Source organism: Lithobates pipiens, unplaced genomic scaffold (assembly GCF_037356315.1).
Source record: "Lithobates pipiens isolate NorthernLeopardFrog02 unplaced genomic scaffold, aLitPip1_a1.2 Scaffold_16, whole genome shotgun sequence".
In the NCBI taxonomy this organism is placed as follows: Eukaryota; Metazoa; Chordata; class Amphibia; order Anura; family Ranidae; genus Lithobates; species Lithobates pipiens.
Window position 1 is genome coordinate 373,590,997 of NW_027507748.1, and position 144,179 is coordinate 373,735,175.

Below are 144,179 nucleotides of genomic sequence, written 5' to 3' on the forward strand. Positions count from 1 at the left end.
GCAACTTTTTTATCTTGCACAGCAATTTTTCAAACGCTTTTTTTGGGGAAAAAGAAAAAACTGTTTCATGCTTTAAAAAACAAAAACAGACAAATTTTGATAATGTGAAAGATGAAGTTATGCTAGATAGATAACCAACATGTCACTTTTCAAAATTGCATACGCTTATGGAATGGCACCAAACTTCAGTACTTAAAAATCCCCATAGGCCAGTGGTCATCAACCCTGTCCTCAGGGCCCACCAAACAGGCCAGGTTTGCACGATAACTGAAATACATCACAGGTGATATCAGTTGCTTTCAGTGATTGCAGTATTCTAGTCTGCATCTCCCAAGGTAATACATAAAACCTGGCCTGTTAGTGGGCCCTGAGGATAGGGTTGACGACCACTGCCATAGGTGACGCTTTAAAAAAAAAAAAAAATAATAATAATTACTGGTTACATGTTTAGAGTTACAGAGGAGGTCTAGGGCTAGAATTATTGCTCTCGCTCTAACATTCACAGCGACACCTCACACGTGTGGTTTAAACAGTTTTCATATGTGAGTGGTACTTACATATGCGTTCACTTCTGTGTGCGAGCACATGGGGACAGGGGCACTTTAAAAAAATTGTTTAATTTCACTTTGACACAAAAAAAAAAAAAAAAAAAAAAAAATGTAAACATCCCTTGTAATAGGCATATGGCATGACAGGTCCTCTTTACAGCGAGATATGGAGTCAATAAAACCCCACATCTCACCTCTAGGCTGGGACAGCTTAAATAAAAAAAAAAAAACCCACAATCAACCACACCGATTCCCAGCCGAGGTGGCGCCATTTGTTTGAATGCAAAGGCCAGGCGTGATGTCACAACATTGCGCCCAGCCTCCGAACGATCATAGAGACTCCGGCGACCATCTGGTCTGCCGGAAATCTCTATGGTAAACATCCAGGGCCAGTGGATCCATACTCAGACTCACTGATGCAGCGCAGAGTCGGTAGAAGCACCAGGCGGCAGTGGGAGGGGGCATCCCCTTTCGCTGCCCATAAGAACGATTAAGCGGCTGATCAGCCGCTATGATCATTCTTATGGTGTAGGGACTCGCTGGCCGAAAAAGACACTATCTGAATGCTGCCTGTAGCTGCAGGCATCAGATATAGCCACACAAAGTCAAGGACGTCATATGACGGCCGGGAAGTGGTTAAAAGGTGAAAAAAAGAAAATAAAAAATAGTTCTCAAGCTGCCCCCCACCCCCGTTAGCTCAATCCTCTGTTAATGCACCTCAGCCCTACTAGTGTAGAGCGACCTTTATTTCTGGTCGCATTCTCCTCTCTCTATGCCATTACCATAGTACTGAATGCATGTGTAGTCCAAGTAGATGCATAGTCCATTGTGGGGTCCAGCAGGAAAGGGTTGCATGAAAAATGAATATAGCCACCCTAGAACAGGAAGTCTAAGGCTAGCAGAAAAAGAGCTTGCATGTGAGAGCGGAAACAAAGCGAGAGAGAAAAAAGTACATTCTACGTAAATGTAAACATATTGCATTTATATAGCAAGTGTGTTTATTTGTACCAAAAAAGTGTTTAGTGTAACTAAGGTAAAGCCGGGGTTCAATTTTAGAAGGGAGAAAAAAAAAAAAAGACAAAAAAAATAAATATATAAACACATCGTGCTTTCATTTATTTTATTTAAGTGAACAAAACAGTACAAATTAATGGCAACTTCCCCAAATCAGTAACAGAATAACTTAAATGCAGTTTTGGAAAATTCTTAAAATGTGTAAAATAAATCAGCAATATGTAAAAGCAAAAAAAACAAAAAAAAAAACCATGATTACATATTAAATAAGGTTTTATTTTCTTAAAAACACAAGAATAAATTCATAAAAGCTTACCAACCTCTAAGTACCAGCCAGTGGTAATACATAGTTGGCTCAGAGAAATAGATGACAGAATTATGCTAAATATGACATTTTATAACTTCACAAACTCAGCCTTTAAACTGACTTTGTGATGGAAATCATTTCAGTTGGGCTCTTCAAAAGTGGTATTTTTTATGGAACTAGAGCATTTATCCAGTGTAAAAAATGCTCTGGACACAAAATATAACCCAGAAATATACCTCTTCCTTACACTGGTTGATTTTAATAAAAGTTGTCTGCAAGCGTTTTCAGTCATATCTTTATATAAAAAAGTTTTTTTTTTTTTTTTTGCTGTACTCCCGTAAAGCTTGCCAAAACTAAAAACGAATGAGGTAACAGCCCCAGATACAAATATATTTGAGAGACTTTTCAAATTTAATTTATTTGGTCCATCCTTTTATTTATGGACAAGGATAAGCTGGCTGCTATTTTTAGAAATGTACTATTATGATAATTTTAAAACAAATTAAAAATATGAAAGTATGGCAGACTTAAGTTATTCTGATGCTTCAGCCATTTAAAGACTTAAATAAGAGACTTCACATTTCTTAGCATTAGTTATTAAACAGTCCATTTTTGTTTTTCAAAACGATGTCAAATCTGCATCAAGCAGGGATTTCTGAAATTGCCAAGAGAAAAAACAAAAAAACAAAACTTGGAACTAATGCAGCCTTCCAAAATTTGTAGACATTGTCTAAGAGTCGCTTCTATTCCCATATACATACATATAAATTCAGATCAAAATTACAGGCATCACCATATTTGTAGTTTAAGTTCTAGGTAAGATTGCATTTAAAAAACAAGGTGTGCATTGCGTATTACAATAAATTCAACTATTGTAGAAGTTCCAACTCCGCTGGAAAAATTTCAGCAAAAGTACTAACAGTATCTATTGAATAAATTTAAGCTTTTAATTAAATTCTGTCCCCAAACTATTCTGTAAATCATTAAAAAGGAAACGTCTGGCTCCTCACATCAGTGCATAAGAATTCATTTATAACTTCTGATGTCTTAAGAGTTGCTTGCTCTGGGTCAGTGGGGTAGATTTACTAGAGGAAACTAGCACGGTAACTTGCCGAGTGATTGAGATGAAACTGATCAAATCATGTGAGCAAAAATCCTGTTTTTGTTCTTACTCATGCAAGTGACTGGACATAAATAAAAAACAAAAAAAAAAAACAAAAAACAAACACACAACTTCATTTTATTCACCAAGTAAGCAGACTACTCCCTACAGTGACACCTAGCTTTTCAGGGAGGTTAGCAATAAGTCTACATGTTTGCGTTTAGCTTTCTTTATATTATTCACTCATATTTCCATGTACTTTGTCATGTTCATTCTTTCAAAAACTGGTCATAATGTAATAGATATAGTTTCACTTAAATATAATAATGTACAAACTTTAAACCCAAAAAATGCAATAGCATTTTTGTTTTACATCTGTTCTAGGAAGAGCAAAAGGTTATTTAAAAAAAAAAAAAAAAAAACACCCCCCACACAACACTTAATACATCTTGTTTTTTCACCTTAATGCATCCTACTGTATGCACTACAGTGAAAAAAAAAAAAAAACTGGCAGTCACTGGACCCCCAGCCCAACCCCGACTTACTTACCTGAGCCACGCCAGAGACACGCTGTCCCTCTCTGCAGGGGGGTACCTGCTCTTGATTGGATAGATTGATAGCAGCGCAGGCATTGGCTCCCGCTGCCGTCAATCAAATCCAATGACATGGAGGCCGAGTCCGGCATTTGTGTCTATGGACGCAAGGTAACCCCCCAGGACAGCGCTTCTCCTAGAGGGTTATCTGAAGTGAGTAGGGCCGCCAAGGGACCCCAGGAGTCGAGGATCTGGGCCACTCTATGCAAAAACAAGCTGCACAGTGGAGGCAAGTATGACAATTACACGGTCATGCAAAGTTGTACCCCTTTTTTCCCCACAAATTGAGCTTTGTTTGGTGGCATTTGATCACCTCTGCAGTTTTTAAGCTATAAACATATATATATATATATATATATATATATAAAATTATCAGTTTAGGCCAATATGTAGTTTACATATTTTTGGGATAAAAATTTTTATTTTATAAATCGCAATAAGTGTATATTGTTCGGTTTGCGCAGAAGTTTTAGCGTCTACAAAATAGGGGATAGATTTATGACACTTATGATTTTTTTTTTTTTTTAACTAGTAATGGCGGTGATCTGCGATTTTTAGCGGGATTGCGGCAGACAAATCGGACACTTTTTTGGGACCATTGACATTTATACAGTGATCAGAGCTAAAAGTAGTCACCGATTACTGTATAAATGTCACCGGCAGGGAAGGAGTTAACACTAGAGGGCGATCAAGGAGTTAAATGTGTTCCCTGGTAGGTTTTTCTAATGGTGGGGCAGTATGCTGACTGGGAATAGAGAGAGATCACCGTTCTTGATCACTAGGAACAGCAGAAATATCTCTACATCCCTGTCAGAATGGGGATCTGTTTGTATACGTAAGCCGATCCCCGTTCTGGCTCTGAGGATCGATTGCGGGTCGCCGGCAGACATTGCGGCTGACCGCATCAGCTCCGGAGTTGCGCTGTGGACACATACCCCCCTATAGCCCATGCAGCTACGGTGATTCATGCAGGGGAGCCAACCTGCCGTGATATAAGGACAGCGGCTGCTCAGCTAGTAGTTAAGGAGCAGTTTTCATTTTAAAAAGGGAATCAAGCGTTTCCCAGTTAAAGTGTAAGTAAACCCCCTATCATTTTCAGCCAAGGAAGCTACCACCGTTTAATCTACAACTGCCATGATGCTGCTCATGTGATTAGTTATGACACCAGCCATTGGAAGGTTTGACAGTTTTGTTGAGAGCACAAGCAAAGGGAGTATGCCAAAAATGAAAACAGTTTAAGGCTGGGTTCACACTGCTGCGGGGGGAGATCCGGATGTGATTCGCACCGCAAATCACATCCGATCTCCGTAGCGATGCGAGTACAGCCATACAGATAGTATGGCTGAATTCGCATCGCTCCCGCAGCAAACTCGCACGGGACCCTTTTTTTGGTCCGCAACAGAATCGGATCGCATGGGGGTTCACACCATGCGATCCGATTCCTGTGCGAGTCGGCAGATCGCACTGCGATATGCGGACGGATCTGGGGGTGTCATTAACATATCATTGACACTCCCAGCCGTCCGCATAGGGCAGTGTGAACTGCCGGCGGGAGTAATGCGATGCGGGAAAACGCCGCGGATTCGCGGCGTTCCCGCATCGCAGCGGTGTGAACCCGGCCTTATGGATGGGTTTTCTTCCGTTTTAAATAGGTGGTCAATTGCACAGAATGCAAGACTGTCAATGGTCATCCCATGTAAGGGCATCTGAAGCTGGCGCTCTTTATCGTCCGAGATTTTGTGCAGCTGGCTACCCAGCAGGCACATCTAGTTCTCATGCCTGTGTAGTACTCACCCTTTGCGATGCGTAGAGTAGAGTAGAAATACCACAAAGCCACAAGCTAAAGATTCTCGTTGAAGAGTTAGTGGGACATCGTAGTAACAGATCACCTAGGCAGACAGATCCAGAAGTGGAGGCAAAGTTTTTGTTTTTGTTTTTTAAAAAGCTAGGCCTGAACATTAAGATGTGGAAGAGGGTATTTCGTTTTAGGATGTTGTGAAGTTTTTTTTCACTCAGTCGAGAACCAATATGAGATAGATAGGCCTGTTATTAGCCTAAGCATTTCACCTTTAGGAAATGTGTTTTATTTTGTGCTCATCCCAGACAATTTCCTGGAGATAAACTGCCAGTTTATGTACACGTTAAAAATCAGAGTAAATTTAAACCCACCACAATAGCTGCTGGTTAGGACCCCTTTCACACTGAGCCGTTCTGGGCGTCAGCGGTAAAGCGGCGATATTTGGCCTGAAAAGGGGGTTAAATCTGCCCCCAAAACACCACTGCAGCGCTGCCCCTTTAGGATCGGTGAGTTCACCGCTCCAAAGAAGCTGCTGGCAGGACTTTTTCCGACGCCCTGGCCAGCGCACCGCTCCAGTGTGAAAGCCCCAGTTGCTATTTTTAACGCTATAGCACCTCAATGTGAAAGGGGTCTTAAATGGACTGTAAATCTACCCTAACCAACCATACATAACAATTTCCATGTGGCAGAGAAGTGAATGCTTCATTTACAAGATATAGTTTGTCAAAATCATTCATTAGTCTCAGAATACAGAAGAGACTCCCATACTTTTCTTTTCTGCAGATCGGGTGTACTGAATTCCAGATAATTTAAATACATCAAGGTTAATGGTAATCTAGAATTCAGGGCTCTTAAGCCACTAAGGACAGCAACTAAAGTTATGCTGGAATTTTAGTGTACCAACAGGTCTACTTTAATTTAAATTCACTCACAAAACAGAATTTAAAATCTTGATCAAACACCTGTTGGTAATGTTAGGTGCAATGTAAAATGTGGAAGTAACAATCTGTAGCGGAGCTAGATGCAGCATCATGATTGTACTCCCAAAAATTGTCGTGAACTGTATATTTCAGTTGAAATATAGTTTTTCATCTCTGAAGGTGTGAATTTGCAGAAGCATAACAAATGCAGTATCCTCATCAACTTTGCTTGCAGTGATCAGTTAATTATATTGCATTCACATGATTATGTTTCCAGTATTCTATATGTACAAATCATCTCACCAAAGGCCGTAAAAAGGATTTTCACCGCTTAACATACCAGTTTTGAAGTAGCGTGTAGGGATGAGAGCAGAACATGGCGCAATTTGAAGAGAATTCCATGAGAAAAAGCCAACAATAGTTTAACAAATTCATGTAAGGGAAAAAAAAAGCCACAATTTTGATATTCAAATATGTGAACTAACCCTTTTGTAGAAATATGTATAAACACGCAACATTCACACTTGTGGTGTGTTGCCTAAAGGCAGTCTATTTAAAATGAATAGGCTGCAAACAAACCAAAGTTTTTTGGCAGTGCACTCCAACACTTATTCATCAGCAAGGTGCACTGGAGTGCCATTCAGAACAAACAGCGCTGCCTTTTGTTACCAGAATAGCGATACCTCACATGTGGTTAGAAGATTTCATATTCAGGCACGACTATCCGTTCACCTGTGTGCGAGCTCGGCGGGACGAGGCGCTTTAAAATTGTAATTTTTCCTTATTAATTTTACTTTTTTTTTTTTTTTAAATGTGGGGCCCCTTAGTCCAATTACAAGGAATATAGCCCTTGTAATAATAGGTACAGTAATTACTTCTCAGATGTAGCCAGGTCACATGATATTGGTATCACACTTGTGGGCATGTATACAGGCTGAAGTGGGAATCTCTCCCCACCTAAACTCTCAGCACTGGAGAAACTGTGCAGTTTATCATGTAACCATGGTATACAGCTCGGTCAAAAAGTCATAGTGGAAATATTTTAACGTAAAAAGAGGATTTATGAGCTGTGGACACTATTAGGGGGGGCGCAGGCAGATGAACTATTTTCATATTACTGGGATTAGTAACACTTTAAGACTACCCATCTTCCAATCAACCTCAAGTGGAGAAATTCTCTTGCAAGTTGCTCTATCACCAGCCAACCATTATGTTATCAAAAGTACAGGCACCTAGAGATGACTGAACAGTCAAACACCATGAGCGTAATTGGATGAATTCAGCTGCACCCAATTGATGGCCAAGTAACTGCTTTTTTTTATAGATCACATCCTCAACTACCATTGCTGCTGCACACCTAGTGTCAGAGAACCCCACAGGCTCTGCATACTAGGAGGAAGGCGAGGTCCTATGCTCAAACAATATGCAAAGAAAGCCTGTCACTTTGCTCCATATGGTAAAAATACAGGTTTTATTTTATCTGCACTTATGTCTTTATAAATAGGTGACCACTTAAAAGTAATTTTCCATACATTTCAGAAGATCTGAAATTTGTTATATTAAAATCTGTTCCCAATACCAATTACGCATTTGATCAGAGCAATTCTCCTTGGCATAATTCAGACATGAGCCACACTTATATCTAGGAAAACACACAATGCTTACTATTGCCCTCTACAGAGATCAGATGGAACATGATGACAGTTGACACCTTTAACTTATACATTAAAAAAAAAAATAATAATAAAGTGTATATGTCAGTCATACATATGTACAGTTTTAAAATGATAGGAATCCAACATAATGTATACACATATAAAATGTTAAAATATGTTAACCATTTAAAACCACAACCAGCTAAAATATTGGAAATCCAAAAAAAAAGCTTACATCTGGAAGGAGAGACTGTGGGGCCTGCTTAATATAAAAATGCAGTCAGGAAACATATTGAAGTAATGGAAAATAAAATCATCAATACAGGCAATGGGTTCGATGGAGTTTGCAACAGGTAAGTGCCATTTGAACATGATATGCAAGAATCATTCAACACACACATATACTTTTTCTATGCTGATGTAATAAAGGATGTCCAAGTTTCTTCTGACCTCGAAGACTGCGTCTCATTATCACCCTCTCTGTACTCCTCCTTTTCGGTGTGGTAGAGGGGCCTTCAGCCTGCACACCACTACTCCTAGTTAAGGTCCGTCTTGACTTTTTAACTGCAGGTCCACAGTTGGATTCCTCTAATGTCCGTTTCAAGGAAGATAACTTTTCTATTTCAGTTTTTGGACTATTACTGCTTGGCGTTTTAGTGCCCTTTGTACCAACAGCTGAAGAGGGGCCAGGGAAGAGATATATAGAAGGGGAGATGTTTGGAGATCCACTGGCCCACTGACTATCTTCAGGGTTTCCAGAATCCCCTAAAGGATGTGAAGGGTTTGCGAGTGCTTTAGATTTGCCTGACTCAGAGCCCCATTTGCTACAGCTATCAGAGAAGGCATTTCGGCGAATAAGGGATGGAAGAGGCTCAGATAGAGTAAGTCTCCACCATGGATCATCTTCCAGTATCTAAAATAAACAGACATTCATTAGAAGAAAAAAAAAAAAAAAAAAAAAAAAAAACCCACGCACACAATAAATACCAATACTATTAAATATCTATCACTTTAAAAGAAAAAAAAAATGCAAAAAATTGTCAGCCTGAACAGATTTTAAAAACTAGTCACCACTGGTAATGTGGTTTTGGTAAAGTAAAGCTCAGCTAAACCCAGGAAAAAAAAAAAAAAAAAAAAAAAAAAAAAAAAAAAAAACACCCAACAACAGTCATTGTGGAAGCACTTTATTTTCTCAATACTGTAATGGTTATTTTTTCTTTGCAATGTGTTGTCACAAAAAGTATCTGAAACCATGACGACATTTATTAGTGCAATAATAAATAAATAGGCAATGTAGACATGTGGCCAGTGACCAAATTATTCACAGCATATATAAAAATTGCACATGACCAGCTGTATTCCACATATTACAAAATACAAACATTTAATACATTTCCCCCCTACAAATCTAGGTATTTGAAATCGTGTCAAAAACTGTTTACTATGAATACCCCATCATTTATTATGCAATGCAAAAGCCCAAATCTGGTAATAACACACGTGTGAGCACACACGCTACTACAGAGAAATCATGTAGGGGAAAAAAAAAAAATCTCCAACTAAAAGCCCATCCACTTAAGTTCATATTGTGCACAGAAAATACACAAATCACAGTAGTCCTAACAGAATGGGAAACAATCAAAGCAGAACTAAAGTGCCTTTTTATCCAATGCAAACATTTGGAAAATTACAAATTGTACATGCATACTTGCAAATATGTAACTTATGCATTATCTAGACTTCAATTCAGCCACATGCCCTCTTGCTGTTCTTTAGCATTGTGGGCGTGAACAAGGTAGCCCTTCCATCTAAAAAGGAAGTGATGCAGTTTGCTCACAAAAAACTTTCTGCAGGTACCAATTCCATTTGTCAGGAAATCAGATATGTGATGGGGTGTTTCTTTACTCTAATCCTCAGTTTTGTTCTCTCACCAGCCACTTGTTCTTCTAAATGCTATGGTCAATCACATAAGGAGGAAAAAGTGACATGACTGGGAGCCACATTGTTTTGTGCAGGAATGATCTCTACCTCCAATAGGGGCATAATAACATACATAGAGAGAAGTATGGGAAAATATAAAGTTTTGGCTGTACAGCATGCAGAGCTTAAACAAAAAGGTCACAGAGATTTAAAGGAAATGCTGATATGCCTGCACAGCAGCTGAGTAATCTGAAAAAAAAAAAAAAAAAAAAAAAACCCCACCAGCCGCCCCCCCCCCCCCCCCCCCCCCCAACCACACACACTTCAGTTCTGCTTTGAAAAGACCATTATCAAAAATTAAATACATATCATATAAACATAATTTCATATATTATTTTTGCAAGTCTCCTCAGAATTACTTTTAAAAATCTTGCTAAAAAGGGAGGGGTAAAAGCACCTTTAAAAAAATAAAATAAAAAAATAAAACACCTATTAAATAATACTGATCGAAAATTAAAGCAGAGTTTCTCTCAAAAGTGGAAGCTTCACTTGTTTGCTTCCTCCCCCCTCCAGACCCACATTTGGCACCTTCCGGAGAACGGTACCTGTCCCCACTTGCGGAAGACCTGGCTGCGGCGAGGTCACCCAGAGGTTCAGCCCCCCTCCTTCCTCCGTCACAAGGCCAGTTGGAAAGCACGGCGCGCCTTGTGCATGCACAATAGGGAACCGGCCGTAAAGCAGACTGGGATGCCAGTTTCCCTTAACGGCGGCGGCAGCAGCAGCACCTGAGAGCCATTCAGAAAAATCGGCTGCCAACATCGTGGGATCCCTGGACAGGTAAATGTCTGAATATTATATTAAAAAAAAAAAAAAAAAAGTGTACATATATTTGCCAGCACACCATGGATAGTCACATTTTCGTCCAAAAGGTTTAATGAAGATAATCGCATGACAAAGGATAAGTGCGCTTTTCCTTTGTTTAATGCGATTCTCCTCATTAAAACTTTTGTCAATCCATGGTGTGCTGGCAAATATGTACGCTTGTTTGATGCCTCCAGGCCCCAACTGGTAATCGCTGCAGCACCCACTACTTTATAAGCCATTGATAGCAGAAACGTGTGTGATAGGAATATCGATTTGACTGAATATTAAAAAAAAGTCAGCAGCTACAGTATTTGTAGCTGCCAACCTACATTTTTGGAGGGGGAGGGCTAGGGGGGCTGGAGCTCTGCTTTAAATGCATAGAGAGCTTAAGTAGCCACCTAGACATTTTGTTTACTCCTCCAGGATCCTCAAGAAAACCCAGCTCACTAAACCTGAGTTTCACACTATTGCGATTCGAGAAGCAGCGCAAATCCAGTGCAGATTCCTGCATCGCATCTCCCTCGCAGACAGTTCACACTGCCCTCTGCAAACCACTGTGAATGTCAACACAAAAAAAGTTAACACCCACAGATGGGTTTGCAGAACGCAGTGCGAACTGTGAAATCGGACAAGAATAAGATAAAATCTAATTCTAGTGTGGGGGGGGGGGGAGGTTTCTGCACTTTTTTCCCCATGCGAATCCAATGCATGTTCAGCCATTGGACTGTATGGCTGAATTTGCATTGCACAGACATTGCATGCGGTGTGGATCACATGCAATGTCCGTGTTCGCAAGAGTGTGAACCCAGCCTCAATGAAATTGCATGGCATCAGGACCAACCCCCTGGCAACAAAGTATTTATATGATTTTATACAGAAAAAAAAAATCTAAGGATAAAAATATGAATTCATAGAAATGCAGTACTAAATTATGAGATGAATGATAAAAGTGGTATTAAACCGAAAAGCAAAACATATTGCAGTTTAATAATCCTTAGATGTGATGGCTGCATTAGTTACCTTTTCTAGGCTATTAGAATCTGCCAATTCAGACAGGAAGTTTGTTTTTCAACAGAAAAGCTCTTGCAGTTCTATGGATGAGATCATTTAACCACCACACTTCCCTGACTGACATTGTTGCTGTCCAAATCTACCCCGTGCTCCTTCATCCCAAGTGGGGCACGCTAATACAGGAGCAAATGATGGTTTCACTTAAGGCAAAAAAGCTGTTCAAACCTGCCTGGCTTTATGTGAAAAAGTAATTGCCCCCTAAGCCTAATAACTGATTGGGCAATCAAGCGTTTGCGATAACTGGCAATGAGTCTTTCACATTGCTGTGGAGCAATTTTGGTCCACTCTTTGCAGAATTGTTTTAATTCAGCCACATTGGAGGGTTTTCCAGCATGAGCATCTTGTGTAACGTCACGATACAGCATCTCAATTGGATTTAAGTCCGCGCTTTGACTAGGCCACTCCAAAGCCTAAATTTTGCTTTGTTTGAACGATTTGGAGGTGGACTTGCTGTTGTGTTTGGGATCATTGTCCTGCTGCATAACACAAGTGCACTTGAGGTCACAAACTGATGGCCTGACAAACTCCTTTAGGATTTTTCGGGTAGAGCTCAGAATTCATGGTTCCATCAATTATGGCACGTCGTTCAGGTCCTTAAGCTGCAAAGCAGCCCAAGACCATCACGCTGCCACCACCATGTCTTACTATTGGTATGATGTTCTTGTTATGAAATGATGTATTCGCTTTATGCCAGATGTAACGGGACACACACCTTCCAAAAAGGTTACATTTTTGGACTCATCAGTCCACAGAATATTTGCCTAGAAGTCTTGGGGATAAATTAAGAGGTTTTTGGTAAATGTGAGATAAGTCTTTGTGTTCTTTTTGGTCAGCAGTGGCTTTGGCCTTGGAACTCTCCCATGGATGCCATTTTTGCAGAGTCACTTACTTGTTGAATCATGAACACTGAGCTTAACTGAGGCAAGTGAGGACTGCAGTTCCTTAGATGATGTTCTGGGTTATTTTATGACCTCCTGGAAGAGTCGTAGTCATGATGCTCTTTGGAGTTACTTTTGTAGGCCGGCCACTTCTGAGAAGGTTCACCACTGTTCCAAGTTATCTCCATTTGTTGATCATAGCTTTCCCCGTGGTTCAGTGGAGTTCCAAAGCCTTAGAAACCCTTCCTAGACTGAAACATGTACATTACTTTGTTTTTAATCTATTTTTTTTTTTTTTTTTAGATTATGGCATGATGTGTGTTTTTTTGTGATCTGTTAGAATGCTTCACTTAGACAGCTTCTATTTATGTGGTTTCTCGATTTAACAGGTCTGGCAGTAATCAGGCCTGGGTGGGACCTGAAGTGAAATTTAACTCAGCTTTTCAAAGAAATTGTGGTTAATCACAGTTACTTTTTCACATAAGGCCAGACAGGTTTGAACAGCTTTTTCCCCCCCTTAATAAAATTAAAGAATACATTTAAAAATTGCATCTTGGATTTACTTGGGTTATCTTTGTGGAATTTTAAAAATTGTTTGATTACCTGAATCATTTCTGAGAAATATGCAAATATATAAAAAAAAAAAAAACAAACACACACACACACACACACACACACACACACACACACACGAAAAGGGGAAAGTACTTTTTCACACAACTATTACATTTTTGGTTTTGGGTTTAATACCGTTTTAAATAGATGATCAGGTCTCTGTAAACTAGCATTCCATGTAGCTGCACCAAGATAGATATTTAAACCACATTTCACCATACAAAAGGTAAACCAAAAAATAAAATAAAAAATAAAGTGGAAAATGTCATTACCCCTAGGGCGTACAGTATAATAGATGAATTACACTTCATCCACTAAAGTGTGTCAACATAAAATTACCACACTTCAAATTAATAGCTTTCAGGGCCAGTTCATTCCTTTGCGGTTTGCTTGAATGGGCTGAAAAACGCACTAGAACAGAGAAAAAGGTAGTACAAACACTACCTTTTCAGAACATACTGCACCAACTGCATGGTACTGCGGTACTATGCAACTTGGTGGCTGAGCATGCACTGCATTTGTGAGTTGCATTTAGGGTGCCATTAACAAATAGCACCTGCATGCAAATCATATGGGGTGCAAACTCATCTGCAGTGCAGAAAACACGCAAGGAATACACCTTTCCCGCACCACATTTTGGTGTGAACCAGCCCTAAAATACACTATTCTGTAGAGATCACTGTTCATTTAAAAACCCAGGAGGTTACAAGTACCATATTTAGAATATATTTATCAGAAGCATAAATACAGTTACTTTTCCACTGGAAAAACTAAAAGAGAAAAAGATTCTCTCTACTGTACAAAACTGTTCATAATGTGATCAAGCACATGTCCAAATAAAAAAAAAATATATAAATTTAAAAATGTAAGTCCTCCTCCCAAAGCAGCATTAAAAACAAAGTTTATATTTACCATACTTACAGTAAGGCTGTTACAAGTTTTTTCTTAATAAAATAAATATATATAAAAAATAGCTTCAAAGCCAAGTGTCCTTGAGTAAAATCATTTTACACATGTATTACCTTGACTGGAGGTGTGGAACAAGGTGATGTTGACATAAGGTACATGTCCTGGCTATTGTAGCACGGTCTCTCAGACAAATCTATTAGCAGCTCCTCATTAGAACATCTGTGTTTTTCTGAATCAGACGAGATGCAAATGACAATGGCGCTTGTGTTGTCTGCTCGCAACATGCGTTGTCGCCACTGTGTCAGTGCCCGATTTACCAGCACTTTTGCACAGGACTGTCCACATTCTCCCTAAAATTCAAATATATTCGATATTAGAGAAAACGCGTTTACCTTGCACAAATTTGTACACAGAATACTCAGCTGGACAGGTAAGCTTACTAACCACATGTAGTTGAGCGTTGCCAGGCCTCAAAGATAGTGCTGGTGCACTTTATTAAATATACTACAAGTTACTAGTAACCAGCATCAAATGGATACATTGGTTTTATAATTTTGTTGGAAATGTCAAACGCTGTTCACTGCTTTGCAACCATCTTTATTTTATCCATAGCAAAGTAATGGTCCATAGTGATTACACAACCACTCCATTAGACAGGTCATTCTACACAAAGTACTATTTGAGCAGTAATTGATCACCACTCAAAAAAAATTAAATAGTCACTAGAAATTTTACTGGTGAAAATGGACTACTAAAATTCATCTGCAGTATGCTACAAAAAAATAAAAAAAAAATAAAAAAAACACACACACACACACACACACACCACAATATACTTATTTCACCTGCATAGCATTAAAAAGAAAAAGTAGTTTTCTTTAAAAAATAAAATACATAAAAAAAAAAAAAAAAAAACACCATTTGCGTTTGTTGGCTTCCATCAGTTCTCCTGTATACATTCATGAACTAAATTTTCATTCAGCTAGTGGGATGAATGAAAAATTTAACAGTTTCAGTTGGGAGACTCTGCTGTCAGAATACAGATCAGTGCTGCAGCCATTGAGCAGCTTTTATCGGACAGGGCAGCTGCTCAGTAAATAGAGTTCTGTTCAACAGTAGTGGCCACACGGATCAAAATTCAGCAGGCCCCTACTGAACCAATCAAATTTTGATCCATGTATGGCCAGTTTAAGGGCACAAAAATATGAAGTGATACTTGGTAGTTACAGAAATATTTACTCACAGATGCGCAGGATTTCTCCAGCTCCTGACACAACGAAACTGAATCCTGTGCTGAGACCATGTTCCAAAGGCCATCACTGCCAATAATGATAAACTTGTGCTTCTGAGGATCAATTGTGTGCACACTTGTATCAGGTTCTGGAGACACTACAAACTCCCCACTGTAGAAATCATAACTCCACAAATCACCTGAAAACAATAGAACATCAATACAAATTTAAAAATTTAAGAACATGTAAATAATTGCAACTTAAACACAAGTACAGCAGCTCATTAGGGGGATCTGTATACAAGCCCAGAAACATGTCTGGGGCTTAACAAGACATCACGTGTTCCTTTAATAGCACTGGGACAGAGACTAACGAGAACAGTCAAGCCCACAATATAAAACAAAGGATACGTAAACCCAACATTTCATATTACCGATATGTGCTTGCTGTACCATGTACTTATAGGAAGAAAAAAAAAGTACTGTTCTTTGTATTGCTTCCTTTGTGTGAAATACTGTATGTTCCTGCTCGTCCAGTTGAGGAACCAAGGAAGAGGCAGGGAGTGAAACTTATAACCACTGAGGACCACCTCTGCATACACCACCTGCCGTACACAGCAACCTCTGTGTAACCCCCCCCCCCGCCCGTACACAACCAAAGTTGCTGACCCCTGCTTTAGGGACTCTGCTGAAGTACAATGGGTTATAATTTCCGATCTCTTACAGGTGACCTGCTATTGTGGAGCCAATTCAGCACCTCGTCCTATTAACCACTTGCCGACCGCCTAACGCCGATGTACGTCATCAGAATGGCACGGGCAGGCATAAGCACGTAGATGTACGTGATTTGCCTCCCGCGGGTCGGGGGCCCGATCGGGCCCCCGCCCGGTGCCTGCGGCGGTCGGTTTTCGTTCGGGAGCGATCCCGGACGAGGGGACGGCCATTCATTCATGGCCACCCCCTCGCGATCGCTCCCGACGAATGGAAATCCCCGGTGACATCACTTCCTCTCCTGTAATGTAAACACAGGAGAGGAAGTGATGTATTCTCTCCTCCGTGTCGGTATTTTTCGTTCCGACACGGAGGAGAGCGGATCAGTGAGTTGCACCAACACATCCCACACACAGTAGAACATGCCAGGCACACTCACACCCCCCCTTTACCCCCCGATCACCCCCCCAATTACCCCTGCCCCCCAGTCACAGTGACACCAATGTCATATTTTTTTTTTTTTTTTTTTTTTTTGCATTGGTGTCATTTGTGACTGTAATAACTGTTAGGGCAGTTAGGGTTAGCCCCCTTTAGTTCTAATGTACCCCCCTAACCCCCCCAATAAAGGTTTAACCCCGTGATCACCCCCCGTCGCCAGTGTCACTAAGGCTGGGTTCACATTGCAGCGGTTTATGAGAACGAATGTGATTCGCACCGCACTGCAGTGCAAATCACATCCGATCTCTGTGCGATTCGAGTTCAGCCATTCGCCGCACCCGCCGCACCCGCCACACCCGCCGCACCCGCCGCAAATTCGCACGGGACCCTTTTTTTGGCCCGCAGCAGAATCGGATCGCATGGGTGTTCACACCATGCGATCCGAGTTTGCAGATCGCACTGCGATATGCGAACTGATCTGGGGGTGTCAGTAACATTTCACTGACACTCCCAGCAGTTCGCATAGGGCAGTGTGAACTGCCGCCGGGAGGCATGCGATGCGGGAACCCGCCGCGGATTCGCGGCGTTTCCGCATCGCTCCAGTGTGAACCCAGCCTAATAAGCGATCATTTTTCTGATCGCCGTATTAGTGTCACAGGTGACGCTAGTTAGGCAGGTAGGTATTTAGGTTCGCCGCAGCTTTTTATAGCGCTAGGGACCCCCATATACTACCGCATAAAGCCCCCTGATTGCCCCCTAGTTAACCCTTTCACCAGTGATCACCATATAACTGTTACAGGTGACGCTGGTTGGTTAGTTATTTTTTTATAGTTTCAGGGCACCCGCCATTTATTACCTAATAAAGGTTTAACCCCCTGATCACCCGGCAGGTGTCATTTGTGACTAATAACTATTAGGGCAGTTAGGGTTAGCCCCCTTTAGTTCTAAGGTACCCCCCTAACCCCCCCAATAAAGGTTTAACCCCGTGATCACCCCCCGTCGCCAGTGTCACTAAGGCTGGGTTCACATTGCAGCGGTTTATGAGAACGGATGTGATTCGCACCGCACTGCAGTGCAAATCACATCCGATCTCTGTGCGATTCGAGTTCAGCTATACAGATAGTATGGCTGAATTCGTGTCGCACCCGCCGCACCCGCCGCAAACTCGCACGGGACCCTTTTTTTGGTCCGCAGCAGAATCGGATCGCATGGGTGTTCACACCATGCGATCCAAGTTTGCAGATCGCACTGCGATATGCGAACTGATCTGGGGGTGTCATTAACATTTCACTGACACTCCCAGCAGTTCGCATAGGGCAGTGTGAACTGCCGCCGGGAGGCATGCGATGCGGGAACCCGCCGCGCATTCGTGGCGTTCCCGCATCGCTCCAGTGTGAACCCAGCCTAATAAGCGATCGTTTTTCTGATCGCTGTATTAGTGTCACAGGTGACGCTAGTTAGGCAGGTAGGTATTTAGGTTCGCCGCAGCTTTTTATAGCGCCAGGGACCCCCATATACTACCGCATAAAGCCCCCTGATTGCCCCCTAGTTAACCCTTTCACCAGTGATCACCATATAACTGTTACAGGTGACGCTGGTTGGTTAGTTATTTTTTTATAGTTTCAGGGCACCCGCCATTTATTACCTAGTCTCACTAGTGTACCCCTAAATTTAGGGGTGTCTACTTTCTAAAATGGGGTCATTTGGGGGGGGGGGGGTTTGTGCCATCTTGGCATTTTATGGCCTTCAAAACTGTAACGCCCTTAGAAAGCCTGAAGGCGGTGCTTGGTTTTTGGGGCCCCGTACGCGGCTAGGCTCCCAAAAAGTCCCACATATGTGGTATCCCCGTACTCAGGAGAAGCAGCAGAATTTATTTTGGGGTGTCATTTCACATATGCCCATGGCATGCGTGAGCAATATATCATTTAGTGACAACTTTGTGAAAAAAAAAAAAAGTTTGTAATTTTCCCGCAACTTGTGGCAAAATATAAAATATTCCATGGACTCAACATGCCTCTCAGCAAATAGCTTGGGGTGTCTACTTTCTAAAATGGGGTCATTTGTGGGGGTTTTGTGCCATCTTGGCATTTTATGGCCTTCAAAACTGTAATAGGTAGTGAGAAGTGAACTCAAAAAATTACGCCCTTAGAAAGCCTGAAGGCGGTGCTTGGTTTTCGGGGCCCCGTACGCGGCTAGGCTCCCAAAAAGTCCCACATATGTGGTATCCCCGTACTCAGGAGAAGCAGCAGAATTTATTTTGGGGTGTCATTTCACATATGCCCATGGCATGCATGAGCAATATATCATTTAGTGACAACTTTGTGAAAAAAAAAAAAAAAAAAAAAAAAGTTTGTAATTTTCCCGCAACTTGTGGCAAAATATAAAATATTCCATGGACTCAACATGCCTCTCAGCAAATAGCTTGGGGTGTCTACTTTCTAAAATGGGGTCATTTGTGGGGGTTTTGTGCCATCTTGGCATTTTATGGCCTTCAAAACTGTAATAGGTAGTGAGGCGTGAAATCAAAAATTTACGCCCTTAGAAAGCCTGAAGGCGGTGCTTGGTTTTCGGGGCCCTGTACGCGGCTAGGCTCCCAAAAAGTCCCACATATGTGGTATCCCCGTACTCAGGAGAAGCAGCAGAATTTATTTTGGGGTGTCATTTCACATACGCCCATAGCATGTGTGAGCAATATATCATTTAGTGACAACTTTGTGTAAAAAAAAAAAAAAAATTTTTTTTTTGTCATTATTCAATCGCTTGAGGCAAAAAAATAAAATATTCAATGGGCTCAACATGCCTCTTATCAATTTCCTTAGGGGGTCTACTTTCCAAAATGGGGTCATTTGGGGGGGTTTTGTACTGCCCTGTCATTTTAGCACCTCAAGAAATGAGATAGGCAGTCGTAAACTAAAAGCTGCGTAAATTCCAGAAAACGTACCTTAGTTTGTAGATGTGACAACTTTTGCGCAAACCAATAAATATACAATTATTGACTTTTTTTTTACCAAAGACATGTGGCTGAATACATTTTGTCCTAAATGTATGACTAAAATTGAGTTTATTGGATTTTTCTAATAACAAAAAGTAGAAAATATCATTTTTTTTCAAAATTTGCGGTCTTTTTACGTTTATATCGCAAAAAATAAAAATCGCAGAGGCAATCAAATACCATCAAAAGAAAGCTCTATTTGTGGGAAGAAAAGGACGCAAATTTTGTTTGGGTACAACATTGCATGACCGCGCAATTACCAGTTAAAGCAGCGCAGTGCCAAAGTGTAAAAAGACCTCTGGTCATTTACCAGCAAAATGGTCCGGTCTGAAAGTGGTTAAAGATCAACTTTGTTAATACTTGCTATAAAAATGCTGCCAAAATATATATTTTTTATTACTTATTGAATTATATCACAGATGTCATCTATCCCCTTTGAAGCCCATATGTGCGACTCCCTGCAAGCTCTCTATTGGGTTGGTTCCTACTTGGAGAAGTGGGGTACGTCAATGAGGATCTTGGGACCATGTTGTATATTTTATCAACAATCTCTGGTTAACGTATCATGCTCCGAAGCCTATTTTTTTGAGCGGTAAATATAATCTAATTTATGTATAATAGATGCTAACATTTTGCTAAAGTGTCAGAATCCTAATATTTTTCTGATATATCTAGCCAGAGTAAAAATCCCCCTGAAGACCGTGATAGTTTTGGTTGAAACGCGTCAGTGTACTCACACGAAATGTCGTCAATTGTACTATTGTATTGCTGATTTTTATTATTAATATCAATGGAACATGTCTTAGACTGTAACCAGAGTTCATAATTTTAAGAAATTAATCTAGGTGTATTTTTATCCACTGTATAAATAAATGGAATTATTTAATTTTATTATTATTTCTCCATCGACTAAAACACCACGTCGCTAAAAAACCCCATGGGAGAACTTTTCCTTTTTCCATATATTCATAGGGGTGTGTGGCCCCCAGACTCCTCACATGCGTTTTTCCCCATTTTCTTTTACTTGTGATCCACTCACCTGCTACTGGGTACACACTGGCCAAGCCAAAAACGGTTGGTTCAGTAGGAACCAGACGACTTTTAGTCTGTGTATACAGTTCGTCTGACAAAATCTGATCTCAAGACAGGCTTCTGTCAAACGAGCATGCTGGTAAGCCAGCATCCGATAAGCGCTGGCAGCCATCGGTGTGTTCTGGCAGGAGGCAGTCCACTATCAGAACAGCAGCTCAGCATGGGGAGATCGCCGCACTAACATTGGATGTGTTAGTATGGTGATTTGGGGTTGTTTTTTTTTTTTTGTTTAGCCTGCTGGGTAAATTAATGCTATTAAAAAAAAAAAAAAAACAAGTTTGTGTTTTATAGAGCAGAACTGAAGAAAATATCTACATGCTATTAGAATACTAGCAAAAAATGAAGCATGCTGATAATGGGAGGGTTATCTTGGGCTGGCCTGTAGTTTTCGGAGTGCCACTAGGTTCCTGTAGGTGGTAGTATAACCCAAAAAAAGATTCCTGGTGTCTCTCAAGGGACTAAGAAAAAAAACAAACACACACAAACACACACATATAAAACTTATACTATTATATGAAGAAAAAGGAAAATTATACGTTTCCCTGGCACTTGTAACCACCAAAAATGTCTAATGTGCAGAGTCCACCATGAAGAATGAATAAGATAAAATACCCCTCAACTTCACTCAAAACACACCGACCCTTACCATCAGCGATTAGGCCATACACATTGAATTCAGAATGATGGAGATGACAATCTCTCCCACTTCAAAAAGGCAATCATAGTAATAAGAGTATCCCAAAGAAAACAAATCTTTCACATCTGAAAAGGTGGCAGGAACTGTTCCTCTCGAACCAAATATGTTCCAATAAGCATCCGGTAACACAATGTTCATGTAAATGGCAAAAGAAGAATGCTCATTGCGCAAACATCCTTATACCAAAATGTATTCAACAAAGTACAATGAACTCACATTTGATAAGTAATAGCCAATGCAGATCATACAGCGCCTCTAACCATAAAGATAGCCACCGTCTCACCGTCCGTTCATATTCCGCATCATTCATCGCTGACGAAGACACATGTTGATGACGAAACGTTGGGCGACGCCAGTGATGTGTGACAAATGACGCGGAATGCAAATGGACAGTGAGACGGCGGCCATCTTTATGGTTGGAAGCGCTGTATGATCTGCATGGGTTATTACTTATCAAATGCGAGTTCATTTTACCTTGTTGAATACATTTTGGTATAAGGATGTCTGCGCAATAAGCATTCTTTTGCCTTTTACATTTACATGAACATTGTGTTACCGGATGCTTATTGGAACATAATTAGTTCGAGAGGAACAGTTCCCATCACCTTTTCAGATGTGAAAGATTTGTTTTCTTTGGGATACGCTATTACAACTATTGCCTTTTGAAGTGGGAGAGATTGTCATCTCCATCATCCTGAATTCAATGTGTATCGCCTATACACTGATGGTAAGGGTCAGTGTGTTTGGGTGAAGGTGATGGGTATTTTATCTTATTCATTCTTTATGGTGGACTCTGCATATAAGTTTTTGGTGGTTGTCATCCTGAGTGGTTCTTTTTTCATGAACTTTATTATGAACTTCACATCTTTTATGTATTGTTAATGCGTGCTACACTACTTTAACGTCTTTTTATTGTATCCAACAATAGTGTTAGCTGCCATTAGTATTGATTTTGATATTAAGCGCAAATTCATTATCTTCCGTGGCTAACACTGGCCGCAAGGCTGACTCCACCAAGGTAAACAAGGACTGGTCAACCGCTTCAGCCCTTCTGTCGGCAGAGTCCTTGAAAGCAGGAGTCCCTTCCACCGGAATCATGGTTACCTTATTTACCCCCCCCCCCCCCCCCCCCAACAACCGGATATGTCCATTTCTTCAGGAAACTCTCCTCAAAAAAGAGGTAACGCAACGTCATGTGTTTGGGGACTGAAAAGGCCCGCTGCTGTTTTCCCTATTCCTTGTAAATAAAAATAAAAAAAAGTATCAAAATAAGTTAGGTAAGGAAAGACCTTAGGCGTGCGGGCCGGCTTGTGGGACCCAAAAGGGAACGACATCTCTATAGATGACCCCCGCCGTATCCTCCATTTTTAGGGTATCCCCACTGCTGTAATAAGTGCTCCTACAAGCGCCTTTTCCTGCACTGACTCCGAGTCATCCTCACTGTCCGAACAGTCCTGGTATGCATCCTCTGATATATCAGAACAGGGGCCGCCAGTCACAGCGGGGGCCGAGTCTGAATCAGAGCTTTCCCCAGAAGACGGTTGGGGGAAGGGGCGTTTACCCATTGTGCATGCACACCACTTCCACCCCGGCAAAAAAGGCCTCCAGGATCGCCAACAGAGCGTCCATAGGCACTGCAGGTGCAGGGGAACCAGTTGCCATCACAGGGATGTCTGGGGAAGAAGCGCTAGCATCAGATGCCATGCTAACCCACACTCGCCTGTCAACTCTTAGGGACCTAAGGCAAGTCACACAAAGGTCCACCACCCTCCTAGCTGCACAGACTGAGGGGCCCCCGCAGGACTCACCACGCTGAGCCAGGTACTGCGCTGTGCTGCTGTGGTCTGCTCTACCCTGTGCCATCTACGAGGTGTCTGTGTGGAAGCGTGCTGTTCTAAAAAGGAAACTAGCACCCAGTGTTAGAGGCAAAACAACCTAAGGCTACTAGAAAATGGCCACCGGCCGCCTCAGCAAAAAACCGCCTGAGAGCGCCAAGAAAATGGCTGAAGGCAAAAAAAACTACCTGTGGCTACTACAAAAAGGCCACGGCACCAAGCAAATGGCCACAGAGCGTGCGGCGGCCTCCCATATGGCTCACACAGCAGACACCCACCGTGGCCCAGGAAAAAAAAGGGAAGAGGATGTGCAGCCCCCTGTCAGGACCCAGAGCCCGGCCCCCCGGCCAGGTACATACACCACACCCCCATGTGCCCAGTCACATCGGCCCATAGCATAGGGAGAGAAGAAAGGCAGGGAGAGAAGAAAGGCAGGGAGAGAAGAAAGGCAGGGAGAGAAGAAAGGCAGGGAGAGAAGAAAGGCAGGGAGAGAAGAAAGGCAGGGAGAGAAGAAAGGCAGGGAGAGAAGAAAGGCAGGGAGAGAAGAAAGGCAGGGAGAGACCTCCTAGTCGACCTCCCAGGGAATGCCCAGCTGCTCCATCCTGCGGAGACAGGTGGAACCACACATAGCCCTCCTGCAGGAACTGCTGGACACATTCCACAGACAGACCCATCACCCGAGCAGTACTGGGTGGCTGCCAGCCACGGCACACAGGGATACAGACAGCAGTAGCCTGGTCATGTGTGTGCCCCGGAGCATATAGCTTACCGGCTGCCCCTGGAATAGACGGGGCCGACCCAGCGCGTAGCTAGTGCCTGCTCACGCTCGATGGCCAGACTGGGGAGACTACAATGATCTATATTATCCAGCCTGTCACCCAGCACGGCTGTTGATTGAAGATCACAGGAACCAAAAATGCAGAAAAAATAAATAAAAAATTCCCAGGACCAATGGTCCCATCGGGAGACAAGTCCTTCTCCTATACTAGGCAGAACAAAAAAAAAAAAAAAAAAAAAAAAAACTGAGCTGCTAGATGCAGTGTGAGGGGTTATAGCCAGTAGGACCGCCACCTGGGCAGTACTGTGCAAGTGTTGCTGTTTCTAACACTTTCTGCCTAGTCCTCTAAAGGGGCAATACAACCCTAAGGTCAGAAGCTGTGTCCATCAATGAACGAAAGAGAAAGAAGTTTAGCACAAACACTGCACATCACCAAAAGATAACTACATCCACAGTTAGAGCTGCACGATTAATCGTAGAATAGTTATCACGATTCTCCATCCACCACGATCGCATCTCTGGATTTGGGCGATTCTGACCCATCAAGCAATTTGTTGTAATGTGCTCACATTAAAAGCGCACCCCAAGCACCGATCGATAGTGTCCCTGGGATGCTCCCCTGTTGCGGAGGGGAAGCCACCGAAGCCAGCGTGAAAAGTCTGACATCAGCTAAGAAGAATGTGACTGGTCGATAAGTATGTCAGAGGAACAGCCGCCCCCCCTGTCCCCCCAGGTGTTGGTAGGTAGGGGACATTGCATGCTCCCGTGTGCGTCCAAGCATGTGATGTCAGTGGGAAACATGGCAGAGACCAGGAGCGTGCTGTACAGCTCCCCACGAGAGGAGGGAGAGGGGAAGAGGCGGAAGAGAGGGGGGGGGGGGGGGGGGGGGGTTTCTGTCAGCATGCTGCTAAACTCTGCTGAGCTTTCATGATATAGGGTAACTTTTCCCCTCATCTGCCAAGCAGCTGATAACCATCCAGCCTGCTAATTCCCTTAGGAAAAAAGAACCCCCTCCACTGGACTACACATCTACTGAGACAGCGCTGTTCTACGGCATTTAGGCATATGAGGGTTTTTTTTTTTTTTAAGAAAAAAAAAGGAAAAAAACGCCTAACCTTTTTCCCTTACCTTATCCACGCTGCAGGATACTGCTGAAAAAGCAGATCCAAACTTCATCCATCACGGCGGGTTGCCTTATCACACGCTCAAAGACTGGGGCTCTTTTAATAGGGGTTCCGCTCCTTTGGGCCTTGTATAGCACCCCTCAGGACAGCTTTAGGTAATGTAGCAAGACCAAAGAGAGACCTGGTTCCTAGGGTCTAACTCTCAAAGAGAAGCGTTACAGGCAAAACCTCGTTCTTGCATCGAGATCCAAGTACCATCTTATGGCCTCAGTGGCGAGGATGGATCTGGTTGTGGAGGTTCTTTAAATAAGTCATGGATCCCTCTAGGAGCTCCACAGAGCACCTTCATCATCTTCACTCATGACCAACAACTTAGACGATGGTGAAAAAACGGGAGGTACTCCTGGAAGGAGGAGGGGTTATATAGTGGAGTCAACTTCCTGTATTGGTTATACCAGTGTCAACATCTGAAGGTAGGCCCATAACCCACCAAGTAATTACTTAAGGCTCTGTGTCCTATGATGAACGATAAAGACATTTTCATGACAAGTTATTTGCATATTCAATTACACCCCAAAACACATTCAGCTACTCCTCCAGAATATTGCGATACCACATGTGGCGGGACTTTATCGCAGCCTGTGCATATAGAGAGGTCCAACACGCAGGGAGCACCATCAAGCCTTCTAGGAGCATAAATTGCACATAAAATTTCCTAACAACCCATCACACCTTTGAACCCCCTGGAGCACCAGGACAATGGAATTAACCACAAAAAAGACCCCATTTTGGAAACCATACACCCCAAAAGGTATATTCTATGAGGCATAATGAGTCTTTTGAAAGTTCTTTGCCCCACAAGTCATTGTAAAACATGGGAAAGTGGTCATTTTAAAGATATTTTTAACACACAGCGTACATAGCAAAAATTACACCGCAAAATACATTCTGCTACTCCTAAGTATGGCGATAGCACATGTGAGAATTTTATACAGCCTGGCCACAAAGAGAGGGTCCACCATCAGCCCATTAACAACTCGTTACTGCAGTTTGTTGACATTATCTGACAGGCACAGCTGGTCACATGGTAAGAAGGTGATTTTTATTTACACTGATCTGGGATGGGCTGCGTCCTGAGGGACACGCCTCACCCTCGATCGCCGCACTGCAGACCCCCGCAGGAGTAACGAGAAGCCCAGGACGTCATGATGCCCGCCTGGGACAAAGTGTTCCTGCGGATGTCATAAGACAATGATCCAGTATAGAAGTGGTTAAATACCACCAAAAGAAAGTTTGGTCTCTCAAAGAAAAAAAAGTTACATTTGGGTACAGTGTTACATGACTGAGTAATTGTCATTCAAAGCACAAACAGCACAGAAATATAAAAATAGCACAGGGAAGGAAGGTGAACTTCAGTCTGTAGATGGGCGTTTAATCACCTAAAGACCAAAAACCTTTTTCCGACACTTGCTTGCAAGTTTTTTTTTTTTTTTAGCTCCGTCAAAGATGGACTCAGGACATCCCGGATCTGGATTCCGAGGACTGGGAGGACATGTGGGACTTCCCCTTCAAAATCCTGGTCTCACTTCGAGACCGTCTCATACAATACAAAATACTACACCGGGCATATATTACCCCGTATAGATTGCATAAAATGAGAACCTCCCTGTCCTCGGAATGTTGGAGATGTACTGGGGATCCGGGTGACTTCATACACATCTTCTTGTCCTGCCCGGCAATTGAAAACTACTGGTCACAGGTTCTATCTGTAATTCAAGAAGTGGTGGGAATAGGTGTAGCCCAAACCCCGCAGATATGCCTTCTAGGCTTAGTAGAGGGGTTAGCCCCCAGGATAGCGGACAGAACTCTGATAGGACTCCTTTTTTATGCCAGAAAAATGATCACTTTATGCTGGAAAAAGCAGGCCCCGCCGTCAACTCTGTTGTGGAAAACTCATGTCAATAATGTATACCACATTATAAGAGCCGGTTCACACAGCGGGCGATGCGAGGCGACACGACTCGCCTCGCCCTCGCAAGTCGCCCCCGTTCTGTACAATGGAACCGTTCTGAGAGGAGCGACTCGAGTCGCTCCGACTCAAAAAAAAGGTTCCTGTACTACTTTTGGGCGACCTCGGGGCGACTTGCATTGACTTCTATACAGAAGTCATTTGCAAGTCGCCGCTGAGGCCGCGGCAGGTCGCGGCGAGGCAAGTCGGAGTCGCCTCGCCTGCTGTGTGAACCGGCCCTAAAGGAAACATACCATAATAGAGGATGCCCCAAAAAATATACGAGAGTGTGGGCCAGGTGGCTGGCTGAGGCCTCCACAGCGTCCACAAACTGAACATGTACATGTTGCCACTTTACGGGTGGATGGGATTTTTGTTGCAGTGGGTGCATAGTATCGATTTACTTCTTTATTTGCTTTTTATATAGTGTAGCCACTGCTATGGGTTTAGTTCATTTCTTTTATAGTCCCTTGCGGCCCGAAAAATTTGGTCCTTAGATATCTCAATTGAGTGGGAGCCAACCTAGCACTAAGTTAGTTGTTGTTTGTTCTTGTGGACGTGCTACAGCTGTAGAATTAATAATGTTGGAAGCAACTCACTGGCCCCTGCGTGGGTCTAGTCCTAATGCTGTGGCATGTTTACTGTTACTTATTGACGTCTCTTTGTCTGTCTTAAACTCAATAAAAATATTTTCAAAAAAAAAAAAAAAAAAAAATAAAAATTTTTTTTTTTGCTAGAAAATTACTTAGAACCCTCAAAAATTGTATCTATAATATATACACACCCTAGAGAATAAAATGGCCTTTGTTACAATATTTTATGTCGCACAGTATTTGTGCAGCAGTCTTTCAAATGCAATATTTTTTGTAAAAACACTTTAATGAAAAATAATACACAGTAAAGTTAGCCCAATTATTTTGTATAATGTGAAAGATGTGATGCTGCGAGAATCGTGGGAGAACGGTGATCTTTATTCTATGCAAAATTTAAAAAAAAATACAATAGTAAAGTACAGTAGAAAAAACCCATCTATGCAATATATGATTTAGAGCTGAACGCTTACCAAGGGCACGAGCCACAGCCAGGAAAGGAATCTGGTCAATTATTGTACTCCTCCTTACAGGACCGTTGTGTGTTAAACGAGGTCTTTTCCAAACCACTCTATTTACACCAGATTTATTAATAACACTATATGAAAAAAAAAAAAAAAAAAAAAAAAAATTCAGACAATTACATTCACTAAAAAATAAAGTAGAGCATTATGTACATACACACATATATACACACACGTATATATACAAAAACACACACAGATGTTCATACAGTATGATGAAGCTGTATTTCCAGATCTGTGCCTTATTTGCTCCAAAAGCGCTGCAAAGAAGCTGCTTGCATGACTTTTTTTTTTATTTATTTTTTTTTTTTTTTAACGCCCTGCCAGCGCAGCGCCTCAGTGTGAAAGCACTTGGGCTTTCACATTAGGATTGCAGTTGAGGCTTCTTTCAAGCATTTAACATGCTCTTTACATGCTCTTAAAGCGCCTGAAAAACACCCCAGTGTGAAAGGGGTCTTACACTTGATAAGTGTAAGAAGAAGCAGTCTGCACTATGACCTCTCGTTAACGGTTTTTACTATTAAAACACTTGTCTACCATCATCCTTTCTAAACAACAGCTGGCTGCAAGGAATTTTAAACATACTCCTGGCTGTTACAGCATCCAGGAGCGTGTTTTCTAGCGGAAGTGATTTGGGCAGCTAGAAAGCCATGCATTTAGCCCTTTTGCTCACAGATCTAATATAAGGCATGCTAAAAAAAAAAAAAAAAAAAAAAAAAAACTGTCTGGGAACACCAACCTGGAATTTCAAACTCAAAAGGCTAAGATTTTCTATTTTACAGAAAACAGACAGAAGTATTTTATTGTGCCCAAGCCTTACCCTGAAATATACACCTTTTACCTGGTCATGTTAAGAGGAAGAATACCGACATCTCCCAAGATGCATCTGGAAGGCAGAGCTGGCCATGCTAAAAACATACCCACCTTTCTAAAACACCCTTTTTTTTAAACTTTTGTTGTGGTACCACCCATGAACAGTGAGTGCATAGTTTACGTTTAGACCAAGTCTAAAAAAAAAATAAAAAAAATAAAAACAATACTTAGGACCGTGGTTATATGCTGCTACCTTTAGGTGATTGGACACTGGCTTTACTAAAGCTCACTTCAGCCGAGGCCATAGATCCACCCAGCAAAACTATGACAAAGTATGAATTGAAGACCAGGTGACAGCCCTGAAAACCTGTAAGACAGATACCCAAGAAACAAGCACAGATCTGATGGAGTAGGCCCTGATAGGGAAGAAGGGGCAAACACTTTCCTTGGGGACACAAGCCCTCGAATGAGCTGCCCGAGTCACAAAGACTACATTTTTCTGAAGGTGCTACAGCTAGGTAGACCCTAATTGCTCTGAACACATCAAGGCAGTGGAGTGAAATCTTGACATGCTTCTGGACATGACATAGGAAAGGGAGATGAAAGAAAGCACACCTTTGGGAAGAGTCTGGGTCTCAGGACCACCTTGTTTAGAGGAGAAGAAAAGGGCAACCAAATCAGGAACACTAAAGCCTAGTACACACAAGCCAAATGTCAGTCAGCATTGGCTGGGTGTGTACTGGAGTCGGACCGCCAGAAACAGAAGGGGCATGACTGAAAAAGGTCTGCCGACACGGCTCCCAGTCAGCCGTCTCCTTGTCAGAACACAGTACAACAGCAGGGAAGAACGCTGTACTAACGTCGGATTTTTTGCAGGGTTGAATAAAAAAAAAAAAAAAAAAAAAAAAAAAAAAAAAAAAAAAAAAAGGGGAAGAAGAAAAGAAAATTAAAAATTAAAAAACACAACACACCCACACACTACTGGTGTGTACTAGGCTTTACTGAAGGTAAAGGCCACCCAAAAAAACAAAAAAAAAAAAAAACAAAGCTTACTTTTACTTTTAACAGGATATATAGAATCAGTTCAGAGGGAGGTCTTAGGAGAGGCAATAGTACCAGACTCCAGGGAGACGGGAGGTCAAAGTTGAGGACTGAAATGAGTTACTGCTTGTTCTATGGTTTTGCCAAGTGAATGTAAAGCCAAAACGGTTCTGGAATAGAATAGATCAGGCATAAACCTGTCCCATTAGAGTACAGAGCCAGGCGCTGGCCAGGCTAGAGGAAGGCTAGGACACAAGAATAGAATATTCCGAGGGGTTGAGAAGCTGGCTCTCGCACCAAAGTAAGTCTTCCATGTGTGATTGAAGATTCAAGAGTCAGATTTTCTCACCTCAAGCAAGGAGGGGGATGACAGGATCAGAAATGCCTCTATCCTTCAGGACCTGGGTCTCAAACAGCCATGCTATTGAAGCCAGCAGCTGAAACGCAGGAAGGCCTTGCGACTTTTTCTGAGAGTCTAGGCTTTGCAAAACTCCACTTGCCCGAAAGCGATATCCTCCTATCTCCTTACATCCATTCGATAAAATTTTGTGAATGTATGTACTGAAGACCAAGTTGAGGCCTTGCAGATCTAAGCCATGGAGGCCTGGTGACACACTGCCCAAGAAGCACTAACCAACCTGGTAAAATGCACCTTAACTTGAAACGGGAATCTTACCCCTTAAATCATAAGCTTGAATCCACTTAGCAACAGTGGATTTTGACGCTGCCTGTCCTTTCTTAGGGCCCTCTGGCAGAATAAATAAGACATCAGTCTTACGAATCTGAGCAGTTGCTTTTAAAAATTGATTTTCATTGCTCTCACCACATCAAGTCAATGTAGTGACTTTTCTTCCTTGGAACATGGTTTTGGGAAAAAAAAAAAAAAAAAATATATATATATATATATATATATATATATATATATATATATATATATATATATATATATATATATATATATATATATATATATATATATATATATATATATATATATATATATATATATATATATCAGGACAATATCTTGGTTCAGGTAAAAGCCTGAAACCACTTTTGGGAAAAAGCCTGGGCGAGGGCGTAACACCACTCTGTCCTCATGAATAATCAAATATGGCTCTTTAAAAGAGAGTGCAGCAAATTGCAAAAAGCTCCTTGCTGAGGAGGATATAGAAACCAAAAATACCAGCTTCCTTCTCAGAAGATCAATAAGGTTGAGACTTAGCCCTTAAAAGTACTCAAGGCGAACGTCATCTCTATGCCTAATTGTAGAAAGGCAAGAATTCTGCCGATGAGATCTCAGAGGGTGCAAACCCTTGGATTCACACCAGGAACCAAAAGCCCTCCAGACTCTATAATATATAGTTCTGGAAGCTGGCTCCCTTGCATTAATCACAGCAGAGATAACTGACGCAGAAAGCCTGTTTCTTCAGAATGTGGGTTTCAATAGCCAGGCCGTTAAATTTAGTGCTCGTAAGGTAGGATGGAATATCAGCCCCTGTGAGAGCAGGTCTGGCCTTAGTGGAAGGGACCATGGATTCACCACTGACATCTTTACGATTTCTGAATACCATGACCTTGTGGGCCATGCTGGTGCTACCAGGATTACTGGCTCTTTCCAGCTAGATCCTGCAAAGAAGTTGAGGCAGCAACTGAATAGGAGAGAATGCAAAGATCAGTGAAAACTGATCCCACGGGGGTCGCCAATGCATCTGTTCCGCATGCGAGTGGATCCCTTGTCCTATACACAAAGTAGACTAACTTAATGCTGAATCTGGACGATAGAAGGTCTACGTCCGGAGTCACCCATCTTTGGCAAATAGCTCGAAAAATGTCAGTATGAAGAGACCTTTACCCCAGGAATAAATGCTGGCTACTTAAGTAGTCCGTCTGCCAATTCTCTACTCAGATAGGCAAGGAATATTCCTTTCTGCCCAATTTAGTATATGATTCACCTCTCTTTGCGCCGAGAGACTCTTGGTGCTGCCTTGGTGATTTATATAGGCCACAGCATTGTTGGATTGAATCCTGACAGGACAATGTCTTAACCTGGAAGTCCAGGCTTTCAGAGCCAGGCGTACTGCTCAAATTTCTAGGATGTTGATGGGCAAGGCTCTTGCGGTCTTTGACCACTGTCCCTGAACAGTCGTTTTCTCTAGTACTGCTCCCCAGCCTAAAAGGCTGGCATCCGTCGTTACTACTTTCCAGATAATTGGTCTGAAGGAGTTTCCTTTCAGCAAATTCTGGGTTAGTAACCACCAACTGAGGCTTTGGGACAGCCGCATTGACAAGTTCAAAGCTTGGATCATTTTGCTCCAGAGAGGACACTGTTTTGCAACAGTCTCCAATGGAACTGGGCATAGGGGACTACTTCGAATTTAGCCACCATCTTTCCTAACAACCTCATGCAAAGGCGAATTGAGGGATTTCTTTTCGACCTGACCATCTACACCAGCTCTCATATGGAGCTGATCTTTGCCAGAGGCAATTACACCTTCTGCTGGGCTGTGTCGATAATCAAGCCCAAATACTCCAGCTTACTTAGCGGTTTTAAAGGAAGACTTCTCTAGTTGAGAATCCAACCCAGACTTTCCAGGTAACTGGTTGTAATGCTTACACTTTGCTCCAAGCAAGCAACTGACTGGTCTATTAACAATAGATCATTGAGGTACGCCATGACTGTTATGCCCTGTGCCCTTAACCTGGCTAGAGGTGGGGCCAGTACTTTTGTGAACACCTGGGGTGCTGTAGCTAGCCCAAAGGGCAAGGCGACAAACTGAAAGTGCTGTTCCCCTTCGGGTCTCAGAAACCTTTGGTGAGCAGGAAATATAGGGACATGCAGATACGCATCCCTGATGTCAATGGACGCCAGAAGTTCTCTTCCTTGTAGGATGGAAACTACTGACCTGATCGACTCCAAGCGAAAGGAACAGATCTTCAGGAACGGATTTAGATTCTTTAGATCTAGAATGGGTCCGACATCACCATTTGGTTTTGGTACCGTAAACAGGGTTGAATAAAAAACTCCAAACCTTGCACTATGGGGATCTGTATGATCACCCCTGAGCCAATAATCGGTTTAATGCTCGAAACAGATTGCTTTTTTTCCCCCTGGATCTTTGGGAACGTTTGATCTCAGAAAACGAAACGGTGGAAACTCCTGAAATTCTAGTTGTATCTTATAGACACCGTGGAGATGTCCCATCTGTCCTGAATTTCCCTTTGTCAGACTTCTGAGTAATGCAGAAGTCTCCCCCCCCCACCTCTGGTGAGGGGGGGGGGCACCTCTTCATGATGAGCCTTTAGTATTCTGTTTTGCAGATTTACATCCCCAGGTCTTCCTTTGAGCCTGGGCCTGACCCTGAGGTTTTCCTCTAGAGTCTGATGGCGGGGGTAGTCACCACTGCCTAGGAGGCAGATGCAACTGGCGCAGGAGAAAGTCAGTTTAAATGAAAGACGTTTATATTTGCTTTTGACTGGCAAGAGTACTTTTACCACTAGAAATTGTTTGGATGTATTTATCCAAATTATCACCCAATAGTCACTCCCCATGAAAGGAGAAACTAGCCAGAAGCTTTTTGCAAGGAGCTTTGGCTGACCAATTTTTTAATCAAAGGGTCCTATGCATGTGTACTAGCACAAGGGGAAACGTCTGGGGAATAGAGTCCTTCATAGTGTCTATGGCAAAACATAATGCCTTTGGTAGTTCGGCCAACTCGCGGGCCTGTTGTACAGGGAGGTCTTTAAGAGCATCTGTGAGCTGGTCCTTTAGGTACTGGCAGATGCCCATTGCTGCAACTGCAGGCTGAGTAACGGTCCCTGCCAAGGAAAAAGGAGGATTTTAAACAGGAATTCCAACTTTTTGTCTGTTGGATCTTTAAGCATTTGTGCATTGTCTACAGGACAAGTTAAACTTTTAAACGCACTGGAAATCGCAGCATCAACTGCTGGAACCTTACACTTTTTGGTGAATGTCTCCTTCATGGGATAGAGAACTGAGAATCTCTTTGGAGGGAGAAAATGCTTATCCAGATGATACCATTCAGCATAAATAAGATTTTCTAGTAATGCATGGACCAGAAACGCATGAAAAGACTGATAAGGTTTTAAAAGGATCCAAGGAAGAAACCAGACTTCCAGCTGACACTGTTAGGGGTAGCATGAAATTGGACGAACCATTTCCGTAAGGATTTGTACCTCAGATTGCGAATCTGAATCATCAACTGTTTCCTCCACAGAGCTATAATTAGCTTGTTTTTCCCTCTCCGTCACCTGAGGGTAATACCTCATCCTGTCCACATTGTTCCCTTGGTAAAGGGTCTGAAGTGGGGGAGGGGGGGTCTAGCATGTTTTCTATCCATTTGGATAGATGATGCGATTAAAGCCGCTCATCTTCCTTCTAGGCCTTGGAGGGCAGAAGAAAAAGCATCTTCAGTCACGTACACAGAGGCTGAAGTGTGAGAAGCAGTTGCACCACCAATTGGTTCCAAAGACTGACCCTGGCTTCCCATATCTGGTATCGCCGGGGTGGAACTTGTGGTGCCTTTGTGGTAACCTTGGGAGCCATAGTGCTAAGCACAAAAGCAGAGGCACTCTAATAAAAAATGTACTATTTGCTGAGCAATAGTATAGAAAAAAACACAATAGCAGCATTAAGATTAATCTGATGCTAAACCATGTATTTTCCTGTACTGGAAGGAAATGCTTGTGTACACAGACCCGAAGGAGAGGAGGCTGCAGCCGCCATGCGGTGTTTATTCTCATTACATGAGAGAAGCTGGCTTCCTTCCATTAGAACAAAGCTAAAAAGGAAAGTGAACACAATGTTTTTATAAGAAAGCCACCCCGCACCCCTCGGGGGGGGGGAAGAGTTAGCAGTTGAGGCTCACTTACAAGTGTGAATCAGCCTTTAGTGCTGTCAAACTGAGTCATCTAACACTACTCAAACTGACTACAGATAGGATGTAATGTACCTTGCACTGTATGTATACCCCCAGCCCCTTATTCCTCCCCCCCCCCCCCAATTGAGGAAATAATGAACCCCCTCCTGCTACTGGGACACACCATGCTGTTTGAGCTGGACACAGAGCTGCTGAAAAGGGTATGTGTATACTTACTTCCTCTAGAGGAGACTTTAAGGCATTACAATGTTACATATGGAAGAAAAGGCATAGGTGGACTTTTAAGTTACTTAGCTTTTCTCACTGCAGGATACTGCTGATAACAGACAACATCCAAACTTCACAGAACACGGCGGGCAGCGTTTATAAACCTTCAAAGACTGGGCCCCTTAAAAGGGGTTCCACTCCTTTGGACTTGTATAGCACCCCTCAGGACAACTTTAGGTTATGTAGCAAGACCAAAAAGATTTCTGGTTCCTAGGGTCAGGCCCTCAAAGAAGCGTTACAGGCAAAACCTTGTTCTTCTATGCGAGGCCCGGGTACCATCCAGTGGCCTCAGTGGCGTGGATGGATCCAGTTGTGGAGGTTATTTAAATCCAGCATGGATCCCTCCTGGAGCGCCTCAGAGCACATCTTCACTCGTGACAAACACCTTAGACGCTGGCAAAAAACACTGAGGTACTCCTGGAAGGAAGAGGGGTTATACAGGGGAGTGAACTTCCTGTATTGGGTATACCAGTGTCAACACCTGAAGGTGGCCCATAACCCATTAAGTTATTACTTAGGCTCTGTGTCCCATGAAGTATGATAAAGAAACTGTAGCTGCTGACTTATTAAATTAAACACTCACCTGTCCCACAGTCCAGTGATAAGGGCGAACAAAGCCCTGCTCTGATCCCTCTCCGGCACTGGCATTGTCACTGTGGGTGCCCGGCTCTGGCTTCAGTCGGGCACGCACTGTGCATGTATGAGCCACGCTGCGCACTGTGACTGGCCAGGTAATATTCTGGAACCTGTGATATGTCCCAGATAATCGCAGAGAGGGAGGGGGGAGAAGTGAACTTCCTTCTGGCACTGAGGTGCCCTGGGAGGAAGTTGGAGCTGGATCTAGGGGCATTGCCAACAAATCTTTGGCCAGTGAAGATAGCGGCACATAACCCATTGTCCTTTATGATTAAAGTGGTTATAAAGCCTTAATGTTTTTTTATACACCTTAATGCAGTCTATGCATTAAAGTAAAAAACCTTCCTTCTGTTGCACGGGATCCCTCCACTTATACTTAACCGAGCCTGACGCAGCGCTGTGCACAAGAGCAGTGGGTCTCAGCTCACTGGGCAGATTTAATAGCAGCTGGAGCCATTGACTCCAGCTTCAGTCAATCAAATCCTAGGACAAGGAGTAGGGGTGGGACTGGTCCAAGTTATCAGTGTCTATTGACACAGACAGGGTGGCTTAGGTGCGAGCCCCTATGAGTGACCCTGTAGAAAGCAGCCATGGGAGCACTTGGTGGGAAAGGAGCCAGGATCACTGGTGGGGGACCCGAGAAGAGGAGGCTTGGGGCTGTTCTGTGCAGAACCATTGCACAGAATAGAAACGTATAAACAGGTTCATTAAAGCAGTAGTGCATGCCTGAGAATGTGAGGAGCAATGCCTCATGGGACATGTAGTCCTGGGCAGGAAGTAAGTGGTTCTAAAAGGCAGAAGTTCTGTTTATCTTACTATACTGTACTTAACGCATAGCAAAAAGTAGTGTAGAAACAGATCAAACGCAAACTGCATAGGTGTGTACTGAGCCTTATGCTGGCCACAAGGATCAATTTTCATACGAAAAAATGTTTGACATTTTTCACTTGCTTTTAACATTCTATTTTAAAATGAATAAATTCTGAACGAAAACCACATGTACCGTCTGAAAATTCCTTTGACCAAGCCGTTTTCTAGTATTTGTAAATTTTCTTGTCACTGTGGTTGAAAAACAAACGTCGATATGACCACATGAAAGATTCGATAATATATATATATTTTTTAATATTACAGTTCTGTTTGGAAATCTGCAAAAAACAGTCTAACTTTTTTTTCTCTCTTAAAAAAAAAAAAAAAAAAAAAATAGATAGATCTGGGTCTGACGTTATTTACCAGATTCAACCTCTAATAGTATATACAGTACATCTCTTCTGTGTTATTCTCAGAGTGGATTAGAGATTTTGCTCCCTAACCATATAGTTAATTATTTAGATTTAGCACGGCATATAGATACTTAAGAATATATTGCTTTTTTTTTTTAAACTTTACATATTAATTGAATTATACACACTTTTTACGGTTATTAACCAATCAAAACAATAAAATTGGCCAACCAATCTATTATGAAAATCATTGTTAGTTGCAGCCCTAGAATACATAATTCTATGCAAATGCTTAGTGGAACACGAAAGACACCAACAGGCCAGTGACTAGATATATAGGAGGAAATAAAAAAAAATACCTGCCACCAAGCCCTTCTATTCTTTCTCTTTCCTTCGGGAGCTCTGGTTTATGGTCTTGTGTCACTTCCAAGGCCTTCACAGTCTCTTTAGCGCTATTCTGAATCCCAAATACAACACCAGAATCACCAACATGTGCAACATATAGTTTATTTCCACGCACAATAACAACACTTGCTGTAGTTCCTGAAGTGCTAGGGAGTCCAGTCATTGTTTTTGGCCATTCAGCTAAAGAAAGCAAAGACACTATATTATTCATTTAGCACAGGGCCTACAGACAAAATTGCATTATCAAAATTATTTATGCATAAACACACGCAAAATCAGAGCTGGTAGCTCAGAGCAAACAGATTCTTTGTTTCAGTTTCAATGCATCCCATTTGGTACAATCAACAGATAAATAGTTAATTTTATGCAGCTTTAAACTTTAAGCCCAATTCACACTGAAATTCCTGCATTTAGCTTTTCAAAATGTCATCTAGGAAGCATAAACAACTTTTAAGATTCCCAAATAACTTTATCCTGTGTTTAGAAGTTCCTGTTTTGAAACCGGTTTAGTTAAACTGTGCTTACATGCGTTTAGGGCAGGGTTTCTCAACCAGGGTTGCTAGGGGTTACATGAGCAATGCCTCTCAGATAGGTTCCCACTGACACCAATTAACTTTTTAGCTATATGTAAGGGGGTAATTCTTGCCAATGATCACTAACCACCACACTAATGTATATACGAGTGGTAGATATACTTTTTTTTAGCAGGGGTTCCAAGAGTACCCAGTAGCACCTTCACATAACCGTGGCAGCAGTCAGTACATTTAAAGCGGTTCTTCACCCTAAAGGGGAAGTTCCGCTAATCTTATCCCTCCCCCCCTCCGGTGCCACAATCGGCACCTTTCAGGGGGGAGGGGGGTGCAGTTACCTGGATTATCCAGGTAAATGCACCCACTTCTGGCCAGACCGCCGCAGACGCTCCGCCCCCCCCCCCCCGTTGTGTTCTGGGAAACACAGTTCCCAGAGACACAGCGGGGGACCATAAGAGACGCGCAGCGCGACTCACGCATGCGCCGTAGGGAACCGGGCAGTGAAGCCGTCGTGCTTCACTTCCCGATTCCCTGACAGAGGATGGTGGCGGTGGCAGCAGCGAGACGAGCGATCGCTCGTCATCTGCCGCCAACATCGCTGGAACCTGGGACAGGTAAGTGTGATTTTATTAAAAGTCAGCAGCTGCAATATTAGTATCTGCTGGCTTTTAATATTTTTTTTTTTTTTTGGTGCAGCTACTCTTTGGCCCCTTTCACACGGGACGGATCAGTAATGATCCACCCCGTGATGATCCGCTTGGTCAGCGGGGATTGCTCCGTTATCCGCAGGCTCAGCGCGGACAACAGGGCGGTCCCTGCACACTGTGCATGGACCGTCCCGTCAGCTCTCCTCTATGGGGATCAGATGAGCACGGACTGTCTGTCCGTGTTCATCCGATCCGCTCTGCAGACCGATAGAAAAATAGGATTTTCCTCCGTCTGCAGAATCGGACAATTGAGGAGGCGGACGATATCGGGTGTCTGCGGACGTTCATCCACAGACACCCGCTATCCCACAGGAATGCATGTATGTCCGTATTTCATCTGCAAAGGGATAGATGAAATACGGACATAATGTCTGCATGTGTGAGAGGGGCCTCAATGACAAGTTGTTCTAACAGGCAACAAAAACAATCCAATAGCAAAATTTCTTCCATTTTTTTTTTTTAGGAATTAAATGAGCTTATATTTTTTTGTTATGATCCACACTCAGCAGGATGGCTGGGGGCTGCCATTCGTATGGTTTAATGTAGCAAAGACATTGGTGACATTTTCAGAAGAAAGGATGTACAGCTCTGGGCATGGCCACACAGTGAAGATAGCTGGAACAGTGACAGAGGTAAATATTAGACCAGGTATGGAGACACACCTCAAAAAAGAACTTGCACCAAAATGTACAGCCATGGCCAAAGGTCTTGAGAATGACACAAATTTTCACAAAGTCTGCTGCCCCCGTTTTTATGATGGCATTTTGCATATACTCCAGATTATGATGAAGAGTGATCAGATGGCTTGCAATTAAAAAATTGCAAAGTCCCTTTTTTACCATGAAAATTAACTTAACCCTTTAATGCCTAAATGACTTTTAGCCACATCGGGTGTTATCACTAAAAAGCCAACCACCAGCTCAAAAAAATAAATAAATAATAAAAACCACACACAGTACCGGGTTGCATCACCCCGGTATAACCCCTTCAAGCCGTGTACCTCGGCTGTTTAAAGTGGAACATCATTGTTAAAGCAGCAAATAGCTGCCAAATCCGCTTCAACAGCAGTCGAGATCATTTTTTCTTCGGGGGCGGGAGACGCCCCCCCCCCCCCCCCCCCCGCGCTCCGGTGGTCTCTGCCGCTTACCAGAGACCATTGGGTCCCCTCCCCTCACAGGCTGGATGCTGACTGAGGGAAAGTGAGGGTGAGTGTGGGAAAGATGACACCATTGGTCCTAAAAATATATATATATATATATATATATATATATATATATATATATATATATATATATATATATATATATATATATATATATATATATATAAACAAAATGAAGGTAAAATGTTAGATCTGAGTTTTTTTTGACCCCAGATCCCACATGCAAGAGGTTCTGCCATGCTTTTTTTTTCTATTACATGTCATAGGAATAAAAGTGACCCAAAAACATTTGAAAATAAATAAAAAGTGTAAAATAAATAAAAAAAAAAAAAAAAAAGTAAAGCGTCCCATCCTGCCAAGCAGAAACGAACGCATATGTTGCACCTGCATATGAAAACGGTGTTTAAACCACTGATGTGAGGCATCGCTGCCATCATTAGAGCGAGAGCAATAATTCTAGCACTAAATCTCCTCCAAATCAAAACTGGTAACCTGTAGAAATTTTTAGGACGTGGCCAATGGAGATTAAGGGTCAAAGTTTCTCCCCATTCCACGAGCGGGCGCAATTTTGAAGCACGACATGTTGAGTATCAATTTACTCTGCGGAACATTATCTTTCACAATATAAAAATTGGGCTAACTTTACTGTGATCTTATTTTTATATTCAAAAGTATATTTAAAAAACACACCACGCTTGTAAGACCGCTGCACAAATATGTTGTGACAAAGTATTGCAACAACCGCCATTAATAATTTACCATATATACTCATGTATAAGTTGACTTTTGCAGCACTTTTTTTTTATGCTGAAAAAGCCCCCCCCCTCTGCTTATACTCGAGTGAGGGTCTCCCGCTGTGCCATGCAATCTTAACTGTCCAGTGGCCGCCCACTGTAACAAAGCCCAGCCTCCTCCATGATAGATGGAACACAGATACAATGTTGGGAAACTGAATCAGTGTTCCATCTATCCCGGACGAGGAGGCGGGGCTTTGTTACAGTGGAAGGCCGCTGAACAGTTAACCACTTGCCGCCTGCTGTATAGGCAAATGACGGCTGCAAAGTGGTTTCAAATTTCTGACCAGAAGTTATAGGACGTCCTCAGGATTTTGAGCCGCTGCGCGCACCCCGGGGGTGTGCATTGCGTCGATCGTTATGGGGTGTCAGTCCGACACCCCGCAACTACGATCTCGGTAAAGAGTCTCCGGAGACTCTTTACCACGTGATCAGCCATGTCCAATCATGGCTGATCGCAGTGTAAATAGGAAGAGCCGGTGATCGGCTTTTCCTCACTCGTGTCTGTCAGACGCGAGTAGAGGAGAGCCGATCGGCTGCTCCTCTGATTGGGGGGGGGGGGGGGGGGGGGGGTCTGTGCTGCCGTGGGGGTGTCACAGCCCCCCCCACCCGAGGATGCCCACACTGGACCACCAGGGTTGCCCAGCACCAGGTATGCCACCCTAGACCACCAGGGATGCCAGTCAGTGCCCACAATGGGCATCACTGATTGGCATGCATTATAGTTTGGCACTGATTGGCATCCATCAGCACAAAACAATACAATGTCGCCCATCAGTACAGCCCCATCAGTGAAGGAGAAAACGCATTAACAAAGTTTTGTTTAGCAAAACACAAAAACCGCAGAGATGATCAAATACCACCAAAAGAAAGCTATATTTGTGGGGGGAAAAAAAAAATTAAATTTGGGTACAGTGTAGCATGACCATGCAGTTTCATGACAGCGGGAGACACCTGCGGTTTGTAATCAAAGGTACAGGTGGGCACAGTGAGGCTGCAGATGGGCTGTTTAGTGTTTACCAGTAGCTGCTGCATTTCCCATCCTACATTTTCCCAGTTTTTGGTGGTAAAATAAGGTGCCTTGGCTTATATTCGGGTTGGCTTTTACTCAAGTATATATGGTAGTTTATTCAAAATGAAATAGCTCAGTTATGTAGCATGAAGCTGTATACGCTGCAATATTTACATTTTTGGTAAACTCATTCAATGAATCTAAGCGCTACAAGCTGAGATAACATGCATTGATGCATTCACACAATTTCACAGTCACCATGAATATTCCTTTATCCCATTGTTTTTCAAATCTATGTACACTACAAACTGTATGATTGAACGGGTTCTGATAAAAACAATGCGCAAACTGTTGCCGCTATATAAATCCTGTATAATAATATCGCCGTTTTACTAACCCGACAGCTTAATATTCTATACAGGAAACCCTTTTCTTTGCAAATATTAAAGATTCTAACCACCAGCAAGATTAAGTCTTAACATTTAAAGAGCATCCACTCACTGTGCCGTCGCGTCCCTCACCTTGTTGTGTCGCTGATACATCACCAGCTGTCATATTAAAGTGAATGGGACTGTCAGCGAGTCAGAGGGGGAGCCACCGCTGGACAGAGATGACAGTTGCTCTTTAAAAATTATAGATTTAAATATAGAGTTGCTTTAATTCAAGCCCTTTAACTAGCGATTTAAAAATTTAAATTGTGATTTAAAAGAAAATCCACCCCGTTACAGAAGTCTTGAAAAAAGTGTCAATACTGCAAATACTGACTGTTTGAGACACAGCAACGACAGTGGAAAGGGGGTGTCGAACCTCAGCTCTGTGTCTGAATTGACACAGAGCTGCAGCTCTTGGCTGCCTCCAGAGCAAGCAGCTTGCTCTGGGGGCAATCGACAGGAGGGAGGGACCAGGAGCAGAGAAGGAAGATCTGGGCTTCTCTGTGAAAATCACCGCAACAAAGCAGGGAAGTATAACAGTTTTTTGTTCTATAAAAAAAAAAAAAAAAAAAAAAAAAAAAAAAAAAAAAAACCCACACAGCACAAATTACTTTATAATCACTTTAACCACTTTCAGACCGGACCATTTTGCTGGTAAATGACCAGAGGTCTTTTTACACTTTGGCACTGCGCTGCTTTAACTGGTAATTGCGCGGTCATGCAATGTTGTACCCAAACGAAATTTGCGTCCTTTTCTTCCCACAAATAGAGCTTTCTTTTAAAGGTATTTGACTGACTCTGATTTTTATTTTTTGCGATAAACGTAAAAAGACCGCAAATTTTGAAAAAAAATGATATTTTCTACTTTTTGTTATTAGAAAAATCCAATAAACTCAATTTTAGTCATACATTTAGGCCAAAATGTATTCAGCCACATGTCTTTGGTAAAAAAAAAAAAGTCAAGAACTGTATATTTATTGGTTTGCGCAAAAGTTGTCACATCTACAAACTAAGGTAGGTTTTCTGGAATTTACGCAGCTTTTAGTTTACGACTGCCTATCTCATTTCTTGAGGTGCTAAAATGGCAGGGCAGTACAAAACCCCCCAAATGACCCCATTTTGGAAAGTAGACACCCTAAGGAAATTGATAAGAGGCATGTTGAGCCCATTGAATATTTTATTTTTTTGCCTCAAGCGATTGAATAATGACACAAAGTTGTCACTAAATGATATATTGCTCACACATGCTATGGGCATATGTGAAATGACACCCCAAAATAAATTCTGCTGCTTCTCCCGAGTACGGGGATACCACATATGTGGGACTTTTTGGGAGCCTAGCCGCGTACGGGGCCCCGAAAACCAAGCACCGCCTTCAGGCTTTCTGAGGGTGTAAATTTTTGATTTCACTCCTCACTACCTATTACAGTTTTGAAGGCCATAAAATGCCAAGATGGCACAAAACCCCCACAAATGACCCCATTTTAGAAAGTAGACACCCCAAGCTATTTGCTGAGAGGCATGTTGAGTCCATGGAATATTTTATATTTTGCCACAAGTTGCGGGAAAATTACAAACTTAAATTTTTTTACATTTTTTTCACAAAGTTGTCACTAAATGATATATTGCTCATGCATGCCATGGGCATATGTGAAATGACACCCCAAAATAAATTCTGCTGCTTCTCCTGAGTACGGGGATACCACATGTGTGGGATTATTTGGGAGCCTAGCCGCGTACGGGGCCCCGAAAGCCAAGAACCGCCTTCAGGTTTTCTAAGGGCGTTACAGTTTTGAAGGCCATAAAATGCCAAGATGGCACAAACCCCCCCAAATGACCCCATTTTGGAAAGTAGACACCCCTAAATTTAGGGGGTACACTAGTGAGACTAGGTAATAAATGGCGGGTGCCCTGAAACTATAAAAAAATAACTAACCAACCAGCGTCACCTGTAACAGTTATATGGTGATCACTGGTGAAAGGGTTAACTAGGGGGCAATCAGGGGGCTTTATGCGGTAGTATATGGGGGTCCCTGGCGCTATAAAAAGCTGCGGCGAACCTAAATACCTACCTGCCTAACTAGCGTCACCTGTGACACTAATACAGCGATCAGAAAAATGATCGCTTATTAGGCTGGGTTCACACTGGAGTGATGCGGGAACGCCACGAATCCGCGGCGGGTTCCCGCATCGCATGCCTCCCGGCGGCAGTTCACACTGCCCTATGCGAACTGCTGGGAGTGTCAGTGAAATGTTAATGACACCCCCAGATCAGTTTGCATATCGCAGTGCGATCTGCAAACTCGGATCGCATGGTGTGAACACCCATGCGATCCGATTCTGCTGCGGACCAAAAAAAGGGTCCCGTGCGAATTTGCGGCGGGTGCGGCGAATGGCTGAACTCGAATCGCAGAGATTGGATGTGATTTGCACTGCAGTGCGAATCACATCCGTTCTCATAAACCGCTGCAATGTGAACCCAGCCTTAGTGACACTGGCGACGGGGGGTGATCACGGGGTTAAACCTTTATTGGGGGGGTTAGGGGGGTACATTAGAACTAAAGGGGGCTAACCCTAACTGCCCTAACAGTTATTACAGTCACAAATGACACCAATGCAAAAAAAAAAAAAAAAAAAAAATGCATTGGTGTCACTGTGACTGGGGTAATTGGGGGGGTGATCGGGGGGTAAAGGGGAGGTGTGAGTGTGCCTGGCATGTTCTACTGTGAAGTGTCGTGTTGGTGCAACTCACCGATCCTCTCTCCTCGGTGTCGGAACGAAAAATACCGACACGGAGGAGAGATTACATCACTTCCTCTCCTGTGTTTACATTACAGGAGAGGAAGTGATGTCACGAAGGATTTCCATTCGTCGGGAGCGATCGCGAGGGGGTGGCCATGAATGAATGGCCGCCCCCTCATCCCGGATCGCTCCCGAACGAATACCGATCGCCGCAGGCACCGGGGGGGGGGGGGCCCCGATCGGGCCCCCCACCCGCGGTTAGGCAGGGACGTACAGGTACACCCATATGCCTGCCCGTGCCATTCTGTCGACGTACATCGTCGTGTGGCAGTCGGCAAGTGGTTAATGTAATTATCAATAAAAGCCTTTGACACTTCTGAAATGCTTGTAATTATACTTCAGTAACATCTGACAAAAAAGAAAATCTAAAAACACTGAAGCAGCAAACTGAAAATGTATATATTTGTGCCACTCTCAAAACTTTTGGCCGTACAAAAACGGCAGTACAAATTGTCCTTTAGTCTCCCAAGAATCCAGATACAAAGAGGGCAGTCTAAAAGGCACTGGTAACCATCTGAGGAATGGGCAGAGCTAGGTTACATGGGTAGGTCTCAAAGAAAGAAATTGAGCTAAAAGTGCAGTCACATTACCGTCAAATGGGCCAGGAAAAGACCCGGATGCAATTTGGATGGTCTCAAAGGCTCAGTTCACACTGACATTAAGAGCAGGCATTTGATAGGCGTTAAAAACACCCCTCAAGCACCTATTCACAAGATATAATAGACAGCACATTGTGCAGTTCACATTAAGCGTTAGTGTGGCATTGCTTCAAAATTGAAGCCTCATGTTGAATTAGGAGGTGTTTACAGCCTTTCAACACCTTTCATTCAAGTCTATGGTAACGATCCGCGATACAGCTCTGGCAGGCGGTTTTGGTGTGGTTGCAGAGCATAAAATTTTTTTTTTTTGCCCCTTTCCATTGTGGAGCAGTTAGAACGTGCCCTAATGCTCAACCGCTATGAAGCGGTTTAGCATTAGGGCATTTAGGGAGTGTTTGTAACGCTTGTAAAATACCCTATTCTAAAGCTCATTGACACCTGTCTGACTCCCATACTAACGGCCTACAAACGCTATAGGAGCGTTTGTTGAGAGTCGGAAATTTAGTCAAGTGTGAACAAGCCCTAAGGCCCCTTTCACATTGCGGGTGTTTTTGGCTCTATTCACACTGGCTTTCACACTGGAGCGGTGCACTGGCAGGGCGTCAAAAAGAAGAAAAAAAAAGTCCTGCCAGCAGCGTTTTGCAGGCAGATTTGACCCCTTTCCGGCCGATAGCGGGGGGGGGGGGGGGGGGGGGGGGTTAAAACCACCCCGCTAGCAGCTGAATATCGGCGCTTTACCACTGACGCCCTAGGCGGTTCGGTGTGAATGGGGTCTTAAGGCTGTGAGAAACACACATGGTTTGTTGGTAAACACGTCATCAGCAATTATATGTAACAGCTACACAGGTCAGTTTTTAACCACTTGACCACTGGGCACTTAAACACCAGACCAATTTTCAGCTTTCGGTGCTCTCACATTTTGAATGACAATTACTCAGTCATGCAACACTGGACCTATATGAAATTGTTGTCCTTTTTTCACACAAATGGAGCTTTCTTTTGGTGGTATTTAATCACTGCTGGGTTTTTTATTTTTTGTGCTATAAAAGAAAAAATACAGAAAATTCTGTAAAAAAATGAATTTTTCTTCATTTCTGTTATAAAATTTAGCAGATTAGTAATTTTTTCTTCATAAATTTTGGCCAAAATTTATACTACTACATATCTTTGGTAAAAATAAGTACAAATTGGTGGATATTATTTGGTCTTTGTGAAAGTTATAGAGTCCACAAGCTATGGTGCCAATATCTGAAAATTGATCACACCTGAAGTACTGACGGCCTATTTCAATTCTTGAGACCCTAACATGCCAGAAAAGTACAAATACCCCCCAAATGACCCCTTTTTGGAAAGAAGACATTCCAAGGTATTTAGTAAGAGGCATGATGAGTTTTTTGAAGTTGTCATTTTTTCCCACAATTCTTTGCAAAATCAAGATTTTTTTACTTTTTTTTTTTTTTTTTTCACAAAATTGTCATATTATCAGGTTATTTCTCACACACAGCATATGCATACCACAAATTACACCCCAAAACACATTCTGCTATTACTCCCGTGTACGGCGATACCACATGTGTGAAACTTTTACACAGTGTGGCCACATACAGAGGCCCAACATGCAGGGAGCGCCATCAGGCCGTTCTGGAGCACCCAGGACAATTCTGACATTTCTCTCCTACATGTAAAAATCATCATTTATTTGCTAGAAAATTACATCGAATCCCAAAACATTATATATGTTTTTTTAGCAAACACCCTGGAGAATACAATGGTGGTCGTTGCAACTTTTTATCTCGCACGGTATTTGCGCAGCAATTTTTCGAATGCTTTTTTTTTGGAAAAAACTTTTTGCTTAAAAAAAAAAAAAAAAAAAAAAAAAAAAAACACAGTAAAGTTAGCCCAATTTTTGCATAATGTGAAAGATGAAGTTACACCGAGTAAATCGATACCTAACATGTCACTCTTCAAAATTGCACAGGCTCGTGGAATGGCGCCAAACGTCGCTACTTAAAAATCCCCATAGGCGACGATTAAATTTTTTTTTTACTGGTTATATGTTTTGAGTTACAGAGGAGGTTTAGGGCTAGAATTATTGCTCTGGCTCCAACGTACGCAGCGATACCTCACATGTGTGGTTTGAACACCGTTTTCATATGTGGGCGGGACTTACGTATGCGTTCGCTTCTGCATGCGAGCACATGGGGACAGGGGCGCTTTAAAAAAAAAATAAAAATTTTTATTGTTCATTTTACTTTATTTTAGTTTGACATTTTTTTCCCCAAAAATAAATTTTTTGATCACTTTTATTCCTATTACAAGGAATGTAAACATCCCTTGTAATAGGAATATGGCATGACAGGTCCTCTTTACAGTGAGATGTGGGGTCAATAAGACCCCGCATCTCACCTCTAAGCTGGGAAGCCTGAAAAAAAAAAAAAAAAAAGGATTCTGGATTTCATAGTATTGGCGAGTCGGTAGAAGCACCGGAGGGCGGCGGGAGGGGGGGGGGGGGGTGTCTATGGCTGGGTATTGCAGGGTATCACCGACTATGGCTGGGTATATCAGAGTATGGCTGGGTATCTCAGAGTATGGCGTTGCAGAGCATTGCAGGATATTGGAGGGTGTTGCAGAGCATTGCAGAGCGTTGCACGGTATTGGCGGGTGTTGCAGAGCATTGCAGAGCGTGCAGGGTATTGGCGGGTGTTGCAGAGCATTGCAGAGCATTGCAGGATATTGGAGGGTGTTGCAGAGCATTGCAGAGGGTTGCAGGGTATTGGTGGGTGTTGCAGAGCGTTGCAGAGCGTTGCAGAGTAATGGCAGGGTATTGCAGAGTAATGGCAGGGTATTGCAGAGTAATGGCAGGGTATTGCAGAGTAATGGCAGGGTATTGCAGAGTAATGGCAGGGTATTGCAGAGTAATGGCAGGGTATTGCAGAGTAATGGCAGGGTATTGCAGAGTAATGGCAGGGTATTGCAGAGTAATGGCAGGGAATTGAGGGGTTAATTTTCGGTGAGCAGCGATGTGGGCACTGCAGATGCAGCCCACATCGCTGCTAAAACCGATCTCCTCCCCCTCCGCTGTTCCGATCGGTACAGAGAGGGGGAGGAGGAACCGACGTCATAACATGACGCCGGTTTGTTTACAAGTGATCACTCCGTCATTTGACGGAGCGATCACGTGGTAAACGGCCGCGGCGAGCGGCCGTTTACCGTGATCCGTGATGCGCCGGGTCCTGTGGACCCGGCGGTCACGGATGCTCTCGAGTGCGCGCCCCAGGGGGCGCGCGAGAGCGGAATTCTGGGAGGACGTCATATGACGGCCTCCCACAGTTAAGAAACCGCCCTAAAGCCGTCATTCGGCTATAGGGCGGTTATTAAGTGGTTAAATTGGGTTTATGCCACAATAAGTTTACTGCATTGTCCATCATAGCCAGAATGTAAAGGAATCTGAAATAAATCTATTTTTATGGTTTTAAAAATGGTTCCAGCTCTATTTTTGGGCAGCGGTCCTGGTGATGGTCCGGTGGTGGTTTGCCCAGATCAGACAAAATCCTGCGGTGACGCTTGAGGCAGCCGTCCTGGGATCCTAGGCGACATTAACTAATCTACCCTATAGGAGACCCAAGGCCCACCCCGGAACGACGACTCTAAAGGGCACAACTATACAGGTGTGGCAGAGGGCGATCTACAAGTCAGACTCCGGATTGCCCCATAAGGGGGTATGGGGTGAAATGACTATGCTGTCACATATATACGGGATCCCTGATCCCCAGTTGTGGGTGGCTAGAGGGATAATCACTGTCAGGCATATATTTCGAGAATGGCTCCTTCATGCGACACTTACCCAATTCCCGGGCCCTCTGACCATTCCAGACGGATGCGGATGAAAGGCTGCTTATTGCTAAACTGATGGACAAAACCCCTGTCCTCCCTCTATTTTTACTTCTCCATTGCACATATGACGTCCCTGACAAATACTTAACAAATGGAAGGATGACACCCCTGACCTAACTGAGGAGAGCTGGGAAGATATAGTCTGATTACACCACAAAAATGATCTCAGCAAAAGATCAAATCAAGTTCCTGCATAGGCCTACTACGCTCCTGCAAGACTAGCTAGAATATACCCCAGAACGAGTGCTCTCTTGTTTCAGGTGTGGCACATCACCTGGTACGTTCTTGTGGTGTGGTCCTGCCCTGTTTTGCATCCATACTGGGAAAGTATACTAGACGTTTTGGGCACTTATGGCGACTGGTCCCTCCGTATGGACATGGCCTTGGTACTGCTTGGGAATATGAGAACATTGAAACCTCAAGGCATGAAAAACTACTTCTGTTCTATGCCCTGTATTATGCTAGAAGAGAGATTCTCCTTAAATGGAAGCAGCCCCCCCACGCAGCATATGTATTGAGCCTCCATAAATTCTGTCCTCTGTACAAGCTTACATACGAGAGTAGAAACTGCCCTAAAAAATTTGATAAGGTCTGGTTGATGCACATTGATAGAGCCTTAGAGCTCACAGGGAACCTTGAGCAAATTTGTTGTTCCTTAACCACTTAAGGACCGCCGCATGTAATTATACGTCAGCAGAATGGCATGTACGGGCACAAACACGTACCCGTACGTGCTTGCCTTCCAGCAGGTGGGGGGGGGGGGGGTCCAAACGGACCCCCTCCCCGCTGGCTGCGGCAGTCGTATCGCTTCAGGAGCGATCCGGGATGAGGGGGATGGCCATTGGTTTCTGGCCATCCACTCTCGATCGCTCCGGGCGAATGAGAAGCTTCCCCTGCCTGTGTAGTGTACATACAGGCAGGGAGGAAGTGATGTCACTCTCCTCTGGGGGCGGTCTTTTTGACCGGACTGCGAGGAGAGGACATAGTAAGTGCACCAATCACTACACTGACACGTAGGTATACATAGGCACACAAATCACCCCCCCCAGTCACAGTGTCACTGATGGCAGTGAAAAGTGTCAGGGCAGTTAGTGTTAGGTCCAGGGTAGCCCCCTACCCCCCCATAAAGGTTTAACCCTCTGATTGCCCCTAGAGTTAACCCTTTCACCAGCGATCACCGTATAAGTGTCACTGGTGATGCTGGATAGCCAGTTAGTTATTTAGGTTCCCCGTCAGGTTTTTATATAGCGTCCGGGACCCCCATATACTACCTAATAATAGTTTTAACCCCACTGGTTGCCCCCAGGTAACCCTTTCATCCCTTTTGCCAGTGTCACTAAGCGATCGTCTTTCTGATCGCTGCACTAGTGTCACTGGTGCCTCTAGGTAGTTATTTTTTAGGTTCACCGCCAGGTTTTTATAGCATTAGGTACCCCCATATACTACCTAATAAAGATTTTAACTCCCTGATTGTCCCTAGAGTTAACCCTTTCACCAGAGATCACCATATAAGTGTCACTGGTGACGCTGGTTAGCCAGTTAGTTATTTAGGTTCCCCATCAGGTTTTTATATAGCGTCAGGGACCCCCATATACTACCCAATAAAGATTTTATCCCCGATTGCCCCTAGTTAACCCTTTCACCAGTGATCACCGTATAAGTGTTACGGTGACTCTGGTTAGTTTGCTTTTTATAGCATCAGGGCACCCACGATTTATTACCCAATAAAGGTTTAACCCCCTGATCACCCGACGGGTGATATCAATTAGGTTTTAGGGTCAGGGTCTGCATCACCCCAGGCAGCGCTAGGTTAGTGCCAGTACCGCTAACACCCACGCACAAAGCATAAACCTCCCGTAGTGGTATAGTATCTGAACAGATCAATATCTGATCAGCTCTATACTAGCATCCCCAGCAGTTTAGGGTTCCAAAAAACAGCATTGTTAGCGGGATCAGCCCAAATACCTGCTAGCACCTGCGTTTTGCCCCTCCGCCCAGCCCACCCAAGTGCAGTATCGATCGATCACTGTCACTTACAAAACACTTAACACATAACTGCAGTGTTTGCAGTCAGGCCTGCTCCCTTCGATCGCTAACAGGTTTTTTTGGTAGCGTTTTATATTTAAATCCTGAAGGCAGTGCTTGGTTTTCGGGGTCCCGTACGTGGCTAGGCTCCCAAAAAGTCCCCCACATGTGGTATCCCCTGTACTCGGGAGAAGCAGCAGAATTTATTTTCGGGTGTAATTTCACTTATACCCATAGCATGTGTGAGCAATATATCATTTAGTGACAACTTTGTGCAAAAATAAATAAATAAAAAAAGTTTGTAATATTCCCGCAACTTGTGGCAAAATATAAAATATTTCATGGACTCAACATGCCACTCAGTAAATAGCTTGGGGTGCGATTCCACATACAACTATGGCATGTGTGAGCAATATATAATTTAGTGACAACTTTTTGTAAACTTTTTTTTGTGTCATTATTCAATCACTTGGGACAAAAAAATAAAAAATAAAAAAATTCCATGGGCTCAACATGCCCCTCAGCAATTTCCTCGGGGTGCCTACTTTCCAAAATGGGGTCATGGGGGGGGGGGGGGGGGGGGTTGTACTGCCCTGCCATTTTAGCACCTCAAGAAATGAGATAGGCAGTCATAAATTAAAAGTTGTGTAAATTCCAGAAAATGTACTCTAGTTTGTAGACGCTATAACTTTTGCGCAAACCAATAAATATACGCTTATTGACATTTTTTTACTAAAGACATGTGGCTGAATACATTTTGGCCTAAATGTATGACTAAAATATAGTTTATTCGATTTTTCTTATAACAAGAAAATATTTTTTTTTTTCCCCCCAACATTTTCAGTCTTTTTCCTTTTATATCTTAAAAAATAAAAATCACAGAGGAAATCAAACATCATCAAAAGAAAGCTATTTGTGGGAAGAAAAGGGCGCAAATTTCATTTGGGTACAACATTGTATGACCGCGCAATTACCAGTTAAGGCAGTGCAGAGTGAAATTGTAAAAAGACCTCTGGTCCTTAGGCTGACAATTGGTCCGGGGCTGAAGTAATCTCCTGTGCATAGATAAGAATGCAATTCTTTTATGTGCCCTGGTGGACCCCCTCCCCCCCCCATCCCTATGTTCCTCCCTTCCCTTTTTGATCCAAATATTATTAGGAATAACATTGTTGCTATATTCCATTGCCAAAGATTATCATACTCAAGGACCACCAGCTGTAGTTTTAGGCTCCATGCACACTGAAGCTCAAAAAAGCTATTTCTGGACGCCAGATTGCTGGCAGAAAACGCTGGTTGAAAAACCTGCTTTTAACAGCGTTTTATACTAGCGTTAATGAGCGTTAATGAGCGTTTTACAGCGTTAGCGTTAATGGGCGTTTTTTATAAAAATACACAGAGGACACTCCAAAAATCCCACAATGCATTGAAAAATAGAATGCCGAACACTAATGAACGAGCGTTAATGAGCGTTAGTCGTTTTTTGCCGCTGAAAAACAGCACTTTGAACGCGAATTTCTGGCGTTCAGAAAAAAGCCCATAAACTCCACTGCTCATTAAAGCTGAAAAACGTCCATGTGTGCATGGACACATAGGCTAACATAGAGTGGAGTTTATGGGCTTTTACAAAAAACGCCCAAACTCCAATAAACTGCAGTTTATCAGCTTCAGTGTGCATGGAGCCTAAATTATATCTCGGACCTTTATGTACAATTACTCTCCATGAACTGTGTCAATGTCAACTTTTATCATTTCAATAAAAAAAAAACTTTATACTGGGGGGGGGGGGGGAATGGTACCAGTTTATATTACCAAGTTATATTGGTTAAAGAAAAAAATTAAAGTTAAAAAAAAAGTCCCATGTGGCAGAAATGTATCTAGTGTCGCCGATTTGGCATTTAATACCCCCTTCTATTGGGCTAGATTTTTAGACCTTCATGCCAAATATCCAGCCATTCTGACAGATAAAGCATTGGCATGTCCTGACAATTCTGAAGCTTGCACACACTTTCTGACCTCCAGTACATTCTTATTAATCAGTGGAGCGGCCCATCATAGTAAAGAGCCAATAGATCAGCCCATGTAATTTGCTTTTCTGATTAGCTTCTTCTGTGCAGTATTGGAGTTTAGCCCCACCCCTTCATCCGACACATGCTTTCCAAAACCAGCAAGCCTGCCCATCATAGTGAGGGGGGCAAGCACCAACACTAACTGGAAGTGTTGAGCTTTGAACAGAAGTATGGGTTCACACAAAGACGAGATATATATATATATATATCTGATTTGATGCTTTATCTGTCCCCATTGGCTCTACAGCAAAAACTGATCAGAAATGGCTCAATCGCACAGTTCAGTCTTTGGTGAACACAGCAACTGTCAGTCCCTGTCTCTCTGATCTGCCCCTCCAACGCTCACTGGTGCGCCAAGGGCAAGAGCCATTGGCTCAGGCAGGGGTGTACCTAGAGCAATAGGCACCCAGGGTGGATTCTATATCTAGCACCTCCCCTCCCTAACTTTAAAAATGTAACACCCCACTGTGCCCCCTGCATACCTCTGCACTCCCCAAATTCTGTCAGCTCTAGACCCCCTGCACATTACACACAGCCCCCCCAGCTCTAGACCCCCTGCACACAGCCCCACCCCCAGCTCAGAACCCCCTGCACAATGCATATTACCTCTTCCTACCTTACTGGAGCATGCATGCAGAGCTGGAGACACAGCAGCACAGAACAGAGGGCAGGAAATACTGGAGTTCATTTTTCATATCAAGAAGCTAATGATTGGTTGCTAGGACCACCTAGCAACCAATCACCTGCAGGTTAACTGCCCATCCTCTATTGGCTGCTGTTCAGCGTCTCTCTCCCCTGGCTGTGAGCGGCACAGAGTGAACCCAGCAGCCGGCCCTGGGTGTTGGTCACCAAGGTAAGGTATGCACACGGTCACCCTTGCACGCTGTCAGGCTGACACCCCCCAATGCATGGCACAGTACCTGGGGCGGACCCCCCTCCTCCCTGCTGGTACACCACTGGGCTTGTCAGGATCCCTGCAGAGCCTGGACCAATAATGTGATGTCAGCAAACAGCAGTCATTAGCCCACTGTCAGATGAATCTGTGAGACAGGAGTGAGGAACAAGGTGTACTCCTGAGATCACCAAGAGATGTACAGCCCCCCCCCCCCCCCCCAAAAAAAAAAAAAAAAAAAACACCTTGGGTCACACTGCTCCTTTAAAATCAGATAACATGTTCTACTTTGTTTCTGTGGCCGCTTAGAAAGATATACACCCACATCTCACAAATCCATTCCCAGTAGCAAAAAGGAAATCTCCCTATTAGGGACAGACAGCAAAAAAAAATAAAAAAGGTTTTGGGTTGCACTACACTTAACTATATGGAGGAGATGACTGTCCCGTTAATGAATCAGGAAGGTGCAATGGAAACTAGAATGACACCTGTGCTATATGGATGCAAGACACACCTGACCAATAAGGGCTGAGTAAATTGTTGTGAAACTGCTCATACAGACATGTCCTGGCAAGAATCCTGTCAGCCAAGTGCTAAAGCACTGAATGATCGGAGTACAGAAAGAAGCTCCAAACACATAAAAACTAAGACAGCTGATTTCAAACTGCAAATTATTTGAGTGGCAGAGATCTTATACAAACCAATTACACACATTTTCTATAAAAAGGGAAAGGGATTTACAGGATTGCATTATGAACACTGGAAGAGGTTTTTTTTTTTTGTGCATCCATAACATTTCTACGTTTTACTTTGAATAGTCTAAAAAAAAAAAAAATTAAGTGGCAACTTTTGTGGAATATTGGTATAGACATACCTTATTTTCATACCATTTTTAACCCTTTCACTTTTTATACATTGAAATGCAACTTTTGAAACCTGGCTACTACTTGATACCCTGACATTTTCTGAAAGCATAAATAAAGCAGTCAGGAGCTTGCTCCCCAACCAAGCCTTCTTAGAGAACGGGGGCAATTGGACTATCGCGGTACAATATAAACTAGAGTCAATTCTTATGTAGGCAGATATGTAAAAAAATAAAAATAAAAGGTTAATACAAAATGAAAAACACATAACGAATAACCAGATACAGAATAAAAGTATAGTAATCCAGGTGTATCACCAAGATAATGATCAAACGGGGAAGATCATAGTGGGATAGTTGATCACGGATAACATCTCAACTAGTTTTGCGGTTTAATACCGCTTTGTCAGAAGGATATCCGTAAATTTGACTGGCAAATGATCAACAATACAATTGACCAGAATAGTAACAGCATTTGATAAAATAAATAACAACAAAATATATATATATGGGGGGGGGGGGGGGGAAACTCTGCTCTTCCCCAGAATATATCTTTTTATTTTTTATTATACAATAAAGGAAACCCTGCAAGATAAAGGCATAATGAGCTAGTATACATAGCATAGCATACTAGCTCATTATAAATTACTTACCCGAGAAGGAATCACCCACAGCCATCCTCGTCTCCCACTCAGGCCCCCGACACGTCGCCCAGGGCTTGCTTCCGGGTATCACGGCTCCGGCGCTGATATTAGCCGGAGCCATGATGACGTCACTCCCGTGCATGCACTCGGGAGCCACCGCGAATGGCACAGTACAACTGAAGCAACGGCAGGTACTGCCATTGCTTCAGTTGGCTTAAGTGCGCATGTGTCGCATAGCGTCAGCACATGCAAATACAGGGATATCTCCTAAACTGTGCAGGTTTAGGAGATATCCAGTGCAGCAACAGGCAAGCCTATAATTTGTCTTGCCTGTAGTTTAAAGTGGTTAAGGGTTTACAACCACTTTAAATGCGGTTACATTCTGGTCAATTGTATCGTTGATCATTTGCCAATCAAATTACAGATATCCTCCTGACGAAGCGGCATCCCACTGTGATCTTCCCCGTTTGGTGATCATTATCTTGGGTGATACACATGGATTGTTACCATGCTTTTAATCTGTATTTGTTATGCTTTATTCATTTTGTATTAAACATTTATATGCACACGTTTCACGTATCTGCCTACATACTTGAATTTTCTCTAGTTTATTTTTTATTGGACATTGCCCCCCGTTCTCTAAGGCGGCTTTGTTGGGGACCAAGCTCTCGACCTCTTTTCTTCCAAGTTTCTGGATTATGATACACTTTTCTACATATTCTTTATCACCAATACTGCTGTAGAGGCTACTCCTATCTTTCAATTTTCCGAACGCTGTTAATGTCACAAAAAAATAAAAAAAAAATAATTTGCTGAACAGTTTATCCACTCCATTTTTTTTTTTTTCAGTAAAATTTAGTGCGCACACAGTACCCAACTTTGTGGTAAAATATAAATGACACTGCATCAAGTAAAACGATACCCAACATGTTTTATCGATGGCTCTAGAATTATTGCTCTCATTGTGGTGCAACTGTTTTTTTGTACACAAACCCACCGGATGCATAACAAAATAAAAATAAAAAAACATTTGTTTCTCCTTCTTAAATCGTTGCTTTTTTATTTTTTTATCATCACACGGCTTCAATTTAATAGGCTAAAGTAGGTTGATGAATCCACCTTAAGGAGACATAAGTGGTCTTGCATGCTGTATATAATCACTTCAGCCAGACAGCCGTCAGCTTACTGTGAAAATATATCAGCTAAGAGTTTGTTTACAAGTCAATGGCAGTAAAAGGGTTAGAACAATCACTTCATTCTGAAACACCAAAAATCGGAAGCATTATCTTTCAGCATGCTTTAAACTGCAAAAAAAAAAAAAATCTGAAAAAGAGAATTGCAGTATGTATGCCATTAGGGGTAGAGCAGCAAAACATCATGGACTGACAGATATCAGAATATGACAACTCCAATTGTCTATTGGGCCTGAACAGATCAGTGTATAAACCATTTCTGGTAACTGGTACATGTTTTCTTTCAAATTGGTTTATTTTTACCTAAATGACTAGATCTCTGGCCCAAGCTACTTAGAATGCATTACAATACATTTGTTAACACAAAAAAAAAAAATCATATTCCCTTTAAAGCATATTATACAGCACAGTGCTTGTGCTGTGTAATTTGCACCCCTGTATACCCCAAAAACCTGGCTGATCCTGCCCGACTTTACCCTCCCCTCTGCAAATGGACCACCATGTTTGTGCGATTCCTTCATCTGTAGCTCTCCTGTGTCTTCCCTGCTAATACCAACGCTTGCCCCCCCCCCCCCCCCCCTCCCCAGCTGTCAAGATAACCACTGAGCTGTACTGATGTAGATAAAGCCACTTGTTTCCAAAACTACTTTAGAGTGTATTAGTAGGGTGATTTATTAGAAGTGATGTTTAAAGTGAAATATTTTAAAACCCACATTTCAGCCAGGGCACTTTTACACTTGGGCATCCTATTAGTAGAGCTTCTTGGCTGCTAGTGGGGGGCTTTTAACCCCCACTAGGGGCCGATAAAGGAGTTAATGGCACCAGCAAAGTGCTGCTGCCCAAATGATTTCAATGAGCAGGGGGCGCTTTAGGAGTGGTGTATTTCTGTGTTCGTATGAGTCTTTGTACCAGGAGGAGCACTGCATGCAGTACACAGGAATACAGGTTGAGAAGTAGACATAGCCCAGTTCCCACAATGCAAATCACATCCCTTTCCACTTGTTTGAGGCATTCTCTTTGTATTGTGGATTGAGTCTCGGTCAATATTTGACTAGACAGTGATGGGTAGCATTTCCTAATTCTTCATGTGTTGCGTTTTTTTTTTGCCTAAAAGCTGTAGTCCTGTCACTGCACTCTTTATATTCTTCTGTTTTAATCGGGAGGGGGGGGGGGGGGGTGTACTCCTTCAGGTGTCCACTATGCCTGTGTGGCATAGTCACTGGTGGCTGTCCGGTGATGGCATTCTCTCTGGATCCACAAGAGTAGTAACATCTTAATGTGGGGATAATTGAAGACCAGCTGGAAAGGGACCATCTACAGCACTGGGTTAGTAGTCCTTGTGCCAAAAAACAGCCCTGGTGAGAGATCTGAGTGGTGGTCATATATTAAAACATAAGATAGCCTTGAATGGATCATGGGTGGACCTGTTGGCACCACCTGGCTCGACAACATTACATTTTTCAATCCACTGTTGTCAAAGGAAAATTCTTGACTACAGAGTGTCTGAATCCAATTAGATGCATTTTTTTTTTTTTTTTGGTATTCTGACAGCTGCAGGAGCCAGCTGTCAGAATAAAAAATCGGCTGGTACTTTTTAGTACATAGTTTGGTCACCTTTTTGTGCTAGCAGCTCCACCCTCTAAGTGCCCGCCGATCTTTTATTATTCGTTTACATTTTAACATGCAACTGTCTGTGCAGGCGCTGTGTCTGCATCCACTCCTGCACAGATTTAGAGGTGGATGTACACACCGCCAAAAGCTAGAGGACGGGTCTCAATATCATCTGAATGATACCATAGGGATCATTCAGGTGACAGATTAGTGCCCTCCTTGCAGAGCTGCTGGCAGACATGTACGTCCACCTCGAAGCTGCGTGCAGGCAGTCCATAGAAGTGCATGAAGAAGACAGTGGCTGCATTGATGAAATCACATCAAAGTTTGACATTTTTGCAGCAGCTTTGTGATCGTGTCTGTGCTGGTACATGCATCTGTCAGAGGATGGCACTAATCTGCAATCTGAATGAGCCCTCGGGTGTACGAGTTCATATCGGGTCAGCGAGTGTCCTACTTTCTGTATGCAGCTAAACGCCAGACACATCTGTGTGTGTATGACTATGTTTTCCTTTAGTGCTGCGCTTAGATGTGTACAAAACTATCAGTTTAGACAGCTGTGTGAATGTGCCTTAGGGCCCTTTCACACAGACCGTTGTTCTGCCACTGGTGAAGGCATGTTTTGTTATTTTGAAATTCCAACACTCCTGGCACAGAGATACTTGCATTTGTACATTGCGTTTATGTGCGATTACATGTGGATGCGGTAGTAAAATCTTGGGTAAGGGAAACCAGCAGTTGAGCTTCGTGGCTAAGGATGAGCTCTGGCCTGTTCGCACAGCCCGCCACGAAGTCAGCACCTCTCTAATCACAGGCAGTGAGACATTGTCCCGATGCACGGCTGCAAAGATCGGGAAACATCTCACTGCCTGTGATTAGTGCAGCGCCGACTTTCTGGCGGGCTGTGCGAAGACGCCGGAGCTCATCCTTACTCGTGGCTTCGCAGCTGGTTTGCACGATTCGCGCCAAGCATTCTCAGGAGGCTGGCTGTGGCGAGGGCCGACTTGATTGAGTTTGCTGCAGTGAATACAGCATGAAGCAAGAGCGGGTACCTGCTCCCCCTCCAAGGGGAACCAAAACGTGGCACTGGATGGGTTAGAATGCATACAAGCGGCGCTTCGCCTTTTGAGTGGAGCTCCGCGTCGAAGAAAAAAAAAAAAAAAAAAAAACACACACCACACACACACAAAACCCCACCAGAAACGGATTGGTTTCTATGCAGAGCTGCACCAGATTTTACACTCTGCAATTTTTGTAAATCAACCTAAAAGCTTCTGCGTTTGGATCGGTGCCCTCTGATCCCTCCTGTAATGATTTGTATTGTAAGTTTACTATCTGCCCTCATGTTGTTAAGTGTCGCGTAAACTGTTGGAATTATATAAATCCTGTATAATACATGCACCCACTCCTGTCCATGTGTCAAAGTTTGATGTGCAGCTGCTATGTCTACATCCACTTCTGTGGGGCGCCTGCATGCAGCTCTGAGGTGCATGCACATGTCCTGCGATTTACTGCATTTATATACAGATAGCTGCCATACAACTCTCCTGGACGCTGTCAACTATATTTTTCTTAAGGGCCAGTTCATACCAGATGCAGTTCTGTGCGTTTTTTTTTTACTGCACAAAAAATAAAAAAAAATGCATGCAACATTTTTTCCATATATTCCAATGGCTCTAGTTTGCTGTCAGTTTCTGGTGCAGAAACCGACTGGAAACATTGCATGGCATGAACTAGAGCCATTAAGAATGAGCCCTGGCGTGTTTGCACAGCCCACACGCAGAGCCCGCCAGGAAGTTGGCACGGCGCTAATCACAGGCAGTGAGACGTTGTCCCAATGCGTGGCTGCAGAGATCGGGAAATGTCTCACTACCTGTGATTAGCGCAGTGCAGACTTCCTGTCGGCCTCTACGCGTGGGCTGTGTGAACACGCCGGAGCTCATACTTAATTAGAATACACTGTGCAATAATTTTGCGCAGAAAAGCAGCGCACAGAACTGCACCTGGTGTGCACTGGCCCTAAACGCACAAAACCATATGTTACGAATACGTTGCTAAACGCAGTGTATGAATGGGGCCATAAGGATGCATTTCCTGCGGTAAATTTCCTCTATCTGCAGCTAAAAGCTGAAATCTAAAGGGCTCTTGTGAAAGGGGCCTTAAAGGGGACACAGCAGCCTTCCTTCCCATACACACACAGTGCAATACTCACGGAGCTTCTTCCACATTGCCTGATGACAAGCCACAAAGCCCTTACGGATGGCGGCACACACTTCCTCAGGGTCCCGTGACATGAAACCCTTCTGCTTCCTGATGAAGCCCCACAAGTGATCCCGAGCGAAGTGAGCGGCCTCCCGCCCGCCATGTCCATCAAACACTGAGAAGAAGGCCACAGACTGCCCGCTGCCTCCAGGGGCGCCCCGGCTGTGAGCTGGAGTCCGGCTCGGAGAGTCCTCTTCTCCTTCCGAGTCGTCGTCTTCCTCCTCCCAGGAAAGTTCTCCTTCCCCCGGCTCCGGCTCCACCAGCACCTGAGTGACATCTTCCATATACTTCCTGCCGCCCTGGTCTGAGGAGACGCTGACTCTCAGGATCAAAGAACTCTCCATAGCCACCTCCTTTGTTGCTACGATAACAGCCGCTGCCCCGACCAACACACAATGGAGCCGGCTCGGCGCTGGGATTAGACAGAGCTCCTCTCGTCTCTTCTCCTCGCAGCTTCTCCCTTTTCTTCCGCCCGCGCTTCTTTATTGTTTATTTGCAACACCGCTCCGACCTGTCCAACAACCGACGTGACATCACGCAGCCCAATGGAAGACTCAGCTGTGCCGCACGCACACTCCTCTACCCGCCCCGACGCTGCGAGCATGCGCGCTGACGTCACTGGCGAAGGGGAAGCCCCTCGGCTCTGGGGAGCGAGCGGCCAGTGGGTTAGGGAGGGCGCGGGATAGGGGATTCTCGAACTTTCAGGGAAGGCGGCGAGGCGTCCATCTTTGTTGGTGGAGAATAGCCATGAACTGGGAGTGGGGACGGGCTTCCAAATAAATAAAAAAAGACCACTGCTTATAAAAATTGTCCACAAGGTGGAAAAATAATTTGGGTAGCTGGCTGCTAAGGAGGTCTCTTCTTTTTGGAACAGTCAGCAGTGCTGTGCTTCTGGTCCTTATGTGTCCACATAGGATGACATTCACTATGCTGTCATGCATTGTTTAATTAAATATGAGTAATCCACATATAATATACACAGGATATTATTACTGCACACAAACATTCTAATACATTTTTTTATTTTTTTTTGCTGTCCCTGGTCTCTTCTCTACCTTACCATTCACTCAAGTGGTTGTAAACCCTTACAAAGCACTTTGACCTACAGGTAAGCCTAGATTAAGGCTTACCTGTTGGCAGAGGCGGCTCCAGGCTTTGTGAGGCCTTAGGCATAACTTAGACATGAGGCCCCACTCACGTTCATAAGGGAAAAAATAATTCAAGCAATAAAATTGAATTGCATATTAAGAGTACTGGCGTCTGTGTCCTCTATTTCAAACCTGGTGTCAGTGCTGACACGCTCTCACTACTGGTGTCAGGGCACTCCACCTCAGTGCAGTGTGCTCTCTCTCAGTGCTGGTGTCAGTGCTCCGTCTCTCTCAGTGCTGGTGTCAGTGCTCCGTCTCTCTCAGTGCTGGTGTCAGTGCTCCGTCTCTCTCTCAGTGCTGGTATCAGTGCTCTGTCTCTCTCTCTCAGTGCTGGTGTCAGTGCTCCGTCTCTCTCAGTGCTGGTGTCAGTGCTCCGTCTCTCTCTCAGTGCTGGTATCAGTGCTCTGTCTCTCTCTCTCAGTGCTGGTGTCAGTGCTCCGTCTCTCTCTCAGTGCTGGTGTCAGTGCTCCGTCTCTCTCTCAGTGCTGGTGTCAGTGCTCAGTTTCTCTCAGTGCTGGTGTCAATGCTCCGTCTCTCTCAGTGCTGGTGTCAGTGCTCTGTCTCTCTCAGTGCTCTGTCTCCCCTAGTGCTGGTGTCAGTGCTCTGTCTCTCTCAGTGCTCTGTCTCTCCTAGTGCTGGTGTCAGTGCTCTGTCTCTCTCAGTGCTGGTGTCAGTGCTCTGTCTCTCCTAGTGCTGGTGTCAGTGCTCCGTCTCTCTCAGTGCTGGTGTCAGTGCTCCGTCTCTCTCTCAGTGCTGGTATCAGTGCTCTGTCTCTCTCTCTCAGTGCTGGTGTCAGTGCTCCGTCTCTCTCAGTGCTGGTGTCAGTGCTCCGTCTCTCTCTCAGTGCTGGTATCAGTGCTCTGTCTCTCTCTCTCAGTGCTGGTGTCAGTGCTCCGTCTCTCTCTCAGTGCTGGTGTCAGTGCTCCGTCTCTCTCTCAGTGCTGGTGTCAGTGCTCAGTTTCTCTCAGTGCTGGTGTCAATGCTCCGTCTCTCTCAGTGCTGGTGTCAGTGCTCTGTCTCTCTCAGTGCTCTGTCTCCCCTAGTGCTGGTGTCAGTGCTCTGTCTCTCTCAGTGCTCTGTCTCTCCTAGTGCTGGTGTCAGTGCTCTGTCTCTCTCAGTGCTCTGTCTCTCTCAGTGCTGGTGTCAGTGCTCTGTCTCTCTCAGTGCTCTGTCTCTTTCATCATCCCTGTTGGGCAGCAATAGGTCCCCTCGGACTCCTCATAGTGGAAGAGCTCCTGGTGGGAGATAGCCACAGAAGCCGATCATAAGCAGTGCCAGCGCAGAATGAAGAGCGCCTTGCCCACTTGGCTGAGGATCACACTGGACTGAGCTGGGACCTCCCGACCACCGCAGTGGAGCCCTGGATGGCTGGGGATGAGGGTGGGGTGGACTCAGGTCAGGAGGACATGGGTTGTCAATCACAGGCAGGCACATTGGGACACTGGCAGAGGACTGAGCAGACCTGACTGTAAACCCCAGTCACATGTATCCCCCCAAGTCACATTCACATCTCCCGTTGCATGCTCCCCCCCGTCGCATATAGCCCCCCAGTCACATTCACACACCCCAATCACATATTCTCCCCCCTCTAGTGATATGCACACACCTCCCCCGTCACATGCACACACCTCCCCCCTGTCACATGCACACACCCCCAGTCACATGTTCACCCCCAGTCACATGCACACACCCCCCAGTCAAATGCACACACCTCCCCAGTCACATACACACACCCCCATCACATGTGCCCCCAGTCACATGTTCACCCCCCCAGTCACATGCTCACACCCCCCAGTCACCTGCATGTACCCTCCAATCACATGTTCACCCCCTAGTGACATGCACACACCCCCAGTCACATGCACACACCCCCCAGTCACATGTTCACCTCCCTAGTGACATGCACACCCCCCCATTCACATGCACACACCTCCCCCAGTCACATGCATGTACCCTCCAATCTCATGTTCACCCCCCTAGTGACATGCACACACCCCCCATTCACATGCACACACCTCCCCCAGTCACATGCTCACACCCCCCCAGTCACATGCATGTACCATCCAATCACATATTCACCCCCCTAGTGACATGCACACACACCCCATTCACATGTACCTCACACATAAAGGCTCTGTCCCCTCACAGCTCAGTCAGCACATTCTCAGCTCACTGAGCTCAGTAGTCAGTCAGCTGCACACAGACAGGCTACAGCGAGAGAACTGGAATTGGTTCCGCCTCCACCACAGAAGGCCCGCCCTGGAAGGAGGGTGGACTCGCAATCCTGCTGAGGTGCTAGCTGTACCCAGCCTTTGCACAAGATATCGGCTCAAGGGACAGACATCATTTGCTGGCGGGGCTGTGAGGGGTGGGGCAGTTGCTAGTCTCTGTCGGCTGTTCCAATGGAGACTGGGCAGTCATCTCATGGGGCGTGGTGTAACAGAGCAGAAAGGAGGAGGAGGACTGTTTATAAACTGAAGGAGGCAGGCACAAAGCTCCCCTGCACTGACTGTACTAGGATTGATGCAGGAGGATAGTAGAGGCAGCTCTTTAGGCAAACTAGGCGGTGACAAGGCTCCTGAGAGGGCGAGGCCTTAGGCCATTGCCTAATTTGCCTAATTAGAGAGCCGCCTCTGCCTGTTGGTCCAAGAAATATCTCCAAAACCTACACGGTTTAGGAGATATTTGTCAAAAGACAGGCATCGCTGTATACGGCGCATGCTCACTGAGCGCGCCGCTGTCACCGGCGATATGCCGCGAGTGGTGGCTCCCGTGCGCATGTGCGGGAGTGACGTCATCGCAGCTTCATCGAATGACAGCGGCGGAGCAGCGAGACCCACGAGAAGATGGATGTTTCGGACTACAGGAGACAGCGGTGACTTCGCTGGCTCCTGTGTCAGGTAAGTGACAAATAATGGACTACTATGCGATGCATAGTAGTCCATTATGCTTTTCCTTTGCAGGGAATCAGAGGAAGTCAACTCTTTCAGTGTTTTCCTCCCTCTCCTTTTTCTTTTTTTTGCTTTTTGAATCCATGATGGTGTGCAAAAACCCGTAAGTGTACAAAAAAGGTGCATGTGCAAACACACACTCAAATGCCCTGTACACACGGTCGGACTTTCCGATGGAAAATGTGAGACTGCGTTGTCGGAAATTCCGATCGTGTGTGGGCTCCATCTGACTTTTTCCGTCGGAATTTCTGACACACAGAATTTGAGATCTGGATCTAAAATTTTCCTACAACAAAATTTTATCGTTTAAATTCCGATCGTGTGTAGACAATTCCGACGCACAAAGTGCCATGCATGCTCATAATAAATTACGAGAAGAAAGCTATTGGCTACTGGCCTCTTTATAGTCCCGTTGTATGTGTTGTATGTCACCTTGTTCTGGACGATCGGATTTTCTGTCAACTTTGTGCGACCGTGTGTATGCAAGACAAGTTTGGGACAAAATCCGACGTATTTTGTCATCGGAATGTCCGACCATCTGTACAGGGCATAAAAGTGCACTTAATGGTGTGTTCTTTGTCGTCACCCACCAGCGCAGGGGTAGGACCTTACCCTGAACTCCTGGGGCGCAATGCTCCTGACAGGAACAAAGTTTTGAACATGGTCCACCTAGCCAAAAGGCCTGGTGGATTTCTCTCCTCATGGTCAACCAAGGCTGACCAACAAGTACTAGCTTGAGGGGTTCTCCTGAAGAGAGACCCCCCCCCCCTTCCAGTTCAGGGGAGGAAGGAACCTAATGGCCACACATCCAACCCATAGACTTCAGGGTAGGCCTGAGGACCCACGTCCTCCATCCAGTGAAAAAACACACACACAAAGGTGATAAAATCTGAGGAGAAAAATTAAATAAATAGTGGTCATGCATTTTGCACTGTCTAGGCCAGTGATGGCGAACCTTGGCACCCCAGATATTTTGGAACTACATTTGCCATGATGCTCAACTACACTGCAGAGTGCATTAGCATCATGGGAAATGTATTTCCAAAACATCTGGGGTGCCAAGGTTCGCCATCACTGGTCTAGGCCCTGAGGCCTGGTAGGAAAAATTGCCCCAGACTTAGCCAAAAGGCCTAGCCCATGGAGGCACAGTTCAAAAAAAGTTTTAGTGCTGTGACCATGTGCTCGTTCACACAATGTGTTTCCCACACCCACGTGTTACTAAGAGCACAGCTGGGGAGACCACTCTAAGGGGCAATAGACAACATGGACTCTCTGCCTTCCCAGCCCATGGCCAGACAAGTTAGACCCAATCAAATCAGGAGGAACTGGGCCCATCCAGTTTTCCCAGAGGAATTACTGCTGTGCCCCAACTGCCTGTGGGCATCCTGGTTTCTGTTCCAGCCAGTACTAGATTTCAGAGCCCCTATCATACCAGCAGGAATTTTAATGGGCTTTGTGATTTATACCCACAGGTAAGCCTATGATAAGGTTTACCTGTAGGTAAAATAAATATCTCCTAAACATGCATCATTTAGGAGATATTCACCCTGGATGCTGCTGGTGACATCACCAGCGCATGCGATTTGAAGTTCCAGCATACCTTGGGAGTCCTTGGGACTCGGCTGATCACAGATCGGAGTAAAGGGGAGGATCACTCCCCTTTACCATGTGATCAGCTGTCAGCCAATAACAGCTGATCACATGATGTACACAGAAGTCAGTTACCTGTTTTTTTCCTCACGCTCATAAAGCTGTTTACCGGCTTCTGTAGAAGGGACATCAGTCCCACACAGTAACTATCAGTGCTGCTAACTAGTGCTTGGCAGTGCTCCTAACCAGTGCCACCTACCAGTACCCATCAGTACTGCTAACCAGTGCCACCTATCAGTGCTGTTCATCAGTGCCACCTCTCAGTGCTGCCTATCAGTGCCCATCAGTGCAGCCTCATCAGTGCCTCCTGATCAGTGCCCACCAATGCCGCCTCATCAGTGCCACCTATCAGCGCAGCCTCATCAGTGCCTCCTGATCAGTGCCCACTAGTACCGCCTCATCAGTGCCACCTATCCATGCAGCCTCAGTGCCCACCAGTGCCACTTCATCAGTGCCACCTTATCAGTGCAGTCTATCAATGCAGCCTCTTTAGTGCACATCAATAAAGGAGAAAAATTACCTGTTTGCAAAATTTTATAACAAACTATGAAAACTTTTATATTTTTTAATTTTCAGTCTTTTTTTTGTTTGTTTATCAAAAAATAAAAAAAAACCAGTGGTGATTAAATACCACCAAAAGAAAGCTCTATTTGTATGAAATAATTATAAAAATTTAATATGGGTACAGTGTTGCGTGACCACGTAATTGTAATTCAAAGTGTGACAGTGCTGAGAGCTGAAAATTGGCCTGGGCAGGAAGGGGGCATATGTGCCCAGTAAGCAATTGGTTAATGTCACTTTATGTCAAATGCATAACAGGCATGTTAATTACTGCATACATTGCCATAACAGTATCAGTACATGCTTAAAAAATATGATATGGCTGGAAAGTGCTCAAATTAATAGCTAGTATCTTGACCATGCCCTGAATGTGTCCTCCCCAAGGTTTACCAAGTGGGAGAAAGATCTGCGGGCTCACTTTGAGGAGTATACATTGGGTGTGGTCAATGCCAAGGAAGGCAAATTTCTCAGGGATAAATCTACTCATGACAATAGCTATGCTTATAGGTGGGATAACACCATCTATACACCATCTATAGTAAACCAACGGCTAAATGTCCACTTTTTCTGTACCTAAAACAAACAATGAACCACCTAATGTTTCTTCTGCTTCATTTTCTTCAAGCACTTATCAGGATCTTTCTCAAGATAGATTCCCCTAAAAAAAGAAAGGGAGAATTACCTACTACCTCCATAGATTCACTACGTCGCACTTTCGGGTCCACTCTTGCTCGTTGGGTACCAATAGGAAAAGGGGGAAAAATAATACAGGGTCCCAGAGACAAAAGGAGGCATTACCAGGGAAGGGGAAGTGCGGGGGGGCCGGGGATGCAGGAGAGGGGCAAGGGTGAGCCAAAGGCCCGATAGAGGGGAGAAGGGGGGGAAAGGGGGGGGACAGGGAAAGGGGGTCATCTGAAGAACAAGTAACAAACACCAAACGCACGTCTCTCGCTTCCCGCCGTTGGATCATCAATCCCCATCTGGGTCAGGGGGAGTCACCTCCAACGACAGGGAGCCCCACGAGTCTATCCAAGAGGACCAGATTTTGTCAAATTTTTGCGGACAATTTCTATTGATATATGTAATCTTATAGAGCGGTAAAACAATATTCAAGGTATTTCTCCAAGCGGTGATGGTGGGCGGGAGCTCAGACCTCCATTTCAACAACACCTCCCTTCGAGCGTGGTATGTAGCAAAGGCCACAGTTTCCCATATTTCCCTACAGCATGGTCATCCACCACGTTCAAAAGCATAAGTTCTGGCTTCAACTGGAGAGAGCTTTCAGCAGTCTGATTAATATCAGTCAGAACCTGTTCCCAGAACTCTTGTAGCGCTGGGCAGGACCACACCATGTGCATAAAGGTGGCCTCCTCACTACCACATTTAGCACAGTTGGGGGACCTATCCCTGTAAATAGCCTCCAATCTCTGTGGCGTATAATAGGCCCGATGCAAAAATTTCAACTGTATAAAACGGTCCCTAGTCGTGATCAAGGTTGAGACATAAGAGGAGACACAGGACTCCCAATCTTCCACCCTCAGTGACGGCATGTCCCTTTTCCATTTAGTGTATAGCTGGGGCAGTTTGGGTGACTTAGAGGCTGTCAGGTGAAAATAAATTGTGGATAGGGGAGCTAGTAGAAACTTAGCAGTCAACAGCGTCTCAACCGGATCCTTCCCAAGAACCACCCCACCCAGGAATTGATGCTGAAAGGCATGCCTCAGCTGTAGAAATCGAAAAAACATCCAGTTCGGCAGATCATATTTAGCCTTATTTTCCGGGAACGTACCCAACCTACCCCCCATCACTACATTTTAAAGTCACAATCCCTTTCTTGGCCCACACCTGCGGGTCCGGGATACTCCGAAAATGAAACAGATTCGGATTACCCCACAGGGGCATATGGGGGGAGACCATACCAGGAGTCCGATGGATCGCCATAGCCCAGCACCACACCCTGACAGTTGTGCGCATCAGGGTAGTAATGTAGGGGTGCGCTCCGACACCTCGAAAAAGCTAATTACTTAGAGCTGCGTAAGACCCCAGAATGGCGGCCTCCAGGGTCACCGCTGGGTTGTCCCTCGGCTGCGAAAACCACCACCGGGCAGTAACCAACACCGCCGCCCAGTAGTAGCGCTGGAAGTTGGGAAGGACGAGCCCGCCCTGCCCAACCGCCAGCTGCAGGGTGGACAGTGCCAAACGTGGCACCCTGCCCAACCATACAAAGGAGGTGACTATAGACTTTCTCTTGTTGAAGTAGGCCACAGGGATCACAATTGGGCTATTTCTAAATAGGTAGAGAAACTTCAGCAAAAAAAACATTTTAATAAGATTCACTCTACCCACCGGAGTCAGGGGCAGCGCCTTCCAGTCCATGCATCGCTTGGAGAAGTGGGTCAACAGCGGGTTCAGGTTAAGCTCCATATACCTAGCCGTTGGACCACCCATCCAGATCCCCAAATACTTAAAACTATCCACCCAGACTAGCGGGTTCTGCATAGTGGGCCTAGGCCCCGTCGGGCTCAGAGGGTAAATTAAGGACTTCTCCCAGTTGACCCTAACACCGAATATATCCCAAATTCATCGACTAACTGCAGGGCTGCAAGGAGTGAGGAGGAGACATCAGCCAGATACAGAATAGTGTCATCCGCATACAAGGATATCTTCTCCTCTACTACTCCCACCCGAATTCCCCGAACGCATCACGAATTTTGGTGGCCAGAGGCTCCACCACCAGGGCAAAAAGCCCAGGCAACAGCGGACATCCCTGTCGGGTACCCCTACCCAGGGGGAAGGCCCGCGAGAGGGAGTTGCTGGTGCGTATACGAGCGTTCGGTGAGGCGTACATCAATTGCAGCCACTGAATAAACACAGGTCCAAAACCAAATTTTCGAAGGACAGCCCAGAGGTAATACCATTCTACCGAATCGAAAGCCTTTTCAGTGTCCAAGGACACCACCACCCCCAGGCTGTCCTCCCGTGCTCTATCCATATGCGTCAGCAATCTTCGTATGTTAATATCAGTCCCTCTACCCGGCATGAACACGGACTGGCCCGGGTGAACCAAAGCTGTGATTACCGTGTTCAGGCGGCCCGCCAAAACCTTTGCCAGGATTTTCAAATCGACATTCAGGAGAGATATGGGCCGGTACGAGGAACACAGTTCAGGATTCTTGCCAGGCTTAGGGAGGACTACAATAACCGCCTCCGACATTGTCCCAGGAAGCACCCCACTGTCCCGTGCCTTCAACAGGGCCTCTCTAAAGATGGGTAGAATATCTTCCGCATAGTGTTTAAAAAACTCAGCGGGGAACCCGTCCGGACCTGGTGTTTTCCCCCCCTGCAATGATTTGACAGCTCTTTGGACTTCTGACAGTGTCAGGGGACTATCCAGAGCTTCCCTCGCCGCGTCGGTAAGACACGGCAGGTCCACTTGATCCAAATAGAGACTTAGTTCCTCCGCTGTATACCGGGCTCTAGAGCTATAAAGATCCTGATAGTAAGAGGCAAATCTAGCATTGATCTGAGACGGATCAGTTAGAACATCCCCATCAGGTGACTGAATACGCGATATCGAGACCGGGGAGGAATGCTCTCTGGACAACCATGCCAACAGTCTACCATTGCGCTTGCCCTGCTCAAAAATTCTGTGGCTCTGATGGAGTAAACTGATTTTTGTAGCGGAGGCTCGTAGAAGGTTAACATCTCTCAGAGCTTCCCTGAAACATGAGTACGCCTGAGGCGTACGATCACTAACTCCATAAGTCGAACCCTATCCTCAGCTTCCAGAAGGTCTCTCCTATCTTCCCTACGAACCCCACCAATGTAAGCTTGAAATTGCCCATGCATACAAACTTTGAAGGCATCCCAAGTATCCGGAATGGGGACATCTCTATCCCACATGTTCCAGAAAGCAGAAATATCCGCCTTACCCGGTATAGCTATCGGCGGGTCAGTGAGCCAAAACCTTGAGAGGCGCCAAAGGCTCTCTGAGGGGGGGGGCAGGATAATTCCAGTGTCAGGGAGACTGGGGCATGGTCCGAGATCCCCCTGGGTAAAATGGAAATATCCCTCACCTTAGAAAGGACAGGACCCCCCGAATACACCAGGTCAATCCTGGAAAACATCTTGTACGTCGCTGAGTGGCAGGTAAATGCTCTCAGCCGGGGGTGTCGCCAACGCCAGACGTCAGTGAGGCTAAACACTTCGGCCCAGGCCCTTAGCGCCGCAGTAGTGCTAGAGGACTGCGACAGTCTGTCCATTGCGGGGTCCGGGGCCATGTTAAAGTCCCCCATCAGCAGGATGTTATCCGTGTCATATTGCGTGAGTTTTGTCACAATCTGGTATAGTAAAGACACAGAGGCCAGTGGAGGTATGTACAAACCCACCAACACCACCTCCAGAGACATAATATTTGCATGGATGATGACAAATCTCCCCATCGGGTCCACCTCCAGGGCCAAAAGCTGAAAAGACAGAGACTTACGTATAAGGATACTCACTCCCCTCGCTATTTTCGAATAGGTCGAGTGATAGGAGTGGCCCACCCAATTTCTGCGCAAACTCATAACTCTACCCCCTGTTAGGTGTGTCTCCTGCAAAATACAAACGTGGGGAGAGTGTTTTTGCAAAAACTGGAACACCAGTGACCTCTTAATCTTAGAGTTCAGGCCCCTGGTGTTCCAGGATACAATTTTACAGGAAGACATTGAGCTCCACATACCACTCTATAGGTCTAGATTATGCTCCCACCACACCGCCATTTCGTGCCTGCGGTAATACAATTCCAATGTAAGGCATAAAGCAGTTATGACATATACCAAGCTGACTCACACGAACACCAACATGTTAGAACAAAACAAAAACCCCAACCCCCACCCCGCCACCCCCCACCCAACCCGGAGGGGGCTTCACTCCCAAACCAAAAAGGGGAAAAAACGGAGTCCAGCAAGTCATTGCAAACATTTCTCCCAGCCAAGGCCGGGGGCATTAGGCTTAGGTTACAAACTTGGCAAGGGGAATGAAAGGGCACGGGGGGCCACTCGCCCACAAGGCGGCCTCCGCGGTCAGTTCCGCAGTTCCAAGGGCCAGGGGCACTGTAACATGGGGGCCCCAGAAAAAGAACTGGCTAAGCAGGGCAGATTGTGGATTCCGGATAAGGCAAACCACAATTGGAGACAAACTAGACCAGGCCTCCTCTCAACAGGTTGCAGTCAACTTGTCCCCCACCCCTCCAGGACCCCCAAACAGACAGGATAACAGGAGACGTCTAAGCGGCTGGCAGAGTGCCAACCAAGTTCAGCGTGCTGGTAGATCAAAGGTGACTAACTTGACAAGGGGGATGAAAAGGCCCGGGGGGGGGGGGGGGGGCACTCGCCCACAAGGCGGCAGCCATATCCAGTTCCATAGCTCCAAAGGACCGGGGGCACGGTAGCACCGGGGGCCTCGTAAGGGCAATTGGCACAGCAGAGCAGGTGGCGTGTTCCAAAGGGGGGGGGGGAATCCACAATAGATGTCAGGCCAGTCCAGGCCGCCCCTCCACAGGTTTCAGTGAACTTGCCCCCCACCTCTCCAAGGTCTCCAATCAAACAGGGTTTTAGGATATGTCCAAGTGGCCAGCTGAATGGCAACAAAGTTCAGGTTACTGGTAGGTCAGTGCCTCCACACTGTATCAATCCACGAGAAGGCCTCTGCCGGGGAGGTAAAAAATCTCACCGTCTCCCCATCTTCCACTCGCAGCCGGGCCGGGAAGAGCATACTATATTTCAACCCCTTGGAGCACAGCTTGGCTCAGACTGCATCAAATGACTTGCGTTGGCGCTGTGTCTCCATGGTGTAGTCAGAGAATATCATTAGCCTCGCATTTTCAAATTTAAGTTCCTGAAGCGCCCTAGCCTCCCGCAACACCACATCCCTGTCCTTGTAATGCAAGAGCTTAAAGATAAAGGTGCGGGGTGGAGCGCCTGGTGGGCCACGTGTAGCCAGCATACGGTGAGCCTGTTCGACCGTAAACAAGGGAGAGAAATGGGCCCTCGGTAGAAGCTCCTTAAGCAGGCGTTCTATAAAGGTAACAGGGTCATTACCTTCAGAGCCCTCCGGAAGGCCAACGATGCGCAGATTATTGCGCAGATTCTCAGCGTCCTCTGCGCGGGTCTCCAGGGCCTTGACTCTGGCCTTCAGGGTATGGAGGTCACCAGCATGGTCCCGCACCGCATCCTCCGTCGTCGACACCCGCTGCTCCACCTCTGCGACTCGGCCGCGGAAGGAATCCAGGTCGCGGCGAATAAAATCCACGTTGGTCTGCAAGTGGTCCATTTTGTCCATCAACACTGCCTGACCCGTGGCTATAGTCTGCAGGGCTGTGGCGATGTCCGCCGCGGCCGCGGGAGGGGGGTCCGCGGCTTCCGTCTGAGACACTGTTGGTTGCGAAGTTCTTCGTGACCTGCCTCCGGGCATGGCCCGGGTATCCTCACCACTGACAGAGTGCGCTCCACCACCCAGTGGCACTCGGATGCCGCCGTAGAAGGAGGATTAATGGCCGGACTCCGGGAGCTCTGTTAAGGAGTGTCCTCTCCCAGCGCCATCTTGGACACGCCCCCAATGTACTCCAACTTGGTCTTACTTTCTGTCCATCTGTCGATGTTGATAGATTTCAAATTGTTAAAGATATTCATCTTTTTGCAAGAAAGTTAATGTACAAAGTAATTTATGATAATGCATCCCCAACAGCTACTTTGGCTTCCACTAATTATGTACCCACCTTGGCCAACATTCAAGCCATCAAGGAATGTCTATATGGGAGGAGGAATACGCTAATGAAGATGACATTCCATCATCAGGTGTGCCGGTGTTGTCCCTGGCATCTCTTCCCCCCCCCCCCCCCCACTTCTTTCAAATTGAAATCATGTGTCTTCCCTTCGCTTTCAGTTAATGCTAACATCTGGGAATTTGACCGTTGCAATTAAAAACATGGATCTTGACTACCAACATTCTTTCAACTTACCTTTTACTCAAAGAAGAGCTCTTAAAGCTCTTCAAAGTGGCCCCAGGTTAGTTATCAAAGCAGCCAATAAAGGGGAAATGTTGAGATCATGGATGTCACAGCATATGAGCGCATGTGCCGCGGCTTCATTGACAATAAAGACTGGTACCGTCCTATATCTGTCACAGATCAGCTGCGGAGCTGATCTGTGTCTCACCTTTCCATTTTTGCAACCTGTTGTTCCACTAGCTGGTGTTCAGCTCTGTGCACTCTGCAGCTATGGCTGTCGTCGCCCCTCACCTGTTGCCTAATATATGTTTCCTTCCTGCCACTTCCTGTCCAGCCCCTCATGTGCTTCTCTATTTAAATTCCTTTCAAACCAGCTACTGGTTGCTTGAGCAACATTTGTTTCTGAGCTCCCTTCGTGTAACCTGTTTTACCTGACCTCTCGGGAACTGATCTCTTGTGTACCCATCCGGCTTGTTCTGATTATGTTGCCTGCAGCCCTCCCTGACCTTGGCTTACTATCCAGCTCTCATTTGCTTCATCCATCCATCCATCCTTGTCTAACAGTGTCTTCTGGTATTTACCTAGCGAGCAGGGTGAACCCAGGGGTTGTGACCTGGGGTCAGCACGCAGCTAAGCCAAAACTCTCATGAGGGGGTCCCTGGTGAATACCATCTGGTCCTTAGACTCCACGCCCTGGGGGATCCCATGTCATCTGCTCGCCTGTGGGCTCACTGTAAGTAGTACCGTGACAATATCATATACACTAATTGATAATTTTACCCGTGAATACTATAATTTGATCTTAACAGCCTACCAACAGGGCATCGTTGATTGTAACACCTGGAACTTTCTCAATGTCAAGGAGCCCAAAACAATGAGAAGTAATGCATCCTAACTGAGCACAGAGTCGTTTAAAGAGGACGTGGCCTAGCAGTGATCTACAAATCTCACCTCACGTTCACAAAACCAACTTTACAGATCTCACTGCCATTCATGGAAACACTCACACTTCAATGTCAAACAACACCCCAGGACACCTTTCCCATACTACTGTGCTATAGACCACCGGAACCAAAGAAAAACTTACTTGCACCTTTTATCGAATTACATACACCTTGAAGACCAAAAATCTCCTGCTACTTGGGGACTTTAATCTCTGGGAAAACTCCTCCCAGGACTCAGTCGCTAACACTTGCATCAACCAACTAGAAGCACTAGGCCTGCAGCAACTTATAAATGCTTCCACGCATGCTTCGGCCATACCCTCGACAAAACATGTATATTAACACGCTTGATAACCTGCCATTGCCTTGGACTGACCACCAGGTGATCAAATTTAAAATAAACATCACTTACCAAATACCAACACACTCAATCACAACTCTTCAAAACTACACTATCCAATAAAATAGCAGTGTTAACCCAAAATTACTCAACTGAAGACACACTCAACTCCCTTAACTCACTCACCACAAGACACCACAAAGCCATCCTCATAGCAAAAAAAGAACATTTCTCCAAAACCATCTCAAAAGCCATAAGCCACCCTTGAGCACTCTTCAGACTAGTCGCCCAGACTATGAACCCCACCTGTTTAGAGTCTCCAGAAAAACGAATCACAAGAATTCTGCAATGAGTTATCTGATTTTTTCATTGACAAAATCGCAACCATTCGGGAAATAATCCAGCAGAACATAGCAAGTAACCCCACTCAGCCAGAACAAGAAGAAAAAAAAACACAAAGTTTCTTCAACCACCAAGATTTACTCTGGTCCCAATCACCATTGACACCACCAAAAGCATCATCAGAAACCTCCAAGACAGCACATCCCCAAACTACATCATTCCCACAAAACTTCTGAAATAATGTACCGATATCTTGGCACCTATCATAACATACCTCATAAACCAGTCATTTAAAGGAGGAATCGTCCCGACCTCCCTCAAGCAAGGCACAATCAAATTGTTCCTAAAGAAGCCTAACCTCGATCCCAAAGACCCATACAACCTCAGACCTGTCACAAGCCTCAACACCTTCTCCAAAATTATCGAGAAAGCAGTAGTACAACAGGTCCTTTGATGACGCCCTGTGGGAGGACAAAATGCACTGGTTTTGACATCACTTCTGATTTTGTGGAACGCCAATAACGGCATTTTCTGCAGTTTTTATACCATTTTCAATGCCTACTTTTAACTTACATTTGTAAGTATGCCTTTGTATGTGCAATAAATCCCTTTTCATAGCATACTTCACTATTGGTCCCTTTCTTTTCTTTATGGGTACCTGTTTCTCTTATGATTGAGAATTAATGTGGAAGGATCGTCTGTTTCCTAATTTTCATCAGCCAATCCTGCCATCCAGTAATTCTTGGTGGATACTGTTACAAGTCTATTTTGATTCCCAGACTGCAAAGCTGAATGTCATTGTGATCCGGTGAGTACACATGTGGGGGTGTTTTGTCACGCCTGAACTTGTCTTCGATTTTCTGCCTTCCATCTTTGTCTATTAGATGTGAAATATCCCCTGCAACTTTACACTTTGGATGTGAAACACTTATTTAGTCGTTTATCACTTCCACGGTTCAAATGGACTTTTGTTACATATAATATATCATTGTTTATTTGTTTTCAATTATATGGACACATGTTTGTTAAGCACTATATTATTTATTTTATTATGTTCAAGTGTGTAGCACTTTGTGTATAGCAGCTTCATTCACGTTTGATTTTGTTTTTCCTCAGTGCGAGTTATATATTTAGATATATATTTTTCACAGTAGTACAACAGCTACAACTCCATCTGGACACCCATAAACTCTTGGACCCACTACAATCTGGATTCCGCCCTGGCCACGGGACAGAAACTGCACACCTCAAAATCTGGGATGACACCCTCGAAGCAGCAGATGAACGAGAATCGTGTCTCCCTTGCTGCCGGACCTCAGTGCAGCATTCGACACAGTAGACCACAAAACCCTGCTCACTTGTCTCACAGAAGTAGCTGAAGTTGCAGACTCAGACTTACCCTGGTTCGCATCCTTCCTAGAGAACCGATCTCAGAAAGTGAAACTAAGAACGTTCACTTTGGAAAGCACGAAAAATTACATGCGGTGTCCCTCAAGGATCACCCCTGTCACCCGTGCTCTTTAACATCTATAGATGTTAGATGTTAAAGAGCACGGGTGACAGGGGTGATCCTTGAGGGACACCGCATGTAATTTTTCGTGCTTTCCAAAGTGAACGTTCTTAGTTTCACTTTCTGAGATCGGTTCTCTAGGAAGGATGCGAACCAGGGTAAGTCTGAGTCTGCAACTTCAGCTACTTCTGTGAGACAAGTGAGCACTCCTCAAAATCATCAGCAACCAGGATCTACTTTTTCACTCCTACGCAGATGACATCCAACTCTACCTACGCATCACCAACAAAAAAGACCAATACCAGGCACTGGAAAACTGTCTTTTTTTGATCGACGATTGGATGACGGAGAGCTCCCTTAAACTACATGCAAACCGAAACAAAAACCCTGGCATGATGTCCACACCACTCACCATCCTCGGACAACCCATCACCCCCAGCACTAAAGCCAAAAGCCTCAGAGTCATCTTTGACTCAAACATGACAATGGATGCACAAATAGGATCAGTAGTCAGCGGATTCCACTACCTTCTTCGCCTACTGCATAGATTCATCCCCTTCATCCCGGACGGAGATACAGCAGCAATAGTTGGAACAATCATCAATTCTCGACTCGACTATGCAAATTCTCTTTACCTAGGACTTCCAAAATACCAAATTTCACATATACAAACCGTCCAGAATACAGCAGCGAGATTGGTAACTGGAATAAAACATGGAAATCAATCACCCCATCCCTGAGGACCCTCCATTGGCTAGCCGTGAAGGATCAAGTTACATTCAAGACCCTCTGCCTCACTCATAAATGTACACAAGGAAAAGCCCCACAATACCTCTGCGACAAAATAAAGCACCCCAGGTCCCACTCTCCAGTCAACAAACCAGAACCTCCTCCACATCCCCAAGACCCATTATAAAATAAAAGGCAAATGAAGGTTCGCAGTCCAAGGACCATGGCTATGGAATGCTCTACCCGCAGACATCCTCTCGGAAGAAAACCATCTGGCCTTCAGAAAGAAGCTGAAGACCCATCTCTTCTGAAAACCCAGACGGACACTGGCAGCAAAAGCGCCCTGAGGCAATTTAGTTTGCATATGTAGGGCTATACAACTTATTCATTCATTCATGTATGCATTGCCAAAATTGCATAAGTCATTCCATAATCCCCCCGGCCAACCAATCGTGTCTGAGAGCCAATGTCTTACCGAAAACGCTAGTGCTTTGGTTGACAAATATTTATGTCCCCATGTCACATTGTTATCATCATATTTGAAGGACATGATTGATCTTCTCCGTATTCTTAAAGGCAAACAACTACCTAAAAATACTTGGCTTGTTGCCCTTGTTGTGGAAAGTTTGTATAACACCATTCCACATAAAAAAGGCATTACAGTTATTGGTAACCAGCTTCGGGAAAGGGGTTCTGGATATGATTCCTATAGGCAGTTTGTTTTTAGATTGTTGGAGTTTATCTTGACAAGCAATATTTTTATGTTTGGCCCCTCCCACTTCCTCCAGGTACAGGACGTGGCTATGGGCACCAAATGTGCCCCGTCGTACGCTAACCAGTCCCTGGGGGGGTGGGAGAGGGAATTATTTGATAATGCCGGTTCATCCGATTTGTTCCAACACGTTATATCTTGGCACAGATATATAGATGACGTGCTTTTTTTCTGGACTGTTACTCGAGATGAACTTTCACAATTTATTGACTTTCTGGCCATTAACGACTATAATTTACGGTTATTTGTACAAAGGAGAAAAAACAATAGGCACAGCAGATGTATATATCTCCTAACTCAGCGCAATGGTGTATAAAAATCCCAAAACAAAAACAACAAATATACATAAAATAATAAAACCAAAAATTGTTCAGGTTACCCTGTAGCAGCTACTTACTCTAATACACAATTTTCTCTCTATGACAAATGTAAAGTACGGATTTACAAATCATCCAATTACATTCATCATTAGCATGAATGTTATTGTGCACCCTTCCACCAGCTTGCTCCACCCATGGGTCACACACCCCTCTGGGGTTCAAACTCACCACAATTCCAGATTACATGAACCTTGAATAATCCAGCCAGAGCTCTACTCCTTTATGCCTCCTTTATGCCTCTTTCCCATCAGAGTCCATAGACAAGTTTTGTTATTCTAAAGAAATCCACGTGTGTTTCTCTGTGCCTCAGTCTGGAGCAATCTGGTGGAAGGGTGCACATTCGACAGACAAATACTGATATCACCATCTGTGTATGGACTCTCCTTTTTCTCTTAATCACTATCTGATACTCCTATCAAGGGATGATTATTTAGTTGGTTGTTTTATACTTGAGTTTTAGTCCGGCCATTTTAATTTGACAGGAGCGCCGCTAATGATGAATGTTGTTGGATGATTTGTAAATCAGTACTTTACATTTGTCGTAGAGAGAGAATATAATTTAAGGTTCACTATGGAGTGTAGCCAATCAAAAATTACCTTTCTTGATCTTGAAATTTCTATAGACTGTGAAGGAATATTATATTCCGCCCTGTACTATAAACCATCTTCCGGTAATACCATCCTTCATGCCAGTAGTGCGCATCCCAAGTCTCTGCTGGAAATTATAGCCAGTACTTGAGAATTAAGAGGAGCTGTACATTAGAGGCTGAGGCTGAGAGATGAGGCTGAGAGCATTACATGATCTTTATCTTGGATTAAAGAGTAGAGGCTATAGCCATTCTCCTTTAAAAAAAAAGCTTATAACAAAGTTAAAAAATTAAATAGAAAAGATCTTATTTTCTCAACTAAGGTAATCAATAATCAACATCCGGTTCATCTTATTATTCAATATTCTAGACAGCATGACCAGGTGAGGGATGCTCTCGCCAGTTTTTGGCCTCTGCTTACTGCAGACAGCATAATCAGCAAATATATCAAGCCTTACCCCGATATTACTTTCAGACAAGCTCCCTCTATGCGGGATCACTTGACAACCAGTCATTTTTCACCTAAAACCTACAAATCCCTCACTGATTTTGGCACTTTTCCTTGTGGTAGGTGTGATGTTTGTACTTTTATTTCTAACTCTCGGGAAGTTAAACTTCCCAATGGTCTAACACATGTTATCAGGCATACAGTAACATGTAAAACTGTTGGGATCGTGTACCTAACCATCTGCCGAAGTGGTTGTTATCATGTCAGTAAGACCAAGCGACCCTTCTGCAAACACATTCGAGACCACGTTAAACCATTTTACAAGCAATTAACCATCACTGCAATTAACAGGCATGTTGGATCACAGCACGACTTTGATCCTAGCATGATCAGTTTCGCTGCTCTGGAGCATGTACCCTTACATGCCAGGGGTTGAGGAATTGACACCACATTGCTCCAATTAGAAACTAAATGGATTCATAACCTGGACTCAACCAAGTTTCCAGGGTTAAAAGAATACATCAGTTTTAAGTCTTTTTTGTAATTTCAGTCAAAATGTATATTTGATTGATGTGTTGTCACTGTCCTCTTTTTCCATCTGGACCACCTAATTTTTCTCCCTATGTTTTCTCTCCCTCTGTTCACTACCATGGATCCACAACTTGGTCTCTATTTGCATCATCTGTTCATTTTTCATTCATTAAATTTTGCTGTAATACATCCTCTATTGATTCCTACAATTCATTTATGTTACTTATGTATTATTACTATTGTTTTCAAATAAATTTTATCATTTCATTTGTATGTTCGATTGCATGCCATGGCTTTTCTATGTGGGAGGGAGGGGATGGATCCTTGCCCTATCCGGGGTGTGCGGATTGCGGGGGCCTTGGTTTGCCCCTCCTTGTTTCCCACATTGTTTTCCCCTATAGGGGGCCTCCCTTCAGTCCTCCACTGCCATGCCCTGTTTCCCTTTTGTGCTGGTCTGGTTTCATGTACCCTCCCTGTTCACTTAAGCAACCGTGCCGTCTTTGGCTGTATGGACACCCAAGGACGCCCGTCTGTTGGCCTCTGTCGCTGTACAGGTCCCTCTCACTCCACACTTTTTCACCAGGCAAATTCATCGGCCTCTTTGGTAGGCATGTTTAGCCGGTGTTCTGGCATATAGTGTCCTGGCATTGGATACTGTCCGCCCCGTACTACGCATGCGCAGTGCTTGTGCAATACGGAGCAGAAGAAGCTTCGGAAAATCTCCGAAGATGAACGGCGCCTGCGCCGTGAGTCGAGGCGGTAGCCCCACCATCCAAGCGGACATATGGCTGGTGATATTAGAGGGCCCCTCGCCACGCTTCGGGCTTGGCCTCGCTGCGCTCGGCTCTTTTTATTCCAAATCTATGTCCACTTGGATGGTGGGGCTAGAACCTGGACTCACAGCACAGGCGCCATTCATCTTCGGCTATTTTTGGAATCTGTGTGTGCTGTGTACTGCGCATGCGCAGTACACAGCGGACACTATCCGATGTGGGACTCTATATGATAGGACACCGGACCTGTGGTTCCATTGGTTCCTGGCAGCTTTCCTCCATTGACGTGATTTGCGTCATGTGAGGTCACGTGACGCGGGTGCCCTTCTGAGAATTGTATTCCCTGATGCCATGACAGACGCATGCGCAGATGTCTTTTCTGTCTGCACCCGATCGGCGACACTACACTCCGATCGTGTGGGGGGTTTATAAGAGCCAGCTAGTCCAGCTCCAACCTTGCTGGACTCCAGGGGCGCCTTATGATTCCGTTTGGTTCATGGTATGTACCAGTGTATGTTTTTGCTGGCGTTTCTTTTCCATTGCCATATCCCCTGTTATCTCACTCTCTCCTGTTCCTCAGGTGTTTCTATCCACCTCGATAACAGGCTGCAACTGCTCTGCTAACATCTTCAACCTGCTGCCATTCTAGCAGGGTGATTACTTTGCCCTGACATATGAACTTGTTGTATAAATTTCTCCTTCACTCTTATGGGTAAGTGTTCTGGGGATTATGTCCGCATGGCATTGTACCATAATTTTTATCTGGCTTTTTGAGTCATGTCCATGTTCTTGAATTTTTATTCTTTCCTCTTTTTTCAGTTTATCAATATTTCACTGTGACTAATTTATCATTTGCTGTGATTATCATTGATAAGAGATTTTTTGGTGCCCCTGTCTTTACATTGATTTTAATTTATACTCGTGAGTATTGAGGCTACAGTATGTTAGCCCACTTCATGGGACACTATATTTCACTAATGTTCCCGTGTATTATAGCTATATATTTTTTCTTTTTTTCATATACTAGGTCTCTGTTAGCCCTCTGTAGCCATATTTTGGTGCAGCAACTGGTTACTGACCGTCCCCGGGGGGACTTGGCACCATGCTGCGTTTGGGGAATTCTAAGTAGGTATTGAGTGATGGATTTATATATGGGGGGGTTATCCAAATTTTTTTTTTCTACACATGTAAGGCAAAGGGGATAATGAGCTAGTATGCACCACATACTAGCTCATTATGAAATACTTACCTTAGAACAAGGCGTCGGTAACTCACCTGGTCCATGCCGAGAGAGCTGACATGTTGCCTTGGTGTGTCTTCCGCGTATCACAGCTCCAGCACTGTGAGTGGCTGGAGACGCAATGTCATCACTCCCACGCATTTGCGCGGGAGACTTCTTTCCGGCAAAGTACGGCATCTGCCGGGCTTTCAGCCGAGAATCCCCTGTGCGCATGCACCACTGAAGTCAGCGGCTCATTGCAGGGGGAATATCTCCTAAACGTACAGGTTTGAAAGATATTCTTTTTACCTACAGGTAAGCCTTATTATAGACTTACCTGTAGGTAAAAGTTATACAAATGACTATACAACCGCTTTAAGCCATGTCATGCTCTCATCATTCCAATTAATTCAATGTTGTTTGTTATGACCACATTTGTATGATTATTTGTGTAATAATTTTCTAAAATGTACATTTGGTGTTTTTCATAGAGTCTACATACATGCTCAGATTTCTACTATCATTCCCCTGAAGAAGCCAATGCTTTGGTGAGACATGTAGGGATTAACTGCCTGTTCTGTTCAGTGGCCTTCTAAAACTCTTGGCCACCTTTGCATGTACAAACTGTTTTATGCCTATCAACACACCTGTGTATGTATTCCAATGATTTGATTTTTGTAACAATAAAATTCTTTATATTTTTTTTTTATATAGTGTACTATATACATTCTTAGGCACCATTATAATCCCTGTCCTCTATCCCTCCTTACTTTGGAAAGTATCAGTACATGTGAAGTGCACAATGGTAGTAAAATAAACTATATCTCTATCAGAAACAGTGCTAAAGCAATGAACAAAGTGGAAGAGGTGTAAAGGGTGTGGGTTGACTGACCTCATAAGATCCGGCACCTCATCCCTTATATTGGTAAATACAAAGAAAGGGGCTTGGATAGGGATTATAACGGTGCCCAATGTATAGAAGCTACAGTTTTTACTTTAAAAAATATAAATTTTATTACACAAATATACAGTAAACAACAAGCATAGGGTGCATTAAACATAAGCAGAGTAATATACAAACAGTGGTACTGGCCAAAGTATCCATATACATGGTCACTGATGCATATCAAGTCCCTACATGTTTCACCAAACATTGGCTTCTTCAGGGTATTATGTAGTCACCAGTGTTCAACGGTGGCTCTGATAATAATAAACACATAATCAATATTACAATATCAAAAAATGCAAATAATATTGTGAATATAGTATGACAAAATTACAAGAAAAACACAGAAAATGAGTGTCATGGGGTCATAGACTCTCCAACCCCACAAATCCCACCCAACTTACCAAAGGGACCCCCACAATAGGGAACAAAAACGGGCAGCCCAACAATCACGGAAAAGGGAGGTTTCGTTCATGCGACCACAGGAGGCATACAGGGGCCAGGCTATATTAACTACTTCCCGAATGCTGCATGCAGCTATACGTCGGCACAATGGCAGTGGCGGCAAATGGGCGTACCTGTACGTCCCCTTTAATTGACAGGGTTAGCGGGTGCATGCATACCCACCGCATACAGCGCGACCGTGCCTGCGGAACTGGTGGACTCGATGTCCCCTGGTCTCCCAGCAATCATGTCACAGAGCTGCAGAACAGGGAAGTGCCTATGTAAACAAGGCAGTTCCCCGTTCTGCCTTGTGACATGACAGAGATCACTGCTCTCTATCATCGGGAGCAGTGATCGCTGTTATGTGAGTTGTAGCCCATCCCCCACAGTTAGAATCACTCCCTAGGACACACTTAATCCCTCATCGCCCTCTAGTGTTTAACCCCTTCCCTGCCAGTGTAATTTTCACCTTTTTTATAGCATTGATCACTGTATAAATGACAATGGTCCCAAAATAGTGTCAAAAGTGTCCAATGTATCAGCCATAATGTCGCAGTCACAAAATTGCAGATTGCCGCCATTACTAATAAAAAACAATAATAATAAAAATGCCGTAAAACTATCCCTTATTTTGTAGACGCTATAACTGTTGCGCAAACCAATCAATATATGCTTATTGTGATTTTTTTACCAAAAATATGTAGAAGAATACATATCGGCCTAAACTGAGGAAAAAAATTGTTCTTTTATATATTTTTGGGGGGAATTTATTAGAGCAAAAAGTAAAAAATATTGCTTTCCTTTCAAAATTGTTGCTCTTTTTTTGTTTATATTGCAAAAAATAAAGACCGCACAGGTGATCAAATACCACCAAAAGAAAGCTCTATTTGTGGGGAAAAAAAATGTAAATTTTGTTTTGATGCAATATCGCTCGAATGCTCAATTTTTATTTAAAGCGACGCAGTGCCGAATCGCAAAAAGTGCTCTGGTCAGGAAGGGGGTAAAATCTTCTCGGGCTGAAGCGGTTAAAATTAAGGAGAAAGAGATAAAAAGAGTAATGTACTTTATTGGACATAACACAGTCCAGTATGATGGGCTAACATAGCCTCAATTAAAACTTACATATAGTCTGCTAAGAAAAAAGTATGGTTACAGGGGTGCCAGGAAAGCCAAACTTCACTGTAAAGTTGTAACTTCACCATATATAACCCACTCTAAATAAAAAGAAGGAAGGAATACCGATAAGGGTAAGGGAATCAAATTAAAACTTACATATAGTCTGCTAAGAAAAAGTATGGTTACAGGGGTGCCAGGAAAGCCAAACTTCACTGTAAAGTTGTAACTTCACCATATATAACCCACTCTAAATAAAAAGAAGGAAGGAATACCGATAAGGGTAAGGGAATCAAATGTATTTGATAGAAAAAGCAATATAAAAAATATAGTGAAGACAAGTAAAATATAGTGGTGAAGGATATATATTACAGAGACGCTAGAATGTGGCCAAGTATACTGAACCCTGCAGAGAAGGTATGTATCCCATTGTAAACCTGCAATAAATAATAACCAACTAAAAAAGACATCCAATCGCAATATGATGGGTGAAGTCAGTATATAATAGTTCTCAATAATAGCCCAACATATGGGAGAAGAGGAGAAAGGAAAATAAAGCAAAGCATAAATTCAGCACAGTAATACATAAGGATTCCATCAAGCAGCATAAGCCCACAGATGAACACAGCATCAAAGTTTACCTGGCATTGATATAACTGTCACAATGGCTGCCCCTGGGATCCAGCTGATGGAGTGCTGGAATCGCCGCACCTATATACCCCCCCCACTCGGTCAGCGTCTGCCATCACTGACTGAGCGCAGATGAAAAAAGGCTACTGCGCATGCTCCAGAGAGCCCTCCGTTCGCCTACAAATGTCTGCCCAAGGCCATCGTGGACAGCCCGATGTCTGCCCAGAAAAACAGGAGGCCACCAAGGGAAAGAGGGAGAAAAGAAAAGGATGGAGAACAAGACAGAAGATAGGTATTGGTAACCGCACTGTTGCATCAAACAGCGTGGACCAATCCCAGCAACACGAACCATGACACAATGACACACGATCAATAAAACATGAAAGTAATAATCATTTAAACAAAACATAATTGCACATGAGTTTTGCAAAATACCAAAAGTAATGACAATTCCAAAGACAGCAAACGATTATTAAATGTCTGTCAAAAAAAGAGAAAGGGTATGTACATATATTAATCTACTCTAAAGTGTATAACCATGCGGTGACACAAATCACCTAATCCACATAAAATGGCTATGGCGATACATAATGTGGGAGAGAGGGAGGCAAGATGGAATAAAAGGTTCATGACTACTGCTATTATTAACAAGATATCCAGGATTGAACACACACACTTTATATAGGCAAAAATAAATAAATAAAGACTCTACATTACCAAAAAATTTGATACTAATATATTAGTTCAAGCCGGGATATCTTGTGGCATCCAAATTATGAATCCACCGGGTTTCTAATTGTAGTAATGTGCAATCTATGCCACCGCCCCTCACATGTAAAGGTATATGTTCAAGGGCGGTGAACATGACCATGTTGGGGTCAAAATTATGCTGAAGTCCCACATGTCTTCTGATAGCAGTAGTCATGAGGTGTTTGAAAATGGGAGTGGTGTGGTCCTTTATTCGCTTAGTTTTGCCCACGTAAAAACATCCACATAGGCATTTGGCTAAATATACAATGCCAACTGTATGGCCAGTCACTCTATGCAAAATAACATGAGTTTGACCATTCAGGAGAGTGGTCTTGTGGCCATTGGAAATAAAGTGACATACATCACATCTCCCACAGGCAAAAGTGCAGTCTGGGGCCATAGGGGAATAGTGGCTCCTAACCAGATGATCCCAGAGAGATGGTATGTGATTTAAGGGTATGGTTTGATACATTTTTTAATGGTAGTATGAGCTGTTAATACAGGCCAAAATTTGGTCAAGACATCACTCAATTGTGTGTGTTGTCTGGAATACTGGGTGATGCCTCTGACTGATTGTGCATTGTTACTAGGCTTGGTGGAAAAGATAAGGTCCTTCCTCTCTTGTTTATAAGCATTATTACCGTATATACTCGAGTATAGGTCGATCCGAATATAAGTCGAGGCCCCTAATTTACCACAAAAAAAATGGGAAAACTTATTGACTCGTGTATAAGCCGAGGGTGAGACATGCCTGTCCATCCCTGTGTGTCCGTCCATCCCTGTGTGTCCGTCCAGCCCTGTGTGTCCAGCCCTGTGTGTCCAGCCCTGTGTGTCCGTCCATCCCTGTGTGTCCGTCCATCCCTGTGTGTCCGTCCATCCCTGTGTGTCCAGCCCTGTGTGTGCAGCCTTGTGTGTCCAGCCTACCTGTGTCCCGAGCCTGCGTCCCGAGCCTGTGTGCTTCTGCACATACGGCGGCCATGCCAGGATCGCCGCACCTCTTCTCGTCTGACAGACGGCGGCCATTCCACTGTTCAAAAGCCGCGCCTCCGTCTGTGATAGGCGGAACACTCAATTTCCCAGCAGTCTGTGTTCCGCCTATCACGGACATCCTCTCATCCTCGTCCATAGTATGAGGATGAGCGGATGTCCGTGATAGACGGACCACTGACTGCTGGGAAATTGAGTGTTCCGCCTATCACAGACAGGGAGGCGCGGCTTTTGAATAGTTGAATGGCCGCCGTCTGTCTGCTCGACACGCTGATCGGGTAGACAGACGGCGGTGACTCGAGTATAAGCCAAAGGGCGCACTTTCAGCCTCAAAAAAGAGGCTGAAAATCTCGGCTTATACTCGAGTATATACGGTATTTGATTTTTTTTCAAGAGGGAGTGGCTGTAGCCCCCATTTCTCAATCTTATATAAGTCTTATATATTGGGGCTGCAGGGAATGATTTTTCATTGAGGCCTAAGATGTGCACTGGTGGCATGTAAAAGTGTATTACCAGAAGATGGCTTTCAATATAATGAACAACAAAGAAAGCCATCATCATCAACATAACTCTCTAAATCCAAAAAACTAATTCTGCACTGACTGTACGTCATAGTAAATTTCAGGTTAAAATTGTTGACATCCAGTTCATCCATGAACCACGAGAGTTCATCCCTCGTACCGGACCAAAAGAGTAGAATATCATCTATACATCTGTGCCAAGAAATTACATGTTGCAAAAGACCAGAGATATCCTCTCGTGCAAAAATTTCCCTCTCCCACCCACCCCAGGTACAGGTTGGCATAGGATGGGGCACAAGGGGTCCCCATGGCTTCCCCCTGCACCTGGAGGAAGTGGGAGTGAAGTGGTAGAATGGTGTTGACAACAGGCCAGTGTCTGAAACCATAGCTTCAGGTAATAGATGGATGCCTGCATATTTATAATACATGGTGTTTTTTTTTTTTTTTTCGGTGATATGGATGTTGTGGAAGAAGAAACTCACTACAGCAGTGCAAGTGCACAAGTCCTGATCAGTGAGGTCATGGTGTGCAATCGTGATTTGGAAAAGATGAAACAAAACATCCATTATGTTCAGAAAGACTGAGCAACATCATCTATATTAAAATATCTAAAATCTAAAAGCAAAATCTAAACCAATTTTTTTTTTTTTTAAGTTGTCGTTATGTTGTATGTGTTTTTACAGTTTTAAATAAATTGCAAAGCCAAATTTTGAAGATGCACACAGTGTGTCAACATGTCCTATCTCTGTTTGATGGCTTTAGCAAAATAGATATAGGAAAAAGACACACATTTTAGGCATGGGATCATGATGGAAATCCAAATTTTGAGTCCCAATTTGTGTGCATCTTCAAAATTTGGCTTTTAGATCGGTGAGATCATCCCATCTGATGAAGGCAAGATGAACACAGTTTTGACAGTTGGTGTAGTTACAGTGAAAATGGGGGTTATTTACTACAGGCAAATCCACTTTACACTACTTGTAGTGCAAAATGGATTTGCCTTTAGTAAATAACCCTCACTGTGCTGTAAAATTTGAAAACATAAGGCCAGTTTAGGGACTCCAAGCTGTAACGTACCTTAAGGCAGAGCCCGGAATGCAGGGAGTGGCCTCTCGTAAACCTCTGACTCGGGAGGCCTTGATAGAGATGACAGGGGCTCGGGAGCACAAAGGAGCACAAGCGCCTGACTGGATGGCCGGTGTAGAAGGCAGGAGACCGTTGGTAATGGGAGGTGTCCTGTAGTCCAGCAGCGGAGTGCAGGTGACAGCAGGATACAGTGGACAGCGGGAGGAGTCCTGTAGTCCAGCAGCAGAATGCAGGTGACAGCAGGATACAGCTGACAACGGGAGGAGTCCTGTAGTCCAACAGCGGAATGCAGGTGCCAGCAGGATACAGCGGACAGTGGGAGGAGTCCTGTAGTCCAGCAGCAGGAGGTAAGAGGCAACAGAACACAGCGGAAGGCAACAGCCGGGTACGGTGGCGAACCGGGAGGTGTTCTGTAGTCCAGCAACAGTAAACAGGAGTCTGGCAGGTAGCAGAGTAGTTCAACAGACCAGGTCAAGCACAGGCGATCAGATCAGGTACCAAAACGAAATCCAGAAGAGTAGTCAGGTAGAAAGCCAAAAGTCGGGGGCAGGCAGCAAGCAGAGAAGTCAGAAACAGGCCCGGGTTCAATACGGATCAGGTGAGTTCAGATGCAGGGTAGCAGAGCACACAGGAATGCTGTTGATCGGGCAGCAAGACAGCAAGGCAAAGATCCCCTTTAAATAGTGCCATTGGCGCCAATTGCATCCAAACGGCCGCGCGTGCTCCCGCAGCTCAACACAGAGTGGTTAAGTTTGTATTCAGCCAGGTTGATGGACGTAAGGAAGAGCCTTAACTGCCTAGCTATTATGCCAAAGGCATTCTCCACCACTCTCCTGGCACGTGCCAGCTGGTAATTAACCACTTCAATACAGGGCACTTAAACACCTTCCTGCCCAGACCAATTTTGAGCTTTCAGCGCTGTCGCACTTTGAATGACAATTGCGCGGTCATGCTACACTGTACCCAAATGAAATTTTTATCATTTTTTTCCCACAAATAGAGCTTTCTTTTGGTGTTATTTGATCACCTCTACGGTTTTTATTTTTTGCGCTACAAATAAAAAAATACCGAAAATTTTGAAAAAAAAAATGTTTTTTTTGTTTCAGTTTCAAAACTTTGTAAATAAGTATGTTTTCTCCTTCACTGATGGGCACTGATGGGGCTACACTGATGGGCACTGATAAGGCGGCACTGATGGGCACCAATGTGGCACCAATGAAGTGGCACTGATAGGCGGCACTGATGGGCGACACGGATGGGCGACACGGATGGGCGACAGGGACGGACACTGATAGATGGCACAAATTGGCACTGATAGCTGGCACGGATGGGCGGCACGGATGGGCGGCACGGATGGGCGGCACGGATGGGCACGGATGGGCATGGATAGGCGGCACAGGTGGGCATGGATAGGCGGCACAGGTGGGCATGGATAGATGGCACAGGTGGGCACTCATAGGCGGCACAGGTGGGCACTCATAGGTGGCACAGGTGGGCACTCATAGGCGGCACAGGTGGGCACTCAGGCGGCACAGGTGGGCACTCATAGGCGGAACAGGTGGGCACTCATAAGCGGCATCGGTGTTATACTATAGTAATGGATGCCAATCAGTGCCAAACAATAATGCATGCCAATCAGTGATGCCCATTGTGGGCACTGATTGGCATCCATTATGGGCACTGATTGGCACCCATTGTGCTGACTGGCATCCCTGGTGGTCTAGGGAGGATTATGACCTTTATTACCTTTTCCCTGGTGGTCTGGTGGCGTCCCTGGTGGTCCAGTGTGGGCATCCTCGGGGGGGCTGTGCTGATAATCAATCAGCACAGACCCCCCCTGTCAGAGGAGCAGCCGATCGGCTCTCCTCTACTCGCGTCTGACAGACGCGAGTGAGGAAAAGCCGATCACCGGCTCTTCCCATTTACACTGTGATCAGCCGTGATTGGACACGGCTGATCACATGGTAAAGAGTCTCCGTCGGAGACTCTTTACCGAGATCGTAGTTGCCGGGTGTCAGACTGACACCCCGCAACAACGATCGCCGCGATGCGCGCCCCCGGGGGCGCGCAGCGGCTCATAATCCTGATCATGTCATATGACGTCCGGTCAGGATTATGAAACCACTTTGCCGCCGTCAATTGCCTATAGGGCGGGCGGCAAGTGGTTAAATACCTTCTGCTCTGGGGTCATGTTCCTCATGGGGAACGGCCTCATCAGATGTTCCCCCAGAGAAAAGGCCTCATCTGCCACAAACATGAAATTGAGGTCCTCAACATTCTCCTTCGGAGGTGGCAACCCCAAAGTGCCATTTTGTAGACACCAGTAAAACTCAGGCTGGGCGATCACTCCTCCGTCAGAGTTATGGCCACTCTTCCCAACATCCAGGTAGATGAATTCATAATTAGCCGTCACCACCGCCAACATCATTATACTACTAAATCCCTTGTAATTACAGTAGTACGACCCAGAGTTAGGTGGTGGGACGATCCTGACGTGTTTCCCATCGAAAGCACCACTGCAATTGGGAAAGTCCCATTGGTGGAGAAACTGGGAAGCCACAGTCTGTCCTTCCTGTGGGTTGGAAGGAAACTGGAGTCAAACAAGAAAAAAAAAATTTGTACTTTTGCAGGTAACATTGCAAGCAGATTAAACACAAACATTCTTGGCCAACATAAGTATAACATTTATTGAAATTAGTATTTAAAGACAAAAAGTATAAGGTCAACTTATCAGATTCCTCACCCCCTCTGGTGGCCCATTGAACTTTTTTTATGGTGAGGGGGTGGGTAGATGTTTTGGACAGGTAACCCTCTCCAAATTGAGAGCTGAATGCATAAATAATGTGCGTTACTTTGGCCAGCCCCTTCTTACTTACACTATTGGCAGCCCACTGAACAGGTAAGAAGTGTCATAATCCTAAAATATGAATACACATTGTCCAAATTGAAGCACATTTTTACATTCTGCAATTACCCATCAAGATAATAGGAGTACAAAACTTTGAAAAGTACCATTTGAAAGTATTCAGGCAGGCACTTGCACTACATGCTTTGGTGAATTCATCCATAAATATGACCACAAAAGAGGTAGGTATAGTGTATATGGGTTTGGCAAAGTCAGCAGATAGCATATTTATATCGGTTGACTTAGCAGTTGGGGGGGAGGGTTGGTTCAAAATGAGTTTGGGCCCCCAAAAAAAGCCTCTTGCACTCTGCCTGAATTTAAGGACAACAATAACATTTGGACACATTTTAGGGGGAGTTTAGGGTAAGCACTACAATAGAGCTGACAAAATACATTGTTAAGTTAGTAGGCTAGGTGTGTATGGGCCCAGGACAGCATGTTGGGGAGGTTAGTGAAGGAAAATTTGCATGAAGGACAAAAAAGGAGCATTAAAAGCTTACAGCATGCATGAGGATAAAGAGGACATTCACAGCATATTACAACCATGGTAATTATGGAATATAGAAATCAATACAATACATTAGCAAACATTAAATACATAGAATGTGATGTCAAAGGAGAAAACATAGTCCTTATGCAGGACTTAATTCAGAACGGGTCTCTGGAATAATGATTCCCAGAGCCTGGGGGGAGATCCCAGTTTGTGAACTTCAGGTCCTGGAGACTTCTCCCGTCGCCAAGTACCACAAGGTGGTGACGAGCCTTTGCTCGGGAGAGATGGCTTGCCACATGCAGGTGTCCTGCTTCGTAATGTAAGGGGACAGCAAAGCCAATAGACGGTAAAAGACGGGGTCCGTCATCCGTAGATAATTCCTGAAATCAGGATTATTCTCCCGGAGCTCCTGCAGCAAAGGCATATGACAGAATTGGTCACGATTAAGCAACCAATAATTGGTCCAACAGCTCCTCCTCCCCCTGTTCATAGACTGGACTTGGGTCAAAGCAATAACTCCAAGCCCAACAACAGCACAATCTCTCTGACGAGAACGCAACATGGCTAGTAAATGAACGGCTGGCCAGAACGAACTGACAGAATGCACTGAAAATCAGAAAGGACCTGACAAGTACGACCTGAAAATCATAAATGACCGGACAAGCTTGCACTGAAAATCAGAAGCAAACTATAAATAAAATGCACTAAAACCCAGAAATTACCTGACAAGCACGCACTGAAAAACAGATACGAACCGACAAGCACAAACTGAAAAGCAGAAACGAAGTGAAAAGCACAAGGCTGAAAAGCGCAAATCATCACTCACCAAACTTCTGCTAACACGAGATAAACACGAGATTAGCAGAAGAAGCCCAAAGGGTGGCGCACGACTATTGAACTTCCTTTTTATCGGCTTGTCGTACGTCTTTTACGTCACTATGTTCGTAATTGTCAGCCAACATTTGTGTGACCGTGTGTATGCAAGACGTGTTGGAGCCAACATCCTTCGAACAAAAGTCCATGGTTTTGTTGTCGGAAAGTCTGATCATGTGTACGAGGCTTTAGTCTTTAATATAATTTAAAAATATTTTTTTACAGGCCTTAGATACTATGCCTGTATGTATCTAAAATGAAATCCAGCTATGTGCAGAACAATAAAAAAAAACAAATAGTATATGGTCAGTATGGTTCTACTTTCTCTACATTGCTTTTTTTTACCTAAATAGTAATAAATAGCAATATTTATACAATATATTAATATTATCATCAGTCAGTTAATAATCTTTTAACTTATATTTTTAGGTGAGTTCATTCAAATAAAGTATCCTTTTTACTGTTTTTTGGGTTATCTATTCAGCCAAAGTGTTACTTTGGCATCCAGATAAACAGTTTCAGGATCAATGGTGCTGATAGTGCAGTCAGCATGCAGTAATGTGCTGAATTAGAAATAATAGACATATCAGTGTCATCTAAAACACATTTCATTAAAACGTGTGCATTGAAGCCCTTTGGGATTTAATGAAGTGTACAAATCCAAAATGGTTTAAATTGAAATGGTTTATAAACTCCCTGTCTTTGAATAAAGGAATTAATTAAGAATAAGCAATAAGTTCTGCACAAGCATAAGATTGAGGCAGTAAGAAGAAAAGTGACCATAGAAGCTTGACATTAGGCTTGAAGGATAAGTTCATCTTTTTAGAAAAAAAAAAATGTAAATACATTTGCAGAAAAATAATGTGCATATATATATATTTTTTTCCTTTAGGAGCCTGGAAAGCAGTGCACCACTGAACGGTTGATTGGAGTGCAATGCCAGTCTTCTGCAGACAAGCCCTGCAGCTTTCAGACAGCACTTCCATAAGGGCTGTCAGTTTGTCTAAGGCCTATCCAGAAGCAGAAGAGCAGCGTAGGTTTGGGACTGCTGGCTTGCAGTCTACCAGATGTAGCGGTTCAGCCGGACAGGGAACCAGCTGTGGTTGGAGGTAGAAGGGGAAGCTGTCACCACTAAGGGACCAACCACCTTGTTCCCAGAGACCACTATGAGTAAGGTGAAGCCAGTACCAGAGCAGAGTCTTCTCGCCAGCCAGGGATGGTGAAGAAGTGGGAAAACTTCAGTGAGTGCCAAGTCAGGGACCCAGCGGGACAGCAGAGGTGATGCTTGCGGAGCTTCAGTGGGTGCCAAGCCAGAGACCTAGCAGGTTAGCAGTGGCGATACTTGAAGAGTATCTGTGAGTGCAGAGCCAGGGACCCAGCAGGGAAACGGGGGTGATGCTTGAGATAATGAATGCACAACAGCGATCTTGGATGATAAACTGCGAATGTTTGAGAAAGTCTGGGACCCATGGGTCAAGTATTTGACTGGTGATCCTCCATCTATACCCAATTAGAGCAGATTCTGGAATATGGGATTCGGGGCGTGAGCTCATTCCCTACTTTTCCCCTCAACTTTTCTATCCTCTCTTTTTCCTTTTTCTGATGTTTCATCACATTCGGCGACCCATCGTATTTGGCTACGGAAGTGACGTTCCTCTGAGAAATTTCGCACTGCGCATGTGTAACTTGGTGATATGTGTTCCAAAAGTTTTTCGACAATATGGAGCAGTGAAACTATCAGATAATGACACGGAAGTGACGTTACAGACAATACAAACACTGCACTATGTGTTCCAATACTAATACTTCCCTAACAACAATCTTGCACGGTACAGACTGGGGCATATGTAAAAATGGCTGGAGTGCGCACATCTACAGCTGAATTTAATGATGTCAAATCAATATTAGTAACGACGAAATCATATATCATCTACAGAACACATACAATAAATGCTAATTTATATGTGTAGGTTGAGGGGGGTGCTATTTAATCCTACTTGCACATATAAAGCGGTTACATAGCACGTTATAAAAACACACACAATCTATGACAAATAAACATCTGATCGTGAAATAGACAGTATTAGATATGAAGCACGTCCAACACTGTGAACTAACTGAGTAGCAAGTCCAACACACTGAAACAGCAAAAACCGAGTATCATTGGTTAATGTTTGCAGCAGCATGGGGTGTGATGGGCTGTTTACTAGAGTTGCTGTATAATTAGTTGACGTTTGTGGCATAGGTCTATGATTGGTTGAGGCTGGGCACACTCCCGCAATGCAACAATACAATACAAGCGGAACACATTTTAATGTGTTTGACGTCACTTCCGTCACACTATCTGACAGTTTTGGTGTGCTGTTTTATTGTAAAAGTTTGGAACGCATATGTGACGAAACACCGGTCATAGCTGTAGTCATACAAAGGCCTTCTTGCCTATTCACTATGAACTCTGAACAGAGAATGTTCCATTAGTGTGACGTCCGGTTTCAGGGAGACGTGGGATGAGGATTCCTCCTTATGAAGGAGTTGACCCCTTTCAATAATGCATAAAGCAGATACTTGAAAGTGTACAATACCCTTGAATTAAACTGGCCCCATATACAAATTTCGACATGCAAGATAAGATAAACAGATTACTGCATTGTAGGTTTTTGGGGATCTTCACACAAACCAATAATAATCTTTGCTGAGGCATTAAGACAGAACACAGGAGCCATTTAAATTTGGAGTCTGGAGATAGCAGAAATATGTTTACAGTGTAAGGAACTTCATATTGTCAGGCAGTTGGCACAGGTACATGCCAAGGCAGTGTTTTAAAGACAGGAGAAGTTGGAGACTATGAGATTCCCTGGATTGGATTAGGGCATGATAACTGTGCAAAGAACATTTCACTTTTGGAAGCATATTTTGAGCTAAACAGGGTCTTTAATGGTACTTTTCTCTTGTTTCCTGGTTGATGTAAAACAGAAGTCAACACCCATGCAATCTGATTTCAGCGCGAACAAAAAAAAGCTTATTTTTCATGCAGATGTGGTACAATTTGAGCCATTCAAAATTAATAGGCTCAAATTGCACTGCACAGAATTGAATGTGATTTGTACAGGGATGCGGTGCGATTCCTGTGTGAATCACATGTGATGTGACAGTATAAATCGGGGGTCATAGAAGAAACTGTGACGTTAATCTATTACACTGCAGGATAGCTTAGGGGGAGGTGTTTGGAATTAAGGATGAGGAGTAAGGTAATTGATGCACAATGCACTCTTTAAATTAAATTTTTACTGAAGTTGGGCTTTAAATGGAGGTCACTCAGCAACTACGGGGTATTAAATTGGAAGTGGAGGCACAATCAGAAACTAGCATAGATCTGGGCAGACAGCAAACAGTTTTGTTTGAGGCAAGACAACAGTAATAGGTTTGAAACTGGAGCAACATGAAGCTCAGCCACAGTGTTGCAAAGTGGGGCTCTGTAACATACAGTGTGCACTGAGTAAGGTCCCCTTTAACACATGTACTTACTTGTTCACTTGCATGAAGATAGCATCAGTCATAAATAATATATTTACTGAAATGAGCATGTAGGTAAGTGTCTTATATCCCTCTTACTTAATAGTAGTGGTTTCTAGACTGCTAAGTGCACGCTTGCTTACATGGGTGGTGGTAAAGGCAGGTGGGATAGCCACGGTTTTACTGCACCCTGACTACCTACCTAAACAAAGTCATGTACTCACTCAAGTCTGTACACATGTTCCCAGCTGAAAAACACCTTGTCACATATGGCGGGCAATGCTGCCATCTAGCTAAACCCCTTTAAAGTTAAAGACACAGAGGAAGCAAACCTTTAAAGAAGAATTTCCCTTAAAAAAAAAAAAATAATAATTAAAGGTCAGCAGCTACAAATACTGCAGCTGCTGACTTTTAATAATCGGACACTTACCTGTCCCAGGGTCCAGCGATGTGGGGAACAAAGCCCTGCTCGCCCTCCCCTCCTCTCGGCGGCCATTATTGGCCGTGCAGTCATCTGGGACCTGTCAAGTGTTCCAGATGACTGACAGGAGGGAGGGGGCGGAGCTGAGCCCTTCCTGCGCCAAGGGGAAGTGACGTCAGGAGCCCAGGCACTGAAAGAGGCAGACTACGAGGGACCCCCTAGCAACAGGCATTTAGAGGGGAGTTAAAAAAAAATCCAAATGTTTTTTTTTTTGTTTTTTTTTGGGGAATTTTAAGCATTTTTTTTTCTTTGTGTGTGGAACACCACTTTAAGGGTTGTACTTCCTTTTTAGTTCCCTGCAAAGTAAATGCATAATGTGGTAGTATGCATCGCATACTACCACATTATGTGGCACTTACCTGCAAACAAGGCCCGCAATGTCCCCACTGCAGGCCGCATCCATCTCCACCCCTCTTCCTTCTGGGGCCACAGGCTCTGCCTCTGTGACTGGCCAGAGTTGCTTGACGTCAATCCCACACATGCCAGTCACAGCACTCACTAGTGAAGAAACGGCACGGAGGGGCGATTCTTCACAGCGCATTCGCTAATGACATCATTGGTGTACTAAAAGGTAAATATCTCCTAAACAGTGTACGTTTAAGAGATATTTACTGTACCTATAGGTAAGCCTTATTATAGGCTTGCCTATAGGTACAACCTCCACATTGGGGGTTTACAACCACTTTAATAAGGTTGTGCCTCAATTGTTTGCAATGAATGCAGTTGCCATGTGGTGGTTTTGCCTATTTAAGGTTTAAAAAGATGGCAAGGAGGTGATATATCTCAGCTTCCCTCTGAAAAGTGATCCAAAGTTACAAGGGCTGCTGAGAACGAGCCCTTACTGTTTGTCTGAATTCTTCATGTTAAAATCCCAAATGAAACATTCTGAATTAACCTGGTGAGTGTATACACCTAGCACTTCAGTCTGGGACCTTAACCTTTCTAATCTATTTTTTTTTTTAGTTCAAAAACGTTTATTGAGCATAGAAATCGCATAATACAAACATGTGAGAACGTGCGGTGCAACATGCACCAAATACAAGGAGAACACATCTGACACAAGAAGGAATAAATTAGCATGCAAGGCATATATATTGGGGGGGGGGGGGTAGGCGCAATCCCCGCCGGGGATCAAGCCGGCCCCCACCCCAGGGTGTATCCAGGGAGAGGTGTGGAGCCTGGAGCACCGGAGCGAGGCGGGGCACCCGTAAAGAATAGTCATCGACTTGGCTCAGCTCAGGGAAGTCATTGAGGGCGAAGTAAGTGGCCCACCATATTAAAAATCTAGTCCTGTGCCGTGCATGTGGAGGAATTAGCCATCCATCTGTCCCATATTTTATTGAATTTAGTTGGGCATCCCCTATGCATATACATCACCCTTTTGTATGGGAGGGTGGCGTTGACCGCCCCCCGCCACTGTTGAACAGTGGGTGGGGGCGCCCCAATCCCCCCCGAGCAATTTGCATCCTGGCAAGGAACAGCGACTCTTGTAGAAAAATGTTGAGATACTTTTCCTCTTCAGGTAGAGAAAGGATGCCCAGTAGGCATTGATGGGGGCAAAGAGTCAGTGGGGACCCCATTTGGTCGTGCAGGAATTTCACCACCTGGGACCAGTACGCCTGGAGTCTAGGACAGGACCACAGCAAGTGGTAAAACGTGCCCTGAGGGCAGGCCGAGCTATAATTCCGCTTGAATTTGGACAGGTGGACGGGGTCAGGTAGGATCTGTGTAGCATATACAAATGAGTAAGTCTGTCTGATAGTTTGGGGGAAACCAGTCTGGTGGCAGCAAGTGTGTCCTCCCAATCCGTATCCTCCATGGCGTCCAAGTCCGCCTCCCACCTTATCTTAAGACGGTAGGCCTGAGCAGTGGCCGTTGGCGTGAGAAGCTGGTTATAAAAAAGAGAGATCAGCCCCCTTGGGTCCTGGCCGACAATCACAGACACAAGCGACAGTCTTTCTAGTTTAGGGATGGGGCCTGCAAACTGCGTGCGAAGAGCGTGCAGTAGTTGGAGGTATCTGAAAAGCATGCGGCTATGGAGGTCAAACTTGACCTTTAGAGCCTGGAACGATTTGATCGCCCCACCGTCAAGAACTTGGAAAAGGAACAATATTCCCGCGGCTATCCATTGATCCTGGTCTGGAACTGTGTGCAGCTCGGGGAGCTGAGGGTTATCCCATAAGTGTGTGTGTGTGTGAAATGCGGGGGCCTTGATCGCATCAGTGACCTGTCGCCATATCCTGCGATGGTGGGAGAGCATGCTATCTTTAGGTTGTGCAGGCCCGGGGGGACCACAGAGGATAAGTTGGAATGGGTGGGCGATGTGACTTTTGTGTGCAGGGCATACGAGTGACATGTAGGCATCTTTATCTATCTGATTGTAGTAGTAGAAGTGTGACAGTTGAGAGGCCATATAGTAGAATGCAAGATCAGGAAGGGCAGTGCCGCCTAAGTGGGTGGGGCATTTCAGCGTGCGTCATGACAGCTTATGTCGGGAAGTACCTGTGAGGGGGTTAGCTCGGCAGCGGGTGTGTGTGACCCCCTGGATGGGTTCACAACACAAAATTAGGCACAGCAGACAGCGTTGTAGGTGCAAAAAAACAAAAGATGCAGTTTATTTATGCTACATGCAGTGAAACATATAACAGCCAAACCAAAATAAAACATGAAAATAAATCCTGGTCAGCTTGACCTCTAATTACACACTTAGACTCTCTGTCTAACAACTGAGTGCGGCCTTGTGCTGCACCAGTCCCTGTCTCTGTTGTAGAGGTTTGCCACACAGGCGTTAACTCACCGCACAGAACAGGTGTCACACTCCCCAGTCTATACAAACACAAAACTGGTTCCAGGATGGAGCATCTCCCTAAGCATGCTGGGGTTTTTTGTAGAGGTCTTAATGAGCCCACTTACTTCAGCTGGGCTCATTAACTCTTCCCCTCTAATTGTAAAAGTCTGCATAAAGCCTGAATCTAGGGCACACATATTTCCCATCCTGGATACAACCAGGTGACTTTACCTGCGTGCTGCCACATACCCCCCCCCTCTTGTTTCAACCTTGGGGTTGTAACACAAGCAGTCAGACACGCATGTATCCGAGACAAAGCATCCACATTCCCCATTTTAACACCAGGGCGATGCTTAACTGTAAAGTTAAATTCTTGTAGGGCCAGGAACCACCTATTTACCCTCCTATTGGTCTCCTTGTTCTGAGCCATCCACTTTAAAGGAGCGTGATCAGTCACCAGGTCAAAGTGCCTACCTAGCAGATAGTACCGAAGGGAATCTAGAGCCCACTTCACTGCTAAACATTCCTTCTCAAACGTGGCGTAATTTACCTCATGGGACTTCAACTTCCTGCTGAGGTAAATGACTGGGTGCTCTTCCCCGTTCCAGACCTGGGATAACACTGCTCCTAACCCAACGTCTGATGCATCAGTTTGTACAACAAAGTCCTTAGAGAAGTCTGGTGAGTACAACACTGGCTGGCTACATAAGGCTGTTTTTAAGGACTGAAATGCTTCTTCAGCCTCTGGGGACCATTTAACCATAACAGACTCTTTCCCTTTTGTCAGGTTGGTGAGGGGCACAGCCTGAGAAGCAAAATGGGGAATGAATCGTCGATAATAGCCAGCGATTCCCAGAAAGGCTCGTACCTGTTTCTTGCTGTTGGGACGTGGCCAACTCTGTATGGCCTCGACTTTATTGACTTGGGGTTTTATCACCCCCCTCCCAATAGTGTACCCAAGATATTTGGCCTCCTCCTGTCCAATGGTACACTTCTTTGGATTGGCCGTAAACCCAGCTTCCCGGATAGAGTCTAGGACTGCTTGTACTTTTGGCAAATGTGAGACCCAGTCTGTGCTATGGATAATCACATCATCCAGGTAAGCTGCAGCATATTTCTGATGGGGCCTCAGAATCTTATCCATTTTCCGCTGGAATGTTGCCGGTGCATTCTGTAACCCAAACGGCATTCTCTTATATTGGAATGCCCCATCTGGGGTTACAAACGCAGTTTTCTCCTTGGCCGACTCGGCCAGGGGAATTTGCCAATACCCTTTGGTGAGATCAAGAGTTGTCATATATCGGGCTGTTCCCAGCCGGTCAATCAACTCATCTATACGCGGCATGGGGTAGGTGTCAAATTTTGTAACTTTATTTAATTGTCGAAAATCGTTACAAAACCGCCAGCTCCCATCAGGTTTGGGCACTAGTACGATAGGACTGGACCAGTCACTCTGGGACTCCTCTATCACACCCAATTCCAGCATCCTTTGAACCTCCCCACGTATTGCCTCCCGTCGGGCCTCTGGTATTCTATAAGGTTTTAGTTTTACCCTTTCTCCTGGCGGGGTGATAATGTCATGCTCTACGCCAGATGTTTGTCCCGGAAGCTCAGAGAAAATCTCTTTGTTACGAAGTACAAACTCTTTAACCTCCTGTTGTTGGGGTTTCGATAAGGTGTCTGCTATTCCAACCTCAGGAACTAAGCAATCAGGCTGTGCTTGTGACAAAGTCTCTGCGACTAGGGATTCCCTATCCCTCCAGGCTTTCAGCAGATTGACGTGATAGATCTGCTCTGGCTTTCGCCTTCCTGGCTGTCTAACCCTGTAGTTCACCTCACTAATTTTTTCAATTACTTCGTATGGACCTTGCCATTTGGCCAGAAATTTGCTTTCAACCGTAGGGACTAGCACCAAGACCCTATTCCCCGGGGAAAAAGTACGGGTCTTGGCCCCACGGTTGTACACTCTCTGCTGTGCTAACTGCGCTTGGGTCAAATGTTCCTTTACGATTGGCATTACCTGTGCAATTCTATCTTGCATCAGGGCGACATGCTCAATCACGCTCCTGTGAGGAGAACTCTCATTTTCCCAAGTTTCCTTGGCGATATCCAGCAGCCCTCTTGGGTGTCTCCCATAGAGCAACTCAAAGGGTGAGAAACCCGTAGAGGATTGGGGTACCTCCCTAATGGCAAACATCAGATAGGGTATTAGACAGTCCCAATTCTTTCCATCTCTATCCACCACCTTCTTTAACATTTGTTTTAGGGTTTTGTTGAATCTTTCAACCAACCCATCTGTTTGGGGGTGATACACAGATGTACGCAATTGTGTCACTTTGTACAACTTGCATAGTTCTTTCATAACCCTGGACATAAAGGGTGTACCTTGGTCCGTAAGCAGTTCCTTACAAATACCCACGCGGCTGAAAACAAGAGATAGCTCTTTGGCTATGGTTTTGGCCGAGGTATTTCGGAGAGGAATTGCTTCCGGATAACGGGTGGCATAGTCCAATATAACCAAAATGTACTGATGCCCCCTAGCAGACTTCATTATCGGACCTACCAAATCTATTGCGATCCTCTCAAAGGGGACCTCAATGATAGGAAGAGGTACCAGCGGATTACGGAAATGTGGCATAGGTGGCGACTTCTGACACACAGGGCAGGAGGAACAATAATTTTCTGTTTCCTTCATGACCCCAGGCCAATAGAATCTCTGCAGTACCCTCTCTCTGGTTTTCTCGGTCCCCAGATGACCTCCCAGAATGTGCCCATGGGCCAATTCTAACACCAACTTCCTGTAAGGTTTGGGCACTACAAGTTGCTCAATGGTTTCTTCCGCCCTTTGAGCCACTCGATACAGCAGGTCCCTTTCCATAGTGAAGTAAGGATAAGTGCAAGTCTTATCTGGGTTCACTAACTCGCCATCTATTTTCACCACATTTTCCCGTGCCTTTATTAGGGTGGGGTCTTTTAACTGTTCTGTGGTAAAATTTTCCCTGTGAACCTCAAGATCCGAAAACTCCACAGACGGCATGTTTTCATCTGAGGATGTTGGCTCCTCCCCAGTTTCTCGAGTTTCCCCCGCCAATGCCGACAAGGGAAATTCAGGAGAGTCCTCACCACTCCCAGAGGAATTCTGGTCATCTTCCTGGTTTATAGGGGCACCAGTGGGGGGCTCAGGACAATCCCAGAGTTCTCAGAATTTTGGAAAATCCCTTCCCACAATAGCATCATGTGGTAAGTGAGACACTAACCCCACCTGATGAGAGAGGTTACCTTTGGGGGTCTCAAAAAACACTGAAGTTACAGGATACTCTCGGGTGTCCCCATGCACACAAATAACAGCCACCTTGTTCTTCCCAGAGACCTCTGTAGTAACTAATTCAGCTTTTATCAATGTTACCAGGCTACCTGAATCCAGCAACACATCAACATTTCTACCATTAATACACATTTTACATAAATGTTTCTCAGGTCCCCGAATGGCAGTACATGCAACTGTCGCAAACAGCGACTGACGTCTCTCCCTTATAAAGTCACATTGCATAGGCTCATCCACAACTGGGCAATTGGCTGCAATATGTCCCTCTTGGCGGCAGCGGTAGCAAATAATCTTTTTCGCTGCCTCTTGCAGCATGGGCTTCCTGGGCTGCTCCCGCCAGACCTTAGGTAGAACTCCCACCCTCTCACTCTCTCCACCCTCACCCCTTGGAGTCATCTTACCCGCCACTGGGGATGATCTGGTCTTAGGGTGGAAAGTCCGTGAGTCCCTGGAAGAGGTGGTCAGGTTCTCTGTAGCCAAGTACCTCTCAACCAGATCCACAAGTTTATTTGCATTTTCTGGATCTCCATGGCTTACCCATTTTTGGATGGCAGTAGGAAGAGCTCTCAGGAAACGATCCATAACAACAGGTTCCACAATGTTTGGTGCGGTCAAAATCTCTGGCTGCAGCCACTTCCTGCTCAGGTGAATGAGATCATACATTTGAGACCTGGGGGGTTTTCCAACCTGAAAAGTCCAATTATGCACACGCTGAGCCCGGACGGCCAGGGTGACACCCAGCCGTGCCAATATTTCTGTTTTTAGCACCACATAGTCTTTTGCTTGGTCAGGCTCTAGGTCATAATAAGCTTTCTGCGATTCCCCAGTTAACAGAGGGGCCACCAGTCCAGCCCATTGCTCCTTAGGCCACTTTTCCCTTTCAGCAGTCCTTTCAAATGTGGTCAAAAACACCTCCGGATCATCCTCTCCAGTCATTTTTGTCAGTAAACGGCTCACACCAAAGGATGCGGTATTAGTGTAACCACTTGCCTCATTGGTCTGCGGACGTTGCTGTATTAATGTCTCTATTTGCTGTTGAAAACTCTACTCTTGCTTCTGTAACAGGTCTATGAAGCGGGCTTCAGATCACTGCTGGGCTTGTTGCTGAGCTTCCAGACTCTGCAGGTGAGCTTTCCGCTGAGCTTCCAGACTCTGCTGCAAAGTTGCATTTGTCTGCTGCTGGGCTGCAAGGCTCTTTTGTAAACCTGCATTTGTTTGCTGCTGATTTGCATCTGCTAGAGCCAGCTGTCTCAGTATCTCTTCCATGCTGGCCTTAAAAAAAAAAAAACTGCCAAAATTCTCCACCAACTGTGAGGGGGTTAGCTCGGCAGCGGGTGTGTGTGACCCCCTGGATGGGTTCACAACACAAAATTAGGCACAGCAGACAGCGTTGTAGGTGCAAAAAAACAAAAGATGCAGTTTATTTATGCTACATGCAGTGAAACATATAACAGCCAAACCAAAATAAAACATGAAAATAAATCCTGGTCAGCTTGACCTCTAATTACACACTTAGACTCCCTGTCTAACAACTGAGTGCGGCCTTGTGCTGCACCAGTCCCTGTCTCTGTTGTAGAGGTTTGCCACACAGGCGTTAACTCACCGCACAGAACAGGTGTCACACTCCCCAGTCTATACAAACACAAAACTGGTTCCAGGATGGAGCATCTCCCTAAGCATGCTGGGGTTTTTTGTAGAGGTCTTAATGAGCCCACTTACTTCAGCTGGGCTCATTAACTCTTCCCCTCTAATTGTAAAAGTCTGCATAAAGCCTGAATCTAGGGCACACATATTTCCCATCCTGGATACAACCAGGTGACTTTACCTGCGTGCTGCCACATACCCCATACAAAAGTATTGAGAATGCTTTCCATGGACTTGAAAATCCTAAGGGGAATATGGAGGGGCGCATGCCAGAATAGATAAAGCAGTTTAGGGAGAAGAATCATCTTGACTAGGTTTATGCGCCCCATAACTCCGAGTGGGAGTCGGGATCACGTCTGGGTTTTAGTTTTAAGAAAAGAGAACAGGGGTTCAATATTCAGTGCGATGTAGTCTAGCAGTGTTCTGGAACACTGGACACCCAGATATTTAATCTGGCTCATCCTAGCTAGCGGTAGTGCTGCCTGTTCCGCAGAGGGGGCGCTGGGGTCTAAGGGGAGTATCTGAGACTTAGGCCAGTTCATTTTAAGACCTGAATATTCCCCGAACAGCTCTATAAGACGCAGAGCAGCCTCAAGGGACGGTGTCAGGAACTTTCCAGCGATGGACGGGCACAGCTGCATGCACACAGGCGTCGGCGTGTGTTTCCTGCGCGTTCGCGTACGCGTTCGTTTACGCGTTAGTGTGCACGTTCGTGTGGGCGTTCGTGTGCGCGCTCGTCTGCGTGGTCGTGAGTGGTGTGCGTGCGCTACTTGCCGCCACTGAACACTTAAAGGTTCTCCAAGTGCGCTGGTGCGGCGCTGTTTCGTCTCAGCTCCTGTGTACCTGAATACCTGATCCTGAACCTGATTACCTGCTACCGCTACCGACCCGGCTTCGCTTGACTTCTCTGCCTTCTCCAAACCCGACCCGGCCTGCCTGACCTCGCTACCTCTCCTGCCTGTGATTCCGTTGCCGACCTCTGCCAGTTCTACCGACTCCTCTTTTGTCTACTGTTACCACCTGTCTGCTTGCCTACTGACCCGGACCGTCTGACCCTGCTCCAGCCTGCTGCCTGTTCAGTCCTCGGCTTCTGTCGCTGCTACTTGCATTTCTCAGCCTTCTAGCAACCTCAAGTCGCTCAGCCTTCCAGAGGAATCTCTGCTTTGCTATCAGTCCCAGCGGCCCTATCCAGCAGGCACTCCTACCCACTGTGCTCTCGAGACCGCTGTTCCCATTCCAGCGGCTCCTGAACCAGCGTTGTAAGAGAGGTCTCCTCCTACAAGTCGGGCTTCAACACCAGGACCCTAACAGACGGGCCCGAGTCCTCCAGGTAAAGGAGCATGTCGTCCGCATAGAGGCTTACAGTCTCAGTCAAACAACCTGAGCGCAGGCTCCTGATGCACGGGTGGGTTCTGATGGCAATGGCCAGTGGCTCGACGGCCAGAGCATACAATACAAATTTGGGTCTGAACCCGAATCTGGACAGGCATTCCCATAAATAACTCCATTCCACGGAGTCGAAAGCCTTTGCGGTGTCCAGGCTCACCACCACCCTCGATCCAATGTTGTCATGTGTGGATTGTAAGTTCAGGAAGAGCCTGCGGAGATTGAAGGCAGTGTTCTTTTGGGGCATGAACCCAGTTTGATCTGGATGGATCAAGCTTAGTATTGCTTTGTTGAGCCTCAGAGCAAGAATTTTGGCCAGGATTTTAATATCTAACTGTAGGAGCGAGATAGGGTGATAGGATTCAGGGTAAATGGGATCCTTGCCAGGTTTGGGGATCAAAACAATGAGGGCCTCGCCCATTGACAGCGGGAGAGTTTCTGAATCAAATATATGGGTGTATAGAGCTTGAAGTTTAGGGGCAAAGACCTCTTGGAATTGTGTATAGAATTCAAGGGGAAGGCAGTCCAAGCCCAGGGCTTTAGAGGGAGGGAGCTGTGTCATGGCCTCTGCAATACAATCTAGGGATATGGGCGCTTCCAACTGGGCTCTCTGGGACTGGGTAAGGGAGGGGAAGTCGATACAGTGGAGAAAGTGGGTAAGTTTGTCATGTGTGTGACGTGCTGTGGACGAGTAGAGGTTGGAGTAAAATCGTTTGAACTCCTCCGCCACCGAGTCAGGGTCCGAGACAACGGTCCCGTCGGACCAAAACCGGAGGGCTATGGTCAAGGTGAGCCATGTAAGCTAGCAGTTTGCCCACACGTTCACCATGTTCGAATGTGCGTTGGCGGCTGAAAAATATGCCTCTCCTGGCCTGTTCGTAGTGCAAGTGGTTGGTCAGTCTAGCCTGCAGTCGGACGAGAGACGCATTAGCAGCCGAGGGGTCCGTCTGGAAGATCTGTTCGAGGGAGTCCAGCCGCTCCTCTGACTGTTGCAGCGCTATCCTGGACGTGGTCTTGTGTCTGTTTATACGGGTGGATAGCATCAGTCTCGCATGCAGCTTGAAGGCCTCCCAAACCGCCCCGGTGGATGCCGATCCCTCATTGGTGTCAAAAAATATGTCCACTCCCCCTGGACAGTCTCCAGTCCAGGAAGGACTGTGAGCCAGAAAGGGTTCAGTCTCCAGGGACGTGGGGGAGAAGGTGATGGTAATCTTAACGTGAGCCAGTATGAGGAATGGTCCGAAAGCAACCTAGTACCAAAGCCCACATCCACTAGGTCAGGCAGCAAGGCCGAGGAGAGCAAAATCAAATCAATGCAGGACATAGATTGCTGCGAGGGGGTATAGCATGAGTAGGCAATTTTGGTCGGGTACTTATGTCGCCAGGAGTCTGTCATAGCAAATTCAGCCAGAAACCTACCAAATCTAGTATTGCGGGAGGGCGGAGACGTCCGGGAGGACGCTCCAAGTCTGTCCATGCTAAGGTTAATGGTCATGTTGAAGTCGCCCACCCACATCACAGGCACCGTGGGGTACCTAGCCATAAAAATAAGCCCCTCCTGTAGCACATGAAATTGAAAGGGCGGCGGGATATAAAATGCCAAGTATCTCCAGGCCACCGATGGTGGCGTGGAGAAAGAGGAACCGACCCTGAGGATCCGACTGCAGCTTGTGAAGTTGGAATTGCACCGTTTTAGCAATAAGAATGGCCACCCTGCGGGAGCTAGAGGTGTGTGGGGCACTATACAGCCAGCCTACCCAGGTTTTTTTTAAGGGCCATCTGAGTTTGCCCTGTAAGGTGGGTCTCAACTAACACTGATACATCTGTTCTCAATCGTTTTAGATGAGTAAGGACAGCAGCACACTTAGGTCTAGCCCCAAGCTCACGGACGTTCCATGTGATCACTTTAAATGTAGCCATGCGGTAGCAATATAGGGGTGAGCGTGCTGCCAGAACCCCCGGAGAAAGCATCCCCAATGAGAGCATGGCAGAGCGTGATCGTCCCTCCTCCGCCTGAGGAGTGCAGCTGAGAGAGTGCCGCACGGGGGCAGGCAGAAAACCTGCACGTGGGGATGGAAACATCCTCGGAGGCAAAGCATCCATGGGCGCGAGGAGCCGCCCCCATCAACAACAATCTCCCAGCCGGAGCACAGGGGCGGGGCAAACATAGACCAAATACATTGAGCATCACACATATGTAGGGTGTGGGAGTCCCATTACACAGAAGACCGTCCCCAGACCGCCCCAACCTGGGGGCCCCGAGCAGGTCACCCAGTTTGGAGAAGACCCATGAGAGCGAGCCCGCCCTGAACCACCAGGCGGCCCCCAGACCCGGGACAGTACATCCCGGAATGGGGGGGTCTGCCTGCGGCCGAAAAAAAGCCGAAAAAAACATTGCATGCAATACCAAGTAAATAAATAAAATACACAAACGATCAGATGTAACAAGCAAAACATATAATCCAAATAAGCTGTGGTACCTTTCTAATCTATTAAATATTACATGGAATTTGTTTTTGGAGTCAAAGGTGCTGCTAATTTTGTACTTCCAGCTAAAGTAGTAGTGAAAGCTCCAAAGTACATGACTGCATCAGCCCATGAAACATGCCCTAGTACATTATGTACAGCAAATGTGTATGAAAATACCTACATTTTGTACTTCTCACTGCTGCCGGCTCCAGATCACAGAGCTCCACATCCCTGAACTTCCAGGTTGGGGAGCACTTAACTCAGCATTAGTAATCTGCTTTGGGACTACATGCCTCATAATGCCTTGTTCCCAGTCTCAGCTCACATTTGTCCCTGTACATGCATGCTGCCCATTAGTGCTCGATGGCTTTCGGAACTGTGACTAAATGTCCCATGAATACTTACCTCCAGCGGTACTGTGCATACATGCCCTCTCTACCATCAGTCCCTCCTCCCAAACCTTGGTAGTCCCAGATGGGAGTGCACATTACAGGGAGGCTCCTGGAAGACCCTGCATGGTGGTGAAGCCACCCTGTAGGTAAATATATCAGGGGAATCTATTTTGTTTTAAGATTGTGGTGCAAACAAAGGGGACAACAACAAGAGAAGCAAAGGAGTTCCACCAAACTTAACCAGCAAAAATATGTTTTGGAGATGAAATAAGCACCTGCATTTGACCTGATATCAACCTTTTGCATTACAGCAGATCTCAAACTTGGGGAGAGAAAGACCGAACAAGGAGCCAATCAGTTGTGCTGCACTGCAAGGAGATAGCCATACAGTAGATGATGATCAACCTGCCCATAGATGGATTGGATGGAATCTCTGCCAGTTTCTGCTGAAACGGCTGAGATTCGATCCATTTATGGCTGGCTTTACTGATCTGCAGTAGAAAAAAAAAAATAGGTCTCCTACCCTGCCAAACATGATTGTGGTGTGGCAGATGTGTATTAATCTCAGAACTGCATGGAAAAGAAATGCAAATCCTTTGGCAGAGATAAAACAGCTTTCCTATATGTATTTGATCTGTGTAGTTAGCTGTTGCCCAGAGCCCAACCTAAAATCCTGCCAGTGGCTTGATAGTTAAGAACTTGCTTTCAAATTCATACGGGGGCAAAGAGCAAATGAAACATGCACCTTATAAATTTAAAAAGAAGCAAAATGATCTGGAGAAAAGTAAACATTTGCTTTCAGTAGCAATAGAACAGCACATTATTGTTTTAGCACAGATTTCATCAGAAGTCAGAATAGAAGCTCTGAAAGCAGGAAGCAGAAGTGGGTATGCTGAAGTAGAGGGTTGCTTTAGTATAAATCCAGCCATACAGATTAAAAACTGATTGGAAAATCCTCTTTAAATCTAATAATTATATAGTACAACCCAACCTGACTAGAGGAAAAATAAGTGGATTTGTTGGATATGGCTTCTACTACATAGTTTTGGAAGAAGCTGAAAAGAGAGTGTATGGCCATTTGGAAATTGTTCCAGATTTTACTGAAAGTAGTCACAGCGCCAGGATGAAAGGGGCTCAATGTAACTCCATGGTTAAACTTTGGCCATAACTTGGGTTATGTTTAAGAGGGAAGAATAAAGCAGAACACTAGTTAAATAACAAGATAAAATAAAAACTTTTGCTTTTTCTGCCATATTCACTTCGAATTCAGTGCTTTTCATGCCACTAAATGTTCTCATTCTGATGGCCAGCATCGTTCGACCCACTTTGATAATTTCTCTGTCACTCTGTTTTCATTTCCCGTTTCTGCCTCTCACACTCCAGCTCTGCTATACAGAAACTGCCAGGGCCGTCTTTAAGGCAGGGCAAAAGGGGCAGCTGCCCTGGGCCTTGTCATTGTTGTGATGCCCAAAGTAGTGCCTTATACTTGCCAACTATCCTGGTTTAAATTCCCTTGCCCCTTGAAGTTTTAGTCCTGTGCTGTGTCCCAATATCTCAGTGTAAAGTGCTGCTACGAATGCTGCCCAGCTCTGCCTCATTGTGTATGGGGGACTCACATGTAGACCCTGTTTTTACATGTAAATAACTGTCATTCATATGTAAATGGGCTCATCTGGTGGCATTCATATGTAAATAGAGGTGGCATTCATATGTATATTTTGCCCCCCTTAGGTCATATCCACCATCACCTATACTGAATGCTGCCCACTGAGGAGGTAAAAGGACACGCTTGAAAGACTGTGGTCATTAAAGCGGGATTCCACCCTAAAGTGGAACTTCCGCCGATCGGAACCCTCCCCCCCTCTGGTGTCACAATTGGCACCTTACAGGGGGGAGGGGGGTGGCGATACCTGTCAAAGTATTTACACCCACTTCCGGGCATAGACTCCCGTGGGAGTCTATGTAATTTCCTGCCCTGCCGCTCTGTCTGCTGGGACACACACGGGTCCCGGTGACAGCGCGGAGAATTCCTATTGCGCAGCGCGACTCGCGCATGCGCAGTAGGGAACCGGGAAGTGAAGCCGATTCGCTTCACTTCCTGATTCCCTCACCTAGAATGGTGACTGCAGCAGCCGAGAGCCGAGCGATCGATCGGCCTCGGCTGCCGGCATCGCTGGAACCAGGGACAGGTGAGTGTCCATTTATTAAAAGTCAGCAGCTGTAGTATTTATAGCTGCTGACTTTTAATATTTAATATTAATTTTAATATTTTTTTTAGGTGGAATCCCTCTTTAAGCCTAACATTCACCTGTTCTACACAGGTAAGCAAATTGGTGTGTGTGTGTGTGTGTGGGGGGGGGGGGGGGGTGGTGGGGGGTAGTGTGGGATGTGCAGAGGTAGGCAGAGAAGGAAGGGATGTGTAGAGGTTAGGAAGGTGGGTGCAAAGATGAGCAGAGGAGGCAGGTAGAGTTAAAGGGGAGGGGTATTGGAGTGTAGAGGATGAGGGAGGTTTGGAGTTAAAGGTTAGCATGGGTTTTAGGATGCAAAGGTGTACTGACAGGATGGATAAAGATGTAGGTAGCGTGTAGGGCAGCCCTGCATTACAATGGGCTGCTCTATGCGCTAGAAATGCTGAAGAAAGTCCCTAATCCTTTTTCAAAATCACACGGTGCCAAGGCACGTCAGCAAATGCGTGAGGGTGTCATTAACAATTGATGGTACTGCTGTGTATCTGCGAAAGGGCAGCACGTTTCTCTGGTGTCAGGAAAGGGATTTTGCATGCATTGACGACACACAAATGTGAACGCAGGCTAAATGTCTCCGTTACATTGGTGGTCAGTGTAAATATTCTCATTACATTGGTGCTTGGTGTAAAAACCCTTTCATTCACACTAGTGGTCAGTGTGAATGTTCCCCTTACATTATTGGTCAGTGTAAATCCCTCTTTACTTTGGTGGTTACCGTAAATGCTTCTATTCCATTAGTGGCCAGCGTAAACCCCTATTACATTGGTGGCCAGTGTTGAAACTCCTCTTTATATTGGTAGTCGGTAGGGATGAGCTTCGTGTTCGAGTCGAACATACGTTCGACTCGAACATCGGCTGTTCGCCCGTTCGGCGAATTCCGAACATTATGGGCCGTTCGCGCCAAATTCGTGTGGCGCTCACGGCCCACAATGCACTGCGTCATCACAGTGCATTGCTGGCTCATGATTGGCCAAGCATGCACTGTGACCCCGCATGCTTGGCCAATCACAGCGCCAGCAGCGAGGAGAGCCATGATTGGCCACAGGCAGGATGCCTGTGGCCAATCATAGCTCAGGCTGTGTAGTACACGCCTCACACTATATAAGGCAGCCAACGCGGCGGCCTTGTGTAGTGTGTTGGCGTCTGAAGCAGTTAGTGGGTGTTCTGTGTACCTTCAACACAGTATACACCGATCGTTATCGGCCGATTTTCGATCTTGCTCTTCTGTAGTGGTTGTTGTCTGTGTGCCCTGACCGCAGTATACACCGCTATATTCACCTCACCTATATAGCTAGTGATCCATCTTTTATAATAGAGCTTGCAGTCAGTAGTGTTAGGAGCTTGTGCGTGCTATCTGCGTGCTCTGTACCCAGTACACACCGCTATATCCACCTACATAGCTCTTCTCTATTTGAGCCCACTTGCCATCTGCAGGAGTTATTGGAAGTTGTGTGTGCCTCCAGCACAGCACAGTATACATCTGTATATACCCCTTTGTCTCTGGTGTTCTATAATAAAGGCATCTGCAGGAGTTAGTGGGTGTTGTGTGCCTCCAGCACAATATACACTACCCAACTGCTGTTTTACCCAACTCCCTTCAGGCCATTACCATGTCTGGAAGGCCAGCAAGGAGAGGCAGACAGGCACGAGCCGATAAAAGAGGGCAAGCAGGCTCTGTGTCTAGAGACAACAGTGCTGGTCGTGGACGCGGTGCATTGTCATCAGCATGTGGCCATAGGACACGCTTGTCCTTCTTTTCGGCAGCTGGACATGTTGAACCGCAACATGCTAACGACTTGGTAGAGTGGATGACCAAGCCCTCTTCATCCTCCTCATCCTCTCTCACCCAGTCTCAGGGTACTAGCAAAGCAGCTGCCAATGCATCGTCTTCCCTCGTCTCAATGTCATCATCAGTGACTCCTTCCCTAGACCCACCACGTCCTCCTGAGGAGTCTCCAGAACTCTTTGAGCACAGTGTTGGGTACATGCTCCAGGAGGATGCCCAGTGTTTTGTAGGCTCTGATGATGACACTCAGCTAGAGGAAGGCAGTAGCGTGAATGCAGAGAGAGGGGATGCTCAAGAAGGACAGCAATCTGGCAGTCATGTTCCACAAGCTGCAGCATATTGCCAGGTTTGCTACAGAGATGAAGAGGGAGGGGATGATGAGGGAACTGACTCCACATGGGTGCCTGGTAGGAGAGAGGAGGAGGAGGAGGCACATGTCCAACAAGGCAGGATGCCCTCCGGGGGCCAGCTTAGGGGCAGCACACCGACCGAATCACACCGCAGAGCTCCGCCTGTGCAGGGCGCTGCCTCTGCGCGTTATTCTAAAAGTTATTTGGTGTGGGCCTTTTTTGAGACGAGTGCATCAGATCGCACCGCTGCTATTTGCAACATATGTCTCAAGCGTATCTCGCGTGGCCAAAACATCAGCCGCTTGGGCACCACATGCTTGACCAGACATATGTTGACCTGCCATGCAGCTCGTTGGCAAGCGTACCTCAAAGACCCACACCAAAGAACAAAGCGGACCTCTCCTTGCTCCTCATCAGCTGGCATCTCCAACCCCACTAGACCTTCAGTCCTCTCTGAAACCTGCTCTGAGAGGAATGAAGGTGTAGAATTAGGTGTGTCACAGCCAAGTGCTTCCGGGCACTCTGCTAGCAGTACACCCACATCCGATTATAGCAGGCAAATGTCCCTGCCCCAGCTGCTGGACCGGCGAAAGAAGTTCACTCCCAGCCATCCACATGCCCAGCGGTTGAATGCTAGCTTGGCTAAATTGCTAGCACTTCAACTGCTGCCTTTTCAGTTGGTAGACTTGGCCCCCTTCCGTGAGTTTGTACAATGTGCGGTTCCTCAGTGGCAGGTCCCCAAACGCCACTTTTTCTCACGGAAGGCGATTCCGGCTCTCTACCAGCATGTGGAAGGCAATGTCCTTGCCTCGCTGGACAGGGCGATCAGCGGTAAGGTGCATATTACCGCTGACTCATGGTCCAGCAGGCATGGACAGGGACGTTACCTGTCTTTCACGGCCCATTGGGTCACTCTTCTGGCAGCTGGGAAGGATGCAGGACAAGGTGCAGTAGTGTTGGAGGTTGTTCCGCCACCACGCCTCCAAAATGTTACTATTGGTTGTGACACACCTCTCTCCTCCACCCCCTCCTCTTCTTCTTCCTCCATGGCCTCTTCCAGTGCTCTGTCCTCAGAACCAGTGGTGCTCCGTAGGCGTTCCAGGGGCTACGCAAGTACGCAGGCAAAACAATGCCATGCCGTGCTTGCGCTGGTTTGTTTGGGGGACAGGAGCCACACTGGGGCGGATGTTTTGTCAGCTCTGCAGGGGCAGGCCGAGAGGTGGTTGACGCCACGCCAGCTTAAGCCAGGAATGGTGGTTTGCGACAATGGCACCAACCTCCTCTCCGCCCTCCGACAGGGACAACTGACCCATGTGCCCTGTGTAGCTCACGTCCTTAACCTGGTGGTGCAGCAGTCCTTGGGCAGGTTCCCCCTGGCTGTCCTCCAGATGTCCTGAAGCAGGCCAGGAAAGTCTGTGTACATTTCCGCCGATCATTTAATGCCTGTGCTCGGCTGGCTGAGCTCCAAAAGGAGTTGAACCTGCCCAAGAACCACCTTATATGTGACATGCCCACCAGGTGGAACTCAACGTTGGCCATGCTGCAGCGGCTGCACACGCAGCAGAGGGCCATCAATGAGTACCTGTGCGACTACGGCACCAGGACAGGGTCAGGGGAGCTCGGTTTTTTCTCACCACGCCAGTGGGGCATGATCAGGGATGCATGCACTGTCCTGTCACCGTTTGAGGAGGCCACAAGGATGGTGAGAAGTGACAGTGCATGCATCAGTGACACTGCACCTCTTGTCCACCTCTTGGAGCATACGCTGCGTGGAATAATGGACAGGGCACTTGAGGCAGAACAGAAGCAGGAAGAGGAAGACTTCCTTGCCTCTCAAGGCCCCCTTTATCCAGACAGTGTTCCTGCTGTGCCACCCATCACACAGGAAGAGAATGAGGAGAAGGAAGAGGAGGAGGAGGATGATTGTGTCAGCATGGAGGTGGAGGCTGGCACTCAGCATCAGCAGCAGCAGTCTTGTAGGGATGATTTACAGTCCCAAGAAACACGTGGACTTGTACGTGGCTGGGAGGAGGTAGCTGCGGATCATGTTGCCCTTAGTGACCCTGAGGACTCCGGACCGAATGCCTCAGCTAACCTACGCTGCATGGCCTCCCTGATCCTGCTGTTAGGATTTCAGATAGTGAGTCTGACTTGGTGGAAGGAGACCTCTCTTACGACTCTGGTTCAAGTCTCTCTGGAATGGGAACAGAGAGACAGGAGCGCAGCGGGGTAGGAGCGTCCGGCCAGATGCAGCAGCAGATGCTAGGCAGGTAGAGATCTTCAGGTACAGGAGCTCCCTGTAGCAAGAAGGCAGCTGGTGGAGATTGGCAACAGGCCGTGGTACCAGGACGGATGGATCTCTGGATGAGGAAGCAGCAGGCACAGAAGCAAGCAGGAGCCAGCAGAAGAGTCAGATAACAAGCAGAGGTTCGGCAACAGATATCAGTCCAAGAAGGGTCAAACAAGCCGGGATCGGAGCAGGAGAGATCAGCAGAGTCAGACGGAGCCGGGTCAGGTATCAGATAGGGTTCAGGCAAATAACAGATAACTTCAGGCACTAGCTGCAGACGAACAGCACAGAACATCAGTAGCTGTGCCTTTAAAAAGGGCCACTGGCGCCAATCGTACTAACGCGCACACGTGCGTGCGTGTGCCGCGCGCACATACGAACGGCGTGCCCACGACGACCCGCGGCACGAACGCGCGTGCGCGTGCGCGTACGGAGACCCGATCGCACAGAACGGACGGATTCCTGACATTGCCCCCCCACAAGGGGCAACCTCCGGGTGCCCCTAGCGATTCTTTTCTCTGGATGTGCAGCAAAAAAGGCCTGAATTAATCTATTAGCATGTAAATTAGCAGCAGGTTCCCATGAATTATTCTCCGGGCCATAGCCCTTCCACTTAATCAGAAACTGACCTTGTCCTCGTCGTCTTCTGAAGTCCAAGATGGCTTCTACTTCATATTCCTCACTGCCATCAATCAGCACAGGGCCAGGTGGCCTTGTTCCTCTACCGGGGAAGGGATCAGGTACAGCAGGCTTAAGCAGAGCTACATGGAAGACTGGGTGTATTCTCATGGAATCAGGTAAGGACAGTTCATATGACACCTCGTTAATCCTCCTCTTAACTGGAAATGGACCCAGAAATTTGGGTGCCAACTTCTTAGAGGGGCAGGCTAATTTTAAGTTAGAAGAAGACAGCCATACCTGGTCCCCGACTTGAAGGATCAATTCTCCCCTTCTTTCTCGATCGAAGCTCCTCTTGCTGTCAGCCTGAGCCTTGGTTATGGCCTCCTGCAGGGTCCGGTTATTCCGCTGAAGAAAGGATACTGTGTCCTGCACCGCCGGAACATGGGACTCTGTAAGGATATCGGGAAGAAAAGACAGGTTAAAACCGTAATTAGCAAAGAACGGGGATTGCCCTGTGGTAGCATGGCTGGCATTCTTGTAGGCGAATTCCGCCAGAGGTAACAGGGAAACCCAATCGTCCTGAACAAAGGATGAAAAACATCTAATGTATTGCTCGAGGGTTTGGTTGGTGCGTTCCGTTTGCCCATTGGTCTGCGGGTGGTAGGCGGAGGACAAGGCCAATTCTATTTTCAAAGCTTCACATAGGGCTCTCCAGAAACGAGAGGTGAACTGGACCCCTCTATCAGATACGATGTTGGTGGGTACCCCGTGAAGCCTGATTATCTCCTTGATGAAAATGTGGGCCGTCTCAGTCGCGGAGGGGGTTCCCTTTAAGGGTAGGAAGTGGGCCATCTTAGACAAACGGTCACAAACCACAAAGATGGCTGTACAGTTCTCAGAAGGAGGGAGTTCCACAATAAAATCCATGGTAATCATCCGCCAGGGGTGGTCGGGTGCGGGAAGTGGTTTAAGCAGCCCCCAGGCCCGGTTTCTGGGGACCTTATTCCGGCTACACACGGGGCAAGAATTCACGTATTGCTTGCAGAACTCCCTCATGCCTGGCCACCAGAAGGAGCGTTGTACAAGCTCCAAAGTCTTGCGGACACCAAAGTGCCCTGCGAGAGGAGGATCATGGAGGAGACCCAAGATCTTTATTCTGACGTCTTCAGGAACGAAGATCAGATTGTCCTTCCAAAGCAGCCCTTCTCTGGATGCTAATGAAATTCCTGGGGGACAGGAGGCTGTGGAGGAAGCTCTTTTTAACAGAGACACTAGGTCTGGCTGAACGAGTAAAAAGGTGTTAGCAGGGAGGATGGTATCCGGGGGTGCGGTGTCCTTGGAGTTATCAAACATGCGGGAGAGCGCATCCGGCTTCACATTTCTTGACCCAGGGCAATAGGTAATGTGAAAGCAGAACCGAGAGAAGAAGAGGGCCCAGCGGGCCTGCCGAGGTTTTAGACGTTTAGCGGTACAGAGGTACTCGAGGTTCTTGTGATCCGTGTAGATGAGTACGGGGTGTACCGCCCCCTCAAGTAAGTATCTCCACTCCTCCAAAGCAGACTTAATGCCAAGTAATTCTCGGTCCCCCACATCATAGTTCCTCTCTGCCGGAGAGAGTTTTCGAGAAAAGAACCCCACGGGGTGCATCAGGTCATCTTTACCTAGACGCTGGGAAACCACCGCCCCTACTGCTACCTCAGAGGCATCTACCTCCAGAATATAGGGACTAGACGGATCCGGGTGGCTGAGGATGGGAGTAGAGGTAAACAAGTCCTTGAGTTTCTTGAAGGCGGCCTGGGCCTCAGGACCCCAATGAAAACGCATATTTTGTTTAGTGAGCTGGGTGATGGGAGAGATAATGGCCGAGAACCCCTTAATAAATTTTCTATAAAAATTGGCGAAGCCCACAAAGCGTTGGATTCCCTTTTTGTCGGTGGGGGCTGGCCATTCGAGGACAGCAGCAACCTTTTGCGGGTCCATCCTGATGCCTGCTGGGGAGATTTCAAGGCCGAGAAATTGGATATTCTGTTGTTCAAATTTACATTTTTCGGCTTTAGCGTAAAGTCCGTGTTGCCGGAGCCGAAGCAGTACTCTGCCGACGTGTCCACGGTGCTGTTCCAGGGACCTGGAGAAAATCAGGATGTCGTCAAGGTATACGATAACGAAAATGTCCAAAAAGTCCCGGAAAACATCGTTAATCAGGTGCTGGAAGGTGGCTGGGGCGTTGCACAACCCGAAAGGCATCACTAGGTACTCATAGTGCCCAAAGCGAGTTCGGAACGCAGTCTTCCACTCGTCACCTGCTTGTATACGGACCAGGTTATAGGCTCCCCTCAAATCCAACTTGGTGAAGATAGTAGCCGACCTCAGTTTTTGAAAAAGTTCCGGAATCAGGGGTAGGGGATAGTGATTTTTAATCGTGATTTTGTTTAGCTCCCGGTAGTCCACACAAGGTCGGAGGGTCTGGTCTTTTTTAGTAACGAAAAATATTCCAGCACCGGCAGGAGACGTGGAGTGACGGATGAACCCCTTCTTGAGGTTCTCGGAGATATAGACTTTCAGGGCCTCTTGCTCCTTCTCGGATAAAGGGTAGACACGCCCAAACGGAATCTCTGCCCCAGGAAGGAGCTCAATGGGACAATCGTAAGGGCGATGCAGGGGAAGGGAATCAGCCCCCCGTTTACTGAAGACGTCCAGAAACTCGTGGTAAGGCTCGGGAACTGACTGACATAAGTCCAGGTCTGGGTCCAGGCAGAGGAGCGTTCTGGGCTGTACAGAAGCCCCAGGAAGACAGTGGTCCTGGCAGTAAGGGGAGAGGAACCTCACCTCCCCGGAAGACCAGTCAATGGAGGGATTATGTGCCTGCAGCCATGGTATGCCCAGGATCACAGGGAAAAGTGGTGATGAAATGACGTCAAGAGTTAATAGTTCCGTATGTTGGCAGGAGGTGGTGGTTGGTAGTGGAAGGGTCTCCTGGGTGACTCGGCCGGATTTAATTTGGGAACCATCGGCCAGGAAGATGGAAAGTCCATGAGATTTTTTCTGAAGAGGAATGGAGTGTAAGTTGGTGAAGGCAGCGTCAATGAAACAACCGCAGGCCCCGGAGTCAAGGATGGCGTTGACGTGGATCGTTCTTTCCTGCAGCTGAAATGAGAGCAGAAGGGCAACATGGAAAGTGTTGGAAGGCAGGGTTACGGAACTGTGAGACACAGAAGAGAGGCACTTACGTGTCTTAACAGGGCAGTTGGCCACGTAATGTCCGGAACTGCCACAATACAAGCACAAGTTCATCTGTCGGCGGCGGGCTCGCTCTTCAGGTGACAGAGTAGGCCGGAGTAATCCGAGCTGCATGGGTTCCTCAGGAGCAAGAGCAACACTGGCAGGCCCCCCTTGAGGGGGAGGAGAGAAGAAAGGTGTGGAAGACGGGGTTCTGGCGGTCATCCAGGCTGGTCTTTGGGGTTGGGAGGAGCGTTCGGCCCTACGCTCTTGAAGTCTCCGATCGATCCGAATGGCCAGGGCAATTAAGTCCTCCAAAGAGTCGGGGGTACCAACACGGGCTAATTCATCCTTAAGGCCCTCAGACAGGCCCATGCGGAATTGATGTCTTAGGGCCGACTCGTTCCACTGGGTATCTGCGCTCCAGCGTCTAAAGTCCGAGACATAGTCCTCAGCCGTCCTACGGCCCTGCTGGAGCGCAGTTAAAGCGGATTCCGCAGTGGCAGCCCGCTGAGGATCATCGTAGAGTTGAGCCATCCCCTCGAAGAAGGTAGAGAGAGTCTGGGTAAGGGGATTGTCATTCTCCAGAAGGTGATGGGCCCAGGACTGAGGTTCTCCTTGCAGAAGGGCCCGGAATTTAGAGCTGTCCCCTGCAAACCTCTCCGGAATGGGAACCCTAGGTTCAGGTGGAAGCATCATGACGGCCGAATGGGTGGCTGGCTGAACAGGAGGAGGCTGAGGTGCGGTGACTGATGAACCGGGAGTAGAGAGATGCTGAACACGCTCCTCCAACCTGGTGTAACCATCCTGAAGGGACTTCACGGCCTGGGTGACAGCCGCAAGGTGCGAGCAGATCTCCTTCATGGCGGAGGCCCCTTCCGCAGACTCAGTCATGGCTGTTCGTACTGTTAGGATTTCAGATAGTGAGTCTGACTTGGTGGAAGGAGACCTCTCTTACGACTCTGGTTCAAGTCTCTCTGGAATGGGAACAGAGAGACAGGAGCGCAGCGGGGTAGGAGCGTCCGGCCAGATGCAGCAGCAGATGCTAGGCAGGTAGAGATCTTCAGGTGCAGGAGCTCCCTGTAGCAAGAAGGCAGCTGGTGGAGATTGGCAACAGGCCGTGGTACCAGGATGGATGGATCTCTGGATGAGGAAGCAGCAGGCACAGAAGCAAGCAGGAGCCAGCAGAAGAGTCAGATAACAAGCAGAGGTTCGGCAACAGGTATCAGTCCAAGAAGGGTCAAACAAGCCGGGATCAGAGTAGGCGAGATCAGCAGAGTCAGACGGAGCCGGTTCAGGTATCAGATAGGGTTCAGGCAAATAACAGATAACTTCAGGCACTAGCTGCAGACGAACAGCACAGAACATCAGTAGCTGTGCCTTTAAAAAGGGCCACTGGCGCCAATCGTACTAACGCACACACGTGCGTGCATGTGCCGCACGCACATACGAACGGCGTGCACCCGCGCGCGTCTGGAGACGCGCGTGCCCACGACGACCCGCGGCACGAACGCGCGTGCGCGTACGGAGACCCGATCGCACAGAACGGACGGATTCCCGACACCTGCAAAGCCTGAGGAAGGATCCTCGTATTCTTTGGATCAAGGAGAGGGACCATTACTGGCTGGCCACTCTCCTTGATCCATGGTACAAGGGTAAGGTTGCCGACCTTATCTTGCCATCGCAGAGGGAGCAGAGGATGAGACATCTCCGGGAGGCCTTGCAGAAAGGTCTGTGCAACGCGTTCCCAGAGACTGGGAGGTTATAAACTCCTGGTCCTCGACAACGTGTTGCTGAGGCATCGGTCAGAAGAAGCGGTGGAGAAGGTGGCCGTCTGACTGATGCTTTCAGACAATTTTTTAGTCCGCAGCCCCAAGGTATGATCGGTTCCAGCAACCATCGCCAGAATCTGATTTACATGGTGCAGGAATACCTAGGGGCAAGGTCAGACTTGGACACCTTTCCCACCGAAAATCCTCTGGCTTACTGGGTCTTGAGGATGGATCACTGGCCAGAGCTTGCACAGTATGCAATTAAGCTACTGGCCTGTCCTGCATCCAGCGTTCTTTCGGAACGGACCTTCAGTGCTGCTGGTGGCTTTGTTACCGATCACAGGGTGCGCCTGTCCACCAAATCAGTTGATCGACCTTCATCAAGATGAATCAGTCTTGGATCACCCATAGCTACCAAGCACCTGAAGCTGATGTAACCGAATAATTTTTTTTGAAATATCACATCCCTTCAAGACTGCCTTTGCTGATGCTGAGTGACTGTCCTGTTATGTTGATTGTCTATCCTCTTCCTCCTCTGCTGATATGTTGGAAGAACATTTCTGGTTCTGGGTGATGCCATCAGCCCAATTTTTCTGCCCCTGTTTAACAGGGGCGTTTAATTACAATTTTTGATGCAATGCTTTGCAGCAGGGCTAATTCCTGCAATAAAAATAGAGTATATGGGAGAGGTTGCAGTGTGGTGGCACCAGCACCAGTGCCTAAGGCCCAATTTTTCTGCCCCTGTTTAACAGGGGCGTTTAAGTACAATTTTTGATGCAATGCTTTGCAGCAGGGCTAATTCCTGCAATAAAACTAGAGTATATGGGAGAGGTTGCAGTGTGGTGGCACCAGCACCAGTGCCTATGGCCCAATTTTTCTGCCCCTGGTTAACAGGGGCGTTTAAGTACAATTTTTGATGCAATGCTTTGCAGCAGGGCTAATTCCTGCAATAAAACTAGAGTATATGGGAGAGGTTGCAGTGTAGTGGCACCAGCACCAGTGCCACCAGCCCAATTTTTCTGCCCCTGTTTAACAGGGGCGTTTAATTACAATTTTTGATGCAATGCTTTGCAGCAGGGCTAATTCCTGCAATAAAACTAGAGTATATGGGAGAGGTTGCAGTGTCGTGGCACCAGCACCAGTGCCTAAGGCCCAATTTTTCTGCCCCTGTTTAACAGGGACATGTAATTACAATTCTTGATATAATATTTCATAGGAGGGCCCGTTCCTGTGCCCACCCAGAGTAACTGTGAGGACTTATAGTGTTGTGGCACCAGCACCACAACCACCAAAGGTCAATTTTTCTACCACTGTTCAACAATGGCATGTAATTACAATTCTTGATATAATCGTTCACAGCAGGGCGCTCCAGCGCCCACCAAGAGTCTCTTTGAGGGCTTACAATGTTGTGGCAAAACCAACACCTTGTTCCGCCATTTCTGCAGAGCATATAGGGCAGGCCCCTACTTTCAAACATCCAACTTACAAACATCTCCTACTTGCAAACGGAAGGAGACAACAGCAAGTGAGATGAAAAAAGATGTACGACAAAACAAATTATACAGGGGTGATAACCCTTCCCTATGTTTTCCAAAAAGATTAAAAATCGTTTTTTTGACTGGAGCTACACTTTAAAAATGTACCAGTTGAAAATTACAGATTCAACTTAACACAACAAACCTACACAGTCCCTGTCTTGTTTGCACCGCCTGTATACTGCTGTTCTGAGTATATAGGGCCTGGGGCCCACACGCATTTCCTTTTTTTTATATGGGTACGGGGTTCCCCTTAATATGCGTACAAGACCCAAAGGGGCTGGTAATGGGCAGGGAGGGCTACCCATGCCATTTTTCTCAATGATTTTCAACCATATTGCAGGAACCAGATATAACATTAAAACCGCAAGCAGTTTTAAATGATGTTATTTCCGTTTAATGTCATTTTGTGCAGGCACTGTTCTAAACACGGGAAACACGTGGCACTTCACAGGCATACTACAGACACCACCCAGGCACCATATTTAAAGGAATATTTCACTTTTTTTTTACTTTAATCGTCATTAAAATCAGTGCTCCCGCCAAAACGGACATTTTTAAAAACATTTTAGGCATTGACCCATGTCCCCTGGGGCAGGAGCCAGGTCCCCAAACCCTTTTTAGGACAGTATCTTGCATATTAGCCGTTAAAATTAGCACTTTTAATTTTGAACGTTCGAGTCCCATAGACTTCAATGGGGTTCTAAAGTTCTGGTGCGAACCGAACCGAGGGGTGTTCGGCTCATCCCTAGTAGTCGGTAAAAAAATCAGCATTGCCATTGATCACACCCTCCGCTCCCCCACAGCACTACCATTGATCCCAAGAGTTCTAGGATCAATAGGAGTTTTCTGTCTATTGACGGGTCTGCTCACCTCCCCAGTCCATGGTGTGCAGGCAGTGAGGAGATGATGTGCTTTAACCTCTAGCAACTAATCAGTGAGGCATAATGTGTGCTGTAACCTCTAGCAACCAGTCAGTAAGCAGTAATGATATGCTGTAACCTCTGGCAACCTATTGCAATCGCTGCTTGATCTGATACAGTAAACTGATTTTGAGTCTAGCTTCTATGCATTGTATGTTCCAGAGCATGTGGAGCATGTGGAGCATGTGGAGAGCGAAATTGCATGGGGGGACCCCCAAGAAAAGTTTTGCCCAGGGTCCAATCAATATTAAAGATGGCTCTGGAGACTGCAAGAGAGTGATACCAAGATAACTGCAGATAACCTCAGATTCTAAAAAAAAGCAGTAAAAACACTTAAAACATACCCTCATTCACCTCTGTATCCCTAAGCAAAAATTTTTTTTGACATTCACAATAAAGGTACTGTGTTTTTCTATAGAGAGCAGATCATGGCAGGTTGCCAGCCAACACACACAACAGATATTTCTAATCTGTTAACCCCTTTACAACTGTCCAACACATATCTGCAGCAGAAAAAGAGCAGGCTTTATGGTCACAGGTCACTTGGTGGACAGTTTTTATGTGCTGAATACACGCTTGCCCCACAAAGATCCAACTGCTTAAAACAGCTCCCGGTCCAGGCTAAAGATCTGGTAGGACCAAAAGCGGTCCCCTAAGGATCCAGTCCAGGTCAATTTTCAGATTTCAGCACTTCCACATTTTGAATGACAATTACTCAAGCAACACTGTAACCATATGAAATGGTTACAGTGACACTCCACTGCTAGTACTTGGCCTTTCATCCAGCTGAACTGCACTTCTGGTTCTAGCCATGTCACAGGGATGTATGGAACTGCAAGTGGTTGCCTGCAGTTGTTCAGAAATCCTCATTCTTTTGTTGGGATCCTCTCCTCCTCTGAATTGGTTACTGAGCTGCTACTCTCCATGCGTTCATATCCAGAATATAAGTCTGACACTGAGAGTCCCCCACTACTCATCTCTGTCATGCTCAGAATCTGGAATTCCTACTCATTTGTGTAATTTTTTTTGAACAGGGCATTCAGATTCTGGTAAAACTGTACTGTTGACACTTGTGTGGCCGTGATCAGGTCACTGGTGTTGGTGTACAGCAGTCTGGCATCACTGCAATCAGAGACACTGGCTCTGCTGACACCAGTGTGACAATGATCAGGATACTGGTTGTAAGGAAAAGCCTTAGGCTAAAACATGTTCCGTTTTGTGCGTTCAAGTATTGGGCAATAGCTAGTGCATGCACGTGTGCACCTATGACAGATGTTGGAGCCAAGCAGGCTATTTAAACTCAGCCAGTGTTCAGGATCAGTACTGCTTTGTCTTTCAGCCTTCCCCACATCTTGTGTTCCTGTTATATGTATCAGTGTTCCAGTTACTGACCCGGCTTGTCTGACCACTCTCTGAACTCCGTCTGCACTGACCCCGGCTTGTCTTTGACCTCTGCTGCTGTCTGCTCTATTTGCTTTTGTTGCACCGATCGGCTCCTGACCCGGCTTTTACACAGACCATGCTATTACCTGCTTCACTGTACCTGATCTGTTCTGCTAATATATGACTTGGCTTGCCTGACTCTGCTTCCTGATTAGAGATGGACGAACTTCCGATGGGACATTTGGCGAACGCGAACCGCCAACGCTTGCGGCGGGCCCCGTTGACTTTAATGGCAGACGAACCTTAAAAACCTACAGGTCATATTTTTAGCCACAAAATACTTACTAGCTGTGCACACATAGTCCCACCACATGGACACTGACATAACAAAAGTATTAAGTGAATCTGGGATCGACAACGACAAGCATTCTTTTTTTATCTGTGAAATTTTGACAATTCAGGAGCGCATGAAGGCCATGGAAGAGAGGAAAGGTCAGGGCAGGCTATGAAGAGGGTGCAGGAGATGATCACCAGCACCGTGATAGAGAGCACTGAGACCACACCAGCACCGTGATAGAGAGCACTGACACCAGCACCATGATAGAGAGCACTGACACCAGCACCGTGATAGAGAGCACTGACACCAGCACCGAGATAGAGAGCACTGACACCAGCACCGAGATAGAGAACACTGACACCAGCACCGAGATAGAGAGCACTGACACCAGCACCGTGATAGAGAGCACTGACACCAGCACCGAGATAGAGAGCACTGACACCAGCACCGAGATAGAGAGCACTGACACCACACCAGCACCGAGATAGAGAGCACTGACACCTCACCAGCACCGACATAGAGAGCACTGACACCACACCAGCACCGTGATAGAGAGCACTGACACCAGCACCGTGATAGAGAGCACTGACACCAGCACCGAGATAGATAGCACTGACACCACACCAGCACCGTTATAGAGAGCACTGGCACAGCACGAGTTAGAGAGCACTGACACCAGCACCGAGATAGATAGCACTGACACCACACCAGCACCGTTATAGAGAGCACTGGCACAGCACGAGTTAGAGAGCACTGACACCACACCAGCACTGTGATAGAGAGCACTGAGACCACACCAACACCAAGATAGAGAGCACTGACACCACATCGGCACCGTGATAGAGAGCACTGACACCAGCAACATGATAGAGAGCACTGACACCAGCATCGAGATAGAGAGCACTGACACCACACCAGCACCGTGATAGAGGGCACTGACACCAGCACCGTGATAGAGAGCACTGACACCAGCACCGTGATAGAGAGCACTGACACCAGCACCGTGATAGAGAGCACTGACACCAGCACCGAGATAGAGAGCACTGACACCAGCACCGTGATAGAGAGCACTGACACCAGTACCGAGATAGAGAGCACTGACACCAGCACCGAGATAGAGAGCACTGACACCAGCACCAAAATAGAGAGCACTGACACCACACCAGCACCGTGATAGAGAGCACTGACACCACACCAGCACCGTGATAGAGAGCACTGAGACCACACCAGCACTGAGATAGAGAGCATTGGGACCACACCAGCACCGAGATAGAGAGCACTGAGCCCACACCAGCACCGAGATCGAGAGCACTGACACCACACCAGCACCAAGATAGAGAGAGAGCACTGACACCAGCACCAAGATAGAGAGCACTGACAGCAGCACTGATACCAGCAACTCGCTGCGGGACCCAAAAATATGACACCGCTCAACCTCTTCAAACAGGAGGGTACGGGCATATAGTACGGTGTGCTTTTTTGTACAAGGAAGTGAGTCAAAGGTAGAAAAAAGGTCTGTGTTCTCGATTAAATAAATTGTTTAATGAGTTATGCATATACATGGTCTACTGGTCACATGTGTTGAATTCCTCTGAGATCCATGGCTCATTCATTTATATAAATGTCAGGTAGTCAACACTGTCGTGAGCTAGGCGAGTGCACTTATCGGTCACGATCCCCCCTGCTGCGCTGAACATCCTTTCGGACAGGACACTGGACGAGGGGCAAGCCAACAGTTCCATTGCAAATTGGGCAAGCTCTGGCCAGAGGTCAAACCTGCCCACCCAGTAGTCCAGGGGTTCATCACTCCTCAGAGTGTCCACATCGACCGTTACCCCGATGTAGTCGGACACCTGTCGGTCTAGGCGTTCCCTGATGCTGGATCCAGATGACACCTGTCGATGGGTCGGCTGAAAAAATGACCTCATATCAGAAGTCACCAACACATCTTCAAACCACCCTCTTCTTGCTTCTTCTGTTGGATTGGTACCCACAACTCTTTCTCTGTGAGTGAGAATTCCTCCTCTGCCAGCGCACGCAAAAGCAGAATGCAGCAGTTGTCGATAAGTGCTCCATTCTGACAGCCCTCTGTGACGGTGGTAACATTTCCACCATTTTGTGTTTGTACCGGGGGTCTAAGTACATTGCCACCCAGTACTGGTCCTTGACACTTATGCTTTTTATAAGGGGGTCCCTGTTAAAACACTGGAGCTCGAAGGCCCCCATTTGCACTAAACTGGAAGCGGTGTGGTGGCCTGGCTCCTGCTCATCATCCAGGATAATGTCGTCCTCCTCGTTCTCCTCTCCCCATCCACGAACAACAACAGGGATCCCAGAAAGGTTTAAAGAATGCTCTTCTTGCTCCTCCTCATCCGTCCCGGCACCATCCTCCTCTGACTCCTCTTCAGACTCCTGTTGTTGACTTGTCTCAGATAGAATAGCCCCCCTGGGAATTCATCCAGCATTGCGACTTCCTCATCTTCTCGCTCCTGCTCCTCCACGGCTTGATCAATGACACGATGCAATGCACGCTCCATAAAGAAGGCATAAGGTACCATGTCACTGATGGTGCCATGGCTGCGACTGACCAGTTTGGTGATCTCATCAAATGGCCACAGAAGTCTGCATACGTCGCGCACAAACAGCCACTGGCGCGGTGAAAAAAAAACAAGCTCCCCAGAACCTGTTCTGCCGCAGAGTTCATACAGGTAGTCGTTAACTGCACGTTTCTGCTGGAGCAGCCTATCAAGCATATAGAATGTTGAGTTCCATCGCGTCGGGCAATCGCAAATAAGACGTCTGATCGGCAGATTGTGTCGCCGCTGAACATCAGCAAGGCGAGCCATGGCCATGTAAGATCTTCTGAAATGGGCCGAGATTTTCCTTGCCTGCAGCAATATGTCCTGGACCCCAGGGTATTTGACAACGAATCGCTGCACGACCAAGTTTAAGACGTGTGCCATGCATGGCACGTGCGTAATTTTGCCCTGTTTCAATGCGCTAAGCAGATTGGCACTGTTGTCACACACCACTTTACAAACTGTCAAATTGAGCGGTGTTAGCCACTGATCTGCCTGTGAACGCAAAGCTGAAAGAAGTGCAGGACCAGTGCGGCTCTTGGCTTCCAGGCACAATAGACGCAGCACAGCATGGCAACGTCTCACCTGGCATGTCGAATAGGTTCTGGGGAGCTTGGGCGGTGCAGCGGAAGAGACACTAGCAGCGGAAAAGGAGGAGTCAGCCAAGGAGGAGAGGGAGGAGGATGGAGTAGGAGGAGGAGAAGAAGAGCCAGGCCTGTATGCAATCCGTGGCGGTAAAACCAAATCTACACGGGTGCCACGGGTTACATGCTTGACGGCCGTCAGAAGGTTCACCCAGTGGGCAGTAAAAGTGATATACCTTCCCTGCCTGTGTTTGCTAGACCACGTGTCTATGGTCAGATGTATCTTTGCACCGACACTGTATGGCAGAGATACATTCACTTGCCGCTGAACATGGCCATATAGCTCTGGGATGCCCTTCTGTGAGAAATACTTCCTTCCTGGGACCTTCCATTGTGGTGTTCCAATGGCCACAAATTTTCAAAAGGCCTCGGAGTCCACCAGTTTATATGGCAGTAGTTGGCTGGCTATCAGTTCTGACAAGCCAGCCCTCAACCGTTGGGCAAGAGGGTTATCCGGCGTCATAATTTTTTTACGCTCGAACATTTGGCCCACGGAAGCCTGTCTTTTTCCAGAAAAACGAGGATGGCATGATGGAAGGTGGAGTTGGGGAAAATTGTGAGGAGAGAGGAAAAGGAGAAGTAGAAGATGGGGCTGGACGGTGAGAGCCTGGAGTGTGGCTTTGTGGGTTCCGTTACTCCCACTGGGCTCGGTGATGGCAGCTCATGTGCCTTCTTAAGGCGGTCGTCCCTAGGTGAGTGTTGGGCTTACCGCGACTTATGCGTTGACTGCAAAGATTGCAGATGGCAACACTATTGTCAGCAGCGGACACGTTAAAAAAAGCCCACACTGCGGAGCCATGTGTCGGCGTCCTGGGAGTGCCAGATTTGAGCGTACATGGTTGGTGCCTCGCTCCTGATACATTAGCAGTTTGCTTTGTCCCTCCTGTGCAATCTAAGTTCCGCCTGCTTCTCCTCCCTATCTGCTGGTCCATATCTCCTTCTGAACTTTCATCCTCTTCCTCTCTTGTGGGCACCCACGTGACATCACTAGACACGTCATCATCAACGTCACCTTCCCCACCGCTATAATTAGAGATCTCGGAGTACACTACCACCCCTGCGGAAGGGCCTGCCTCTTCCTCTGCCTGTCATTTTTTAAATGACCCTGTGACAAAAGTCTCTAGAGAAGTGCAGTATGTATGTGGAAGAAGGTATATAACACTGCTTCAATCTGACGTTTTTGGGGGCCACTGGTCTATCACACCAGTTATAATACTTTTTTTTAATTGCGTTTGTCACTCTTTGTAGTATCGCTGCAGAACCACTCAGCAGTCTCAATGCTGCACAGTGGAAATGCACTATACTATGCTTTCTATATGTGCAAGTATTTTATACGTGTATTACACACCTATATACTGCACATCAAATAGTACACCTATACCAGTCCTTCAAAGGACCTTTGTGGACCTAGTAGCTAGTGATTTGCAGACTGTCCCTCAGTCCCTACACTGATAAAAGACAGCTGCAGAATCGGTCAGCAATCAGCAGCACAGCAGTCAGCAGCAGTGCACCACAACCCTATATACTGTACACCTATACCAGTCCTTAAAAGGACCTTTGTGGACCTAGTAGCTAGTGATTTGCAGACTGTCCCTCAGTCCCTACACTGATAAAAGAAAGCTGCAGAATCGGGCAGCAGTCAGCAGCACAGCAGTCAGCAGCAGTGCACCACAACCCTATATATTGTACACCTATACCAGTCCTTAAAAGGACCTTTGTGGACCTAGTAGCTAGTGATTTGCAGACTGCCCCTCAGTCCCTACACTGATAAAAGACAGCTGCAGAATTGGGCAGCAATCAGAAGCACAGCAGTCAGCAGCAGTGCACCACAACCCTATATATTGTACACCTATACCAGTCCTTTCCTGATGTACTGATGGCCTATCTCATTTCTTGAGATGTCAAAATGTCAGGATAGTATTCTCCAAATTACTCATTTTTGGATAGTAGACAGTCAAAGGTATTTAGTAATCGGCATTGCGAGTTTTATGAAGTTTTTTTTTACATACTGTCACCAGTGCAGTACAGCATCATCATATAACGGGTGTGGCGGTGATCAGAGACACTGGCTGGTGACAGTACGAAAAAAAATGTATATTTTTTTCACATCTTGTTTTTTTATTATTTTGTTGTGATTAGTTGATAGCCTGTGATCTGCGGAGTCTGTACCATGTGATCACACTGACCAATCACAGCTAGCAACAGAATTGTATACAATGGATGGTTCTAAAAGAAGCCTGTCATGTGACCTGCTGTGATTGGTTACAGCAGTCACATGGTACCGGCAGTGGGTACAGTGATGATGTCCGCCAGGATCGATGAGAGGTTCCTGCCGGTGTCATTATGCTATACGCTGGGCATGAACTGGTTAGGACTGTCTCTCTCTCACACAGACTTGTGCCTCAATTTGTCCAGTCCTGGACAATATGGTGTAACGTGCACCTCTCATAGCTCCCTTGTAATCACTTTCCCTCTCAGGAGGGTTGGGCCCTGAGTTCCAACTCTGGCTCTAAAGTGAATGCAGCACACACCTTCACCATTGGTGTGCTTGCTGCATGGAAAACCTGGCCCAGACCGTAATTTTAAACAGTGGCAGTGCCAGCCCTGCCACAATGCATATAGTTCTAATAGTGGGTGGGTGCATGCTGTCCTTTCAAAGGGTACCACTGGAGGTGGCTATAAATTACCAGGTGCCTATTTAGCAGTACTAAGCTGGATATTGTTGGGGCCTGTTCCTTTAAGACTGTACACAATGGATAGTTGCTGGGCTGCTCAGTAAGAAGCAGTCTCTGTTGGCATTAACTGTGGACAATAAGGGATTAAGCTCAGTTTTTCCACTGACCACCCTTGGTATGCAATGGAACCAGTCAAGTGTGATTTGGCGGTCTATTGTCCCAGAAGGCTCAGTCCTCATAATCAGGTCCCCCATACCTCAGTCATCATAAATAGGTCCTCACAAGGCTCAACCTCTCAGCTGTGATCCTTCCAGGCTCTGTCCTCTCTGGTGTGGCACACACGGCAATGGGTCATTCCAGCTCTGGTCCCAGCTTAGGAAATTACATTATCAGTGGTGTTCGTACCAACATCAAAATAAAAAATTATCATGCCCTCTAGTGTGAGTACCAACACCACTGGCCACACTCTGGTCCACACTCCCTGGCTCCCCACACTAGACTGCCCAGCCCTCCCGTGTATTGCCTGGGAAAAAAACAGTCCTCTCCTCCTTCTTTTGTGTGTCCCTTAGTTCACGACAATTAGGCTCTATGGCCCAGCACAACTCAGGGACTACATATCCCATGATTCCATGAGGCAAGCCCAAGTCCTCTATCACAGGCTCACTGCTATCAGGAGGGGAGGGATCACTCACAGCCGGCAGAGCACCCATCACTCCTGTGAGTGGGGGAAACACAGCCAACAGGGCACCCAGCTACACAAACAAATTATTTACAGAAAAAGGATATTACAAAAGAAAGATTGACATTAATGCAACATAAAAAAAAAAAAAAAGTGTGAAAACACTTAACAAAGCTGTGTGTTCAGCAAAGTCTAGTTAATGAGCATCAGATGGGTCAGTGGCACTTATAAATCTTGGCTGATGTTCCTTATTTGATAGTAAAAGGGGAGCTCTAGACTGCTGAGGCAGACTCTCCTTTCTGGTCCCTGAGGAAGGTGTGGGCAGAAATGACCTGTCCAATGAGAAGGTCTGAGGAGTGGCTAATGGCATGTCAGTCTTTATGATCATTCAGCTTTCCCTCTGTCAGATACAGTTTTTAAAAACCATTAATATGGTATGTATGCCCAATGTCATGATCTGATAACTCACATATTATTGTGTGTAACTGCCATTCCAGAGAGAAAAAAAAAAGATGATATACCTCAGAAAGTTCTGTCACCCAGGAGGTAGAAGATGATTATTCAGCCTAGTAAATTGTGACCTTGATTCATTCAGTATTTTCCTCCATATTCAAATATATAATGAGTAGTAATGTCAGATGATCATATCTCATTTTATGGACTATATGTCAATTTTAAGACCAGCATAGCAAAACTGGAACACTTTCACAGTTTTACGATGTCTAATCCCTCAATGGAGCATGCTGATAACCTTTCTAGATGTTTACTGCTAAGGCTGGCTATGCACAGTGCAAATTTATTTCCTGCAAGCAGGAAAGAAATTATCACAATTCCCCCATCAACACAGATAGTGCTGATAGGGGAACCCTCCTGCCAAACAATTGTCTGCTTCCAGCGGTGTGTTAGGTGGGAAAGCCATCCCCACCAAGAGAACGCAGTGCTGCCATAGCCGCTAACAATAAATGCAAGAGAATCTGGCAGGCCGGTTGTACCCAAGTTAATTGATTGATCAACTTAGTACATTCAGCCTGCCCATTAACAGTTTGCATCTCGGTCAGTTCCTGCTTCAAACTGTGTATGGCCGGCCTAACAGACATTAAAGTGACACTAAAGGATAGTTTTTTATTTTTTTTAAATAACAAATGTCATACTTACCTCCTCTGTGCAGCTCGTTTTACACATAGTGTCCCCGAAACATCCATTTCTGGGATCCCTCTGCGGCTTAGATAACCCCCTTGGAGAACCGCTCTCCCAAGGGGGTTGCCTTGCATCCCATAGGATGCATTAAGGTTGAAAAAACACAAACCTTTAAAACCCCTTTAAGATAACTCTTGACGACATACTGTAGTGTTTCCCTCCCTATCCCCTGCTAAAGCTTTCAATTAGTTATGTACAGCTTTAGCAAATCCCTGTTTAGTAGTTATTTTCTAAGTAATGGTCTAGCAGAATGGTTAATAGCCACTCCAGAGTTCAAACAGAAGTTCTTTTGAAGTTTACATGCTCTTGTGGAATGTTCAATCATGTAAAAGGCTATGAAGATTTATTCCAGGGATTATAGCTGTGTTCTGAAAGGGGGGGTCTCAGCTGCTCTGTCTCCTATACTAAAAAAATGGCATGGATGACCTATGAATTCCAAACAACATGGCTGCACTGTGTCTACCGCATAACACGACCTATTCAAGTGAATGGGGCTGTGGCCCAACACAGTTATACATAAGGAGCTGCGGCCTTTGAAGTGTTAAAATAGTTGTAAATGCAAGATGGAGTGATGGGCACCAGACACTTTTGAATACAAAAGAGATTTATTGCCTCTTAACAGAACTGTGGGAGAGAGGGTTAGGGCCAGGACACCCTTAAGTGGATGCAACGTTAATTGGCAGACTCCAAGACTTCTATAGGTAGACAGCTATATAGGGGAAGCCCTCCAGCCAGATACCACTTCTGTATAGGTAGGACCGCTGTCTCCTATGGCAAAAAATCTTGCAACAGCATAACACACGTCCACCCACACAGCCATCCAGGTGGCACAGAACCCCGATCACCTGACTCCACCCAATTAAATAGGCTCTCCCAGCAGGCCAAGGGACTAAAGAAACCCCCACCAATTGGCTGAGATACCCCATCCATTCATAACCTGACCTTGCTAAGCACTTGTCTGTCTAGTGTCACCAGCATAACGCCACCTAGCGACAGAAAAGAGAAGGTGCAGCAAGTCCAGAACTAGAGAGGAATCAGTGAATCTACTAACAATTAACCAGGGCAACTACTGCCTGACAAACTAAATTTACTAGCAACCCTGCCTAAACACCAGAGTGCTACATGTATAATGCTGTGTGCATGAACCCTACACATATGTTTTTAAATTCAAGCAATGTAAGTACTCTATTTGTATTTGGGCTCGTATTAACTTCTCATAGTCCATATGTGGGCAGCACAGTGGTATAATGGTTAGCACTTTCACCTAGCAGTAAAAAGGTTTGCTGGTTTGTATCCCAACCACGACACCACCTGCCTGGAGTTTGCATGCTCTTCCTGTGCCTGCGTGGGTACAGGGATAACCAATTAACCTACCAAAGACATGCTGGCAGGATCCTATTTAAATAGGCCCTAGTATATATGAATGTGAATTAAGGACCCTAGATTGTAAGCTCCTTGAGGGTAGGGACTGATGTGAATGTATAATATATATATATATATATATGTAAAGCACTGCATAAATTGATGGCACTATACAAGTACCTGACATAATAATAATGTATAGACCAGTGATTCTCAACCAGGGTTCCTTGAAACCATAGGGTTCCTCCAAAGGTTGCTAGGGGTTCCTTCAGCATTGAGCCATTTCTGCCTCTCAGATAGGTTCCCACTGGCACCATTGATCTTTTTAGCTATCTGTAAGGAGGTAATTCTTCCCAATGACCACAAGTGTAAGGCCCATTCTTCCCACTGATCATCACACTATTGCATCATGAGTTGTAGATTTCTAATTTTTAGCAGGGGTTACCCCGAGACCGGAGAACTATTTCAAGGGTTCCTCTGTGTTGAAAAGGTTGAGAAAGGCTGATATAGACTATCTTGTGTACAGTGCAAGGAGCATTGCGTTAGAAGAAGAGATAAGAGTGACAGAGAGATTTGATCTGCTTCTTCTTCTTTTATTTTTCCAGTCATAGTCTGACATGGAAGCTGAGCCCTGTAAGCATTACTGAAAGCTAAATTCCGGGTGGTGATTTTTTGCATAGTAATGCCTGGTACACACAATCAGATTTTTTTCATTCAATCCAGTGGGCAGAACGACAAAAACACTGAGGAGCTCAGAAGGAGAAAAGATAAAAAATAATAGAATATAAAAGATTAGAACAGAAAATAAAAGAATAAAAGAGGGGGAAAAAATAATAGAATAAAATAGAAAGAAATGTGAATAGAATAGATTAGAATAGAAAAGAATAGATTAGAAAAAACAATAGAATGGTATTCAATAGAATGAAATTAAAATAATATAACCATCTCCCAAAATTAGAATAGAACAAATTAGAATAGATTTGAATAATAAAGAAAATAATAGAACAGAAAAAAAAAACAATAGAATAGAATATAACAGTCTTTCAAAATTCAAATAGAATAAATTCAAATTTGAATATAATGGAATAAAACAGAATAGAAAAAATAATAGAATAAAATTCAATATAATACAATAGAATAAAATATAATATAAGCATTTACCAAAATGCAAATAGAATAGAAAATAAGAGAATAAAAAAAATAGAACAGAATAAAATAATAGGAAAAGAACCGCCTTCTGAAATTCTAATAGAATAAATTCAAATACAAAAGATTATAATAGAAAAAAACAATAAAATAGAACTAAATAGAATAGAAAGAATATAACCATCTTCCAAAATGTAAATAGAATATATTAGAATAGAAAAGAATAGAATAAAAAAAATAAAAGAATAGAATAGAATCGAAAAAAACAATAGAGTAAAATAGAAAGACTATAACCGTCTTCTGAAATTCAAATTGAATAAATTAGAATAGAATAAAAAATAAAAGAATAGCAAAAATAAAACAATAGAAAAGAATAGTCATGTAGAAAAGAATAGTCGTGTAATAGTAATAGAGTAGTGTCCAAAAGTTAAATGATTTTGAATTTGTATCTACAACTTTATTTATTCACTAACTCGGGTTAACCTACTAAAATCACAGAAGCAAGTGCTACCGGGACGTCCGATTGATGGGACACAGGGATACACAAGAAAACTCATAGAGTTTATTTTTACAGCAGCTAGGATTGCTATAGCCAGGTCCTGGAGGTCTTCCACGATCCCCTTTGACTTGGTGAAAACTAAGCTGTCATGGATTCTCGATAACCTTACTTGATAAACGAGCCATATTTGACAAAATCTGAGAACCAGGGATTGACTATTTGTAAAGTATTGGTCATCAGTCAGGTATACAATTACGGAATGCACTATCTTTCCTATTCTACTCTTTTCTCCTCCTTTTTTCTACCTCTGGCTATCTCTTTTCCTTCATTTTCCCTGAACTACCAGGGAGATGGACAATAGGAGAAGTCTGCTTCATTTAATTGACTAGACTTCTCATCTTTGGTGTTTTCATAGGGAATGGAAATGAGGATTTCAGCCTCATGACAGTTCACTGTTTTAGGATGGGTGACGGGAAAACCTATAATATATCTGTTCTTTTGTTTTATGATGGTTATTTTATAACATATTTTGATGCGGTTTGTCGAGAGACAAGCAGTATCAGGGGCTCAAGTTAGAAGACACCTGTATACTCGTCCCGCAATGCCCATTGTATCATGACATATGTTTATGGAATTTTGCTATATTCGTTTGACGTTCACGACTTGAAAACTTCAATAAAAACATTGGAAATTAAAAGAATAAAGTAGAAAGAATTTAACCGCCTTTCAAAATTTGAATAGAATAAATTTGACTAGAATAGATTAGAATAAAATAATAAAGAAAAGAATAGAATACAAAAATAGAATAGAATAAAATAGAAAGAATATAAACGTCTTCCAAAATTTGAATAGAATAAATTCAAATTTGAATAGAATAGATTAAAATATAATAGAAAATAATAGAATAGAAAAAAACAATAGAATACAATTCAATAGACCAAAATTTGAATAAAATATAAAATAGGAGAATAGAATAGAAAAAAAAATGAATAGAAAAAAAAATAGAAAGCATATAACTGTCTTCTGAAATTAGAATAGAATTCATTTGAATGCCAATTAGAATTTTCCCAAATTTGGTGGAATTCAATTCAATTCGACTAAATTTGGAAAATTTTAATCAAATTCAAAAACAAATAAACGAATTCTGAAAACAAATTCAATGAATTTAAAGTGATTGTAAAGGCAGAAGTTTTTTTTATCTTAATGAATTCCATAGCATTAAGAACAAAACCTTACTGTGAGCATCAGGCCCTCTAATACTTAAATGAGGCCCATCTAGATCCAGCGATGTTGTAGGAGTATATCGGCTGCCCAGGACTCACCTGCCCATTGGCTGAGACAGCAGTGTGCTGCGCCAGACTAAAAGACTAGAGCACTTTTTGCGATTCGGCACTACGTTGATTTAACTGACAATTGCGCTGTCGTGCGATGTGGCTCCCAAATAATATTGACGTCCTTTTTTTCCCACAAAGAGAGCTTTCTTTTGGTGGAATTTGATCAACTCTGCGATTTTTATTTTTTGCGCTACAAACAAAAAAAAGTGTGAAAATTGTGAAAAAAACGCATTCTTTTTTACATTTTGCTATAATAAATATCCCCAAAAAATATATAAAAAAACATTTTTTTTCCTCAATTTAGGCCAATACGTATTCTTCTACATATTTTTGGTAAAAAAAAATCGCAATAAGCATTTATTTATTGGTTTGCACAAAAGTCATAGCGTTTACAAAATAGGGGATAGTTTATGGCATTTTTATTAATATTTTTTTTTTTTACTAGTAATGGCGGCGATCAGCGATTTTTATCATGACTGCGACATTATGGCGGACACATCGGACATTTTTGGAACCATTGTCATTTATACTGAAATCAGTGCTATACAAATGCACTGATTCCTATATAAATGACACTGGCAGTGAAGGGGTTAACCACTAGGGGGCAGTGTAGGAGTGATTCTAACTGTAGGGGGGGAGTGGCTACGCGTGACACATCACTGATCTCTGCTCCCGATAACAGGCAGCCGATATCAGTGATATTGTCACTAGTCAGAATGGGGAGAGGCTTGTTTACATTAGCATCTCCCCGTTCTTCCTCTCCATGAGACGATCGCGGGTATCCCTGGGGCCATCGAGTCCACTCACGGAGCTTGCTGTCTCTTAAAGGGCAATGTACAGGTACGTTAGTTTGCCTGTATGAGCCCTTCTGTCGATGTATATCGGCGTGAGGCGGTCAGCAAGCGGTATACTAAAAAAAATGAGACTTTAGTTATGTCTAACAGTCTTACCCTGCTCTGGACATGCTCAGTTTCTATTTTTAGCTGCTTCAGTCCACTTTAAGTCTGTCATGGTCCTGCAGATTATTACAGCTGGTTTGACAGTTTGATTGAGGAAACAAACAAAATGTGACAGTTAGGAATCCCGACATTCCAGGAATATAACTGTTTTTTCAAACCGTTAAATCAATGCATTTAGTTCTGCTTTATGATTTACTGCTGCTCAGGGGCTCTGGGCTTCAGAAAAATGGCAGCCTCCAGCAAGAAGAAACAGGAGCAATGATGGAGGCAACACACTAATTTTGGTAGCATAATTATTCATGTGAAATGTTACTTGCTAAAGAACGATATTTTTTATCAAGTTGTTACGGGTAAAGAGAGAGGGTAAATCTCCTTCAAGCGGTTGTATAGTCATTTTTATAAGTTTAACCTACAGGTAAGCCTATAATAAGACTTACATGTAGGTAAAAAAAAAAAATCTACTGAGCCTGTACAGTTTAGGAGATATTACCCACAGGGGATTCTCGGCTGAAATTCCGGCAGACGCCGGACCCTGTCAGAAAGAAATCTCCTGTGCGATACCCGGAAGACAGCGGAGCCGCGATTCCTGGATCGGGCCAGATGTCGGGGCCTCGTTCTAAGGTAAGTATTTCATAATATGCGGTGCATACTAGCTTATTATGCCTTTTCCCTTGCAGGTCAAAAAAAAAAAGTCAGCGGGTTTACTCCAGCTTTAACTACTTGCCGACCATGTACTGCGGCAAGGTGGCTCGGCTGCTTAAATCACTGTACCGGTACGGTGATTCATGCACTAGCATTCGTGCGTGCTCCGATTGGCCAGTGGGGGAGCCAATCAGGGGGTCCGACGGACTCTTTGTCTGCTGGCGATCTTCCCAGCAGGGACAGAACGGGGATCTACTGAAGTAAACAAGGCAGATCTCCGTTCTGTCAGGGGATGACATTGAGATCTGTCTTGCTGCTAAGCAGGAAAACAGATGTGTGTTTCCCCAGTCACACAGTCCCCCATACAGTTAGTAATCACAAACAGGGAACACATTTAACCCTTTGATCGCCCCTGATGTTAACCCCTTCCCTGCCAGAGTCATTAGTCAATGTCAGTGCATATTTTTAGCACTGATCACTGTAATGATCTCACTGGTTCCCAAAGAAAGTGTCAAACATGTCAGTTAGGTGTCCGATCTGTCCGCCGCAATGTCGCAGTCTCGCTAAAAAATTCTGATCGCCGCCATTACAAGTAAAAGAAATGTCATACATCTATCTCCTATTTTGTAGATGCTATAACTTTTGCGCAAACCAGTCAATATACGCTTATTGTGTGGGGGGTTACCAAAAATTTGTAGAAGAATACATATTGGCCCGATCTGATGAATACATTTGTTTTTTTTTTATTTTATTTTTTTGAATATGTATTCTAGAAGTAAAAAAAATATATTCTTTTTCAAAATTGACGCTCTTTTTTAGTTTATAACGCAAGAAATAAAAACCGCAGAGGTGATCATATACCACCAAAAGAAAGCTCTATTTGTTGGGGGAAAAAAGGACGTCAATTCTGTTTGGGTACAGTGTCGTACAACCGCACAATTGTCAGTTAAAATAACGCAGTGCTGTATCACACAAAATGGCCTGGTCATTAAGGGAGCAAATCCTTCTGGATTTAAGGTGACATGGGGGTGCAATAAAAACCTGACGGGTTCTAATCCCTCCCCACTGTCCAAAACTTTCAAAAAAAAAGTTTGCCTTCAGTTATCATTTTATCTTGAACAACAGTAAAGGAAAATCAGGTCTACTTCCCAGCTAGACAGGGATTTGTGGTGTGGCAGAGCTGTATAGCAGACATAAGTGATGCTCTGTCAGGTAAAGCAGGGACCTTCTATCCATTACATCCATCAAATGCAAGTCTAGCCTGTTGCCGGTGTTCTATCTCAGAGCACGTGACCGGCCCTCTCCGGGTTCCTCCTCTCGCTCTGCCGTAGTGCGCGATGACGTAACGCCAGCGCTGCGCTCACGTTCAGTGATGAGGGCGACATAGAGACTGTAGATGTCCGCCTATGACAACAAATAAGAGCGGGGCTCCTGGGTGACACATCCCGGGGAGGGACAGCGGTCTAAGTCTGGAGTGTGACGGGGGTACGGCGAGCACACAGCATTACACTGGGCGCTTGTCACGGCCGCTCGGTGCTGGCGGAGCTTCCCGGGCCGTAAAGCGGGGGAGGCAGTGTACACTGCTCAGGGGGGTCGGCAGAACATGGCGGCCGTGGAGCTGGAGTGGATCCCGGAGACCCTGTATAACACGGCTATCTCCGCGGTGGTGGATAACTACAGCCGAGCCCGCAGAGACATCCGCAGCCTGCCGGAGAACATCCAGTTCGATGTGTACTACAAGGTAAGAGGAGTGTGTGATGAGGTCATAGAGAGGTGTCAGCTGGAGTGTCTGCCACTACTTCACTCTTGTCTATCCTTCATGGACACACTTGCTGCTACTTCTAGCCAATCGCTGACCTCACCTGGAAGCTTTCATTTCCCAAAGTGCAGCTAAAAGCACTGCGGAACTCTTCTTTATTCTTTTAGGGGATATAGCAGCCTTACTTGCCAAGAAAGCGTTCCAGTTCTGTGCTGTCAACGATCTGGCAGGTCCAGGGTATTTCTTCTTCCCATCTTTCTTCTGGGTTCTCTTAAGTCACTTTACAGCCCAACTTTGTACCAAAAAAACAAGTTTTCCCATGTAGTGAGGCTGTGCCTGCTCCTATTTTTTACAATTATTTTTGCCTAGGAGAGAGGAGCACGTACTCGCCTGATCTCCTGCGAGTGGCGCTCCCCCATGTTCCAACGCTGGACTGTTCCTGATGCTCTTCATGTCCAGAGCAGCACTATGGGCATGATGACGTCAGGAACAGTCCACGCAAGATTGCAGGGGGGTTGGGGAGGAGCCATGGGGAATGTTGTTGTGCAGGGTCGATTAGGTAAGTATCTCTGTCCTCCAATCCCCTAGACCAGGGATATGCAATTAGCGGACCTCCAGCTGTTGCAAAACTACAAGTCCCATCATGCCTCTGGGTGTCATGCCTGTGGCTGTCAGAGTCTTGCTAAGCCTTATGGGACTTGTAGTTCTGCAACAGGTGGAGGTCTGCTAATTGCATATCCCTGCCTTAGACAAAAATGGACGGGCAGCGGAGTGGGGGGCAAATGGTGCAGGAGGCATAGGGACCTGTTTTGTGCTGGGAACATTAGATAAGTATCCCCACTCTCCAATCCTCTAGACACAAATGAGTGGTTGACCAGTGTAGGGCAGGCATAGTCCCACCGCATTGGAAAACTTTTTTTTTTTTTCCCCTGGAGTTCAGCTTTAAAGTGGTTAAGTCACTTTCACCTCTTCATACCATCCTTTCTGTGTGAGTGATTTATATAAAAAAACAAAAACCCTTTTCTCAGCAATCACATGATCGGCTGGCTTTCTCCTCGCCCATCTGATAGCTGCAGCGGGCAGGGCTGAGATTCTCCTGCTGACATCACTTGTCACTGATCCTTGTGAAGAGAGGTATAGTAGACCTCCCCTTTTTTTTGTAAAGTCTGCTATACCTCTCTTCACAGGGATCAGTGACAAGTGATGTCGGCAGGAGAATCTCAGCCCTGCCCGCTGCTGCTATCGGATGGGAGAGGAGAAAGCCAGCGGATCATGTGATCGCTGAGAAGTGTTTTTGTAAATTGCTCACACAGGGGCACACAGGATTAGAACACAGAGAGGATGGTAAAAAGAGGTGAAAGTTATTTAAGCAGAAGGAGTTGAGGGGGCAGGAACTGTCACAAGCTGACAGACAGAGGAGACAGTAGGCTGCGGATGTCAGAGGCACATATGAGTGACTCCAGTGTCAGGGCTCAGCAGCCTTGATATATCAGAGTCAGCATGGCTAGGCAGGATCTGCCAGGTGTCACAGGGGGCTAGCGCTTTACATATATGTTGTATATTCACATCAGTCCCTGCCCTCAAGGAGCTTGCATTCTAAGGTCTCTAACTTGCATCCATACACATACTAGGGCCAATTTAGGCAGTAGCCAAGTAACCTACCAATCATGTCTTTGAAGTGTGGAAGGAAACTGGAATATCCGGAGGAAACCTACACAGGTACAGAGAGAACATGCAAAGTCCAGTGGTTGGGATTTCAACTGCCTGGCGGAAGTGCTAACCACTTAGACATAGTGCTGCCCAGGGAAATAAATATACGCAGAGCTGCACATGCGTGGCTCTGTGAACATGATAGCTGACAGGCAGGAGGAAGCCTTCATGACAGTAGAGATGGAAAGGGTCTCTTCTGTCATAAATTCACTGCCTGTAGGCATTTTTTTTTTTTTTTTTGCTGGTTAAGTTCCTGTTCACACTGAATGAGACTTTTCAAATCATGCTCTTGAAATAGCACAATTTCAAAGCCACAGGTCAGTGCGATTCCAGGTGTGACTGCCTGACATCTCTGTAACTTCATGCACAGATGTCTATGCAAGTCGCATGTGAAATTGCAAATAGTGCAGGAACCTTTTTTTTTTCAAATCGGAAGTGGCAACACAGTCGCGAGTCGCACTCATTTGAACAGTTCCATGCCTTGCAATTGGAAACTGTCAAATCACATGACAAGTTGCAGCAGTGTAACCAGGGGGCTTAATACCAGTTGAAGACACCACTTTTTATTATGTTACACACACCTATTTAAGGTGTGTGTGGTTGGGGTTTTTTTTTTTTTTTTTTTTTTTTTAAGGAGACTTGTGTAAACTTTCTCTTACCAAAAGCTATGTTCATGTGATCATCCAGTGCTGGCCACCTCCATGTTCACTTCCTGGAGGGGGGCTTTTACTTCTGGGTAACCAAGTGACATGGACAATTCCCTGGAGAATGGGCCAATGCTTTAAAAAAACTAAAAAACGGTGGTCTGTTCATAGTGGTCTTTGTGGCGGATTTGCCACACTTTTATCAGCAGTGGGAGAGGGCCTGCTGCTTACTGGGGCTGTCAGCAGATGCTGTCCTTGTGTGACATGGAGACTAGTTAGGGGA

The 144,179-nt window shown here is 45.3% G+C and overlaps 2 protein-coding genes across 2 annotated transcripts in view; one reads left to right on the top strand and one right to left on the bottom strand.

The window, feature by feature from the left end:
* Window positions 1-1,635: 1,635 nt before the first annotated feature.
* Window positions 1,636-61,567, bottom strand: PPM1D (protein phosphatase, Mg2+/Mn2+ dependent 1D). Its single transcript, XM_077482138.1, has 6 exons — window positions 60,937-61,567; window positions 37,455-37,680; window positions 28,164-28,288; window positions 15,438-15,625; window positions 14,308-14,544; window positions 1,636-8,850 (listed from the first exon to the last, which is right to left on the bottom strand). Exons 1-6 carry the CDS (start codon window positions 61,328-61,330, stop codon window positions 8,326-8,328), a joined length of 1,695 nt encoding a protein of 564 aa, XP_077338264.1. The 5' UTR covers window positions 61,331-61,567; the 3' UTR covers window positions 1,636-8,325.
* A 79,556-nt stretch (window positions 61,568-141,123) lies between these two features.
* The window catches only part of APPBP2 (amyloid beta precursor protein binding protein 2), an 83,889-nt gene continuing 80,833 nt past the window's right edge, over window positions 141,124-144,179 (top strand). Inside the window, exon 1 of the mRNA XM_077484467.1 lies at window positions 141,124-141,524. Within this exon, the coding sequence (XP_077340593.1) occupies window positions 141,387-141,524 (138 nt within the window). The 5' untranslated portion in view covers window positions 141,124-141,386. The remainder of the gene's footprint in view (window positions 141,525-144,179) is intronic.

Coding starts and splice junctions, on each gene's coding strand:
- PPM1D (XM_077482138.1), bottom strand. CDS start 61,330: ATGGAGAGTTCTTTGATCCTGAGAGTCAGCGTCTCCTCAGACCAGGGC. Junction 28,289..37,454: donor ATAGAAGGGCTTGGTGGCAG/GTATTTTTTTTT, acceptor TTTTTCATATAG/TGTTATTAATAAATCTGGTG. Junction 15,626..28,163: donor GGCTGTGGCTCGTGCCCTTG/GTAAGCGTTCAG, acceptor TATTGTTTTCAG/GTGATTTGTGGAGTTATGAT.